We start from the raw sequence: 132,641 nt of genomic DNA, 5'->3' as shown, positions 1-132,641 counted from the left end.
TGATACTTGACACCTTCAGGGACAGGGGCATCCCCCGACTCACCACAGGGGGGACAGCCCCCCCGCCCGCCCAGATTCCACTCAGGCTTCCCTTCCCAGGGGCAGGAAACGGGGCACACCCCCACCCCAGCAATCACCCTCCCGCTGGAGAGCGCTCCCCCGCCCCACCCACACACAGGGCTAACCGCCCTCTGGCGGTAGTTGAAGAAAGTGGAGCCGGGAAGCTGCTTTATAAGCAACGGTCGCTGCCCAATAGGCCAACGCGACCCCCCTCAGTCCCGCCCCCAATGCCCGCCCCCTCACCCAGCTACCAATCCGCCTCCCGCCACGTCCCACACCCTGCCGGCGGGCCGTGCTCCGCCCACTTGCGGACTCGCGCACCCCCGCTGCCAAGCCGAGCGCTCTAGCAATCTCCTTCTAGGTCCCGCCCCCTCGATACCCCCCCCCCCCAGCAATCTGTCTGTCCTCGATCCAGCCCACCTCTCCTAGAGCCACCCTCCTACCCCTAACGTACCCTTAAATCCAGCCCCCCACCTCCAACAACACACCTCTCCTAGATCCAGCCCCCTAACAACCACCTCGCCTAGATCCCCCACCTAATGCCCTAACAACCCACCTCTGCTAGATCCAGCCCCCTAACAACCCACCTCCTCCGAGAGCCCCCACCCAATGCCCTAACAACCCATCTCTACTAGATCCAGCCCCCTAACAACCCACCTCCTCCGAGAGCCCCCACCCAATGCCCTAACAACCCACCTCTCCTAGATCCAGCCCCCTAACAACCCACCTCCTCCGAGAGCCCTAACTTAATGCCCTAACAACCCACCTCTCCTAGATCCAGCCCCCTAACAACCCACCTCCTCCGAGAGCCCCCCACCCAATGCCCTAACAACCCATCTCGCCTAGATCCAGCCCCCTAACAACCCACCTCCTCCGAGAGCCCCCACCCAATGCCCTAAAACCCCACCTCGCCTAGATCCAGCCCCCTAACAATCCACCTCCTCCGAGAGCCCTAACTTAATGCCCTAACAACTCACCTCGCCTAGATCCAGCCTTCACCCGACCCACTAAGAACTCCCCTTAAATCCTACTCCCACCCAGCCCCCTAAGACCCCTCTCCCAAATCCAGCTTCCTAACAACTCCCCTCACCTAGACCCAGCGAGCCCTTCACTCTTCCCAACAGGCCCACTTCCACCGTCAACCCACCTGCCTTCTATTGATTTTCAGTAGCGGTGAGTAATTCTGTTACTACATTAATTAAGTACCTGTTGTAGTGTGACTGGGCTATGAAAACCACTGTAGCCAAATAATGGATCGTAATATTTAGCTGGAGGTACTCTACAATACTTTAAGTATCAGAGGGGTAGCCGTGTTAGTCTGAAGCCACAAAAACAACAAGAGTCCGGTGGCACCTTAAAGACTAACAGATTTATTTGGGCATAAGCTTTCATGGGTAAAAAAATCTACAATACTTCGGCAACGTGGTATTGTTTTTGTTGTTTTGGTTTTGGGCAGAAGGTGGCACTGTTAACTCTGTGTTCAGTGTCTTTTGAGCACTTTAGTGCAGTTGCATATTTGGCAATTGAGCTGTGCCAATAAACTGAATTTATTTATTATGATATCTTCAAAGTCAGCCAATCCCTTCTCGGGGTACAGACTGTAATTCCAAACCACAGATTGGATTCATATCTGCAGTGAAAGACTATTCCCTGTCCCACTCAGTTCAGACTTCTCCCCGCCAACCTGCCCCCATTCCCTCCTTTATCCAGAGATAGTCTGAGAAAAAAAAAAGGCTATGCTGTGTGACCCAAAGGTCTGTTATGCCCCCAAAAGATCATAACTGTTTTTTCTTGTCCCCAAGAACATCAACAATTCTTCTCTGAAATGGTGCTTTCTGGTCACTCAGGATTTTCTCTTTTGTGGTCATTGTTGCCTCGAATTCTCCTTTTTTGAGTATAATTGAACAATAGTAATAAAAATGGAATTATATATGTGCAGCAACAGTGGCTTGAGAGAGGGCCTGCTAGCCCTAATTCCCCACTCTGCCCCTTCCTAAATGGCCCAACCCAGAGAGGAGGCCTTTGTATCCAATTCACCATGTGGAGCAACAATAATTAGACATCCATTCATGTTAGAGTTTTGCACTGTTTGTGAATGACAACAGAATCTGATAGGACTTTTTACTGCCATTGTATTTTGATGTTCAGTATATTTACCTTTTAATGTAGTGATAGATGCAGAGGTGTGTTTAATAAGTTTAGGCTTGAAATTAGACGAAGGTTTCTAACCATCAGAGGGGTGAAGTTCTGGAACAGCCTTCCGAGGGAAACAGTGGGGGCGAAAGACCTCTCTGGCTTTAAGATTAAGCTTGATAAGTTTATGGAGGGGATGGTTTGATGGGATAATGTGATTTTAGTCAATAGGTCAATAACGTGCCATCGCTGGTAATTAGTAACAATGGTGAATGATGGGATATTAAAAGTTACTACAGAGAACTTTTCTTACGGAGGGTCTGGCTGGAGAATCTTGCTCGCATGCTCGGGGTTCAGCTGATCGCCATATTTGGGGTCGGGAAGGAATTTTCCTCCAGGGTAGATTGGCAGAGGCCCTGGAGGTTTTTCGCCTTCCTCCGCAGCATGGGGCAGGGGTCGCTTGCTGGAGGATTCTCTGCGACTTGAAGTCTTTAAATCATGATTTGGGGACTTCAACAGCTGAGTCAAGGGAGAGAATTATTCCAGGAGTGGGTGGGTCAGCTTTTGTGGCCTGCATCATGCGGGAGGTCAGACTAGATGATCATAATGGTCCCTTCTGACCTTAAAGTCTATGAGTCTATGAGTCTAATAACTCTAACGACAGGGGTGATGGTATGTTTCTGTTTTCTGCATACTGCATCACTAAATATAAGGGGTTTGATTGTTAGGGGCTCAACTGTTACTTGAGTTTTAACTAATGAAGTTATAATAATAATACCTAGGTCTTAGAAAGCTGTTTTCATTAGCAATCTCAAAGCACTTTACAGAGGAGGTCAGTATAATTATCCCTATTTTACAGATTAGGAAACTGAGGCACAGAAAGATGAAGTGACTTGCCCAAGGTCACCCAGCAGGCCAGTAGCAGAGCCAGGAATAGAAGCCAGTCCAGTGCTTTATCTGCTGGGCCATACTTCCCCATACATAGAAGTGTAAAACTGGTGTAAACTCTACTGGTTTGTTGTAAACCTGGTGCAATGGGGTAGATAAAGAGTACCCTAGTTGTCTTCTGAAATCCAGCCACAGTGTGCCTATGTTTAAATGTATTGCCAAATGTTGTGCCTGTATCTAAAAGAGGGCAAACGGGATGACCCAGATAAATATAGGCTGATTATCCTGACATCAATCCTGAGCAAAATCTTGGAAAGGTTAATAGGGGATGTAATCAGTAAAGAATGAAAGGATGGTAGCATAATTAATGCCAAACTTCTTGGCTATGTTCCTTAACTAAAATAAATGTAATATAGACTGAAAGTACATGTTGGCTTTCTGTGAGTGTAAAACGTAACACTGAGGAATCTGTAGTTGATTCAGATGTGTAATTTAAGATGAGAGAGAACATATGGATTGGATGACACATTCTGGCAAATTTGTTTTTTCATAGAGACCTGTATGTTCTTGATTTGTTCATTGAAAACAAGGGACTATTGTTCTGACTCAGGAAAAATTGAACTAGCTTGTTTTTTTCTCTACAACAGGATCATTGACATCCAGCAGGGCTGGACCTAGGCTTCACTGGACTGGCTTCATCTGTTTGGGGCCCTATGTGAAGTACATATGATGGGGTGTCACCTCAAGTCTGCTTGAGAGCCCTCACCTCCCCACAGCCACACATACACTTGTTTAAGAGGCTCCAAGGCCTCTTCTCCTGAGATAGACCTAGTCTGGGAAAGCTTCTATCTTAAGTTGTTCCTTCTGCTCCCTTCATCATTTTTGTTGCTCTCCTCTGAACTTCCTCCAATCTGTCAGTATCTGTCAGGCAATTTGGAGAAATTAACACCCTTATCTAGATCAGTTGCACCAGAGCTGCTGAGGTGGTGGCTAACTATACAGAGTATTGCTTTTAATTAGGCCACCCAAGAGTGTATTTACTGTAAGAGACCATAGCTGCACATCCTGCACTGTATGACTGCATGCACAGAATTATTTTAAAGGTGAATTGAAAGGCTCTTTGTTTTCCGTGGCCTGAATGTAGGCCCTCGGTTTCTGCATCTCTTCTGGATCACTAATAACAAAGTAGAGTTTGAGGTGTATGTGATGTCAGCTGCTGTAGCACAGCAAGCACAAAATTCTTGGGTCACATAGATGAAAGACACTAATTTTCAAATACTGTAATTTGCTTAAAAACATATTTAATTTAAATTAACACATCTCTTTAATGTTTGGGGTTCTTAAATAGATTTTTGTATCACATTTCAATTTAGCCTTACTGCTATACCCTGCCCTGTTCTCAAGGGCCAGCAATGCATGCAAGTGCTAGCCAGGCCCGCAGTGTGCTGTTGCCCAGAGGAACGACAAAGCACGTACATCCCCTTAGCCTGCACTGAGGAATCCTGCCTTGTCCAGCAGGGAGGGATCCTGTTGAAGAGAACAGTCTGGACAGCATCTCTGTTCCACTTCACTGTTCTTGGGTCATAAATTCATATGCATATAGGCTTAGCCTTATAATTTCACTGCTTGGAATTCTTATGAGCCAGTTGAGTGCTACTTGAATCCAAGTTTTTATGTTACATTACTTTTCTGATCAAAATGTAATAGTCTAACAGAGCACCCTGATTATATTTAGCTAGATAAATTTAATTTTACTAACTTTTGCAACAATTTTTTTGAATTCTTTGAAGTTGTAATGTTAAGAGAGTGTACATGCACACAAAAATTGGAATGAGACTGAATAATTTTAAACTTTATTGTTTTAAGCACAAGTTCTGAAAAAATACTATGCATTCCCAATAGTTAATTCTATTAAACAAGCTTACACATTTGGTTATTTTATTATTGTTTGTTTTAAAACAACAGTGAGCTGAAACCATTACAGAAAGGCTACTGTATGGCCATCTTCAGAGAAATTTGAAACAACAAGTTAATTGAAGATTGCGAACATTTATCTCAGGTGCCAATATTCCTTTGCTCACTGTTTTGTTTTCTGTATGTTTAGTATAGGCACACATTCTGAATGACTAGTTTCTGATCATGTGGACAGAGTGTTGGAATAAGATTTTATAAAAGATTTTATTGTAAGTCAATGCACAAGAATGTTTTATGAGCAATTTTGAGAAATGTGACAGTTTAGTTCTTTACAAAAGTTTACATAGATGCCTTTTATATTTTTGATATACATGCTAATATACCAAAACTGAAAAATCTTTCATTACAGTTAAGATGCCTTTTTACACATATTTATAAGTCACAGATTTTAATCCCTTCACTTCAGTTGAAAATCGAATAAGCAACACTTAGGAAAATGTCTGATTTATTTGTGTGTTTGTTGCAGTTGTTTTTTAAATGCATAACAAAATAGTATACTAAAGTGAAGGGGTTAAAGAGGCTCTGATGTCTCATGGAAAACATTCTATTTAGGAACAGTTCCACTTAGGTACAATTTTCTGGTGTTCTCCCCTCCCTGTTGAATGTTAAAGGCTTTTGCTTAAAGACAGGAATGAAATCCTGGCTTCACTGAAGTCGGTGTTAAAACTCCTGTTGGTTTCAGTGGGGCCAGAATTTCATCTGGGATCTTATTCCTTAAAAATTAATCTCCTCTTGTTAATTCCTCATTTTAAGATACAATGATCTGTGTGACATCATAATTATAGCAACTAATTGAGATTCACAGACATTCCCTTGGCCCAAATTACTGCTGGTGTAATGCATAATTTCACTGGAGTCAGTGGAGTTGTGCCCATTTACACCAGTAATCATTTTTTAATTAAGCAGCATGGGCCTGATAGTGCTTTAGTTCTTTAGTACCTTCTCCAAAATGAATGCTGAGTGCCCTCAATTTCCAAACAGGAGCAAAGACAGCTTAGCAACTGACAGTAGATACTCTGCTTCTTGCAGGAATGGAACCCTAGGAAAAGAGGAACAGGAGAACTCCAAAAAGCAACAAAGATCCTGTTTTCATATATCTGTTCCCTTATAATAACAGAACAAGAGAAATGCAGAATTTAGATAGAATTGCCCCTCAAAATGTTTTTTAAAGTTTTCTGTGAGACATCAACACATCTTTAAGTGGTCTGTTGTCATGCAAAAATAGTATATTCTTTCTGAGTTTACATTCATCTTATAGTAGTTTATTTACATATAGATCACAAGATTGTGCTTTTCACACATGGAAAAGAAATTAACTCAATTTGTTTCATTCTAGAAGAATTATTAAAGACAACTTACTTTGTTATATGCAGCAAAATCATACCCAAGGCAGTAATGACACTGGACCTTACTATTGCTGAGATAGTAGCAATTGCATAATGTACTGTAAAAGCATACTTTAGCAGCAAAGGAATTACCACTTCTTCTCTATAATGTACACTATAGAATCGAATATTTTACCCTGAACATTTGCCTTTCAGTACCACATTACTTAATTACACATATTGCCAGTCCTGTAAGGTTAGGACTCAATGCTGTGCGAGTTCTATCGTGTATCTTCTTTGTTTCTTTGATGGTTTCTGGGGCGGGGGAGGTATGTTGGCTATGCAATATACTGAGTGAAGAACATCATATATATATGCATCATTCTCTCAAGGGGATTGGGCTTGAAGGTATGTTTGGTTTTCTCATATGAGCACAGGAGGCAATCTTTTCAGCGGACATAGTATCAGGCCCAAGGAAACTCTTTTTCGACTATATAAAGCGGAAGAGCACATCATATTATGAAGGAAAATGAATTGTAGAACTACCTCAACATACTAGTCTGCTCAAGGTGATGCCATCTTTGGGGGACCGGACAGTCGGCACACCACAGGGGCCCTATTCTGATCTCACCCTGATTTCACACCAGTGTAACTCCATTGACTTCAGTGGAGTTACTACTTTTTCTTCTCTCTGGTTTGTATAAGAATCAGCCCCTATACCTTCAAGTGATAAGATGAAAATACTTATTTTTAAGCCACCCAGAGTAGAAATGCTTTTGGAGAAGAGCAGTACATACTATCATTTATTTGATGGCACTTGAGTTTTGAAGGGGAATTCTCAAATAAGACAAAGATACACAACACACTGTGTAAATTATTACCCTGAGATACTATAAAGAGGTCATAGGGGAACTCAAACCTAGTGAATACTGGGATTTTCCTTGCAATGGCCACAATAAATATTTTCACTTAAGGAAAAACCAAAACGTGCAAAAGGAAGACAGGTGTGCCAGATATTTAAGGAACGCATGTTAGTGCTTATCATGTTAAAGAACGTATTTAGGCACATTCATTTGAGGTTTTACTCCCTTCTAATGTTTCCAAGGTTAATGAGGCTGAGAGTGATCTGCAGAGGAAGTTCTAATTATGCAAGATAAAATTACCGGGGGGGGGATGAGGATGGCTTTAGTTCATGTACCCAGGGTTTTCCCCAAGATTTAAAAATTGACACACTTTTGGGATACGGCTGTAGAAAAATATTCATTTGAGCCAATTCTTTCCAAATTTTACATCATCTTGGTGTGGTCATGTACATATTTTCTTCTTTCAACTCCTACTCCCACCCCCTCTAGTATTAAAATTAACAAGCATGTGAGCCATAAATAAATTCAAATTAGGATCCTCAGTTGTCTGGACAGGTCAGGTGGACTGAATCATTTTAGAGGAAAAGGCAAGTAAATTAAATTCATGCTGTAGAGAACGGTCAGTGGAAAATAGCTTCTTTTACACATCTGTTTATTTAAGGAACTAGATCATATTTGCTTAAAGGAGAAAAAAGGTATTGCACTTGATGCTCTGATGCCTTGCACTGTGGATAGTCATTTATATCAGTGTAACATGAGTGTAAAACACTACCAGATCACAATGGTAGTGTTTTACACCAATTTTGTACTGATGGAAATGACTACACAAGATGCAGGGCAATGAAGAATCAGGCCCATAGAATGCACATTTGATAAATCAAATAAACACGTGCTGTACAAGCAAGATTATGTAACAGACGCAGTCTCCTGTGTATTTTTAGCTGTTTGTTCTTAAATGACTTCAATAAAACAGACTTTGCATAAAACTAGCTCATTAGTTCAATTTATTTCATTTCTTTTAAAGCATGCAATGGAATTTCAAAGGGAAGGTATAGATTAATAGTTTAACTTAGGCTTTTTAGTATGAAAACTAATGATGGACTCCAGTCTCAGACAGAAAAATAAGTTTGTATTCACAGCCCTAGCAAACCAGGTCATCTAGCAGCCTCATGCTAGTGTGTGGATTGGTATAACTAATAGCAGTTATTAAAAAAAGAAGTTCAGCTGGAAGAAGCCACCAAGGCTGTTCACTCATGGAGTGTCCTCAAGTTCCTTGAATTGTTTAGGCCTGCAGCTTTTAACACCATGCTGTTTGAGCATGTAGTTCCAGAGTCTGCTCCTATTCCACTGGGGAGATATTGCCTTTCTAGTGGCTTCCCCTTTGCCACAGTGAAGGCTAAGGCTTTATCCAGACCAACTGCTTTATATGGTAATTGGGATCATGGAATTGTATTAGAGCTTTGCAAATGTCCAAAATACAGGGAAGGGTCCTTCTTTGATAGATCTTGATTCAGTCAAGGAAACATTTTAAATTGGTCGTAGCACAAAGATCAATCTTTCCCTAGCTGACAGCTCAATTTTGAAGACCCATCAGAAAGAAAAAGAAAGAAACCTGTGCCCCCTCCCACTAGGGTTACCACTTTTGAAACGCAAAAAACCCCAGTACCTTCCCTCCACCCCTACCCCAAGCCTGCTGCAACCCCAACCCCCAACCACAAGCTAACTTGATCAGTTGGCAAGAGCAATCAGGACAAATGCCCACTTTTGCAAAAGAGCGGGATGCGATGCGGAGGAACATGTGGGGGGGAAAGGGAGGCGAGTAGAGATGCCAGCCCCGTACAGGGGGGAGGTAGGGCTGGGGAGGGGGAAGGAAGCTTACCAGCATGCAGAAATCTGGCAGGGTTTTAGCGACTGGGCGACAACCTTGTGGAGGGGGGCAGGGTTCAGGTGACCAGCAACAGCCTTGCATGGGGAGGGTAGTGGGGAGTGGCAGGCTTCCAGTGACTGGCAACGGCCTTGTGCCGGGGGGTGGGGTAGGGTGGCAGTTCGGGCGAGCAGCTGGGGGTATCCCATTTTCCCCTTGGGAAATATGGTCACCCTAGAGATAACACATGTGAAGTTATCACTCTCGCATGACTCAAACCCTCTCTCACACACGTGTGCTGCGCTTGCATGTTGCTTCTGTTTTTTCAAACACGTTTGAGCAGTTATCACTTAAACTGCAGAAGTGGGAATACGGCAGCATCTTTAGCTGGACACAGACTTTTGACATTAGATATCCAAGTGTATTATGATCATAATGCAAATCCTTAGGCCCACGTTAAAAAAGATAACCTGGCAGACTAAATTATTTTTCTGGTAATTCTATAAAAAAAACCAGCCAGGGCAGCCAAATACCAGCCGGGTGGTAACCTTACCTCCCATTCTGCCATCTCACAATGGTGGTGGGAAGGAAAACCGTCGAGGAAGCTGCCCCCTCAGCAACGTGGGCACTCAGGAGTAACACCTCCAGCAACACAAGGGAGGCCCTTCATCGTTGCGCTACAACAATGGGGATGTGATGCCACCATTTCTAGCAAGTAAATTTGTTTTACTGAACATTTTGTTCACCATTATAGTTCATACGTTGAGCCAGAGCTCCATTCCTCTACCTGCAGCTGTGCCAGGGAGTTAATCTGACTGGACTGCACAGCACTAGCAGCATGTAAAGCAATAAATTAAGAATCAGGAGTGTACAGGATGCTGAGGGCTCATTCACACTAGTTCTCCTCCTCTTGTGAAGCTTTTTATTTTGTAGCTCCCACAGAAAGCTGATCCTGAATAGATCAGTCTGCCACAGAGCCACCAATCCTTCCACAGCCTTCCCAGCTCGTGCATTTATGAACCCATGGGCATATTGTGCTGAATCAGCATCTCAAGGAAGATCTATCTGCCATGCTATAAACTGAGTTCAGATGCACTGAAAAAAGAAATACAGGGAATTCTGTAACTTCCTAAAATATTTTTGCAATTACAAAGTGGTATTAATCTGGGTTTTTCCATTAGGCCTAATATGCTGATGGGTATATTACATACAGATGAAATCAGGAGATTTATTCCTCGTTCTCTGTTAGTCAGATCATTGATGATTACATAAAGTCAATGGAATTTGTCTTGCAGAGTATAAAAGCTGTCACTTAAAAAAAAAAAATGACCAAAGATCTTGCTTGAAGTTCTAGGTTAGAGAAAACAGACTTAGTTGTGATTTTAATTATCAGCCTTTGAATGTTTGAGGTAGACCACATTATTGAATTATGCAGGATTTCAGTCACTAATCTATAACGTTATATACAATCATATCAACAGATATATCACATACCTTTTTCCTGATGTGTAATCAATAGTATTTGGGGGCATTAATAATAATGTAACCTTCCATGATATACTTTAAGATGTGCTGGAATTTATGTATCTTTATATGGATATGTAGTGTAGTTTTCAGTAGTCTCCTACAGCATACATACTGTAAAAAATTAAGGTACTACAGCTGATGAAAAAGGAAAATTACTGTTATATCAGCGGTGAGGTCTTGGAACAACAAAAGGTTCAGACACAAGGTCAGGTGCTTATTCATTTCAACTGTGTCATTCTGGCTCTGTACTTTTGAGTATGTACTTTAATATTGCTACAAAGTCCATTATTCAGAAGAATTTTCCTGCCGCTTCATATGGAGACACTTGAATAAAGCTCTTCTATTTGTTTTTTGAAGTAATCTCTTAGCTCTCGTCTCCTAGCCTTTAGTGTTGGTGTCAGCAAGCCATTTTGTATTGAGAACATATCAGAGTGGATGTAAATGGTTTTGACCTGAAATAGAAAATGAATATATTTATGGCAACACTAAACTATCATCATCCACTGTTAATTAGTACTAATCAAAACTCCTGAAATCGTAACTATCCTGCTTAGGTTATCAGCAAAAATGACTCCATCTTCAATCATACTGGTTGTCTGTCCAGATCATAAAGCATCCACACACTCTTCTTGTTTAACGGAACTCTCAGGACTGATATAATATTTGTGTTGCAGGTTGGAATTAAGAAGCACTAACAGAGTGGAGTGGTGAAGTTTGAACACCACCTGTCTATACTATGGCTGTATCTCACCACTTCTCAATCAGTCCCTCATACTTTTATTAGCATCATCTTCTCCCTGCACCATAAACCTTTGTCCACATGCTCCCCCCAAAATATTACCCCCATCCATAAAAGAAATACACATCCAGTCTGCTGTGCTTTTGTTCCACTGTGTGGTGTGCAATGGAGCATATCCCCAAAAAACTGAAGAGTGGCTCAAGCAGAGGGGAAATGTGGCTATGTGTGAGCCACAAAATTTCCACATAGCTGAAGGGTCACAGAAGACAAGAGGGTGTCACAGAGTCAGGAGAAGGAGAAATCATACTAAGAGCAAAAAGTCTTCTGATCCAAAGTTAACATGATGATGATCATGCAAAAAAAGAATGATGTTTTAGTGACCAGTTACAGTGATAAAAACCACTCAGCCCAGGCAACTAGAATTTTACCAGGCTGCTCTTACTAATCCATGGTGTCTGAGCACAGCAGGAAGCTTGGTGGCACAGATGGAGTGGGTTGTGTTTCCATTATATTTATGGTGATGCTGGTGTGGGAGACAGTAGAAAACTACTCTGTATGGCTGGCCACAATCCACATGGTTCAGACAGGACTCCTTAGCCATCTTCTGCTTTTTTTGCCCGTCACCAACCCACTTCACATTTTGACAGACTAGGAGTTGTAGGAAATGTGGTTTAAGAATGACTTTTTTATTCCATGAAATCCTGTGGCTCTCTTTTCCCTGTGTGCATTTTATTCCAGGGACCACAAATAATTTCTTTATATACTGTGGCCAAGTGACTTTTAAAAGGGACTAGTGATTTTGAGTGCTGTAATTTTTGGGTGCTTAACTTGAGACGCACTAAGGGGGCATGATTTTGGAACACTCATTCTCTAAATTGTCTCTGAGTTGAGCACTCAAAAACTGCAGCACCTTTTGAAAGTCTTGAATTATATGTAATTATATACAAAATGTTTACATAAAAGAACAACATAGTGGTACAGCAATTATTTTTAAAGTTATTAAAATGGTAAACTTTGTGCATTAATGTTATAGCTAGTTAAAAGATTATGAAAGAGTCTGATTAAAAGTACAAGACCCCTCAAATTAACACTGTCCTGTCTGGATCCAAGAAAAGAGTTAGAGGAAAATTAGACTGGGTGGTAAAGGGTTCTGCAGTACAGCATAAGATATAGCCCCACACCAAAGGGAAGAGTTTCTGGTAAATTCACATCCACTTGTGACTGTCTTCTTAAAAAAAAACAAAAAAAACCCTATGATAAATATCCAGAATATATTGGCCTGGATCTACTACTCTTCAAAAGATTTTTATATATCAGAAATTCAGGTCTTTTCTGCTCAGAAGTGCTTTGGGGTTACTGGAGAATTAGTGAAATGGTGACATCACAAGAATCAAGGTCGTGAAAGTGGAGCAATTGTGAGGAGAAAGGATTTTTAATTAGACTTGTTTAAAAACTCTTGGGTTTGCTTGTTTTAGTTAATGCCTATTTAAATAGTCATTAGACCAGAGACAGTGTGTGAGAATGACTCTATAGTTTAGGGCTTAGGGCACTCACCTGGAGGTGTGAGACCGAAGGTCATGTCTAATTATTTATACTCAGTAGAACAGCTTAAATAGGAGAGTATGAGAAAGACCTGCCCGAGAACATCCCATTGCTCAATGACTGGACCAATCTCCGAGACTCAAATTTAAATCCCTTCTCCACATCAGGTAGAGGGGTCAAATAGTGAATAGTTTTGGGTTGACTGAAACTACATTTTTTTGCAAATAAACTATTAGTCTGAAAAATTTCACCCAACTCTATCTATGGGGAAGGTGGACCCATGCAAAGGGACATCTCTGTATGGTCCATACTGGTCAGATAATCTGGCCCACTGTTAGGTCATAACAATCACATACTGCTTTACACATGAGGCTCTACACAATAGGCCCTTGTTTTCGAACTGCAATACATTCAGGTATTTCCATTTCATATTGTTTCTCCCTAGATTTTTAGCATTGCAGCAGAGTTCTCATAACCTCACAGTTTATTTAATACATGTCAGTAGAACTGGTGAGTTAAGGGTATTCATATTGTGAAGATTAGGGCAGGAACAACCCAGGGTAATTACTAGATAGCCAATTTCATGTATTATGATCCACGCTCCATGTGGAATTTCTTTTATCAGTTATGGAACTGTCAGAAAAATGGAGACAAGGAGATTTAAGGTTTCTGGAGCTTCTGCAAACTCTTTAACAGTGGATTTTCATTGAACTTCTCAAGCAAAAACAAACAAATAAATGAAGCTTACTAGTGATGTTTAAATAATGTCTTAGATATTCACTTTTATATTAATATTGTTTTGATCTATATTATTGCTACCATGAAATACTGCATCAGTTTCAGAATTTTCCTGCTTGAATATTTGTAATTCTGTTGCAGAAAATATTTAGGCAAGCGTCAGAAAAGGATTAGTGCATGCACTGAAAATAAACAGAGCAGCTGTATTTTCTAGGTCAGTTACATGAATGGTACTGTAATTACGGACCTGATCCTACTTTGCAACATTGCTTTCAATGGGAGTAAGATCAGGCTCCTAAAAATACTGTTCTTGACCTCTGGTGATTATATCAGGGATTATATAGGGCCTGTTCTTGTATTCCCTATGCACCCATAACTCCCACTGAATCTACTCTGACTCCTGCTGTGTGTAGAAAGCGGGATCAGGGTCTGTAGTCCTTATTTAATCAAAAACAGTAAAAATAATTTGTCAGTGGTATAGTGGTGCTTTCACAAAATTCCTGCATGGAACCAAAATAATAATGAGGCTTTTATTACTGTGGACTTTTGTGGCAATATTCATGCATTCTTAAGGGGCCAAAGAGTTTAAGAAAGACACAAATGCAAGCTATAATTACTTTCAGAAACAACATAATCAGACATTTAGGCTTTATATGATGCATACTAACAACTGCCTATTTATCGTAAAGGGGCGAGTTATCTGACCATAGGGAATAATGTTATCATACCTGCTCAAAAGAATGAAGTCCACCCTCCTTCCCTAGCCGCACCATATCTTCCATTATTGCTTGCGTCAGTTCCTGGGTTAGAACACATAATTTTCCGTTACCCTTCAAGAGACATCTTTACATCCAATTATATTACTCAGCAGGAAAATAAAGTTTACTGATCAAAGCACAAATACACTGTTGATTCTGGCAGTTCATACATCAGTTAGCAAATGTTGCTTTAAAAGAAATTCCTTTATAAATAGAAAATGAATGAATGCTTTATAAATGAGTAATGTAATAATATTTTTATACAGCAGAAAATGTAAGGCTAACGTTTTCAAACTTTGGTGGTTGAGGATAGACATTTAAAGCCTTAATCCTTCAAACTCTTAGACAAACTCTTAAGTGCCCGAATAGTCCCACTGACTTCAGTGGTATTCATGTGCTTTTAAAGTTAAGTGTGTGTGTAAATGGATTGTGGTTTAAATCATCTATGTTTCATGACAGTAGTAGGTGCTCAGTACTTCTTAAAAACCACTTTGCTTATTAAGATGCCTAAATATGAATATAAGTGCCTCACTTTAGCCACCAAGGTAGAATATTCTCACTTAAACTTTGCATCTTGCCATTATTTATAACAACTACTATTAATTTTTTAGCGGAGTTAAACATTAATAGGAGAGAAAAAGTGTTACCTTTCATACGAGTTTAAAAAGAGATTGCATAGGTTTAATTATAGAAAAAGAACTGTATGATATATATTCACAGAAACATTCAGAAGAGTGGTCATAATGACAGAGACAAATGATCCATCTAGTTCGGTATTCTGTCTATGACAGCAGGCGATGCTCAATGCTTGGGGAAAACAGGTGGGATATGCAGGTGTAAGATTACTGAAGACCTTGTCTTCTTACATATTTGGAAGGTGCCATTAGTACAGCTACTAAATAAGAATGATGTTAAGGAGATTAAGGGCTTGGTTTGCCTATTCTCTTTTATGTGAGCATACCTTTATTTCAGTGCTATCATTTCCTAGCGCTGCATATTACAGATCACTGTTAAACATACACACATATGTATTTTTAAAGACACACCGTATTTTTACAGAGCTCTGCATATGTTCCCTCAAACCCTCTTTTCCTTGCCCAGCCTGGCATGACTTCAGAATCAGGTACAACAATTCCCACCAAGAAGGCCTGTATCAGAAAAAAATGTATCAGCCAAGGAAAGAACCATATTTAAAATATAATATTCCAGTACATAAATAATCTCTCTTAGTTTGCCGGGTTTAATCATTTCAATACAGCACTGTATTTGGCTAAAATTTCATGATGAAGTATTTGTGATGAACATTTCTTCTCCTCAGATAAAAGAGCCGTAAAATGACAGTTAATATATTTGCCAGAAAAATATAATACATTGGCCCAGATTCTGGAATTTGAATTCTACTCTGCACCGAAGCTAACAAAGTTACTTTGCTTTTACGCTGGTATAAGTGGGAGCAGAACTTGGTCCATTTTGTTTATCACTATTCCATTCATGGATCTCTGACCATCCAGGGAAATCATATTGGTGTCAAAGAGAAATATGTGTTTGGCTCCAGGGCATGATTAGTGGGTAAGGGTAGTTGTTATGGTGTCTGAAATTGTACCTGTTGGTATGCAAAACACCAACCATTGCATATGTAAACTGGATAGCTTACACATGCAGCTATCTCCACTGTGTGCGCAAAAATCAGATTTTTCACACATAAAACTTTAATGAGCAGAATTTTGTGGGCAGAATTTCAGAAGCCACTTTTGAAAACATGTCCCAAACTATTCTGTTTTAATACAGAGAATAGTTCTGCCCATCTGCATAAGCACTTGGCAGACGGACCTCTCACATGCAGGTCCTATGCAGGACACAAGTGATGAAGGGCCCTGCACTTGTCCTCCACTTGTGAATTAAAGTGCAGCTCTGGCATCTGCTCTGCGGTTCTCTATTTCTAAAAGTTGACGCCAGGAGTCTCAGCACCCCAGCAGCCTAACCTTTGTTGAGTTTTTTTGTAGGCATCATGGCACAGGAGAGTTTGAAGGAGGGATTTGAAGGAGGATAATGAGGTAGCTTTAGAGGCTAGATTGTCACCCATTCCCCAAACTGTGTATAGTCACTCAAGTGGTTGGGGGCCTAACTGGCTATGAGCCAATTCCAGAATTGAGGAGGAGGATGGTGAGGGGTAGAAAGGTCACCTTTACTGATCCCTTGGTGGCAGGCACAGAACCTGTCAAGCAGACTGTTCGAAGTGTTACATTTTACCTGTAAGCTGTCTCCATGCACATATATCTGGGCAATAGGCTCACTGCGGATGTAGATATTCTCAATCTTTTCAGGCGCAATATATTCTCCCTGAGCAAGTTTAAATATATGCTTTTTCCGATCAATAATTTTAAGTGTCCCAGTCTGTTGGGAAAGAGAGATGATGGTTACCAAAATTGTTATTTGAATATACAGGCCCAGTCAACAATGTATTTTTTGACTCTACCTTTCATTAAAGAGCTAACAGTAAAACTGGGAGGAGGTGCACAATCCCCTGGCTACCAGCAAGGGTGGACCATCCAGGCAGAGCAAAGATCAGAGCAAGAGTGTCTGAACCCAGGAAACTGGCCCTACCCAAGGTTTATTGGTGGTGAACTGCCCAGCAGAAAAGGTTGAATTTAATCAGTCTTGCAGCCCTCACTTGGTAAAGAGATTTTCAGGATCAGGAGGACATTTTTGATAAACATAGTCTCTTAAACACAGGTTGTATTTTCAGCCCATCAGCCATGATAGAGTCTCTTTAAGGGTATGTCCAAACTTCCATTATAAACTCAACCATCATCACGCAGGGAAGGAAAGTGCTATTCTGGTAGTCAGAAGAACTGTTTAAAAATACCAAAAAATACTTCATGACCATTTTGTCCCAGGCCATCATGCTGCCCAGAAATTTTGCTTTTTGTGACATTTCTGCCAAATGCCCATTTATACATCGAAACCAACAAGTTTTTGATATACATTGTCTTTCTTCTGAAAGACAGATTAAAATAAGAAATTTCATTTAAAAAAAAAAAAAAAAAAGGTCTTTTCTCCCCTCACTTTTCAGTCTGAAAAAGTGCACTGTGCACTTGATTTTGTATGTGTAAAACAGGGTCCAGAATAATGGTGTTTAAAAAACTCAAAAGATAATGAAAATGCTTTGGTATTCAGCGGTTTCCCAGTTTTGTTTTGAGTTTGTCCTCCCACCTCTTGTTCCAGGTAGGATATTTTTTTCACCTGATAATTTAAAAAAAATATTTTTTAATGTAGATGTTGCTGTTTAGACAAATTCTTTATCAAATACTATTAGAGTTTAAATATGAAAAAAATTGCAGAAAATAGTAACTATTTTCAAAAGTGCTGAGAACTTGCAGTTGAATGGTATTTGAGAGCATACAGTAGTTCTAAAAAAAAAATCAAGGTGTTTGGTCTTTAAACAAGTGAGTTGATTTCAGCATGCCACTGTAGAGGTGGCTCGATTTCCGAAGCAGTTGAACTGATCTCTGTCTCCCCAGTGTCATCTCTTCCAAAGATTAATTAAAGATTGAGTGATTGGCTTTGGATATTAAAATAGCCTCTGGGCAGAGGCAAATCTGCTTGATACCTTACATGAACTAATGAGATATCAAAGAAACTTTTCTTTATGCTTTGCTTCAAACTTGGGATGCTGAGGCATGAAGCTGACCTGTAACTGGGACCCAGGTGCATGGACTTGACTCTGAGGACGCACGAACTCCTGGTGGTTGACATAGGGTTATTCCACAAAAAACAGTCAAACACAGATTTGCTTGAAAATACAAGTGTACTACCTTAGAATTTACATAGGAATATACAATTTACACAAGAACTGAGAATCTGACCAGTACATACAGGTAACCATTTCCCAATGTCTCCAGTATGAAGCCATCCTTCTTTATCCAGAGCTTCAGCTGTCTTCTCACCATCTTTTAGATAACCTTTGAAAACATTGGGTCCTTTCACACATATCTGCAAAAGAGTCATGGTTGCTGACAAAGTCTCGAGCTTTTGTTATGGAATCATACCAAAATGTTAACGGGTGGATTCTTTCCCATCTGAGTGCTCCAATAAAATAAAATATTTCAAATTGTTACCACCAACCATATATTGTTTAAACTAATGTAGGTGTAAGGTAAGAAAACAAGACTGTGCAAAACTTCGGTCAATTTGTGTGTGAAATTTTCTGGACTTTTCTTGTTTGTTTTTCTCAGCCCTAAAATTGTCTTTTGACAATATTTCATGAGAACACTGACTGCTAATGCATGTGATATCACAACCTTCCACATATTTTTCATAAAGACAACAATTTTGCTGAAAAATGCGATCATTTTCACTAAAAATGAACTCGCTTTAGTGCAGATACTTTGCACTGAAAATTGGGCCATATTTTTCATTTACAGTGAAAATAGGAAAACACTTAGATTTTGAACATTTTGAATGTTGTTGTGAACATTTCACTCACCTCTAGTTAAAACCTAAATGCACTAGCAAGAATAAAGTGTCAAAGCTTTCAGGGTAAGCTGTGAACATAATTAGGGAGTATAGAGTACACTGTGGTGAATCATATCACTGCATGCTGTACATCCAGATGCTGGATGAAATCTTGGCCCCACTGAAGTCAATGGGAGTGTTACCATTGACTTCAGTGGCGATGGGATTTCACCCACTAGGTTCGTGAGCTAAACTGTACATATGGGGCATTGGGGACAGAACTCAGGACTAAAATATGAACCCTTTATCTCTGGAGCCTAAGGAGTCCTCATTAGCTAAAAGCATTAAAAGTATTAGCGGGTATATTCTTTGAGAGACTCCAGCTGCTAATTTAGGCTTCAGTCCTGCATTGGGATCCACTAGCACAACTACGTGTGCCTGCGAAGAGTCCTGCTAAAAATCAGTGGGACTCTGCAAGAATCCAGCCTATGTAGGCTCAGAGCCATAGACACAAACACGGGAGCACGTTGACATTCTATGGTATTAAGCACTCGCCAGTAAATTACAGTGTGCTGGGATTTTGTTGCCGAAGGAAAACTGGAAATGCAGAACTCTGGGATAATACGAAATTACACTTTATTTCTCTTTAACGTAGCGTGCGTGATATTATAGGTTATGAAATGGGCTGACAACCATTGACATTAAAGGGAAAATGTAAATATAATCCTCAGCTTTGATTTTATTCTGTGAATCAATGGCCTTTCATTGAACTTGAAAATATAAATGGAAAAAAGAAAAATAGTTATGTTAAAAAGTAAATAAATTAGTTCCAGTGCATTATAAAAATAACTAAGCTTGATCCCACAAAGTTCTGAGTGCCTATTGCAAGCTGTTGAAAGCCCTCAGTGGGACAGGATAGCAGTCAGTATCTACCAGGACCAGAATTTAGGCCCTGATTCAACAAGCCATCCCTATTCAGCGAACTACATAAGCATATGCTTAACTTTAATGGGACTTAAACACATGCTTAAAGTGAAGCTTGAGGTTAAATGCTTTGCTGAATTGGGACCTTAAACATGTAGAGAGCCAAGTCTTACAATCCTAGTGCTGTTCTTACTCAGAGGAAAGTCCTATTGACTTCATTGTCTATTTCAATAAGAGTTTTCACTATACTAGGGATACATGAGGACTGGATGAGTTGATCCTTATAACCCTAGCCCTAATCTTGTGAAGGGGTCCGCTTAGGTGAACCCTTATGCCTCAATGGGATTCTGTGTGAGTGTAAAGGTCTGCCTGTGTGGAACCCTCAGCCCCTTCAAAAGTAATTAGCTGTAGCACTTGCTGGAGGTTCTGTAATACCTTGTATTTGTAATTAACACTATGATGTTCTATTGCTGCCTGACGTGTTCCTTTGTTCTGCTTTTTTCTTTCATTTCTCAATCTATGACAAGGGGCAAATACAAGCAGTAACAAATGGCTCACAGATTTTTATAATGACAGCCTGCCTCAAAGAGTTAACTACCGAGGGGCTGTATATAATGTTTGAGATGATACCTCTCCTTCTCCTTTCGAAGCAAAATAATTCATCTCTTCCACATCCATCAGTTTGATTAAATTGCAGGGCAGAGGGGCTCCTACGTGACCTGCAAATTAAGGTCATTTGTCATTTCATTCTATAAATGGTGCTCATTAGATTATTATTAGCACATCACCCATTTCTAGCTGAACTTCTTGAAGTTCAGTGTTCTTGAAGCATATGTGTCTGTGTGCAGAATCCTTTAACCTGTCTGGATATGATTCCTATTTTTAAGTGCAACAATACAGGACCCTTTTGTCTTACCATCTTCCTCTGACCAACAGGAAATTAAATCAACCCCTCTTTTAAAGACCTAATTCAGAGTAACTTGTTAATAACAGAGCCCAAAGTTCTGTTTTGTGTATCATCTAGAACAGTGGTTCCCAAACTTGTTCCACCACTTGTGCAGGGAAAGCCCCTGGCGGGCCGGGCCGGTTTGTGTACATGCCGCGTCCGCAGGTTTGGTCGATCGCGGCTCCCAGTGGCCGCGGTTCGCTGCTCCAGGCCAATGGGAGTTGCTGGAAGCGGCGGCCAGTACGTCCCTCGGCCTGCGCCGCTTCCAGCAGCTCCCATTGGCCTGGAGCAGCGAACCGCAGCTACTGGGAGCCGCGATCGGCCGAACCTGCGGACGCGGCAGGTAAACAAACTGGCCTGGCCCACCAGGGGCTTTCCCTGCACAAGCAGCGGAACAAGTTTGGGAACCACTGATCTAGAAAAGTCAAAGGCTTTGAGTTACAATGGCTTTAAATTCAACCTTTTTCCAATTTCTCCAAAGTAAACTATAACTGCTTAAACTACTCTAAATTATGCTAACTGTCAGTGACCCAAATGGAATGTTCTGGTAGACAGATCACAGGAGCACAAAGGTGTTCAGGCTAGGGTGACCAGACAGCAAATGTGAAAAATTGGGATGGGGTGGGGGGTAATAGGAGCCTATAGAAGAAAAAGACCCAAAAATCAGGACTGTCCCTATAGAATCGGGACATCTGGTCATCCTAGTTCAGGCCCACCCCAAGGAATGGTCACTCTGAAAGGCAAGGTACACTGGTTCTCTGCCACCCAGGGTTTTATCCACACTAGTGGAATCCTTCACAGATCTGCCCAGGTTTAAATCTGCTTAGGACCAGCAGATTTAACAAAGTGAGGATCCAGTCCTTAATATATTTTTGTGAATGTGTGTTCAGTAATTATGTGTTGGGTAGGGCACCAAAATGAAGACAGTGTGAGACAAACATAGTGAAAGTTTAACTGGAAAAATGTATTATGGCAGTACATCTCGTAGTAGGTCATTGGCCTTTTCTGCTGGGCAGAAAAACAAGCTGATATACAGCAATCTGTACTGGAAATCACATTCTGTGCTCTACTCCAATCACCGAAAATTAGTGTTGAAAAGGGAGGTTTTTAGATAATTAATGGGACTAATAAATTATGTCCAATTTTTGTACAGGTACTCATTTGAATGAATTTGATCATACCTGTTCCAAAGCCATTCTATAAATATTAATAATTAATACTGCACAGCTCTTATTATTTATTATTTACTGAGCACTGATAACATGCTGGGTGCTGATTGACGTTTTCATGTGATTATATTAACCATCATAAGATCCCAAAGGTTTGAAAGTGTAATAGCCTAGAATCCTTAAACCAGACTAAACTTAAACCTCTAAGCATCCTCTTTTTCCCCCATTATCTGGCATTGGATCTGTGCTCAAAGCCTGATTTTGGTCACAAGTGAATATGAATTTGTTAGCCTAATCTTTGTTCCAGTGTTACATCTGACAAACACAATTCAATAGCACTAGTAGTCTCTGCTCAAGGCAGGCCAGAAGTGGAAAGGACAGGGGATTTTTGCAGATCAGGACCAAGGCATAGTTCTAGATCTCTCTAGGGCAGGGGTCGGCAACCTTTCAGAAGTGGTGTGCCGAGTCTTCATTTAGTCACTCTAATTTAAGGTTTTGCGTGCCAGTCATACATTTTAACATTTTTAGAAGGTCTCTTTCTGTAAGTCTATAATATATAACTAAACTATTGTTGTATGTAAAGTAAATAAGGTTTTTAAAATGTTTAAGAAGCTTCATTTAAAATTATATTAAAATGCAGAGCCCCCCAGACCGGTGGCCAAGACCCGGGCAGTGTGAGTGCCACTGAAAATCAGCTCACGTGCATAGGTTGACTACCCCTGCTCTAGGAAAACTTGCATAGCATCTGATCAAATTCTACCTTTCTTTGGCTAGTGCCATTAATACCTCACTTTCATAAATACTGAATTCACCCAAATTATTCAGCACAATGATAAAGTATTGCATAGTATCCTGTAGGTATTACGGTCCCAAAAAAGTATTCCAAATACACTAACAGTTTTGTCCATTTTTACCTGAAGTCCAGTCACCTGGAGTGGTAAAGGTACATCCTGCTGTGCACTCTGTTTGACCGTAACCTTCATAAACCTGACAAAGAGATATATAGCTTTGAACCTAATGATAGATTAACACTTACATATGATTTGAACATTGTTCAGTTTCCTTCTTGTTGCACAATGCTGTGAATTTAAACCATAATGGAGTATGCTGATTAGAGAGACAAGCTTAGATATTACCTCCTCACCCACGTTGTCACTCTAATATCCTGGGATCGACATGGCTACAACTACACTATACACAGTGTACAGATTGACAGGGAAAGTTACTCGGTCTTCACTGTATGGGAAACACTGTTATATATTATTCTGAATGAATATCACTGTAAGGATCTGAAAATAGTGGGACGAGAAGACAGTTGTACCGATCACAGTTGCTTGAATAAAGTAGTATGTACTTCTGTGAAAGAAACCAGATTCTTTGCACCAATATGAAATACATTTTTGAAAGGGTCTTTTTGGAAACTTTTTGCTGGCAAGCTTCAGGCATCTGAGAAGGGTGGGGCTTGTTTGCCACTTACTTCTAGAGGCCACTAGCTTTGCCAACCACCTGAGCAGAATTCTAGGAGCATGCAAGCTATGTGTCCTCAGACTCCCTGGATTCTACAGTAAGTGGTTTGGCCCGCACCTTCTTCCCAGGACACTAGACAGGTCCCTTCAGTATGTGTCTGGTCTTCAATGACCTAGGAAATAGGCATCTCCAAAGTCCCCCTCTATGCCTGGGTATTAATCAATGTGACTTTTGAAAATTGACAAGTTGCACCATTTTATTGCCGCTGATCTTTTCGCCCCTCTAGATATGGGTGCCAACCCTAAATCCAAATATTCCTGAACTTGTATCCAGATCTGAACTTTGTGATTGGCTGCCTTTCTCTATAAAGCACTGAAAGTCCTGGATCCAAACTCCTCTCAACTTTGGGAGAGTTTGGAGCCATGTCTGACCTATGTGGTTTGAGCCCACTCTTACTATTTATATCTTTGACTGTCAGAAAAAAACAATTTCTATTGTGATTTATGTTGGCAAATGTTATTTTAAATATAGGTTTCCCTTGATTTGTTAACAACTAGAATAGCTAGTACAACAGTGCATCTGAATAACTGTGTAGGTGAAGTGTACCTGACATCCAAGTGCTGCACGAAGGAACCCCAGAACAGTTGGAGAAGCAGGGGCAGCTCCTGTTACAATCATCCTAACACACCCACCAAGGCTTGCCTGTTAGATAATAAGAGAAAATAAAACTCTTAGCATCCCATATGAGCATACACATTCAATCACATCTTGAAAGGAAAAGCACTAACTGCACATAACTGAAGTAGCCCAAAAGAAACAGCCCTTCTTCCATTAGAAAATTATAATCATCACCATAGTGCCTATAATCAGCACCAGGAACCCATTGTACTAGGCATTGTACAAACAGAACAAAAAGTCCATGTGCTTTGGCTAGTCCCTGTTCATACAGGGGGGAGGGATAGTTCAGTGGTTTGAGCATTGGCCTGCTAAACCCAGGGTTGTGAGTTCAATCCTTGAGGGGGCCACTTGGGGATCTGGGGCAAAATCAGTACTTGGTCCTGCTAGTGAAGGCAGGGGGCTGGACTCGATGACCTTTCAAGGTCCCTTCCAGTTCTAGGAGATGGGATATCTCCATTAATTATTTATTATTTTATTATTATTTTATTTTATATAAATTCCATAGTTTTCCTTTAGATTATTACACGCAGTCTTAGATTCCAGTCCTGCAACTGACTCTGCATGGGCAGACCTTTCTGCCCAAATAGAGCCCCTTCGAAGTCAACACTGCCTGGCACAGATGCATGGGTGTGCCTGCATGGAATCATAGAAATGTAGGGCTGGAAGGGACCCAAGAAGTCATCTAGTCCATCTTTCCATCCTGAGGCAGGCACGAATCCATCTGGCTCTATAGGACTTCATGGTTAGGACCAAAAAAAAATAAAAAATCATCACCCTAATGTCCTGCCTCCATTCTTTTCCTGCTCATTTTCATCCCATTGCTTTGGTAATTCCTCCCTGAACAACCCCAAACAATTCTGCCTCCTTTTTAAGGTTGATGTCCTTCAAGTATCTGTAGATGATATCACATCAACCCCTTTGTCACCTTTCAGCGATGCTGTAAGTCAAAAGAAGGAAGACAAAGAATTTCTTGTAATTTTTAGACTTTGAGGTTAGAAGGTCATGGTCACAGATCCTGAATCAATGCAGAGCCAGATTTGCCTTACATCTGTGAAGGACACATGCCTAGTCTGCATCATTTGAACTCTTATCTTTGCAGACTGAGGGTAAGCAGTTCACAAATGAAAGGAGCGATCAGTTTCGCTGGCTAAATATAAAGTGACATGCCACTGGATAAGTCATCCAATTAAGAAAAGTAATTAACCAGAGCTTGCTGGAGTGATACAGCATATCAGTGATTTAGTTGACCTAGGAATGCTTTACTGAGGGACTCTGTGGCAAATAGCAGGACCATTCAGATTGCACCCAACAGGCCCTCAAATATTCTGTTTTCCTTTCCCTCTTGTTCAATTGCATGTTAAATGCACAGGCTTTCCTTTATGGCCTTGTATGCTTTTTCCTAGGGGGGAAAATGGTTTGGGATATGTACTGACTAAGGCCCTAATCCAAAAGCTACTGAAATCAATGGGAACCTTTCAGTGGACTTTAGAACAGGCCTAAATGTCTCCAGCAAAAATACTTCCCCCACCCCCTTCTCTTTTTATCTTCCCCTCCATCTTTTTTTTATTTCAGCGTGGCTGGTGGGGAGCCAGAGGAGTATTGCTACAAATACATATAGTACTTACTGCTGGGGTTCAGTGGAAAAAACACAATTTTATTTGATTAATAGACCGAATTCACAGGAGCAAGACCCTGTAAACCTGAGAGAGGCTGGATGATTAAGGAGGCAGGAAGCCCCAAAGAAAATAAGTTTGTTAAACCCATTTGTGTGTGAGTTTAGCTACTATTTTTGTGCCATTCCTTCTTTCATGCCCAGTATTTTATTCATTGTTCTATAGTGGCCCACCTAGGACATTTAGATATATGAAGTATGTATTGAATTTCAATATAAAGCTAAATTTCTGGGTGAAATTCTCTGTTGGCTTAACTCCTGTGGAGCAGAGAGTTTGGCCCTTATGCCTGATACCTAATAATACATAGAAATTTGCTCAGATTCCTGAGATTTTACATGAAACAGCAAAGTGTTCTGCTGCCTCTTCACCATCTTGGATTTCATGTTATGCACCCCTTAAGTCCGTAAAACAGTGCTTAAGCAATACTTCAGTGATGCCTATACCTTGTGCTGACCCTCAGCACAGGGATGGATTGCACCCAAGTACCCAAAGTAAATAGCAAAAATAAGCAGATTAAACAAATGTCTCTATTAAAAGAGAAATAAAAACGGTGCTCTCTCCTCTCTAGGTTCCTTTTTTCAATTCCACTGTTTCTAAATCAGCCAAGCTGACTTCACTGATTATTTCTTGAGCAACAGCTATACAGTCACTTTCCCCAAGTTCTTACCTGGATTTTATTAAAAAATAGTTTATCCCACAAACTGTCATTTCTAATGATTCCACTTTGAACTTCAGCCTTTTTACGCTTTGCAGCAAATTCCAGAAGCCAACGTTTCAATGGAGTATCTGCTTGGCTAAAGATCTAAGAGAATGCAGGATGACATGAAAGATTATACAGCTAAGAAAGAAAACAGAGTGTATTAATATCCTTATGATAACAGTCACAGGATCAGATTTCAGGGGGTAGCCGTGTTAATCTGTATCCACAAAAACAACAAGGAGTCCGGTGGCACCCTAAAGACTAACAGATTTATTTGGGCATAAACTTTCGTGGGTAAAAAAACCTCACTTCTTCAGATGCATGGAGTGAAAATTTCACTCCATGCATCTGAAGAAGTGAGGTTTTTTTACCCACGAAAGCTTAGGATCAGATTTATCACTGGGCAAAGCAGACACCACTCTAATGAGGTCAATGAAGTTACTGTTATGTTAGCAGTATAATTAAGACTACTACGCTACAGTTGTAGGTGTACAAATTATGTTTTGTTGCAATCTATTCTGAAATATACTTACTTTTCCCTTAGACAAAAGAGGGGAGAAGTCAAGAGAATAGAGGCATTGACTACATTTATATGATCAGTGTTTCTTGTATGATTTCTATTATATGCACCATTAGGTGAAACTATGATGAAGTTCTAAGGTTGAGCAACTTGAATGAGAATATTTGGCAGCTAGCACAAATATTGCTATTTGTTGAAGTGATGATGGCCATCTTTATCTATGTTTTAAAAGAGAGCAACCCGAACCGGCTCTCCATATCAGTACCCCCTAGTATCCGTCTCAATAATGAGGAACCAGATCCAAACAGACCTGAACTTGCAGAAAGTTTACATCAGTAGTTTGTGCCTTTAGATCCCTCTCTTACTTTTAGGATAAATACTCTACACATACTGAACATGGCTACTAAATATGCTATCCTCTTAAATATTTTCCATGGAGTTCTCACATGACCTTCTCTTAGTATGAAGGATTTTTAACCACTAAGTCAGCCTTGAGCTTTCAATATTTAAGCCCTTTTAAGACTGCTCAGCATATCTCTCCTGTCACTGCCAGCAGTGAGTGAGGACCAAGCTCCAGCACTGGCTCAAAAGCAGAGAAAGCATTAGCACATCCAAGTTTGATTCATGCTTCTCTTGGGCTCAGATCCTGTACCAGTGAAATCACTGGGAATGTCACTACTGACTGTAGTGGAAGCAGGAACAGGACCTACATGCACAGATATTCACTTTAACACACAATGGGCCAGGGTCCTCAATTGGTATAAGCTGATATAACTCCATTGACTTCAGAAAGGCTATTCAGATTTACACCAGCTAAGGATCTGGTCTAATGTATTTGCAGTGAGGCAAAAAGTGTACGAGAAAGTTAGTGAAACAGGCCAAACCTAAGGGAAGTCTCTAAGTTAACTACTAGACAATTATTGACTTTATTACTACAAACAGAATAAATGAAACTTACCTTATCATACATTCTATTTAATAATCGTGGTACAACAGGGAAAATGGTTGGACGCAGTGCTTTCATATCATCTGATAAGAGACGGATATCTCCTTGAAAGAATCCAATTCGCCCCCCATGGCAATATACGACAGACTGTGATGGGTGGGGGGGAAACAGAATACTTATTTCCTTGCATTTAATCACTGTGGCAAAGCACCCCCATCCCTGTTTTAAAGACGCATTCCTGAAATTTTATTTACCATTGTGGCTAATGGGTTTTTTAAAAAACAACTAAACCACTTAATAAATTGGGTAGAAACACACCGATTTTGTATGGACTTTGATCATAGATCCTTTACTTGGCATTCATGTTTAGAAAACAAAATTTAGTACAATTTGTGGGAGAAAAAGGAATCAAAGCTGAAAGGTGCAATTTTCAAAAGCACTTGAATAACCTAGGAACACAAAGTCCCACTGAACTCAATGGGGCTTGTGCTCTTAAGCCACTTTTGAAATTCCCACCCTAAGTTCCGCTTTTTTATTTTTACCATATGACTCATTATGCAACTTTTCTGACTCCACAATTAAATCTGTTGTCGTGTAATCAGATTGCACAGTTCTCTTACATGGTCACTCCAGGACTACTGTATCAGACTGGGGGCAAACTGTCTTGCAGTGGAGCATACTTCAGAGATAGCTCTTTGCATGGCTGTGGGGTTACACTGGATTCTGGCAAGACTGAGGTGAATGTTAGGTTGACCAGCCTGGGATTCCATGTTCTGTTGGACACCATTTTCTTTAGACTCACCTTTGATTGTGGGGACTAGGAAAAATTTAGGCTTTTGTGTATAATTCCTCATGAAATCTCTATGCTAGCCCTTTTGTGGTTAACAGAGGTTTCTTCATGTCTTTTTATGTCTTCTGAGACAAGGGGTGAAAGTAACTTAAAGGACTTACCGGTACGCTGGAGTCCTGAGCAGGGGGTGGGGCCTCAACCGGAAGAGGCATGGTCTAAATCGGAAGAGGCGAGGCCTTCAAATCTCCAGGCACTTTAAATCAAGATTTAAGGGGTCCGGGGCTCTGGCTGCGGTAGCGGCGGCTGGGAGCCCCAGGCCCTTTAAATCACCCCTGGAGCTACCAGCTGCAGAGGCGGCTGGGAGCCCTGGGGCTAGGGGGCGATTTAAAGGTCCCGGGGCTCTAGGTGCCACTACCGCAGCAGAGCCCTGGGCCCTTTAAATCGCCGACGGAGCCCCAGGGGCTCCCGGCTGCTGTCGCTACCCCGGGCTCGGGGCTCTGGCGGAGATTTAAAGGGCCCGGGGCTCCGCTGCGATAGCGGTGGCCAGGAGCCCCTGGCCCTTTAAATCACCATCAGAGCCCCACTGCCGCTACCCCAGGGCTCCAGCAGCGGGTGATTTAAAGGGCCGCTTCCAGGAGCCCCAGGCCCTTTAAATCGCCAGCCTGGGGAAGCCGGTCTAGTCCGGTACAGCATACCAGCTGTTTTCACCTCTGTCTGAGACTATCTTCATGCAGCTGTTAGAACATCCTATAACCCAATATGCATTTCCTTTGAGGAGAGGATGTACCTGTTGTTAACCCAATGACAAATGGGAGATCCAAGTGTGATTCCCAGCACATGGACATGCATTCCACTGTTGCTGAGGCTGGGAGCACTGTGAAGGTATCTACTCAGCCCTGGGACACAAGCATTAAGCCAGTTTTGAGCCTTCTGGCCTACAAAAGATTCCTTGTCTGGGTGCAATGTGGAGCCATTGGGGGGGGGGGGGGGGGGAAAGGGAGTTTCAGGTAGTGAGCAAAGAGGGAAAAATAATCTGAGCTCCCAGTCTGTGTCACATACCTTATACACGGTTATTTGCACACTCTTATTTTGGTGAAAAGAAGCATTCCTTTGTGAAAAGCCTTAGAGCATATTTAAAATGAAATTACTGGCTAGCAATAAAGGATATTCTGAGTCAAGTGTGGAGAGTTAATTCTTAACTCCCCCCGTACATTTTAGGCATTGCAAAAAATGCAATATCTAATATCAGAGCCCTGCAGTATTTAGGTATCAGTGAGTGACCAGTTTTATTTATCTCTGAAATTGCTCAATTTTTGTTGGCATGGAGGGGAAATTTTCAGGACACAAAGGACAGTAAGGAACAGGCACTCAACTCCCATTGGAAGTCATGGGCAGTTGACCACCTAACTCTCTTATGTACCTGTGAAAAATCTTCCCCCATCTTAAATCTTACATTTCCAAAGCCATGAGGGAGTAGCCATATAACTCCTACTGAGTTAATGGGATTTATGCAGCTACACCACATTTAAGAGCTCTGCGTAAGCTTGTCTCTCATCAGCATAACTTGGTTCAATCAAAGATATTACCTCACCCACCTTGTCTCTCGAACATCCTGAGACGAGCACGGCTACAACAACATGGTTAATACTTACTCTCCAGGTACTGACTATAAAATCATAGGAATTTAATCAATAGAAGCTTGTGGGTTTAAGAAATATCACCCTGTCAAATCCACATACTGTACTTCACATGTGCAGCAGGTTCCTGGCTAAATAATTAAAGATCCATATGGAAAAAAATAGTCACTGTATATGCACAGAGAGCACTTTAAAAAATTAAGTAGTGGAGATACTGAGGTTTAAAGAGTAATCCCAGGAGCCTGCAGGTTTCTTAACATGGCGAAAAGTAATTTAAGTCTGGTATAGGTGTTATTAGAGTTAGGCCCAAAGCAGAACTCCAAATCTAAAATCCCACCAAAAAAACAACAACACACTTTGGGAAAGCTTGGGTTCAGATTCTGATAAAAAAAAAAAAACATGGCGTCAGCCCAAATCTGACCACAGACTCCGAGTCCCCACTAAATTTTGGGAAATTTGAGTCAGAACTGAATCCAGATCCAAACTTCACAGTTCTGGCCAATCTCTAGTTCATGGATTTTCAGACCGGCAGTTTTCATCTGCCTTATTTGGAAAGAAAGTGAAGTCACTTATATGGGCTGGCATGAGTCAGTACTTCTACTTGTCATTATTTCCAAGAGACGATGGCTTCCACTTATTGTGCTTTATACACTGATCTGCCAGGAAGACTGCATGTGTCACCACTGTGGGTTTTTTTCCTGCTTTTCAGTTTCTGCAAATCTGATTTATTGACACCATAAAAAGTGTGGGTTGATAAAGAATACATGCAATATTATTTTAAACCACCATGATTGCTGGTCCTATAATACTTTGAAAAGCTGCCCCCCCCCCAAAATAATAGATATCTTTTGCCCCCAAAAGATAATTATTTCTGCACATGTGCCATTTTCTGATCTCAGTTACACTCCAGAGACTCTATTGGAGTTCCCTCAGATTTACCTGTGCAAATGAGATCAGAATCTGCACCCTGGAGCTGCACCCATGACACTTTTGGAGTACAATCTGTTTTAGCTCTACAGTATATTGTGGAGTATTTTGCCATGTTTACCATTTTACTTAGTTATTTTTTAGTGTGGAAACAGGACTTCCACTGATACCATGACCTTACCTGTACCATTCTCTCAAACATGTGTGCTAAAGGCAAATAGGAAATGTGTACATCCTCACAAGTAGGAGCCCACTGACTCTGGAAGAAAACACAAGGAGCCCCACAAGGCCTAGTCAGTTCAGACAGGTTTCTTACCTGTATAACTCTTTCAAACATGTGAGCCAGAGGCAGGAAGGAGATGAGCACATCGTCCTGTCTCGGAAAGATCACTTTCTGCAGGTGAAGGGCATGGGAGACAGAAAGGAAAGAAACACTGACAGGAAGACAACAAGAGAGTCATAAAACAATAAAAAGAAAAATGGCACCAGAGGAGCAAAAGGGTAAAGATTATCAAGAAAGAGAGAGAGAGAGCAGCATACGAAGCGAAGCGTTAGGCCACAACATCAATGAAGCTAAGTTAGCAGGAGTAGGAAAGAGCGCAAGGATGTACATAGAGAGCAATGGAGAACTCTCCCCGCTGCAAGAGTGTATTTATCAAGAAACTCTGCAGCTCATACGGCAAACAGGTGCTGACACCGAGGAACCAAATTTTCCTACATAGGCTTTTAAAGTGAGGTGACCAAATAAAGATTTGCACACTCAAATTGGCATTTGCCTCAAAATGGGTGTCTGGGCATTTCCAGCGCCGAGATTCAGGATTTGACTATTACGGCACGGTGTTCAGCTGCACTGAGTACACACTCACACTTGCACTCAGCCTCAGTGCAGCTGAGGTAGGGAGGAGCTCTGTCAATACTGGGACTGGCCAGGGGCCAAAATGGCCCCCAACGTAAGTTCGAATGGTGCCCCATGGCTGCTCTCCTGGCTGGGGATTGGTGGAATACATTCTGTTCTATCTCCAACTTTCTTTTGCTCCTGGAATACCTCTTTCTTCATCCAGCCGACCCTGACATGCCCCTGAACCAAGGGTTAGCAGGGGGATTGCATAAAGCTGGCCACCCCAGCTTTACACTAGCCCAGCATTCCTCCATCTTGGTTGGATCTTCAAGATGTCCCATTAGGGCAGCTTTAAAGTTGCTTTGTGCCACTCTGCCAGTGTGGAGTGAGCTTAACACAGCTAACAGTCTGGCACCTAGCCATGATGTCTAGGTTTGAAGATTTGGGTTTATTAAGCAGAAAATTTGTATCAAAAGTTTAATCCTGCACAGAGATGGGTACTTTCCTCCTAATTACAACCCTGATCCTGCAACTGGATTCAAACAAATGGCCCCTTTAGCCCATGTGCATCCCCACGGAAGTCAGTGAAGCTCTGCAGAGGCACAAGAGTCACCTGTGCAGATCCGAGTGCAGATTCAGACCATTAGATTGAAAGATGCAGGATTTTTTGTGGAGGTTAATTATTGATTTTAGTCAGAATAATATGTTGGATTATTGAGCTGCAAAATATTAATTCTTTTTGGTTAGTGTTTCTTCCAATTTTAAGAATCTACATTATTGGTGCTCCAGAGACAGATGTGGGGGAAGAAAGAGGCTGAATAAATTATAAAAAGAAGAAAAAACTGGTTTGCTAAGATTTCTTATTTTGTCTTATTGGGCTGGAATTTAACAAAGGCCCTTAGCCTTACATATTCCATCCATCAGAAGGAAAGCTAAAAAACAAAAAAAGTAACTTCTCTACATAAAAGAGTTTCCCAAGGTGTAGGGATAGCCATATTATAGTGATTACAGAAACTGATGGCTTGATTATATCCATTACGCTGCACCTTGTACACCAGTGCAAAGGGGGTTTAAAACCCTGCTCAATCAGAATGGTATCATTTCACATCCACTTTGCACTCCCATTACTCTGCTGTATCTGTCAAAATAATGGAGTATAATAGAAGCCCCTGAGTTGCTTTCCCATGGAAAGGAATATTGAGATTGACTCTCTTTTGGGCATGTTTTCCTGTCATCTCCTGAGGTCAGATGAGATAAGAATGTAGTGTTTTCAGTGTCTTGTTTCACCTGTAGTTTTATATGGCAGTCTGAATATTCTCGTGTACAGGAGACTAAGGTACTGAGCTCTGCCAGTCTACCTGCAAGTGTCTCTTCAAACTGGCCTCCTTATCCATAGGTACAACTGCAAAAAACCAGTCTCACCACTGGAGAGAAAAAGTCATATTTTTCCAGTTTTGCTAAAAAGGAAATATTGTGCCTTTGATGCAATATTTTTCTATTTTTTCCAAAAAATGAAAATCTTTGTTTTTTCTCCCCAAAACCAGCAATTGGACAAATATTTTTTGGAAAAAAAAAATTCAGTTCATTTTTAAACCGCAGCCAATGGGAGCTGCGGGGGGCGGTGCCTGCACGTGAAGGCAGCGCCTAACTCTAGGTGCTGAGGAAGATGTTGCCACTTTTGTGGAGCCCCCCAAACTAAGCGCCGCCCGGAGCCCGCACCCCCTTCTGCATTCCAACCCCCTGCTCCAGCCTAGAGCTCCCTCCCAGAGCTCGCACCCCGCATACCCTCCTACAACCCTGCCCCAGCCTTGAGCCCCTCCCAGCACCCAAACTCCATCCTGGAGCCCGCACCCCCTCCCACATCCCTGCCCCAGCCCTGAGCCCCCTCCCGCACCCAAACTCCCTCCCGGAGGCTGCTCCCCCTCCTGCAACTTGAACTCCTCGTTTCTGACCCCACCCCAGAACCCGCACCCCCAGCACAGAGCCCGTACCCCCTCCCACATCCCAACCCCCTGCCTCAGCCCGGAGCCCCTTCCCACACTCCGAACTCCTCAGCTATACCCCTCAGCCCAGAGCCCCCTCCTGCATCCCAAACCCCTCATCCCCAGCCTCACCCCAGAGCCTGCACCCCAACCCCCTGCCCCAGCCTGGAGCCCCCTCCCACACCCTGAACCCCTCATTTCTAGCCCCACCCCAAAGTCTGCACCCCCAGCCGGAGCCCTTGCCCCCTCCTGCACCCCAATCCCCTACCCCAGCCTGGTAAAAATGAGCAAGAGAGTGAGGGTGGGGGAAAGCGAGCGACAGAGGGAGGGGGGGATGGAGTGAGTGGGGGTGGGGCCTCAGAGAAGGGGCGAGGCAGGGGCATGGCAACGGTGTTTGGTTTTGTGCGATTAGAAAGTTGGCAACTCTATTAATGGCAGTCTTAGGTCTTGAGCCAATACCCTTTGAAATCAATGGAAAAAATCCTATTTCCTGCAATGGACATTGGATCAGGCTTTGGGGGCTTGATTCTGCAAAATTCTGCGTAGCCTCAAACTCCCTTGAAGTTGAGGGTGCTCAGCATCTTGCAGGGTCAAGCTCTTAGTTTTCACTACTGTGAACTGTCCCATTGACACTTTATGGTGATCATTAATGAGGCCCCAATCCTGCAGACACTTAAACAAGTTCAATGGGATTACTCTCATCACATGCATGAGTATTTGCAGGATTGGGACCTACACCAGGGAACCTTTACAGAGTCAAGCCCGAAAACAGGAATATTTACAGCATTGGCCAGGAATAGATATCAGATTTATTTTGATAAGGTGGGTGTGTTATCAGTACACTGTTTCTTTAACTGTAATGGTTCAGCCAATGGTCCTTTCACTGTGTACCAGTAGATTTTTTCCATCACTTAAGTATTAGCAGTCTATTAACATGATTAATTTGTGCTTCAGCAATGCCGTTTCCCATACAGGAAGTATGGTCTCTAAATGCATATTTATACATTGTTTTAAATGTACTTCACATATAAAAACTGGCCAGTTTTCTATTTTAAAAAAATTATGTTACACAGTGTCACATATATCATATTCAAAATACAGGCTGTAACAAGGTGTGTTTTAATATAAATAAAATGATTTTTGTAATATTTTAAATATGTTGCATAGGCTATCATATACTTTATATACACTGTGTGCAGAATGATGGCTATCAAACGAATAATGGACATGTAGGAAATTAATTTTCTCTAGGGGGTTGGTTTATTGTATGGGCATCACTGGGAAGCTTGTAGTCATTTTTTTAAGTTCTAAACACCAGTCATAATTTTACTGGGTTCTTTGGCCTTCACCAGGGACCCAGTACTGCAAGATCAACTCATTGACTTAATGAGAGTTGAGGGTGCTCCCCAAAAGGACTCAGTATCTTGCAGGAGCAGGACCCAAATGCATGTGCTGTAGTAGGGGAAACCTACTGTCATTCATCACTGAGGGCTTAACCTTGCTCCCATGTCAATGACTTGGGCCCCAAGAGTGAGATTTCACTTATCTCCTTGAGCATATTTCCACATCTTGGATAGATTTGAAATAAGCCAAAAATTCAAACTGAAAAAGTCACAGTATGCGGTAACACTCTCTAGATCGGGGTATTCACCTCTGTCACTTTCAGAAAGCCCGAAAAATCAGCAACCACATTTCTGTGAGTCAGCATAGCACCTTTGGGGTTCCCTGAAAAGAAAAAGAAAAAGAAAAAAGAAACAGCACAGCATTAATAAAAGACCCTGTAGTAAATTTTCAAAGGCTTCTAAGACCTGGAGATGTTAAAAAAATTTTCAATGTCCCTTCCTGAATTCTAAAATAGCAATTTTCACAAATGAGTTGTTTCTATGCAATAAAATATATAAAGACGTTTTAACTGTTTCAATATAAACACACAGAAGACCAATAGTATGATTTTATTGCCCATTCTCTGGGCCAGATAGTGTGAATCAGCCATTGAATCAGAGGATTTAAGAATGATGTGCAACTTTTTATAAAGTATTACTGTAAAATGAGCATAGCATGTTTTAACTGAAGGTTTTCTTCTCTGTTTGCAGCTACTCAAGATACCATTTGACACAGAGACCAGTCACCTTGATTTTGGCTAAGAAAGAGCTCTAGAACTATTGTACTTAACTTGAAGGTTTCTTTGCCAGATCACTGATATTACCATCACTGACTTTTTATTCTGAGTTTTGGCTTCTTCATGGCCACTTGAATAATGTTTCTGATGTTCACACCTCTCAATACACCGAAGTGTAGAGATTACTGGGTGACACACATGGCCACAAGGCCATTGATAAAACTGCAGCACTCTTACCCATGGGCAAATAGAACACAGTCAGCACAGCACATTAAATACTTCTGAGCATGTAAATAATAGAAAATACCTAGCATCGATCCGTTCTCAGGACCATGGTCAGGAGGAGTAAAGGGACTCCTGACCTTGCAGTGCTAGTGACTAGGACTTGACATATCTTCCTTTGCCTCAGCACCAACCCTCTTCATCACTCTTAAAAGGGACTAGTCACAGAGTAAGTTGCTAGTCAGTGTGAGTACAATTGGCAGAAGTGGGCCCTATTTCCCCCCCCCCCATAAATGGCAAGTAGATTAGTTTTAAAATCAGACTGAGCTACTGTATTGTAGTTCCTAGGACTAGCTGGGTGGAACTGGCTCTCAAAGAAGCCTTCCTTCTTTAATGTAAAGTAGATGGAGCTGTTTGTCATATGACAGGTGCATAATGAATCAAACCATGCCCTGTGGAATCCCACTGAAGTCAATGGGCCTGCCCAAACTGTACGTCCAGGCAGAATTTGCCCCCTGGATAAACTAATCATGCCCCTGGAATTTGGAAGGGGTCACAGTGGCTTGGGGGTTAATGTAGAAGGCTATCTTTTAGGGTCTGAGGTTCAATTCCTCTTCAGTTCACAAACTTTGCAGGTACCATGCCAGTCCCTCTGTGGATACTGCTTCAGATCACAAAGACCGTGCTCAGGTCAGCACTATCAGCAGTTACTGCCCAGGAACAGCAGGAGTGTTGAGCTCAGTTAGCAGAGCCGCATGGGCAAGACTGCACAATGCGTGTTCTCTTAGTTCTCCCTTCATTGCATGAACACCAAATTCATCCAACTTTCAGACTAATTAAATGAACCCTGAACACAAACATTGCCACTGCACATATTTATTGGAATGAACAGAACATTTATAACATATAGAGTATTTTAGAACATGTCTTTAGAACATAAGAACGGCCGTACTGGGTCACACCAAAGGTCCATCCAGTATCCTGTCTACCGACAGTGGCCAATGCCAGGTGCCCCAGAGGGCATGAACCTAACAGGTAATGATCAAGTGATCTCTCTCCTGCCATCCATCTCCACCCTCTGACAAACAGAGGCTAGGGACACTATTCCTTACCCATCTGGCTAATAGCCATTAATGGACTTAACTAGATAAATTCATGGAGGTTCTCTTTTAAACCCTGTTACAGTCCTAGCTTTCACAACCTCCTCAGGCAAGGAGTTCCACAGGTTGACAAAAAGAGAATTCTGTGAGCCAAGCTAAAAAATAGATGTGCATAGGAGACCAAGAAATTTCTTATCTTTTATTGTGTGTCTTGCCAAAAAAAATTCTCAAATCAGCCTGTACAATTCAGAGGGTAGCAGTACTTCTACAGAGTTGACTTCAGGAGCAACTTGTGAATGCACCAGTCCACTCATCCATTTCTCATTCAGACCAGCAAAAGAAAGCTGCCCCTGTGAATTTTTCTTCAAAACAATGATTGGATATTCTTCCTTAGTTTGTTTACCTCACTGAAATGCATCCTAGATTATATACCCCCAACTATATCAATTAAGGGTTTTTCTTTCAGTACCCAGCGATAAATCTTCAGACATCCTGGGAAACGAGATGGATTCTTAGTTTCTTTCAACACTTGAATTCATTTATTCAGTCTCTGAAGATTTTCATTGAATATTCAGATGATCCAGAACATCTTCCAGGGTTCTTCAAACCATCATTATCATAGATTCATAGAATATCAGGGTTGGAAGGGACCTCAGGAGGTCATCTAGTCCAACCCCCTGCTCAAAGCAGGACCAATTCCCAACTAAATCATCCCAGCCAGGGCTTTGTCAAAACTGACCTTAAAAACCTCTAAGAAAGGAGATTCCACCACCTCCCTAGGTAACCCATTCCAGTGCTTCACCACCCTCCTAATGAAAACGTTTTTCCTAATATCCAACCTAAACTTCCCCAACTGCAACTTGAGACCATTACTCCTTGTTCTGTCATCAGGTACCACTGAGAACAGTCTAGATCCATCCTCTTTGGAACCCCCTTTCAGGTAGTTGAAAGCAGCTATCAAATCCCCCCTCATTCTTCTCTTCTGCAGACTAAACAATCTCAGTTCCCTCAGCCTCTCCTCATAAGTCATGTGCTCCAGTCCCCTAATCATTTTTGTTGCCCTCCGCTGGACTCTTTCCAATTTTTCCACATCCTTCTTGTAGTGTGGGGCCCAAAACTGGACACAGTACTCCAGATGAGGCCTCACCAATGTCGAATAGAGGGGAACGATCACATCCCTCGATCTGCTGGCAATGCCCCTACTTATACAGCCCAAAATGCCATTAGCCTTCTTGGCAACAAGGGCACACTGTTGACTCATATCCAGCTTCTCGTCCACTGTAACCCCTAGGTCCTTTTCTGCAGAACTGCTTCCTAGCCATTCGGTCCCTAGTCTGTAACAGTGCATGGGATTCTTCCGTCCTAAGTGCAGGACTCTGCACTTGTCCTTGTTGAACTTCATCAGGTTTCTTTTGGCCCAATCCTCTAATTTGTCTAGGTCCCTCTGTATCCTATCCCTACCCTCCAGCACATCTACCACTCCTCCCAGTTTAGTGTCATCTGCAAACTTGCTGAGAGTGCAGTCCACGCCATCCTCCAAATCATTAATGAAGATATTAAACAAAACCGGCCCCAGGACCAACCCCTGGGGCACTCCACTTGAAACCGGCTGCCAATTAGACATGGAGCTGTTGATCACTACCAGTTGAGCCCGACGATCTAGACAGCTTTCTATCCACCTTATAGTCCATTCATCCAGCCCATACTTCTTTAACTTGCTGGCAAGAATACTGTGGGAGACTGTATCAAAAGCTTTGCTAAAGTCAAGGAATAACACATCCACTGCTGTCCCCTCATCCAGAGAGTCAGTTATCTCCTCATAGAAGGCAATTAGGTTAGTCAGGCATGACTTGCCCTTGGTGAATCCATGCTGACTGTTCCTGATCACTTTCCTCTCCTCTGAGTGCTTCAGAATTGATTCCTTGAGGACCTGCTCCATGATTTTTCCAGGGACTGAGGTGAGGCTGACTGGCCTGTAATTCCCCGGATCCTCCTTCTTCCCTTTTTTAAAGATGGGCACTACATTAGCCTTTTTCCAGTCATCCGGGACCTCCCCCAATCGCCATGAGTTTTCAAAGATAATGGCCAATGGCTCTGCAATCACATCTGCCAACTCCTTTAGCACCCTCGGATGCAGCACATCCGGCCCCATGGACTTGTGCTCATCCAGTTTTTCTAAATAGTCCCGAACCACTTCTTTCTCCACAGAGGGCTGGTCACCTTCTCCCCATACTGTGCTGCTCAGTGCAGCAGTCTGGGAGCTGACCTTGTTCGTGAAGACAGAGGCAAAAAATCGTTGAGTACATTAGCTTTTTCCACATCCTCTGTCACTAGGTTGCCTCCCTCATTCAGTAAGGGGCCCACACTTACTCATCACCATTTGATTGCAAGTAGGAAATTCTGAAAATATATCCCTTCCTTCCTCTCCCTTTTTCTATGTGAATAACAGATGAATTCAGTGTCCCACAGTATTTGTGACTCTAAACACATCAGAGCAGAGCACCAGTTTTCATAACCTTCATCACCAGAAACCTCATCAAGAAAAATTCCAGAACAAACAGTGCTGCAGATTTGATGTTGATCTAGCTACATGTGCCACAATGGTGATCACAGCATGTGTGACCCTTTTTTAGTACATGGAACTATTTGACAGACTGTCTAGGCAAACAGAGTTCACTTTGCTACAAGTCCTTCCCCAGAGCCCATCCTGGATGGAACAGCAGCATATTAGTGATATAGCTTGTTTTTCCCTTTCTTTTAAATCATTAAAGTATCCTCTACTTGAATTTGCTTCACAGAGATAACAGCACAAAATATCCTCAAGATAGCACAAGCACATTGAAACAGATGCATAATGGAGGAGTATCAACAATGGTAAGTGATTCCAGGCAGTTAATCAATAACCAGAGCATGACAGTCTTCAGGTGTCACTTCAGTGAGGAGCTTGTCTGACACTTCTCATATGTAAGAAAGGAAACTTTTCAATGTCACTGAATGCGTCACTGAATGAATGCCATCCAGTGTCATTTCTGAGCCTGTAAATGGCTGCTTATACAAAGTTAGCATCCATGAGTTACTGGTGAATTCTGCAAAAAGAACAGTAGTACTTGTGGCACCTTAGAGACTAACACATTTATTTGAGCATAAGCTTTCGTGGGCTACAGCCCACTTCATCGGATGCATAGAATGGAACATATAGAAAGAAGATATATATATATACATACAGAGAACATGAAAAGGTGGAAGTTGTCATACCAACTCTAAGAGGCTAATTAATTAAGATGAGCTATTATCAGCAGCTCATCTTAATTATTATTATTAAGCTCATCTTAATTAATTAGCCTCTTAGAGTTGATATGGCAACTTCCACCTTTTCATGTTCTCGTATATATATATATATATATATATATTCTTACTATTCTATGCATCCGATGAAGTGGGCCCACGAAAGCTTATGCTCAAAGGTGCCACAAGTACTCCTGTTCTTTTTGCGGATACAGACTAACACGGCTGCTACTCTGAAACCTGGTGAATTCTGCTGAACCATGGAAAGCCTTCATCAACATCCAATTGGCTCTGCTGGAGGTTAATCTTCCAAGGAAACCTGTCACTGGTCTGTACTTGAAAAACTGAAGGATGTTTTTTCAGAGCAGTCAGTACACACAGATGCATAACAATGTTTCATGTACATTTCCACTCTTAGCAACCACCATTGCCTCATGCTCATTTAGGAGTTGTGTTGACAATCAGTTAAAAAAAAATGAAGGTGAGTCCAAACATCTCAGAGTCAACCTCTGTCTTCCCTCTGTGAAGGCATTTTGTATGTCTGATCCTATGAATCACATACAAAAATTAAAATCCACTCCTGAGTTTACTAATAAACAGCCAAAAATAAATATAAATTTGCAAGTTATTAAACCCAAATTTTCATTATAGAATTCAAGTCATAATAGATACTTCCAAAGCTTTAACCTACTGACACTGGCTCCATTTCAAAATAATTCTAAGTCTGGTAATTCAAAATAAATGAATATGGGGCCCAATCCAGGCCAGGCACTTTCCGCCCCATAGGGTGGTGCACCTTAAAGCTGCAAAAGCCCAGGAGTGTCACTACAACCTCCACAAAAGCCCTCATGCAGATTAACCAGGCAAAGAAACTAGACTTATTCCAGTAGAGGAGGATACATAGGTGATAAGATGGTAGGTACTAAAACACAAGGACCATGCCCCTGGAAGAGCTCTGACTGCAGAGTTTGAAATCTTAGGTTTAGGGGGAGCCAGAAGATGGGCCGTGAACTTCACCTCCTAGCTGTGGTTTTTCAGGCATACTCCTAAGCATAGCCCAAAGCCTGACTCTAGCCCAAGGGCTATGTGAGTTTTCCACAAGTTTTCTTTTCCTTATCTGTCCAGAATAAAGGGCTATTTAGAAAAATAGAACATGCTGAAAGTAGTAAAGAAGAATGAAACTTTAAAGGAAACACTGTCCCTAGATTTTCTATACATTTTAAAATCCCAAACAAACCAAAAGTGCAGCCAATTTTTGGACAAATTCTTCCCCATAAGAGACCTTTGAGAGCCTCTCTGAGCATGGAGAGGCCACTTTTAGGTCTGTTATTGCCACTTTTAGGTCTGCTATTGAGTGACCAGGGAGATTAACAGATCTAAAAGTGGTAATTCTTCAACAAAAAAACTTCAAAAACAGACTCCAACGTGAAAACAGATACACAGAAGAATGAGGAAAAGAGATACACACACAGAACATTTTCATACACTTGCAAAATCATATTGCCAAAATATATTATTTCAGGAGTTGCAGAAAAATTATTATTTGTATTTTTATACCAGTGTAGTCTAAGTTTTTAATTTGATTATAACTTTATATATGTGTGTATGTATCTCTCTCTCACACACAAGTGTATTTAATAAACATAAAACAAACATAATTGTTCTATATAGGACAGTGCTAGATTGTGTTTATACACGGTGAGCCGTTATTCAGAGTGATTTTGGTAGTCTAATGTAATGCATTAAGATTAAAATGCCTGTTCTGTTACCTGTAGTGCCACTAGTAAAACAGACAATCGACAGATCTTCTGGTCGAGGAGGCTAGAAATACACAAAGAAAACAGGAAAATCAGAGAGTCACAGGTTAGCATCATTAGCCTTTGTGATCACTTCTTTATTGAACCAATCATGTCTCAACCCTGTCATTTCATTTTTTTCCTGGAGCTTGCAAAAACACATCATGTAATTCTTCCCCTAGTACGTTTGTCCATTTGGTCTAGTTTCCTTCTTTTCCCCTAGGTTTAGGTGCGTTAAAGGAGTGTGCTTTAGTGTGACTAGTATGCAAGATCCTTGCCTACTTATAATATGCAATAATATGCTATATTCCCTAATGAAAGAAAACCACAGCCCTCAAGCTTCTGCATGACAGCTGTTTGAACTACTTGTTTAAGATAATATTTAAGCATTTGGCCCCTTTAGGGGTTAGGAAATCATTTGCTAACAGATCCTGATTTTCTTCATCTGTATTTGTTATTCATGAGTGTCTCACATTTGGGATTAATAATATATAGATGATGAGTTGTTTGAAAACAGCTATTTTCTATTTGTTATTCATGTCATGTGTTGGGTCCCCTAAGTCACATGGCATTTTTTCTGGTCCCTAACTGGATGATAAACTTTTTATTAACAACAACAATAACAAATATTGTTCTAATTTCTGGCTGAATGCTCATTCGTTCTAAAAATTAGGGACATTTTGGAATGTACAGGCATTTTCACGAATACTCACAAGCACCAAATACATGCAAGTAACAATAATAAGACTGTAGGAAATGAAACTCAGCATTTTTACGTGTAAAATATTTGGAAGTCAGGTTTCTGTCTATTATGCATCTAGCCTTAATCTGACAATGTAGTTCATATGTTTAAATGTTCGGGTGCCTTAGTTTTTGGAAGCCCAGTTTGAGACATCTTGGGCCTACCTGTCACTGCTAAGTGCTGCTATCTGCAATTGAAGTCAGTAAGATCGGTGAGTGCTCAGCAGCTATGAATATCAAGCCCTGTGTGTGTCAAGTTGGGCCACCAAAAAGTAACACACCCAGAATTACAAGCCTCTTTTGAATAATTGGCAGTGAGTGCACCCAGCAGTACCACAGTCATTCGTAGTAAAACCAGACCTAATTCAACAGCTTTCAAAATGCTCCCAACTGGTGCTGCCGTGGTGCATTTTTCAGTTACAGAAACCCCAACAAGTCTCCAAAGGTGACATAGTGGAGGAATCCACTCATATGCAATGGGTAAGCCTTGCTAATTACCATTTAAATACATTTGACTTAATATTAGAATTTAATCAGGCTACAAACAGCTGGCTCTGCATGGATGACACACGTCATCTTCCACTTGATCAGAAGATAACTCATGACTGTGCCATGGCCACCTATTGTGATTTGTCTTTTCTGGTTATTGTTTTGTTTCCTAAGGAACATTTACTGTAGGTTGACGTGCTATGGAGTTTAAAATTAGACACAGTGTCACCAAGACCATGAAGATGACTTGTGTCAGCACATGAATCCTATTCTGTAATTCTGCAACTGCTGTTTTAGGGTCCAGTCCTACAGTGTATCAAGTTCAATAGGGTAGACCTCTAAAAGAAATTTACATGTATAAGTGTTTGCAAGACCTGTCTCCTTTTTACTCTATGAGAACACGCTCCCCTCCCCCCAACATGAATGAAACAGCTGTAGAACAAACAAAGCCCTTTGATTCCTAGCATGGCTAGTGACAGTATGCGGAGCACTTTAAATGGTAGTATCAGGGAAATAGGGGGTTTCAGTGCAGTCAGGACATGTTTTCCTTGTGGGGAGATTGTCTTGGAAACAAGGACAGGAGGTGAATAAAAGGGAGTTCTGCTACTAGAAATTACATCAGAGTAATAGCTCTTAGTCTGATTTGTAGGACTGAGTGCTCAGGAATCATACAAGAACAAAATAAGGTAGGAAGAGAAAAAGGAAGAGAAAAGGATTAGGGGATATAACTAATAAAGGGCTGTGGGTTTTGACCACTAGGCTCTGCTGTAAAAGGCCACTCTCATAAAAGAATGAAAGTTATCCCTTATCCTCAAATACATCACAAGTCTCCTCTGAAATAGAGAGAGGAGGCAATTCACAGATAACAGTAACTTGTCTTTTATAATTACAAGATTTAGAGATGTCCCTATGCAAACCACAAAGGCGGAGTTAATGATTTCAGGGCACAGTCCTGTTGTACACATAGGCAAAACCACTGGTAGTTTTGCCTGAGTAAGGATTGAAGGTATGGACCCTTAATGTCCATCACAATTTTTTTAACACCACAAAACTAATACCAGCCCCAGCTGTAATTCTGTTCTTTACTTTAGAACGGAGTAAACGAACATGACAGATTGACCAATCCAAGTCCAGCTCTAAACAGGTGGAAGAATGAAAGGGGCAGTGCTAACAAGGAACTGCTGGATTGCATTGTGCACACCTCATAAATAGTCTCTTCTCTAGTGAAAGGTGCTTAGGGTCCAATCCAAACCCAGTGAAGTCAACAGTAGAGCCGCTTGAAATTTTTTCCCTCACAAAAGGTTTTTCCAAAGAGAAAATGCTTTTCAAATGAACCTAGAGTATTCATTTCCAGCCACAAATTTAGCCTGAGGCAGCCACCCGGCCCCAATACTAAACTTATTCCAAACTAGCCAACTGGGATGCACCCTACCTAACCAAAACTAACAAACAAGCCTCAGAGCCAAAGGTAGATTTTGCTGGCCAACACATCTCAACCCTATCATAGCCGGAACCCAACACCAAATGTCTCAACCTCAGCACCTATAACCACCAAAAGCCAAGATGGCCAAAAGGCGCAAACTCTAAAAACAGAATGTCAACCAACCTCAAGCCTAACTCTGGTCAGAAGCCATTACCACACACCATCACTAGCCCTGCCTAGGAAAAGCAAGAAGGCCCAACCATAATATCCAACCAGACTACTAGCCCCAAACAAGCTTTCATCAAGGTAGCTCACTAAAGATAGCAACATAGCCGTGGTAGCAAGGGCAGGAGCACTGGATAGCAGGCTGAGTACATAACAAGAGACTGTACTTGGATAGTTAGACTGTGCTGCCTAACTTTAGCCCAGGGCCCCCTAGCCTGGGGCTCCCCGCAGGCCTTTACTATTATAGCCTGCCCTCCCATTCCCATCACGCCCAGTCCTACTCAGAGCCCTGTGCTGCCCTACTCCTAATTGTCATCTGGGTCCATGTGCTGGTTCTGACTAGAACCCTCATCTGTGCCCATATATCCAGCCCAGGCCAGCGTTTGAACCTCATTTATGTAAAGTCAGGCTCCAAAAATCCTGAGATTGGGTTAAAAATCCTGGGATTATAATTTTAAAAAGAGTGTGGTTTTTATTTGCTGCTGGGGTTTAAACCTTTACGATACACTCAGGACATGTTTTCAAGCTTTTCTCTGCAATCAGAAAGGCTAAAATTTGCTTTTTTTAAAAAAGGAAAATGGAGATTCTTATGAAATAACATCATAATGGGAGCTGCAGGCCACAGGGACATGCTGGCTGCCGCTTCCTGCGGCTCCCGCTGTCTGGAAACGGCGAACCGCAACCACTGGGAGTTGCGGGGGGCCGTGCCTGCGGGTGGTCGACACAAACAAAATGTCTTGTGGCCCGCCAGCGGATTACCCTGATGGGCCGCGTGCCGAAGGTTGCCGACCCCTGGGATAGTAGGTGGGTCCATATTATGATTAGGGTTTGAGTTAGGATTCATGCTGGTTAGCAGGCTGGGGCAAGAGGTAAGGATGGGATCAGTTAGCAGATGTGAACAAGGATTAGGATTGGGGATGGATGGAGCTCTCAAACTAGGGTTAGGGATTGGGTTTGTATGTGGACCCAGATGAACCTACAGGAATCTAGTCTGAGATGTTTCCTGTTTTTTCTGACTGGCAATCAAGATGTCTTAACTGGAGCCATTAATTATTATTACATTGTTTTTATGCTGCCTTTTTGTTGAATTGTAGCTCATTTGCCTTTCATAAAAGACACTATTAAATTGATGTAGTTTGAAATCTATTCTAAAGTCAGGAATTTTGTTTAGCAGTTTTTTGAAGATGGTTCGTTTAATTTGTCCTACTTATTCTTACACTTAGCATTCACAAAGCTCTTTAAAGAACACTGTAGAAGCTCATCCTCTATCGTTCCCTCCTTGTGTTTATGTTCTGAAGTTCCATTTAAGGATTCAGGGCATATAATTTATGAAGCAAATAACATACATCTCAGCAAATGAGATCCACACTCAGACCATTAGTGGAAGATAATGGAGCATCTTTAGGATCCTTCATTGTCAGTCACCTCCTACTGAGAAATATACCAGACGCTACATTTAATGAACACACAAACACAGTTCAGGCTTTGTGCACACTCTGGCAAATTATTCTCTTTCATTTGTGAAGTTTGTTTAAAGTAACTACATGCGATTAAAGGTTGGAGAAAAAAATGATTGGACTTACCACAGGGACATGCTGACTCTCACGGCCACAAGCCTGAAAGAATATTAACAAAATCATTTCCATTCTAACATATGCAGATTAACGTGCTTGTTAATAAACTGCAAATGACCGAGGAAGCTGGAGACAGAAAGGAAGAGAAAGAAGAACAGGAAAATCCTGCCCTGACATCTCTACAGGATCCAGTTTAAAACAAAGTTTAGTTCCAGTAAAACCTCTGAGAAAAATACATAAAACAGAAGAATTGAGCATAAAAGAGAAAAAATAGCTGATCAATGTGCCTACTAATAATAATGTAACTTTATCCATGAGAAGCAGCTTCTTGCTTTAACTGAACATCCATCTCCTGGATTTCATCAAATAATATCTGACCTGATTATTTCTGAGTCTAACATTAAACAAGAGGGATAGGAACTTCACCTCTACTTCCTGCATGGATTGGACGTGAACACCACATCTTTTCCCTCTTTCCTTTAGGTCCTTCTCAAAAGGGTCCATCAGAATAATAGACTTTAAGCCTGGCGTTTCTCTTTTCTCTACATGATCCAGGAGGATTCTGGCTTTTTCTGGTTTGTCACAGATTACAGTGGAAATATCAGCTAAAAAACAAAAACAAAATAATTTTTTAACTTAAATTTAAAACTAGCTGCAGCTTCACAGTACTCTCTGTGAATCTCTGCTAATCAGTCTTCGACAGTCATTTTATATTTATACCATTAGATCTTGGAATATAATATATATTTTCTCTTAGGAAACAAGTACATTTTAATATTTAATCCTAGTCACCGTAAATCAACACTGAACAGAGCACACTAATGTATCTGAAATTGAATGAATGGTAAGGCAAATATTTGTTTGCAGCACAATGCGCATCAGACCGACAGCTACAATTATTTTAGGATTCAATTAAAAATATGAAAACTGCAGAAAAAAAATAAACCTGAATGGTATGAAGTGGTTGTTAGAAACTCAAAGCCAAAATGATAAAAGGAACAGCTAGTAGCACTGAGATAATTCTCCTCCCTGGAATGATCTTGTCAGTGGCTGATTGCTGTTATGATCCTGAGCTATCCTGCAGCCACAGAAATCACAGCAAAGCTCTCCTTGAGCCAAGTTGAAATGCACACTGGGCCAAACCCTGGTCCCACTGAAGTCAATAAAAAAAGCTCTTGCTGTCCTCAATTGGAATTGGCCATCTGTGCAACATGTAAGATGCAGTAGAAAGAAAGGGCATAAAAAGAGAAAGGACATTTTAAAAAAGGAATAAATACATCCTCAACTTGTGTCCGCGGTTAATTGTAAATTGACAGTTTGCACCCACTGAGGATCTGGCCCATTCTTTAAAAATATACATCAACCAAGTCTCCAGAAGTCTCCAGGAAAGTGACTTTAGAACAAAGAAACCTCCTTTCTGAGAAAGCAGTGTGTGTTCAGGATTCTCATTTTCATATGGCATATAAAGTTAGATGCCACTAAAAATCTGCCCTGCTTTTGCATTAGTACAGCTCAGACCCGTCCCTGCAAAACAACTGTACAGCCTTGTGTTCGGCTTTTCGGCACAAGACAAAATCTTTAGATTTTACTCTTACGGTCCTAAGCCCTGATCTTGCAAAGTTTGAAGAAGGGGCTTAACTTTAAGCTTGTGAGTTGTCCCATCGGCTCCGATGCTTAAAGTTAAGCATGTGCTTAAGTGCTTTGCAGGATTGGGACCCTAGAACCTTAAAATTTGTAGGGAGAGAGTCTCATTTTTTTATGGGAAGTCTATTACATAATAGAATTTACCCTGCCAGGCAGAAATCCCAGTAAGACAGGTGCAATGTTAAGGCTCAAGACCCATAATGTTCAAAGTAAAATACATGCATAAAGTGAGGTTTACTAAATGATAGATTAATTGTTAGCACTTGTCATTGGAACAAAATAAGCAATAATGGGCTAATGTTGTTGCAGGGAAAATGTATTACATATTAGGGAAAACTTATAAACACTACACTCAGTTCAGCAGTAGAACAAGCTACAAGACGATGCCTGGCTGGAAATATACAAAGCTTATCCATTAGGGATAATTTCAGAATAATAAAGCCGGTCCTCCCATGATACATAGAGATATACTATATAACCCAGCTAAGGTTACTTCCAGCTAAAACGATTCACTGAGCCAAAGCATCTGCCTTTAGGAAAGCAGAAGAGAAATCAGTCATTCTGCATAACAAGAATGATTTTCTGAGAACCTCAATGATATTTATGCATGTCTGTTTTTACCTGTGTTGATAATGTAACGAATGGCTCCATGGCCTAATGTGTCATACAGGGGGACCACCACCATAGAATAGGTATAACAAGCCAGCTCAGAAATGATCCACTGGAAGGAGATTTTACAAAGAGAAAAGGGGTAAGGGAAGGGGAGTGATTAAAACACTTAATGAGATTAAAATTTAAAGTGAGATCAAAACTCAAGAATATTGTTAACACTGCATGAGGTTACAGCAACATCTCACCTCTGGACGGTTTTGTGCAAAGACCCCAATAAACTGACTTGCTGATGGTTTACATCCCTGTTGGAGTAACCCTGATCCTAAAGCTTCTGCTCTTTCAGAGACCTAGAAGTGGGAGAAAAATGGATAAGAGAGAGGAATGTAAGCAGCAGACACAAATGAAACCTAATCTACAGTGGTGGGCTCTAATATTCGTTTGTGGATAACACATAAAACAGACTCCGGTCGCCTGTAGCCATTAAAGAATTCATGACACTTTTGGCATTCACCTTAGTGCCCTGGCTAAATTCCAACCCGAGCAATTAAATTCTGCTTACTTAAAACTCCCCCATCACGTGAAATTGTTATGGTGCTCTTTATTTCTGGTCTTAGAGCTAATCAGTAGTTTATTTATTTCAGTGTGCATAATGCTTTGGTGCTATTACATGGCCTCCCCACCCAGAAGTGGCTGCATTTCAAGTGCTGAGTGAGGCAAAGTAATCACATTTGATCAAATCTGTACACCTTGCACATGAGTATGCCCACTGAAATCAGTGGAACTACTTCCACGAGTGAAGCCATCAGGATTCAACCCAGGGTTTGTAATTCCCCAAAGCTTTGGCTTGCGAAAGATGCTTTGTAAATCAATACTACTAGTAGTCAACACTAAGCTCCCAATCCTGCTAAGTGCTGAGACAGCTCAATGGAAGTGAAGAATGCTTATAGCAGCTGCCAAAAGGTGTGCAGCATCTGGGAGGATCCTGGCTCAAATGAAAACTAGCAGGTAATTGAAAGTGGTAAAATAATACATGATCATAACCCTCCCCTCCCCCTCCCCCCAGGATAGCACTAGGAGGTTTCTTTTAAAAACAGCTACGTTTAGACAGTAAGGATAAGGATTCTTTGGTGAAAGAAAGATTCATGATAACCTCACCTCTTTATACGACAACCATTGGTAAGGCTGCTTGGGCTTTCTGAATCCTAGACAGGGGCCATTCTCTAAACAAAATAAACAGATTACAAAGTTATGGGGGTCTTAGAGCCAAGTGCTAATGAATTATAGGACCCTGAGCACCTTAACAGTAGGAGGTTGCTCTTAAAGAACATCCATTGTTGTTATCAAGGTCAATCCATGTTTCTCTGAGGCAGAGTTCACACAGAGTGCTACCAGATTAAAAAGGAAGACAGCCCTGTATAATGGGGCACTGGATTATGGGCCATGTTGAGCCTTCATTCAAAATCGCAGAGGTGGTGTTGATGTTGAGCAGGCCCAGTGCCCTGTTAAACCAGCTTTTCCTTAAGACAGTGTGAACATCATTATCTGATGATGGCTTTCATCCTAAATGTCACCTCCCACAGGTCTGGCTGCCCTTTCATTGAAGCCCTAGGAAGTCAAAATTATTCCGAATAAAAATGCACTTCTCTGGAGGAGGAGCGGAGAACATAAGCGTCTCACTGTAGAAAAGAGGACAGCAATACTTGGAACGTTAAATTGCTTTTTTCCCCCGAACCTCACCACACATAACCCACCACCTGTCCTCCGAGGTACTTACATGTGCCTCATCACCAGAGTAACAAACTGCATCATATACAGCAGTTATTCTGTTGAGGGTTCTGGTGGCATTAAAACACCATCAGAACAAAGCTCATGTGCTTTGTTCAAGTCCAAAAAGGATCACAGCAAGGGCCCCAGTAAATCTGTGGCCAGGAGCCTAGATACTCAGACCGTAAGCTTTTTGGGGCAGGTCTTTTTGTTCTGTGTTTGCACAGCACCTAGCACAAGGGGTCCTGGTCCATAACTAGGGCTCCTAGGGACTATGGAAATACAAATAATAATAAAAAATAATGACACACTTCAGGGTACCAGACAGGAAACGCCCAGAAAGCTTCAAATACATGTTAAATATGAAGGTTTTTACTGCATTTAATGTAGAACCGATACAGTATTCCAGGTGTCATTTAATTTTATACTGAATGTAATTAAATTTACCCTGCCTGTACATTTAATTTTCAATGTACTGCAAAATTTTGTATTAAAAACTCATAACTGCTTTGTAAAAGTTGTCAAGGCTGGGGGGGTTGGCATCTGGGAAGGCGTGGGAGGCAATTGAGGACTAAGGGACTCATTTACTGGGTGTTCCTGCTAAACGGTCAGTTACCAATGTTGCCATTTAAACGGTCATCATTAGGTTTCAAAGTTAACATCTCACAGAGATGACGGCAAGATCACACACCTCTCAAAGCTATTGTTTCAGGTTGTCTGCAGACTCAGGCAGGCATCGCTATGCTGGTTTATACTTGGTTCAAGTTTGAAAGGCCCCTCCCCCCCAACCAGGAAAGCTAGAAACCTTTTTTCTTGACATCAGTGCTTACATTCCAAGGCACAATTCTGCAACATGAGACAGAGTCTGAGGCAAATTCCATCGTGCAGTTCACAGGGCTCTGACTAGAACCTGTACTTGCACGCATTCCTTTCACTTAGTCCGTACATTGCATCCCCTTCACCTCCCTTTCTCTCACTCCTGTTCCTGTTCCTCTTCTCCTCAGCTTATCACTTCAAACATTATTTATGTATTTACATTTTTAAGATTTTTCACCTTAAACTTCAGGTGCAGTAAAAAAGAACAAAAAGGTGTCGAGCCCAGTTTATTTATATAAAGATGGGGAAACCGAGAAACAGAATTTAAGCATTCAGGTTGCGTGTGGTCAATGTTATAGCTGGCATTAGGACTCTGGAATTCACAGCTTCCAGTTCAAGACCTCTCTGACTCAAAAAACCCATCTTATCAGGACCTGTGTTTGCAAAGTCCTCATTAATAAAAGGTCAAACCTTTTCAGGGACTTTCCCCCTCCCTGCTCCTTTTGTGCTCTTGCAAGGCTCTGATAGGAAAAGCTGGTACTTAGGGTACGTCCAGACTACCCGCCGTATCGGCGGGTAGCAATCGATTTATCGAGGATCGATATATCGCGTCTCGTTAAGACGCGATATATCGATCCCCAAACGCGCTCCCTGTCGACTCCGGAACTCCACCGGAGTGAGCAGCGGTAGCAGAGTCGACGGGGGAGCCGTGGCCGTCAATCCCGTACCCTGAGGACGGGAGGTTAGTCGGAATAAGATATGTCGACTTCAGCTATGGTATTCCCGTAGCTGAAGTTGCGTATCTTACATCGACACCCCCCCCTAGTGTAGACCAAGCCTCTGAAGGGACTTTAAGAGTCATCTTGGAGCTACTCGGACTCTCCCCTGCTCCTGGCTCCTAGTGCCCTATCCACTGGACCAGTCCTGCCATACCAAAAATCACAGTTCAAATAAATGAATGCAGACAAAAAATGTTTAATAATTCTATCCATCTAAACCAGCAGTTGGCAGGGTTTGTATCAACTGTAATTTTTAACAGCACTAACATGATGCTTTCTTGAGGACATTTCAAGCTACAAAATTAGTGTCAACCTAGGCCAGAGAGAGATTTATTCCTTGCTTCCTTTAGTTTAATTACTGCAAGATAAATATATTGTTTCTGCTTTCTGTTCCCTGTATGCTGTAGCCACTGTTTTATCCCTAGACAATGAAAACAGCACTTTTTACAGTTCAGTGTGTCAGATGTAGGTCAACTGAGAAAGATCAACTGTGGAAGGGGTGTAGTTCATTTGCTAAGCTATGCAGATGGGACCTTGCGAAATTTCTGCCATTTACCCAAGCAGGGTCTAATGCAGGCCCTCTGCATGTGGAACTCCACAGTCATTGCCAGGGGCAGCTGCAGGTGCTCAACAGCTCTGGAAACCAAACTACTTATTCAGGTGCTTAAATAGGAATGTAGGTGCCCACGATTAAAAATGGTGGCCACCGGATAACATCTTCTAAAGTGCCAAAGTGATTTAAGTGTTTATGAAAGCCAGTGGGATGTAGGGGCCTAAGCCATTTTGCCACTTTTGGAGATTCACCCACACGCCCCACTTCAGTAAAAATACCATGGCTTCCATGCTTGCTGTAGCCTGTGAAGCTCTTCCATGGCTGTATGCTGGTTTCTGCAGTTAAGAAGCTGACTATGGCCTGAATTTGCTTCACTTCTGCACTCAAAAATCCTACAGGCCCACATTTTTGGGGGCCAGTTGTTCCCCTAGCCAGCAAGGCCCAATCTTGGTCAACAGCAGAGCTCTTATTGACTTCACTGGGAGCAGGATTCAGCCCCAATCTGTACAGCTGTTTTCTCCAAAGACAACAGACCCAATTCTACCCTCTGACCAGCGCTGAGATAGCAGCATTGAAGCCCAGTGGGGTTTTAGTCAATATAATGATCTTTACATATCATCATAACTTACCAGATATGTTAAATCCCCTTCTAAATACTTCATACATTGTCCTTGCATCATCATAGTAGTGAGTTAATAATTCTGTGCTGTCACCTATCACGGACCGCCGAGCTCCTTCCCAGCCCTATGGAAACCAAAACAACATATAATGATCAGATCAGAACCTTTTGAAAGAGAGAGACTAAAAAACCAAACAAACCCAAAACAACCATCTTTGGAACTGTCCCATAGTGCAGTACTTAGGCTACAACAGCCTGAGCATTAAATGCATTATGAGGCAAGTTGGCCTCATAAACCTAGAGGTGGATAGAATTTAATCATGAATCTGCCATAATCTTATATTAGAACCTGCATGACGGATTAGCCCGCAAATTACAGGTGCTCTAATATTATTTGTGGGGAAACATATTGAATTATATTCCTGTGTTAGCCTCAACATAAATATTTGCTTTTGTCTAAAACTGTATAAAAGTCAGACAGGCGGGTTTGTTGTGATTTTCCTTAACCCACCAAAAAAATCCCCGTTGTTCTGTTTCTGTAAAAATAAAATATCCAAGCCAAGCCATAAGGGCCTTTATAAAATGAAACACAAAACACAGCCGATGGGATTCACTTTGTAAGCACATTTATGCTTCACTCATAAATGCATTTCTTTAAGTAAAAACAAAGGAAAACAACAACTGAGCCCCAAGCCTACTGACTAATTAGACTACTGGGCTTTTGTGTTTGCCCAGAGATACTAATGCACGTGCACCAGCTTCACCACTGATTTTGCTCTCTAGCCGCGCCCCAAGGATTTTAGCCCATTCCTTCCCTCCAAGGCTCTAGATGATTGTATCGCTTTCTTACTCTCTCCTAGTACGTGGAACAAGAATCTTTACATGCTCATCATTTAGAGCAGTTATAGGTTTTATTCACAGATTGAAATTAGAGACTAATGTTTCTAGTCTCAAATATCATTTAAATAGCTCATATGTTAATGGAAATATTTTAGGCTGATTTAGAAGTAACAGACTAGAAAACAAAGCCCCTCAAATTGCACTGAATCTCCCTTACACCCCCCATCCCCACCCAGAGAAATCTCCTGTTTTTTCATGATAGGGAGCAAATTTCCATTTCATGTCTCTCGTTGCTTTAAACAGAGTTTGATTAAAACGGATTTGACATTTTTTTAGGTAGAGGATGAAAAAAATGTAATCACTTTGGTTGGTTTCAGCCTAGCTTTGCTCTCCTTTAAAAGTGCTACATTTTAAAAAATGAAGAATTGAAGGCGTTCAGGACATTATTTAAAAAAATAATTCAGTAACATAAATGTTGTGCATTTATAGTCCAGCCATCATTCAGAAGGATTTCAGAATGCTTTTTTATCAACTTTACACCAGAATTCACCACTGACATGCAGCCATTTCTATTCAGCATCTGCTGTATTCTATCCCAGAAACATTATACAAGAAGGAATGATCCAAAACGCCTTATCCATTTCAAAATGGAGAGGAAATGCGAGTAGGCAAAATGTAATTAATTAATCAGTCTAAAATTTGCTCAGCTCCCTGGCGTTATCATACCGTACCCTTGTAAAAGTTGCCATGAGTTTTTTGTTTTTTTTAAATGGTCTGACTTAATTGCACATCTTGGCCTTATGGAATTCAATGGTAGTTTTGTGATTAGCTTCAGTAGGGCGAGGATTTCACCCTTTATAGAATCATAGAATATCAGGGTTGGAAGGGACCTCAGGAGGTCATCTAATCCAACCCCCTGCTCAAAGCAGGACCAATCCCCAGACAGATTTTTGCCCCCGATCCCTAAATGGCCCCCCTCAAGGATTGAACTCACAACCCTGGATTTAGCAGGACAATGCTCAAACCACTGAGCTATCCCTCCATATCTAGAAGACTTCATTGGCATCAGCACTAGGGTGACCAGACAGCAAGTGTGAAAAATCAGGACGGGGGTGGGGCGTAATAGGCTGCTATATAAGAAAAAGCCTCAAATATCGGGACTGTCGCTATAAAATCGGGACATCTGGTCACCCTAATCAGCACAGCACCTGCTAATGCAATGGGTTGAGCACTGGCTCTAGGCTGACCAGATAGCAAGTGTGAAAAATTGAGACGGGGGTGGGGGTTAATAGGTGCCTATCTAAGAAAAAATCCCAAATATTGGGACTGTCCCTATAAAATCGGGACATCTGGTCACCCTAACTGGCTCAATACTGACTCAGAATGAAAAATGACAGCTGCTGAATCATCAACATCCTTACAGAAGAATGCTTTTACTTTGGGAGTTTCCAATCCAAGTACGTTAGTCTTAACTCTGTTTAACTTGCACCATCTGGCTGTAGGTACAGTCATATCTTTAAACCCGGCTAGTCCATATTTTTGGAAACATTGCACCAGCTCTGCACTAATGTATAGATATAACCAATCCACAGGAGCAACTCACAGATCTCTTAGGGCTGGTCCACACTACCCGCCTAATTCGGCGGGTAGAGATCGATCTTCTGGGATCGATTTATCGCGTCTCATCTGGAAGCGATAGATCGATCCCAGAAGCGCTCCCCCGTCGACTGCGGAACTCCTGCTCGCCGAGAGGAGGAAGCGCTGTCAACGGGGGAGCCTGCCTGCGCCGCGTGGACCCGAAGTAAGTACTTTTAGTTCGATATAGGAAACGTCGACTTCAGCTACGCTATTCTCGTAGCTGAAGTTGCGTTTCCTATATCGATCCCCCGCCCCAGTGTGGACCAGCCCTTAGGGTTACCATATTTCAACAATCAAAAAAGAGGACACGGGGTGCCGCCCTAGCCCCGCCCCGCACCCTCCCACTTCCCGCCCCCCTCAGAATCCCCCTACCCCCTACCTGTCCCCCCCACCCTAACTGCCCCCAGGACCCCATCCCCTATCTAAGTCTCCCTGCTCCCTGTCCCCTGACTGCCCTAACCACTCTCTACACCCCCTTCTCCCGACAGCCCCCCCCAGAACCCCCGACCAATCTAACCCCCTGTTCCCTGTCCCCTGCCTGCCCCAACCGCTCTCTACACCCCCTTCTCCTGACAGCCCCCCCAGAACCCCCGACCAATCTAACCCCCCTGTTCCCTGTCCCCTGCCTGCCCCAACCGCTCTCTACACCCCCTTCTCCTGACAGCCTCCCCAGAACCCCCGACCAATCTAACCCCCCCGTTCCCTGTCCCTTACCTGCCCCAACCGCTCTCTACACCCCCTTCTCCTAACAGCCCCCCCAGAACCCCCGACCAATCTAACCCCCCCTGTTCCCTGTCCCTTGCCTGCCCCAACCGCTCTCTACACCCCCTTCTCCTGACAGCCCCCCCAGAACCCCCGACCAATCTAACCCCCCCGTTCCCTGTCCCTTGCCTGCCCCAACCGCTCTCTACACCCCCTTCTCCTGACAGCCCCCCCAGAACCACCGACCAATCTAACCCCCCCTGTTCCCTGTCCCTTGCCTGCCCGCCCCCACCAGGCCGAGGGAGAGCTGCGGGCTCCACGTGCAGCCAAACAAATAAGGCGCTGCTCTGCGGGGGAGGAGGGAGCGGGGGAGGGGGAGGGACTCTGACTGCTAGAAGCCACAGTGGCTGCGAGCGGCTTTCAATCAGGCACAGCCGTCCAATCAGCCGTGCCGCACTCTGCATGAAGGGAAGGGGGAAATCCCGGACATTTCTATCTTATTAGAAATCCCCCCCGGACAGCCATCTAAAGCTAAAAAAGCCGGACATGTCCAGGGAAACCCGGACGGATGGTAACCCTAAGATCTCTGGTTTGACACAGTTCCCTAAAAATCAGTAGTAAAAATTCAACCCCTAGTCAGACTACTGGGACATACATTTGTTTACAGGGCAATGCTGTGAGGTGTTTACTTTTTGAATAATTCATATACTTGAAGATCAGAAGGGACCATTATGATGATCTAGTCTGACTCCCACATAGCACAAGCCAAAGAACCTCACCCAATGGTATCTGCATCAAGCCCATAGCTTGTGCGTGAGCTATACGCTATCGTTAAGATAAGATGGAGACTTTTAGAAAGAGATCCTAAGTGATGAAGAACCCACCACACTCCTGAGTACATTGTTTTAGTGGTTAATTACCCTCACTGGTAAAATTTTGTGCTATATTTCCAGTCTGAATTATTTTAAGTTCAGCTTCCAGCCACTGGCAACAGAGAGTCCTGTGGCACCTTTAAGACTAACAGATGTATTGGAGCATAAGCTTTCGTGGGTGAATACCCACTTCGTCAGACACATGCGAAAGCTTTCACCCACGAAAGCTTATGCTCCAATACATCTGTTAGTCTTAAAGGTGCCACAGGACTCTCTGTTGCTTTTTACAGATCCAGACTAACACGGCCACCCCTCTGATACTTTCAGCCATTGGATAGTGTTGAATTCAAGACCAACTCCCACAAGGAGCATTGCTATAGCTAGTGAACACACAAAGTACAAAATAGTAACTCTGACAAAAATCAATAAAGCCAAACTGAAGTTTTGAGAGGTTCTATTTACCTATTCTACACTAATAACTATTCTAGCATCGATGAAGCTTACAGAAGGCAGAACGTCTTTTTATTCTTGTACTTGATTTTGGACTTCAAAACAGCATTGACGATAACTATGGGACAGAAAATAATCCAGTCTTTCTGGAATAGGTATCTTTAAAAAAAAAATCTTAATAGAACTATGTAACTGATTTTAGTGCTGATCAAAACAGGCTAGTTGTTTTTTGTGGGAAATTTTAATGATTTTGTTTGTTTTCAGGAAATTTCCCTCATGAAATTTCAGTTTTTCAATTAACAACCAAAAGTCAAATATTTTTTAGTTTACAGTAAAAATGTTCAGTTAGCAAAACCCAACTTTTCTTTATACAAAAACAAATAAAGCCCCCTACTCCCCATTTTAACTATTTTTTTCCATGAAAACTTTTCTTTTGGGCAAAAGCTGTTTTTCATTAAAAAAAATGTTTTGACCAACTCAAATAATTGAATATAAAGGCCTTGATCCTGCAAACACTTACAGATGTGCTTAGCTTTACTACCATGAGCAGTGCCACTGAAGTCAGTGGGACTACTCATGATAGTAACATTAAGTACACACGTAGGTGCCTGCAGGACCAGGACCATAGTTTGGACCTATCTGTCAAATACAGTCCTGGCATAAGAGCGCATAGCTCCTACTGACTCCAAATGGAGGTGCACCTGTTACCCCCAAACTGAATTTGATCCCAAAAGTTCAAAGAAACAGTCTGATTCAAATTCCACCCTCATACAAGAAAAAGGTACCTCAGCATGCTATCGCTGGCCACCACTGCTTTTGTTTGCTTGGTTATTTTAACTAGTGCAGTAAAAATGAATAGCCCTAGTAGAATCATTACCTTACTATGACACCACTCAGAGGAGTTTAAAGTCCCAAAAGAATTTGTGTAATGAACTTTAGAAGTCATGTAACGTAGTCATTATCTAAAGCCAGAAAGGATCACCAGATCATCTAGTCTGACCTCCTGTGTGAAAACTGCTTTCAGAACAATGTTGGGACAACTCCCACAAAAAATACATGACATTGCATGATTCTCTTGGAGGTAGTTTATGTTTTCCAAAGACTTTTGAAGACGGATTGCTATAAATCTGTAGATGGCATAGGGAAAAATATTTCTGAAAGCTCATTTTACTACTAATGAAAAAAAAAGCAAAAAGGACACCTGCTTGTAGCCAAGAATTCATAGCTGGAGAGCCTGAGGGATATTGATAATAGTGTAAAAAGTGGAGTTTAATGCAGGTTCATCACAGTAGCTCTGTTCTGCAGTGGGAAAGGTGAAAAAACGTAGTGGCGCTGAAGTTTGCCATTCAGAGATAGAGGTGATCTCTCCTCTATAAGTGCAATATTGCACCCTTTAAAAAAGGGAACATTAAATTGCACCAAGGGGCAAATGCTGACCCCCAGACTTGGTGGGCACAGAGGTCAGTAGATGCAGCAGGGTTAGGAGCAAGTTTGGGGGAGCCCAGGCAGATAGTGTTCATCCACCGGTGTACTGTGGCGTCTAGGTTCCTGGGAGTTGCCTGCATAGAGTTACATGCAGGGAGAGGTAGTTAGAACAACATGGGAATAGTGGATTTGCTACTATGTGGCTCTACTTCACTCCCTCTTTCAGAGAGGCACTGACAAAGATACAAGGCAGCTTGTGGGTTTGGGCTCCACTGAAAACAGTGGAAGTTTTGCCATTGGCTACAACGTGATCAGGAGGTAGGCCTTAGTATGGCTCGTGCTTCTGTTACTCTAGGGAAGTTTACTAGCCTTCCTGATTCACAAATAAATACCATCTCAGGTCCACAGACAGGCCAAGCTCTTGGGAAGATAAGGCGGTTTCCCCATTAAATAATACACTTCCCAGTATGTTCAGCAAAAGTGGACTCTTTGGATTTTTTTGTCACCCACCTCGCCTTTTGGTCTTTTTAGCTTTCCTGTGCTGTTGCCTAATGATAGCCTTCGATAGAGAAAAGATGTTGCTGCATCAGTGATTAAGTTTCCACATGACTCAGATTCCTATTAAAGCCCTCAAGGACTCAGGTGATGCAAATCAGCTCAACACACATAGTGTCTTCAATGAGGTTGTTCCTCTCATCTGGTGATTACTAGTGTGGATAACCCTGGATTAATCCTTACAACATCCAATTTCTCTCTCCTTCCATCAGTGAGTACATATAAAATAAAAATACAGGGTAGCAGATATTTTAGATAGGGAATCTCATGGGAATATTATTAGTTTGCCATGTCAATTTCATAACAACTATAACCTGCTTTTTGCAAAGTACTTTCCAAATACTAATTATTTGCACAACACCTGAGTAAGTTAGACAGGTTTTACTCACTATATGGTACAAGGGTTTAAACCAGGGATCTCAAACTCAAATCACCATGAGGGCCACATGAGGACTAGTACATTGGCCTGAGGGCTGCATCACTGACACCTTTTCATATAAAGATACAAAAGCCCCCCCTCTGCCCCCGGCCCTGCCCCCACTCCACCCCTTCCATGAGGCCCTGTCCCTTCCCTGCCCCCATTCCAACCCCTTCCCCAAAGTCCCCACCCCAACTCTGCCCCCTCCCTGCCCTGATTCCAAACCCTTCTCCAAATCCCCGCCCCGTCCCGCTTCTTCTCTGCCTCCTCCCCTGAGCGCGCAGCTCCCCACTCTTCCCCCTCCCTCCTGGAAAGCGCTAAGTGCCACCAAACAGCTGTTTGGCAGCAGGAAGCACCTGGAGGTAGGCAGAGGCAAGGGGACACAGTGCGCTGGGGGAGGAAGGGGGGCGGCGGGTGAGGGGAGCTTGGCAGCCGCACGAAATAACTCTGGGGGTGCGGGGAACTTGGCGGGCCACATGTTTGAGACCCCTGGTTTAAACTGAAGCAGAGAGCAGTTAAGTGACTTGCCCCAGGTCATACAGTGAGTCAGAAACATGGCTGTGGAAAGAACCCCAGAGTCCTGGTTCTAATCAGAAGAAAATGCTTCCATGGGAAATGTAAACTTTTGCCTATTTTTTTTTTATAAGTAAGTACAGTGAAGTTCTCTTAAAGGGGAACCTGCTAGACGGACAAACCTGTCATTAACCTTTAGATTCTTATGATATGTCTCAATTTTGAATACGAGTTTGACTGGAGATGCTTTTCTTGGAAGTTCTCGCACTTTAACATGGGGTAGTTTCTTTAGACCTCAAGGCTCCTTAACAGCATCAAGATGAATAAATACTCAGCCTCAGGTTTGGGTTAAAGCATAATTTTTTACAGTATCACTGAGCATACAGCAGCCACCATTACAGAGTTAGCATTGCACAGTGGTATGTGAGATTATAATTACCATCTGTGGGAACAGTAAACCTTGGTTTTTTAGCGGCTTGTATGTAATTTTTCAGTGCTTCATGGTCAAGCCAGGCTAAAACTGGAGGAATTCAGTAGGGATTAAATTCATGGCTTGGATGTTAGTTTTCCAGGAGTTTAAAAGGAAGGAACAAAGTGGGTCAAATTAATCCGTGGTGTAACAGACTGTGAACCATTGTCCAGGATGGAACAATACAGCACCCACCACAAATAGCTAGGGCCTGCTTCTCAACAGCCTTGCAGCCATGCACACCCATGCAAAGGGGGCGTAAAAAGGTACACTTCTGATTTAGTAGCACTCTGCATGGGTGTGAATTACTGTACAAGGGACCCGGCCGTGGTGATGCAGCCCATGGAATCTAGCCAGCCCAGCCAAACCTCTGCATTCATAAGGGTTAATTTTTTATTGGTTGAAGGGTATAAATAATGCTAGCCTTACCTCAACTTCTTCTGACTGCATCAAGAGGTCACATGGTGGCTTCAAAGCCTTTGGCCGGCTAGCAAACCAGTATGCGATCACAGCTGCAAAGGCACCAATGCCAACTAAGGTGGTAGCTGGCAAGCTGTGGAAAAACTGGCTGAAGTCGTCAAACTCGGGCAGTCGCAGGCTCCTCAGGATTTCCTGTGCTTGCATCTTTTCAAAGATTGAAAGGGCAAATTCTGCAGGAGCCAAAGGAAAAGAATGAGTTAATGTGACAGGATTAACAGACATAGGCCATAACATTTGCCATACTTCTAAGGGAACGAAGGCAAGGAAAGGCAGTTCTCTCTTTACCTTTTATAAACATACTGCTATGCTGACCCAGAAACAGAGCTGTCTACAAAAAAGAAGAAAAAAGTCACAGCTACAAAAGAATGGCACAGAGCAAAAAGCGTAATTAGCATCACAGCAAGAGGAACTGTGTCTATTTAGAATGTTCTGTGTCTGAAACATGTATCGAAAGCCCCGGGGCTCTGCTTGAAACCAGACCCTACTTACAAAGGCAGAGAGACTGAGGCCCGGTAGGCAGCTGACTGCTAGAAGAGATGCCTTTAACGTGCATGGATTTTTTCCATTTCAGATATGCTTAGCACTGGTGAACATCACATGATAACTTAAAGTGGCAGTGTGCACTCTGCAAAAGGATGCGTCGCTTCCGTCAGCAAGAGGATCATTGAATATTCCACACTTCATAGTCATTACAGAGATGCAGAGTTTTTTAAAATGACTATAAGCATTTAGCTGCAGCTATTTAAAGCTGCAGCTTTTTCTTTTTACTTTGTGAGCCAACATCTTTCAGGAAGCCTGTAATTTTTCTCCCACCTCTAACTCAAGGTGCTGACATCTGTGGGCCCCCGATTACTGTGCTGTCGTAAGTAAAATAGAAATAAAATTAGCAATCTCTCCATTTCTTCTTTCCCAGCCTGCAGGAGAAATGACCTGATTAGTTTGTGTGTTGGTTTTTGTATGTATCTGAAGAACAAATTGAAAGGAAGCCGAGTCAAAGAGATGAGTTTTGCATTTAGTTTTGATGTGGTGCATTCTAATCTCTTGTAGCAGTGAGTTCCAGAGTCTAGGTCCAGTTCCTGTGAAAGTTCTAGTTCCTGTGCTCTTGAGCTTTCCCCTGATTGGTCAACAGTTTCATTGTTTGGGTGGAAGATAGCTCCTGTCATGGGAGGTCCTGGCTGCAGTAGCAGAGGTGATTTCCCAGTTAGCTAGGGCCGATCTAACAGTGAGCTTTGAATATCAAGAGACAGACCTTGAACTGGACTCCACATGCTTTGGGGGACAAGTGCAAGGAGCAGAGCACCAAAGTTATGTGTTTATGCATCCCATGCTGCTCAGCCAATGGGCTATTGTGCTTTGTACCACTGGGAGCTTTTTCGGGCTCTTTGGCTTCATTTCTACATGTAATGAGGTGCAATAATCAAGCCTGAAGGTTAGGAATGTGAACATAAGAACAGTCATACTGGGTCAGACTAATGGTCCATCAAGCCCAGTATCCTGTCTTCTGACAGAGGCTGGTGCCAGATGCTTCAGAGGGAATGAACAGAATAGGGCAATTTATCGAGTGATCCATCCCCCGTTGTCCAGTCTTAGCTTCTGGTAGTCAGAAGTTTAGGGAAATCCAGAGCATAAAGTTGCATCCCTGACCATCCTGGCTAATAGTCATTGACGGACCTACCGTCCAAGAACTTGTGGAATTCTTTTTTGAACCTGGTTATAGTTTTGGCCTTCACAACATCCTCTGTGAATGAGTTCCAGAGGTTGACTGTGCGTTAAGTGAAGAACAACTTCCTTTTGTTTGTTTTAAACCAGCTGCTTATTAATTTCATTGGTGACTCCTGGTTCTTGTGTTATGTGAAGGGATAAATAACACTTCTCTATTCTCTTTCTCTACACCATTCAGGATTTTATAGACCTCTATCATATCCCCCCCCCCTCCCAATCATCTCTTTTCTAAGCTAAATAGTCCCAGTCTTTTTAACCTCTCCTCATATAGAAGCTGTTCCATACCATTAATCATTTTTTGTTGGCCTTCTCACTACTTTTTCCAATTCTAATATATCTTTTCTGAGATAGGGCGACAAGAACTGCATGCAGTATTCAAGGTGTGGGTATACCACCAATTAATATAGTGGCATTATCTATCCCTTTCCTAATTGTTCCTCACATTGTTCACTTTTTCGACTGCCACTGCACACTGAGCAGGTGTTGTCAGAGAACTATCCACGATGACTCCAAGATCTCTTTCTCGAGTGTGGCTCATCATGGCCTGATCTGTGTCCGATAGGATGGGGTACAATCTTCAGGTCACTGGGAGGTGAAAGTGCATGTTCTGTGCCCCCTTGACCATTTGGGCATTAATCAGCCCTCAGGAGCCTAAAAGGACACTATCGCTGCCTGCTGAATGAACAATGTGAAGGCAGAAGCCCTTGACAGTGGGGATGCTATAGAGGAGGCAATTTTTTTCAAAATCCTTCCTTATTCCTACCAGCAACCCCTTATAGGAGTTCAGGTTTATCCAGCTGCAGATTTCAGCAAGGCTTTGTGAATAGTGGGAAATAGTGCCTGCTAAATGGGTTTTTGATCTCAAGGAATTTAAAGTATTATCACAGGTTGGTGCAAACTTCCCCTGTTACATTTTCCTAGTATTTGTATTTTAATATTTTGCATTAATTTAATTCCTTCGGTCCCAAAGGAGTTTATAGACTAATATGCCTAGTGAGCATATTGTCCACCATTAAAATGCAGTGGCTGCTGAAGCAAAACACAGCAGCAATACCCAATCCTTCAGAACTGGTGTACCTCATCCAGCTGAAACTGCAGGGGGTGGGGGTTCGTACGTAGAATGAATTCACTCAAGTTGGAGTTTTGGCCAGGGTGCCAAGACTTACATCTCTGGTCTTATGGATCGATCCATGAGAACTTTAATGCAAGATACTATGATCTAGTGTCTGATTTATCAGCGTCCCATGGCTACTCTACACCCACTATGCTGTCAAAGTGGCTGCAAAACAGCTGCACAACACCTCTCCCCCTGAAATAGCTCATCAATGTAGGCAACCCTAGTGCAGGAGGAGTTCCAGGGTGGACGGAGCCATGGCCAGGACATTTCAGTAGCTTGGCTATTCCTTGGCTGCTGCAAAGCCCATGATGCTAAGGCAATGGGGGTGCAACCCTCAACTACTCTCTGACAGGGTAAGTGCAAGGGTAAGATGCCTCCCCTTGGTCCCACATCTCTGCACCAGTAGGAGGTGGAATCAGGCTCCTAGAGTTTACATCTCATCTGAAAGACGGCACTTCCAGCAACGCATCTATGGCACGTAACATCCTTCTGGTCTGGCTGCTAACAATTATCCATTCCATTCCCATGTATTTGCACGTGTTGTTGTGACTAGGCCTGTGTGTGTTGCCATCCCTCGTGTATGATATTTTACTTAATTAGTCCATTTAAATTCACCTAATTAATTATTTTTTGAAGATGTAAAGTGCCACATATGTGCTACGTCTGAGGTTTACTTGTTTCCTGGAGGGTGGGAGTGGTGGTGAAGACATTTTCTTTAGTGAACTGTTGAGTCATTTGATCTTTATCAGGCCTGCCTTTAACTTACTCCTGGATCTTTACAGCCAAGCGCTTCCACTGTGTCCCTGACCATATTATATGTCAACTTTGGGCTCCCAAGGTTATACTCTTTGCAGACAGCAACAGATCAGCCTGCTTGTGTGTACATTTCAAATGGCTAACTACTGCCTGGGGCCTGATCCTTCAGCTCTTACACATGTGAGCAATGCCAGTGAAGTCAATGGGATTATTCATGTGAATATAGGCTGCAGAAGCAAGGAGGGGGCTGTCAAAGTGCTGATTCTATGCTAATGGAGGCACTGCTATGCAGGAGGGATCCTCAGCTGGCCATGAGGCCACCTTCAAGTCCACTGTCTTCTTGAGAGTTACAGAAGAATTGGATTAAGGAGAAGAAACCTAAGACAGAGCAATAGAGATGTAAATGGTTAGATTATGATAATGTACCAGTAGATGGTGCTCAAAAATGTGCAGTATCTGTACACTGCAACTGGCTCCTAGGACTCAGTTCTTTACGTTTCAACTCTTAACAGTGGGAGACAGATCACGTACAGATGCTTTATGCTGCGTAATTGATCACAGTGTTATAGGTTTTAGCTGCACAGGGAATGTGCTGCTGTGTGGACTGGCCAGTACAATTCTAGCAAAGAAGCCTGGATCTGATTTCCCTCACTTCCCTCAGTTTTACACGACTGATTTCAATGAAGTTACTCCTCATTTACACCATTGAGAGGAGAATCAAGCCAGAAGGGCATCATTTCGTCACTGTGCTAGGACCCCTTGCCTCAAAGGGGCTATAGGGCAGGCCTACGTCCCCCTGGGAAATACGCCCGGTACAGGGAAGCCCAATGGCCATGTGCTATGCTCGCACGGCTATCTCTGCTCTACTTCTGCAGCACTCCCAGCTGCAAGGGGCGTTCAGGGGAGGAGCAGAAATGGGCCAATGAAGGCAGAGGGTGCGAGACACATGCCTGGGGCGTTCTCACAACTTGGCAGTTCTGAACCCCAGTAGGCTCCACAAGGGTCAGTGAAGCAGGGGCTCAACTTAGGGAAGCTCCGAGGACCGCCCTAGCCTGCTCCAAAGGCTGCACCATCTGTGCAGTCCCTGAACAGGGGAGGCCCAAGATACCTCTGCTGTGTCCTATGCTGGCACCAGTGTAGGCATGACCCTGCTGCAGAGTGATTAGGACCCTTCCACTGCAGAGGAAGAAGAATCTCCTCCAGAGCAAATGCTCACTCATTGGTACAGTCCTGAACTGGGGTATCCTACATAATTATGCAATTCTCTGTTACCAGAAGGGCTGAATATTTTCCCTGGAGTACAGATGGGGAGGGGAGACAAGAAAGAACGAGAGAAAAAATCCTTTTAGGTGTAGATCCTCAACTACTTAAAGGGACACTATCAAAGTTGTTAGGCATTGACCTACCTTGGCAATTGTCACATGTTGTAGGTCTGGCCTCTACAGACTCTAGCAATGGAGTTTTTTTAAAACTGATATTTCTTCAGCACTAAAATCAAAGGAAAGAGGGGAAAAGAGACCCTCAACTTATCTGCTTCCTTCTGTAAGGAGATCAGTGCACATATAGGGAGCCAGAAGAGGTGACAAGTCACGTGACCTGTCACAGTAATAGGAAGCGACACCTAGCAGCCCCCAGATCACTCCCTTCGAATTCAGGAATTGTTTGGTCTTTGGCAATATGAAGAGGAGGGTTGCCCTGGCATATTATCTCCGTCCTCAGTGGATCAGTGCAGTGGGGCTCATTCATACACAAAACAGAGACAAGTCATTGAATTGGGATCTTTCTGAATACAAATTCTGTTGGAAGTGTCAAGTGGTACATAGAGTGACAGCCTCATGTATAGAGACTATGAAGGCAGGTATGACAGGTAGTGAATGTGGAAGAGCTGCTGCATGGCTGCTACTGCTGTCTCAAGGCTGGAATAGCCCCCAAGGCTGCTGCTCCCACTCCATTCCACTTCTCAGCAATTTATTTTGGAGAACCCCATATACATTGGCTCTGGCCTCAGCCTCTCAAAATCCCTAGGTGCAGGGAACCCACATGGAGCTGTGCCTTATGTGACACAGGGGGGTGTCCTGCTTCCTGTCTTGTACAGATGAAGCACCCTACCAGTTCAGCTCCCGTCAGGAGTCTCAGGACCCTATCTGCCAGCAGCTGGAGGGATAGATTTTTAGTGGGTGTAAGTCAGTGCATTTTCATTGCCTTCAATGGCGTAATGCCTACTTATAGCAGCTGAGGATGAGGCCCTGTGGTTCTGCTGCACATTAGCATTGACGAATCTCCTTGCTTTTTTTCTTTTATGTACAAAGCTGTGATCTTTGGTACAAAGGCCATATCCCCCATCCCATAATCAATGGCTCCAGAAATCCGGGCTGGATTCCTCTCCCACAGGGTGAGAATCAGGAGCAACTCCATCAAAGTTGACGGAGCTGCACTGGTGTGAGGGAGATTTGTTTGTGTGTTGAATATACAAGAAGTCACAGCCTGTGTTTTAAATAACTGCCTCATATTTCCTGAGGCAAGCAAGCTCACAAGGGAACCCACCTTCGCTTTGAAATTATGAGGGGAAAATACCCCAGGTAAATTAGTTGGGAGGGAGAAGATCTAAATGGTTAATGGTGTCCCTTTAAATTGCCAGAGCACAATTTAAGGCTGCACCAGTGGTTGGGCTTTGAGAGACAAAGGTAAAGGTAAATGGTAAAGGAAGCTGAGCACCCTTTTGTCTCATGCCCTCTGCCCCCTGTTCAGTCTCTGTAACTGTTGGCTTATTATTGGAAAGGATTCTGTTCCTGTTGGGGGGGGGGCAAGTATTTAACAAACAATGTATGCACTGAAATTAATAGAAAACGATAGGGTGTTTCTTCCTGGGAGTCATTGCACATGATGTATTCAAGGTCAAGCTCATTATCTCTCAAGTTCTCTGTCACTTCATGCTGAATATGCTCTAGAGAACATATTTAGCAGCTTTTAGTAAGTAATTTTTAATAGTACGTGTGCTGAAAGCTACACATATAATAAATAGCTAGACCCTGTCCCAAAGAAAGAGCTTGCAGCCTTAGCGTACAGCGAGAGAAAACAAACCAAGCAGGATGAGGGTAGGGAAGACAGGATGACAATGAAACAAATTATATTCGGTGAAATAAACGGTCTTGTCAGCCCAAAGCCCAGCCATTGTCTAGTGTTTTATAGGCATCAGAGCAGAGCTGCCTTGAAGGAGGACAATGGAGCGAGTGTACAGATTTTTAGGGAGAGCTCCTCCTATGGATAAGGGGTTTGTCAGTTTGTCAATAGTCCCTGCGTGTATTTAATAAAAATAATCCTTCATGAAAAAAATACTAAAACCAAGTTATTTTCAGATCCCAGATTCGGGCCTTTAGGTTCTACTACAATAATTAAACATTCACTCTGTATTTCCGTTTGGAAATATCTTCCTATCTAGGAATGTATCCCTGGCCTCTGGCCACCCATACAGAGTTCTGATTATTTTTAACATAGTGTCTAATTACATTATTCTGGCAATTTAGATCCATGTTACAAAACCACAGCACGTGCTGGATCAGTTAACAAAGTGGAGCAACAGGCTGAGGTTACATCCTAAAGTGTTGATTGTCCCTTTATCTCAAGCAGTATTTCTTCAACACCATATTGATCATGGTTTTAAAATCAATGTGTAAATCAGCAGGTTTTCACTAACCGACCACAAAGGAAGGGGAACTCATTGCCAAGCAATTCTTAAGGAGTAGAGATAGCATTGCACAGCTATGTTACTTACATTTTCTGATGCTTACAGAAGAGCAGTCAGTCTTAATAAGGTTATCTGGCCAAGTTTGCAGATTGGTGCCAGTGTAACTAAGAAGGGAACCTGACTGGCTTTCTGATTAAACTGTCTGTGGTCCCGTAATTTTGAAACAACCCTCCCAATAAGTTTGTGAGCAATGCCGTAACCACCTATGCAAGCAAGCACTGGACAACAAACTAGAAAAGGTGTTAAAGGGGTGGGGAAATGGAGGAGAGCTTTGCAACCTATGCAGTGCGGAAGGTCAAGCTTTCTCAGCTGCAGCCATTGCTTTTAATGTTTGCACCTAACATCAGAAACCATTCCTTGAGGGACATCTAAGGGAGGAATTAGTGATCAGGTTGAACTTCAGCATTGGGATCACCACCAAGAGCAGGGTCTACTGGGGCACTAGACCTTGTTTTGGGTATTTTAGGGTAGATTTCCAACAATAAGGGCAAGTCTTGACTTGGAAGCAAAGGGTGAAGCCTCCCCTAGCACAGGACAGAGGCCTGTATGTTAAGGGACGGGTAGTACTCCTGGCGTGCTATACAGGACGGAGAGAACCTACCTGCCCCTTCAGACAGGTCTCAGGAGAGTGGATTATTATTGCACACATGATTGCTTTGTAGCCTAGTAACACAGTTTAAGGCCAGAAGGGACCATCAGATCATCCAGTCTGACCTGCATATCACAGGCCATTAAATTTCGCAAACAGCCCTCTGTTGAGTCCAATGACTTCAGCTGAACGAAAGCCAACTACGTCCTTAGGAGACTGAACTGTTGCGCTGGGCTCTTTGCTACATGTTATTGTGTGAAATGTCTAGATTTTATAAGTTGTTGATTGGTTTTAGAAAACTCAAAGCTGTGCCCTTTACCTTCCAGAAGAGTATGGTGTTTTCATTTAAAATTTGACCTGTATGGCGTTATTTATTCTTGCATATAATACATTCCCATTATATAAGAGCAATGTTAAGAGGTCCATGAGATTGCAAATACAGTAAGCAGAATGTCGTTAGCACCATCCGCTGATGAATGTGATACATTATAAAATATACCGCAATAGGCAAGGTTTCCACATGACTCCTAGGGGAAATTATTTTCAATTGGATTCATTCCAGCTGCTACAGTAAATACTCCAGGGGAAATCCAAATATTAAAATCATTTAATGTATTAGGTACATGTAGGATTCTTGATTACTGGTGGTCATTCAAGATCCCATGACCCAACATAACCCCAGTGTCCTGCTAAATTCCCACTTGGGCAATTATTTTAGCTATATGAAACTACAGAGGAAACTTTCAGGTTAGCAGAAAGTAAGTGCCTAGGTACTTCAACAAAAGGTACTTTACATATATTACATTCAAAAAGTAGGCTTGAGAGGACAGACAGTCCCCCTTCACCTCGTGACTGAAACAGTTGCATCCTGCTAATGAGTGCTGTTAAACAGCTCCTGTATTCCTCCTCAGAAAGGACTATATTTCAGGGGCAAGTTTAGTGATACCTGTCTTTGTGAAGTTTGTAAAGATTTTCAAATCCTTTGTGATGAAAGGAGTTATAACTATATTAGTAACTCAGTCTAAAATACGCTGCAAAGCATCGTGGAGGATTCCATATTGATGGCGGTAACACAAACAAATGGGAAATTAGACCTGCACACTCTGCATTCCAATACATGAATCAACTCAGCCATCTGAACAATCCAATGGCAGGATTGCTGGAATTCTTGCATACACTAACTTGCAGATGCAGTAAGTAAAATTTTAGGGGGAGTGTTGCATAATATTTTCCTGGTTATACTTACATGTTTTCATGGTTTAAAAACCATGATTTGAATGGAGATTTTAGGCATGTAATTTGAAATCACATATCTTTCCCATCCTCACTAATGAGGATAAAGAATTTCTCAGTTTCTCGTTTTTCATATTCAGAATCTATAGTTTCTTGGCTAACTCAGTCATTGGTCCCTATTTCTGATTACATATGATTTTAGTATTATTGTGCTGCAGATCTTATCTGGCGTGGCTCTTGGAACAGTCAATCTTGATATTGCATCCCAAAGTGGCTTGGCAATGACCCTGTCCTTAACTACGTTTGGGTAAGCAGCCCTGCTTTTGGAACATAGCCCACACTTACAACGTCGAAGTAACTCAGACAGCAGTAGCATCTGGGTATGTGGGAAAGGCAGTGGTTGCTCTGGGCTGACCACAGCAAGAAGAATTTTGTAATGGCCTGACTCTGTGTGTGTGTGTGTGTGTGTGTGTGTGTGTGTGTGTGTGTGTGTGTGTGTGTGTGTGTGTGTGTGTGTGTGTGTGTGTGTGTGTGTGAGTGAGTGAGTGAGAGAGAGAGAGAGATGGGTAATGTATCCCCTGTGGAAGATCTTCCACTTTTGCTCATACAACCAGGACAAACAGAACTCGAATCTCTCGTGTGTCCTTGTCCTTGTGAAAGGCACCATGCTCTCTCAACAAGTTACCTTGCTCTCACAACAAGATCAAATTGATGCTGTTCGAATCACTCCTCTGTGATTCTATTTTGTCCCCTGTTCTATTGCCTGCAATTGGCGCACTTTCATGGAACAAATTCCTGTCATATAAACCACTGACAGTAAGTTCCCTCTAAGCAGCTGTGCAGCTTCCCATTAAGCCCCACGCAGGGCTCAGGGCGGCAGTGGGGAGAGATGCCTCTCCCCCAGCGCGGACCTGCCCCGGACTTCCTGCTGCCGGGGGAGAGGAGCCCCTCCGCCAGCCAGGCCCACCGGGAGCTGGAAGGAAGAGGAGCCCCTCCCTCAGCCCAGCTCAGCCCTGCCGGAGCTGCCGCCAGAGGGAAGCACCTCTCCCCTGGGCCCAAGCTGTTGTGGTGAGAGAGGGCTGGGGGGCAGGGGGGAGTCCTCTCTCCCCGCCGCAGCCCCGGGACAGCCTGCACCCCCAAACCCCTCATCCCTGGCCACACCCCAGAGCCTGCACCCCTCCCATCCCTCTGTGCCAGCCCTGAGCCCCCTCCCACACTCCGAACACCTCAACCCCACACCCACCACATGAATTTTGTTATGTGCACCAATATGGAGGTGCTGTGTCACACATTACCTCCATAATGGTGCACATAACAAAATTCATTCCGCACACGGACATAAAAAATTAGAGGGAACACTACATAGTAAATGAAAGTTTTCTGGTGTGTGCCTACTGCAATAAATACCTTACTGGCATTCAGAAGTGCTGGTGAACTCTGTCTACCTTGCCTTCACCATTCAGGTATGCAAGACTCTACTAATATGAAAACGTTGATGTTACAATTTATTTTATATTGAAGTTGAAGCTTCAAAGTTTTCACTTGATTTCTAAATTATTCTTATGAAGGGAGAGATGAGGCAGGAGAAAGGAAGTGGGGTGAGGGGGGAAGAGTAAAAATATGTGCCAGTAAGAAGAGAAGAGAAATGGACCAGATTAAAGAGAAAAGGCTAGTTAACTATCAGGAGGGAATAAATATAGATCAGATGTCCTGAGGTGGCCATAACTGAGCATAATGTCTCAAATCTCTGGAGCATGTGCTGGTTTAGGGTGAAGATGCCTTCTGCAGTAGTGTACATTTACTCTCCATCTATAGATGGTTCAGTGGCTTGAATTACCTGCCAGGCTCTGGTAATAACTAATACTCACTTCGATTATTCGAATATTCCAAATGTTCCGTACTTGAACTCAGTACATGAAAAAGCTGTTGAATAGGGCAGGGAGATAATCCCTTTTATAGTTCTTATAAGGGGCGATAATCCATTCATGTAACTTTGAAAATATTCACTATTTTCACTTGTGGTAAGAACCCCTTAGCTGAATCCTCTAAACCATTCTATGCAGCTAACTGTATAAAAGATGCCCTATTACCATCTTTAATAGATCAATTATGGCTAAAAAATTCCAGTAAGCATATCTTAAAGTAGCACCACATGAAAGCAAAACTATATCAATGAGCCAACATTATTCTGACAATCACTCAAATATGCTTCACATTTTTAAATCTCAAATTTATCATTCTCATTTCCAGTGTCACAAATACAGTCTATAAAAAGGTAAATCCCAGAGTTTTTTCTGGACCTGGATTCGCACACGGATTATTGTCGCAGGACAATAGCTTAGTACTCAACAGTGCCATCAGTTGTTGGATCACTATAATGCTTAATTTAAAGTAAGCTACTACAAGTATGCCCATTTGAGGCTTTTTTTTTTAATAGTTTATACTGTGCTGTGCTGGGAGTCCAGCGGAGGGCAACAAAAATGATTAAGGGTCTGGAGCACATGACTTATGAGGAGAGGCTGAGGGAACTGGGATTGTTTAGTCTCCAGAAGAGAAGAATGAGGGGGGATTTGATAGCTGCTTTCAACTACCTGAAGGGAGGTTCCAAAGAGGATGGAGCTCGGCTGTTCTCAGTGGTGGCAGATGACAGAACAAGGAGCAATGGTCTCCAGTTGCAGTGGGGGAGGTCTAGGTTGGATATTAGGAAACACTATTTCACTAGGAGGGTGGTGAAGCACTGAAATGCGTTACCTAGGGAGGTGATGGAATCTCCTTCCTTGGAGGTTTTTAAGGCCCGGCTTGACAAAGCCCTGGCTGGGATGATTTAGTTGGGAATTGGTCCTGCTTTGAGCAGGGGGTTGGACTAGATGACCTCCTGAGGTCCCTTCCAACCCTGATATTCTATGATTCTATGATAGCATCATGCTACACCACAGTGATCTCCAACACCCAGAATCTCCCCTCGGTTGCTGTAGGTAGCTGGTATAAGTTAGAGCAACCCATACACTTCTCTAGTTTACACTGTGGTTCTGGACCACCAAATATTGCTCCCCCACCGCACACCTGGAGTCTACAAAGATAGTGTAAAGCTATTTCCAATCTTGTATTGAGCATAGCTTGGCCAGACCAGAGGATCTGCCTTCTACTTTACATACATTATTAATCAAAATGTAGACTATAACTGCACTATTAGTTTATATTTAATATCAGGTATGTCATTCTTACACTGGTCTAAACTGTAACTCCAGTGAAGTCAATGGAGTTAATGGGTATAACTCCAGTTTGAGAGTTTGAGAGACTGAATGTCCAATTTGGTTACACGATGACAATATTCCTATAATTACTTCATAGATTTAATCCCTGTTCTGGAGGCCAGAAGTCCCATAGAGTTCAGGAGACTAAAATTTGCATGTCTAGCATCCATGTAAAACTTCTCATCATTATATCTATATCCAAGCACAAAAGAGTATCTGAAATCAGATGCCCAATTTTCTGAGGTGCACTAAAGACTGTTAGTTATAGCTATGAACTAGCAAATGTAAGTAAGCTCTTATTTGGATTAACGCTGTGAAGCGATAAAAAAAAATTAATCGCTATTAATCTCATAATAAAAAATTAATCACGATTAATTGCGCTGTTAAACTATAATAGAATACCATTTAAATATTTTTGATGTTTTCTACATTTTTCAAATATATTGATTTCAATTACAACATGGAATACAAAGTGTACAGTGCTCACTTTATATTTAATGTTGATTACAAATATTTGCAATGTAAAAAACAAAAGAAATAGTATTTTTCAATTCACCTAATACAAATACTGTAGTGCAATCTCTTCATTATAAAAATTGAACTTACAAATGTAGAATTATATAAAAAAAAAAACCCTGCATTCAAAACATAAAATTTTAGAGTCTACAAGTCTACTTCTTGTTCAGCCAATTGCTCAAACCAATCTGTTTACATTTGCAGGAGATAATGCTGCTTGCTTCTTGTTTATGTCACCTGAAAGTGAGAACAGGCGTTCGCATGGTACTGTTGTAGCCGGCATCGCAAGAAATTTACATGCCAGATGCTCTAAAGATTCATATGTCCCTTCATGCTTTAATCACCAATCGAGGGGACATGTGTCCATGCTGATGACAGGTTCTTCTCAACAACAACCCAAAGCAGTGCAGACCGACGCATGTTCTCTTTCATCATTTGAGTCAGATGCCAAAAGCAGAAGGTTGATTTTCTTTTGTGGTGGTTCGGGTTCTGTAGTTTCTGCATCAGAGTGTTGCTCTTTTAAGACCCTGAAAGCATGCTCCACACCTCGTCCCTCTCAGATTTTGGAAGGCACTTCAGATTCTTAAACCTTGAGTCGAATGCTGTAGCTATCTTTAGAAATATCACATTGGTACCTTCTTTGCGTTTTGTCAAATCTGCAGTGAAAGTGTTCTTACATCAAACAACAAGTGCTTAGTCATTATCTGAGATTGCCATAACACTAAATATATGGCAGAATGTGGGTAAAACAGAGCAGGAGACATACAATTCTCCCCCAAGGAGTTCAGTCACAAATTTAATTAATGCATTATTTTTTTAATGAGCCTCATCAGCATGGAAGCATGTCCTCTGGAATGGTGGCCGAAGCATGAAGGGGCATACGAATGTTTAGCATATCTGGCACATAAATACCTTGCAATGCCTGTTCTCACTTTCAGGTGACATTGTAAATAAGAAGCGAGCAGCAGTATCTCCCGTAAATGTAAACAAACTTGTTTGTCTTAGAGAAGAAGTAGGACTGAGTGGACTGGAGGCTCTAAAGTTTTACATTGTTTTGTTTTTGAGTGCAGTTATATAACCCTCCCCCCAAATCTACATTTGTAAATTGCACTTTCACAATAAAGAGATTGCACTACGGTACCTGTATGAGGGGAATAGAAAAATACAATTTCTTTTGTTTATCATTTTTACAGTGCAAATATTTGTAATCAAAAATAATATAAAGCGAGCACTGTACACTTTGTATTCTGTGTTCTAATTGAAATCAATATATTTGAAAATGTAGAAAAACATCCAAAATATTTAATAAATTTCAATTGGTATTCTATTGTTTAACAGTGTGATTAAAACTGCAATTAATCATGATTAATTTTTTGAGTTAATAGCGTGAGTTAATGGCGATTAATCAATTAATTTGGATAGAATGACCCTCAGGCTACACTCTTTAAAGATTCCCAACACTTGCCCAGATTCTTTAGCACTACTGTCTCCTCAATCATAATAAGACAAACTCCCCTTGCCATACGGTATTTGCTGCAGAAGCAACATACTCCTCCTCCATAAAGGGTGGCCTTGACAAGAATACTGTTTTTTTCATTTGTATTTGAATTGACAGAGATGGGGAAACAATGCTTATTGGATCCGAAACATCTCAGTCTAAAGGGTGAGATGCAGAGGTATGTCACTCAATGAAAAAATTATTCTACAGTATAAGCTTTTTGAATCTTTAAAGCTGCATCTTAATACCCCTTTGCTAAATATTGATTGCCCCAACCTCATAAGGCCACAAAATATTATTTGGGCTTGTGGCTACATTGTTGAGTAACATTGTAGAGTTTGCAACTCTACTGACCTCAGCAGAATCACACCAGTGTCCAATGAGCAGAATTTGTTGTGATAATTTCAGCTCGCCCTCCCTGCCCTGCCCCGCCCCCGGCCCAAATGGAAGAAAAGTCTTCCTGCATGTATATTTCTTTACACTTAAATCAGTACAAATTAAAGTTACTAGTTAGTTTAATTAATACCTGTTGCAATGCTGGAAGATCTTATTTTAGACCTGAGTACTTTCGACTATCTTTTTCCTTCAGGACAAATATTTAAAATCAAATATACTGTATATCATTGAAATTCAAATGATTTCCATTAGACTGTATAACATTTGACAGTCAACAGGAAGATGTCTAGTTATCCAGTTATTGTTTTTAACACCCTGGCCCCGGTATTTGTGAACAACAAGCACAATCCTGTGCTTAGTACAAGAATTCCACATCATCTCCTAGGGATTAACGCAAGTTTTTCTGGTCAAAAAAAGTTTATGTATTGCAAAAAAGAGAAAAGGCTTTTTCTTTACTATCTTACGCTAACAGTTTACTAGATTTCTTGCCTCCAATGAGGTTTCTAGGGTTTTTTTTGCAAAGCAGCATCTGAGGCATTCAAGTGCAGACTTTCCCTAGTTTGAGCATTTGATAAGGGGGGGCTTCCTCTGCCCAAGCAATGAATCAAAGTTTAGTTACTTACTTGGTCCATGTGGGGATTCTAAGATTCTCATGCGAACACACCCTTTGATTCAGGACTGTCTGTTCCTTCCCTTCCCTTACAGGAGCAGCACTGCAATGACAGGCAACCTCCTCCAAGATGGGAAAGTCATTCCAAACCAGCTGCCAGGATTCAAAAGCACAATGCAAGCTCCACCCTCTCTGAGAGACCAACTGGATCAGCTCCTTCATACTTCCAGTTCTCGCTAGATGCAGGAGTCATGAAACCCCTCTCAAAACCACTGCTCCCTTGAGCCAGGGCATTGTGCTAACTCCTCATGATCTGATTCAAAGCCCAATGAAATCAATTAAAAGACTTCACTGGGCTTTGCAGCAGATCCGGAATCTTTAGGCAGGGGGATGGAGTGTTATTTACCTAGCCACGCACACCCCTGCCCCCCCATATACGGGACATAATCATGGAAATGTGTGTTATCAACTTTGTTGTAGTTGAATTGTTATTTATATGACCCTTTAATGATTTTGTCCACGGTATCATACACACTAGAATACCTACTGTAATTTATAGTGAGGAATTTGCAAGCCTCCCTTTACTTTGGTGTCATATAATGAGAAAACAAATGGGAGAAAGTTGCTTTTAGAGTCTGACTAAGATAGATCTCTTGCAATATTTGACTTACTAATATTTCCCAGGGACCCAGCAGGCTAGTCATTTGGTATTAAAGCCTCACTGCTCTCAGGAACAGCAATTAATAGAGACCACAATGGGGAAATAATTGTCAGATACCACTGGGTCCTTTTTCCAAATCTTAAAATGGCATAGTTCTGAAAGCATTTCTATAAAGACAGTGTATTTCCACTGCTGCCCTATTGTATAAAAATTCTGCTAAAAAGTATTCATTATATATTTGAAGACTTATTATCATTGCTTAGAATTGATATTAATTTCTCTGAGACTCATAACAGCAGAAAGAGTTACTGTGTAACAATACTGACAGTAAACATTTGTAAATTTTGTCTGTAGCCAGCACAATATAATTGTACATGCCTGATGAAAGCACTCAATGGGAAAGCAATTCTAGTAACAACTAGTGTCATTAAATGCTGTTTAGCTACTGTTGACTTACAATAACTCAGATGAAGGAACCTGGACCTTAGGAGACTACAGCCTATGAATTCATAATAATTGCTGTAATTAAAAATTAGAGACAGTCCAAAATAGACTTTTGATTGTGAACCTCTCTAACAAATTTCAGGTAGGGGGAACTAAATGTCAATCAGTTCAGAAGCTGCTGCTGTGGACTTAGTTTGGTTCAGATCCCAACTAGAAGAGTTTTGCAATTCTGGTCTGGATGCAGCTCAAGTCTCACCAGGCCAGTCACTCATAAGATTTTAGCCCTAACTGGCAAAAACTCAGAGAATAGCTGATATCCTGGCATGCCCACCACTTTCGGCCAATAATTTGTGAGATTTCAGAGCTATCAAAGCTGGACCTGAACCCCAGCTCTGATTTGGCCTCAAATGCAATACCTGAAACCTAGAGTAATCAGAATCTGAACATGTTCTCCTTGGCTCACCTCTAATTAAAATTAATATGAAATAAATGGGGAGGCATCAGAGCATTCAAAATGCCACATTTTTATGTGCAGCCAATTGAAAACTGATGCAACCTCATCCTTTGTTTTGATTTATGTAAAACCCTAGCAGTTAAGGAAATGACACAATACTTTCCAGTAGGCACAGAACCATTTGTAATGCCATTAATATGGAGGAGGAAATCTATGGCAACACTTAGATGTCGATTGTAATACGCAGTAGCAAAACGCCCCGGAGACTGAAGATACTGAAAAGGATTACCTGCAACAAGACAGTAGGTAACAAAACCAGCAAGTCCTGTGAAGGGAAGAAAAGTAGCATGTCTTAACTGACATTGGAGCAGGGAGATTTGCCTCTGTCATCTCCCATTAGGATAGGTGCCCTAATCACCAGGCCATAGAGTAATTCTTACACTTGCGCTCTTTTTCTCTGGCCCAATGACTCGAAGTACTTATCCAAAGCTGAACAACTGCAACAGGAGAGACTGGGGGAGCTCTCACATCAGACGATCCCATCGCCCACTGGTCAGAGCAGTCTCCTGGGAGGACCCTGTTCAAATCCTTCCTCTGAACCTGGCAGAGGGGCTCCCAACTGGAGATCGCAAGCACCTCCCTGCAGCCTGGAGGTAGGCACCTAACTCTGAAGTACAAGGCTTAGGACACACCTCTTTTGCTAGCATCTCTCATTTGCTAGGTTAGGTGGCTCCCTGCCTAGCATGCTGGCTTTTGCAGATCCCAGTCTTAGGCCTGTCTTTCCCCATGCATCGTATAGAGACCCTAGAAACTTAATAATCTTTGTGGAGCCAATGGTTGTTCCAGTGATTTTCTAGGAGCCTAAAAGTTAAGTGTCCCTTTGTGGATCTGGGCCCTAAATCCTTTTACACTTGCACACGAACATAAATTTCAATGGAATTTAGTACCTAATTCCTCAAGGCTCCTTTGAAAATCCCAGCGTTACTCTTCTATTTGCTAAGACACCAACAAGCAATGTAGCCACTAAGAGATGGATCCATCATTTAGTTTCCTGCTCATTGCCAGTTATCAACTGGCATACAATTCTCTATGTAGGCTAGGGTGACCAGATGTCCCAAATTTGGGGTCTTTTTCTCACATAGGCACCTATTACCCCCCACCTCCTGTCCCGATTATTAACACTTGCTATCTGGTCAGCCTAATGTAGTCATTTAGTGTATGCAAATCTATTACATTTCACCCACTGCTGGTGAATAAGGAGACGCAGAATTAATTTCCCCTGTAAGAAGAGGGTCATTAAAATGTGGTATAGAGAAAAAAAAGTTCCTTTTTGCATGCATGCTCAACTAGAGCCCACCTACACATCCATATTGTTATCTGACTAACCTTCGCTTTAGGTATCATATTCGGGCAACTAGTAAATTGTATCTTGACTGATTAATGGCTTGTCCCTCTGGGACACTCTGTACCTCAAAGTAGCACCCTGGAACCCCCACATTCACCACTGCGATATGATTCTGATATATTTTGTACAAAAAGAAAAGGAATACTTGTGGCACCTTAGAGACTAACAAATTTATTTGAGCATAAGCTTTCGTGGGCTACAGCCCACTTCTTCGGATGCATAGAATGGAACATATATTGAGGAGATATATATACACATACAGAGAGCATGAAAAGGTGGGAGTTGTCTTACCAACTCTGAGAGGCCAATTAAGTAAGAGAAAAAAACTTTTGAAGTGATAATCAAGATAGCCCAGTAAAGACAGTTTGATAAGAAGTGTGAGAATACTTACATGGGGAGATAGATTCAATGTTTGTAATGGCTCAGCCATTCCCAGTCTCTATTCAAGCCTAAGTTGATTGTATCTAGTTTGCATATCAATTCAAGTTCAGCAGTTTCTCGTTGGAGTCTGTTTTTGAAGCTTTTCTGTTGCAAAATTGCCACCCTCAGGTCTGTTACTGAGTGACCAGACAGGCTAAAGTGTTCTCCTACTGGTTTTTGAATGTTATGATTCCTGACATCAGATTTGTGTCTCTTTATTCTTTTGCGTAGAGACTGTCCGGTTTGGCCAATGTACATGGCAGAGGGGCATTGCTGGCACATGATGGCATATATCACATTGGTAGATGTGCAGGTGAACGAACCCCTGATGGCATGGCTGATTTGATTAGATCCTATGATGATGTCATTTGAATATATATGTGGACAGAGTTGGCATCGGGCTTTGTTGCAAGGATAGGTTCCTGGGTCAGTGTTTTTGTTCAGTGGTGTGTGGTTGCTGGTGAGTATTTGCTTCAGTTTGGGGGGTTGTCTGTAAGCGAGGACAGGTCTGTCTCCCAAGATTTGTGAGAATGAGGGATCATCTTTCAGGATAGGTTGTAGATCTTTGATGATGCGCTGGAGAGGTTTTAGTTGGGGGCTGAAGGTGACAGTTAGTGGTGTTCTGTTATTTTCTTTGTTGGGCCTGTCTTGTAGGAGGTGACTTCTGGGTACTTGTCTGGCTCTGTCAATCTGTTTTTTCACTTCAGCAGGTGGGTATTGTAGTTTTAAGAATGCTTGATAGAGATCATGTAGTTGCTTGTCTCTGTCTGAGGGATTCGAGCAAATGCAATTGTATCTTAGAGCTTGGCTGTAGACTGTCTGTACTGGACTATCTTGATTATCACTTCAAAAGTTTTTTTCTCTTACTTAATTGGCCTCTCAGCGTTGGTAAGACAACTCCCACCTTTTCATGCTCTCTGTATGTGTATATATATCTCCTCAATATATGTTCCATTCTATGCATCCGAAGAAGTGGGCTGTAGCCCACGAAAGCTTATGCTCAAATAAATTTGTTAGTCTCTAAGGTGCCACAAGTACTCCTGTTCTTTTTGCGGCTACAGACTAACACGGCTGCTACTCTGAAACCTGTCATTTTGTACAAAGTACACCATGTGAGGTATCATTTTGTAAGTCGTGATCTGTTGATCAATAATATCCTGTTGAATTGTAGGTACTATCATTGTACGTGAAGTTATGAAGGATTGCTATATGAGCATTACCGAAATATATTGTGAGGTTGGAAACGCCCACGGCTAGCCTTTCAGTCACAACAAAGGAGTAGCCATCACCAGCCAGATGGTCATTAATGGCTCATCAGTATACAATCCATTATCCCAGAGGCTTCTTTGAGCAGGCAGTCTGCCCCCATGGCGTATGTAACACACATCACAGCTATGAGCTTTCTAGCAGCTGGAAAAAATATAAGAGAGGGAAAGTGACATCACTTGACCTGACCACCTTTTCCCCCCTGCACCCATCTCAACACCTGGAAGAACATCTGGAAGAAAAAGGACTTTGAACTGGGGAAGAGTGGTCCCAGGGTGGAAGGGTGTCCAGTCTGTATTGAGGAACTGTAATCTGCTTGTACCATGTGTTAGGGTGAGCTACTGCTTGATTCAAATCTTGCTTAGTCTGTTGAAGTTAAAATTTAGATTTTATTTCGTAGGTAACCAACTTTGATCTGTATGCCTGCTACTTATAATCACTTAAAATCGGTCTTTCTGTAGTTAATAAATGTTTTATATTTTACCTAAAACATTGTGTTTTGGTGGAAGTGCATGGAGAATCTTAGCTCAGATAACAAAGGCTGGTGAATGTCCACTTTCCTATGAAGAAGTGGCGAACTAACACTGGTCAGGCTTCTGACCAGTGCAAGACGGTACATTTATGGGGTGCGGGGAATTGGCTGGAGCCTCTCTATTGATGGTTCTTGAGTGGCTAGGAGATTATTCATGTAACTCAGTTGGGAATGTCCCTGCCTGTGGATGGCTGTGTAAGTGCAGTGCCTGTCAGTGTGAGAGGCAGCCCAGACTGGTGGGACCGGAGGGCTAAGCAGTCCAAAGTCCAGGCTGCACCCCGGGGACCCCGTCACACCATGGAATTGCTTCCGGCCTTTCTACACTCAGCCATATTTTTTAATATTCTTTTGGGAATTATGTTCATCACTCAGCTTCAGAGGATAACAATTAGGGCCCCATTCCTGCAAAGAATTCACACGTGCTTAATTTTATGCACTGTGAGTAGTCTCACTGACTGCAATGCGAGCGTTCACAGTACATAAAATTAAGCGCATGCATAAATCTTTGCAAGATCAGAGTCTAATATAGTTCTTATAGTACATAAAAGAAAGCAATAGTGCTGCTTGAGTCTGGGGCTGGGATATTTCTAGGAGACAGTAAAGAGGGATAAAAATGAAAATAAAGCTCAGAATGGAAGTTGCTTGTTTTGATTACTATACAGTAAGCGAAGATTTAAACAACGTAAGAAGCTGCCACATGTGACCGAGGGAGAATTTAGAACCACATGTCTTGCAGATTCACACAGAACCCGGGGGGGGGGGGGGGAATATACAGTCCTAGTGACCAAGAATGGAGATGGACATAGCAGCTGGAATGGCTTTGAAATATCAAGAAGCAGGTAAGTTTTTTATTTTGAATTATCAGTACTCAAAACAAAACAACCCACCCTTTTCCCTTTAGAAATTAAACCAGCTGAATCTGTTAAGCTGGCTACAGGCCTAGAGGACTATTAAAGAACTAGCTTTCAACAAGTACATAAGCCTCTTTAGCATGAATCTCTTTTGTGCCCGCAGAGCTGGATCTCAATTCCGTGAACCTTGAACTGAATGTTTGGAACTCAAGAAGTAAAACCAGAACTCTGGTGAAGCAGCCAGTTACTGTTCCCCTCCACTGCCATGGTTCCCAGCATCCTACATTGCATCCTTAGCATTGTTCTGCAATGGTGATCTATGGAGGACCTAACTTTAGGGGAAAAGGGGTTACCATCCAGTTCAAACCTCTTTGAGCAGGAGATCTGCTAAAGAGGAATAAGGTAAATAGTGTTCATATTGAGTAAGCCTTCAATATTTTCTCATGACCTTTAGTTACCTTCTGCAGGGAGGAGGAAAACAGATCATGTGATTAGTTCCACCGGGCCACATTTATCCCTAGTATCAATAAATTTGGCCCACTGATATAAATGGGCCTATTTGGATGAGATAAGCAAGCAGGATTTGGCCCCAAATGGAGGAAAAACTGTCTTGTAGTGAAGAGGAATGTAAGAGAAATGAATCAGGAAGATTATATGGATGTATTTTCCTCATGTACAAAATTATTGACAGATACTATTTCTGTACATGGCAGCTTTTCACAGAGAAGATAGGGGTCACGATACTGATCAGTGCTCTCTGGAGATATTTTTATTCCAATGAAGCATTAATCAATTTAATGTATACAGCACTCAATTTTCCCAGCCCCAAGAGCCAAAACACTTGTGCCTTGATATTCAGAGTCCCTGACCACCACAAATCCTATTGCAGTTAATAGAAGCTAGAGGTGCTTTGCATCTTTGAAGAAAAAAAAATAGGCCATTAGTGCACAGTACAACAGTTGTAAACAATTATAAGCCACACTAAAATTGCCACCCTGTTAATACAGATGGCTTGTTAACTCGTCACCAGCTGTGCTGATCACTCCTTAAATATTTTGCTAAGAAGGTGAGACAATGCCAAAGGAAATACATAAACCAAAGATGTGGATCTCTAAGCAACCCATAAGGAATGGGACTGCCCTCCACCCAGCTGCACTGAGAGATGCATTTATAAAACTGAAAGATTTTTGCAATACATAAACAAATAATAATGGATCTGAATGTCCTATAAGTCCCAATTGTACTGAAAAGAGCATGAAGACCTCACTGTACCCACCTTACAAGGATGTTTTCCAATCACATCTAAAACCCAAATACAGTATATCAATTATTTGCCATGTTAAATGATTAAAAACATTCAATGGCTGTATAGAAATCTTACTGTTTTGACCCTTGTAACATTTCAGGGAGAATCCTAGTACCCCGATTTGCATCAGCTAAGGATCTGTATCTTCACTTACCTCAGAGCAATGCCAATTTACACCAGCTGAGGATCTGGCTCATTACGTTTTATATATATTCAGTTATTCATTTCAAAACCCATGATGAACGCATTCTCTCCCCCTCTCCCTGAACGCAATCAATAAGTAGCCTGTAGACGTACATTAATCTAAAAATACCTGTCTCACAACCAAGTACAGCAGACGCACAGAGGAGTTGGTGAGTCATCTTAGAAGGAAAATGTGATTTATATGCTCAATTGAACTATTGACCTGCCTTTGGCCTGGATAAGGAAGGTGAAGTAAGTGTATAACCAAGTATTTTAAGAATTCTACTTGTGGGAGAAACTCTACTGGTCAGTGCTGTGCTGTCTCCCAAATGCATCACTGAGCCCTGTCTCTCTGAAGGAGGGGTCAGTGATCGTCTCATCTAACTGCAAACAAGCCCATTAAACACTTGTTACCATGGGCAGCGGAGTGAATGCATCAAAGTTTTATTGACAGGGCCTAAAAAGTCTCAAGCCTGATTTTTCGCCGTCCTGCACCTTGTGTGGTCCCTTACACCTGTGCAGGGTGGGTGTAAAAGACTATCATTCTGATTCCCCACTTTGTACAGGTGTAAGGCAGCAGAAAACCAAGCCCTTAGTCCAACACAGGGAGAACTCTCTCAGCTCTATATTCGGTGGAGTTCATACCCCAAGTGCCACGGGTGCTGCACATCCCATGTATTTTCATAAGCCTGCCTCCCTCCTTTTCCTTTGCATCCTTCTTAGGACTTGGGTTTTTTGAGTGATGACATTTTCTACTGTACGATTCATAGATGCCTGGTGACAGGCACTCTATAAATAGCTTGAATACATACATACCCATAGTTACCTGGGACAGAGTATAAAAAGAAGCAGTAAATTGAGAGGAAAAAGGTGCACAAACACCCGTAACAGCTAGGTTTTACAGGCAGAGTAAGATGCAGGTACACATAGCTTGATGGCACGTGGCGAGGCAGCATTCAACTTTGGCCTGTAAAACATTTAAGTTTCCCTCCCAATGTATTTGAAGGTTACGTACCAGCTAGAGATCTCAGTTATCTGATTTTGCAGTCTTCAAGAAATGGGACTGTACGCCTGGCATCACTCATGAAAATCTTAGCCGATACTTGCCCAGGGCTTTGGAGACATAAAGCAGAACTATGATATTGTATTATTAGAGGTGGGCCTGGACCATGCCTCAGGACTGGCACACTGATGAAGTTCGGATCCAGATCTGAACTCTGCTGCTTGGGCCAATTTTTACTATACTATTATTATTCATTTTGATGATGATGATGATGATGTTGTAAGAAAACAAGGATTTTTGTAGCTGTAATAACTCAGCAATATCTAGGGTACTGTCCCTTCTCTATACAAGCCCTCTTTTGTTAGTCTGTCTCTTCATTCATATTAAGACTGGCCAAACCTTTCAGCATTCACTTTATAAAGGCGTCTGCTAACTACACTCTGTAATTTGAATTGCAAAGGTTGTAAGTGACCTGATCTCTGCAGGTTGCTTGAAGGTATCCCCGGATCCAGTCCCTCCCAAGCCCACCAATCACCCCTCTCCAAAACACAGACTGCCTCTTCTACCTTGTGGTTTTCCTCGAGCTTGTTTGGGGAGCGAGGCCTGTCTTTTGCAGGAGAAGTGAGGGAGGGGATTCACTATTGGCTCAGCTGTGTCAATACACTCAACATGCTGACCCAACTATCCTGAACATGGGCTGAGGTTTGCAGAGGCATTAAGTGTTTCAGTTGAAGTAGTTTGAAGTTCAAGGCATGCATTTTACATAGCTGCCCCTCACATGTTATGCACATAAATTTAGTTGGGTATTGATCAGTATGGAAGCAAAAGCTAAACGAAGGCTTTACCTTACCCCCTAAAGACTCCAGCTTAGTTTGCCAGGTCTTCTGTAAAGTTCTGTGGTGCTCTGTTTGTTGCTACATTTTACTGGGCTTGGGGGCAAGGGGAGTTTAAAAAAAACCAAAAAACTTTTTGTATCATGTTTTCCAGTTGTATGGCTTGAGATGGAAGTTTATATTTAGGACCGCGTAAAGGAGGTCTGAGGCTATACTGCCCTGAGAGAGACAGTGACCAGGCAAACTCAAATGTACATGCCCTCTATACTATTAAACAGGAAGCTCAACACTATACCTAGAACTGATCTAGCAAAGCAAAAGAAGGAAAAGAATGGTGCAAAATTTGTACGATATTTTCCTACTCTTTTTCTTCACAATTCTTTTTATTAGCCTAAAACACCTGATTGAAAACCCAATGACTGGACGGATGTTTGGAGGAAGCCCTTATTCAGTCAAGTCTTAATTTAGTGTTGCCTTCTGGGAGTTTTAAAAATGACTTGGGTCCAGACACCTACCTCCAGATGTCTTTAATGTGAGTTAGGCACCTAACTACCTTTGAGGATCTGGGCCTTAGGAGCACCTGTAGCTCCCACCAACTTCAGCTGGGGCAGTATGTGTGCTGAGCACATCTGAAAGTCAGGCCCTTTGTGATTTGCAGGCTGCTAAAACTCTTGATATTATGGCTCTTCATCTACAATTGCATGAGCTAAGGATGGAGGGTCAGATCTTCCTTTCTGATCCATTAGCCAGACACCTCTACTTGTTAGCATTAAGATCAATGCACAGCTTTTACTACGCAGGAATTATTAACAAATTGAAAACAGAGATGTGCTAGTGCTAACACAAGAATACATTAAAAGGTTCTCCACGGCTGACATGTCAAATGCTTTAACATGGGGACAGTTTATTGCTGTCATTACTAGGTTTTTTTTAAAAGTAAAACTTGTGTAATGACTCAGCAATTCTACTGAATCCATCCCACTCATTCCACTGTGCCCTCCGATACAGCAAAAGTTCTGTAATTAGGCATCAATTTGCAAACAAGTGCCCATTGGCCTGGAGCAGCGAACCGCGGCCAGTGGGAGCCGCGATAGGCCGAACCTGCGGACACGGCAGGTAAACAAACCGGCCCGGCCCGCTAGGGGCTTTCCCTGAACAAGCGGCGGCCCAAGTTTGAAAACCACTGGTCTACACTACACTATTCATGTAGCTGAAGTTGCATATCTTAGATCGACCCCGTGTGGTAGTGTAGACAAGCCCTAAGAGTAGAAACCAGTCTACCTTTCCATTTCTGCATGATGCTGCTGTAGACCAGTAGGAACATTTCAATTTTGATAATTTTATACTGAATGACTCCTCATCATGGGATAATTACTGATGAAGCCAGCTAAGAACAGAAACTTTAAGCATTCAGAAAAAGGACTATGTAATTCGACAGAAGCGGAACATAGCGAACTGTAGCCAGCCACGGTGGCATGTCTGCTGGCCTTTCCTGCCCCGGAGACAAGGATTAATGTTTTAGTTTTCATTCAAATGATGTTTGTTATAAGACTGCCAAAGTTCTAAGCCACTAATTTTACTAGTGGTCTTTCACCACTTTCACTAGAGATACAATGACTTACAAAGCCATGTACACAAATATAGTGGAACAGATAAGAAATTAACTGCAACCTACATTTAGTGTGGGGGGGATTATATTTTTTAAATGTTTGCTTAGCAAAGTGCCTATGGGTTCACTTAATCAAGTGAAGTATCCGTATACAACCAGACTGCATAGTGATATGCATTAAACAAATAAGAATGTGTGTGTGTGTGCGTGCGCACGCGCGTTAGGTCTGTGTTGAACCTACAACATTTTAATTTGCAAACTAAATCCTGCAGTTTGTTTTGGAGGGGTTAGAAGGAAATCAAACCCCACAAGTTCACTTGGGCATTCAAGTTCAGCATATTTAAATGTCCAAAGTGACAGGAGATATTCACATCAAACATAGTCAATAAGAGTTTGGGATTTGATATCCAATGTGCCTGTGACCATCGTCCTCCGCTTGTGAATCTTTGGCCAACACAGACTGGTTGTTAGCACAGCTGGGAAGCCAGTGAACCTTCCTCCCCTTAGCTGGCCTCCTGTGCTCCATCATTCCCTCAGCAGTGCCAGTTACCTGAAATATCTGTGGGCCATGAGAGGGCTAAGAAGGGAGGATATCCTGGGACTTCTTGGGGGAGAGATAGGTCTAGGAGCGCGCGCGCACACACACTTTCCCATAGGCAAGAAGTGGGTTTTGAAGCTAAGTTGGACACGTCTCATAAAATGCTATTTAAATAGTTAGCCAGTCTCTGGTACTATTTAAAAAAAAAATCATGCTTAATGCCAAGCAAGAACCATGGTTAAAAACAGAACGCAAGATGCTAGGTCCAAAACTTGAGATCCTTGCTTAATTTTTTTACACTGTCATTACCCAGGAAAACTCCAACTGATTTCTATGTGCGTTTGCCTAAGGGCTGAATAAAATCAGAGTAGTGAGGGCCTCAGGATTTGGCCCTTAGAAAATAGAGTTCAATCATCATGGGCTGGGTTCCCTCTCAAAGTGACACGATTAGCATTACGAAGTTTGCACTGATCAAATACCCTGGGTAAGCAGAAGAAAACCTTACCTACATCAGGAGGCTTCTATCATCTCAGCCTGACAAACATGTCTCAGAAAAGCTGTTTCAGAAGAATTCTGCACAGCCTGCTTACACTGGGGAACTGACAACTTTTATATACCTAGTCCCACTACAACTCATTCAAAAGCCTTGCTGGGCAATCTAGAGCTCTAGCAATAGCCTGAACCATTTTATGCAGATGGATTTTAGAATCACAACTAGACAACTCTTACATGAAGAGCAAACGCCTTAAACTTGATAAAACTCTCATTGTTTTTGCAGCTGAGCTTCTCACCCCTTTGCATAGCCATATTCACATCTTCAGCCACCTGTGGAATTACCGCCTTCAGGAATTTGAGCCTTCATCACAGCAAGTACTAGATCCCCTTCCCCCCTTTATGATTGTTAGAAGACATCTGAAAAAACAGGAACACTTCACAACCCACAAACAATTTTTGTGGCTAATATTTCATCCTTATAAAGCTACTGTATAAAGGTTTTAAAAGGGTTCCTCCCTCCCACCCCCAATTAAAAATTAACAGAAATGCATTAGAAATTCTTCTTTTTCACAGTGAAAAAAGGTCTCGAGTTACATTATATATAAGCTTCCATTCAATATTATGCAGTCCCTCTTTTTGCTCAGCTTGTGCCCTGCCTTTCCTCAAGTAGGATGTGCCTAGAAGGTTGTAAAATGTATGCCCTACCTTTCCGGAGCCACTTAGAGAGCCTACCGCTTGTGCGATTTCGCAGCTGGAAACTAGCTAAAGCTTTCCTCCTTTTATAAGAGACCTACCGCCAATGCAAGAGTCCTTGCTCTGTTCTGCAGTGGGGCAGAAATTACAACACTTGAGTACTGAAGCAATCAACAGATTCTGCAACTAAGTCCTACCTCTATGCAAGTCCAAGATAAACAGACTTTCAGTGCTGGGGTGAACTGGTTAGGCTCTTAGAACATATATTTTGCCTTTGATCCAATTAGCTCATTGTTGAGAATAAATATGCCACGATCTTGGGCAGAAATACTTGTTAGGGAACTGCTGCTAACTCCAGAATGTCCCACCCTCTCCCCATCTGCAAACTGTGGAAAGTAGTTAAGCTAGGCTAATATCAGCTTAGTCTGCATTAGAGACATCACCACTACTCAGAAAGTAACCCTTGATGTACCAAATATTTTAGTTCATGAAGGCAGATTGCTCTATTTCAGTATAGTTTTCAGTGACTTATAACACCATGCTTAAGTCTAGACAACACGCAACATTGATTGCTTAATGATTCTGACACAAATGTATGTGAAATAGATTTTGAAAGCTTTGTAACTCCTGGCCATATGAAATGAGGACAAAGGTTTTTGGTTGTAAATCTGTAACAATAAATACAGAGTTTTTAGAAGACAGAAGGGAGGACCCTCTTTTGCTAAGTAACGACCAGAAAATGAAGACAAACTGAAGCTTCTTACACTAAGTAAATCAGTGGAGTTTTTGTATGTTGAAAAAATTGTTGTACTTTGAATAGAATGAACACAAACTAAAAACTTATTCCAAAAATATCTTAATAAAATGCTTCAAGAACAAACCTACTTACGCAGACTATTGCCAACACAGTTATTACATTCAAAGGGCTGCAGATAAACATTGTTTTAGCCAGAGTGGCTTTTTGTCAAGGGTACGCTAGTCAGCAATAAAATCTCTACAAAAGCTTTTGCAATTCATTAATGTTACTTCTCTGAAGAATTCTACAGTAAGAGTCTCTATTTATGGAGGCAGAGTGGTAGAGACATAATGGTAATAAATGTATGCAAAAATTTGAGTCAACGGTCACTGATTTGACTCAAATATAGATACTGTGCAATCAAACAAAGAATTGCCTTGGCAACAACGATGTAAGTAGAAAATTTTATTTTCAAAGATCTTCGGGACAGCTCCTCAGCATCAGCATCACTCTAGTGATTTAAATGAGGCCATGTCAATTTACATAAGCTAAGGATCTGGCCCCTTATTTCAAACTGGCTATAAAATGGCAGATGCTCTTAAAGCTAGTTAAAAATATATTTATCAGGTGTCCTCAAGGTCAAACCCAACTCTAGGAAAGGATACTCCAATAGTATGAGACAGTTGCTTTTTCCCAATTGAGGTGTTGGCTTGCACAGCAGAATCTTCATAGTCAGAGAGGCAGACAAAGGCAGCATGTGGGGCATTCCATGAGAGCAGTAGCTCAGAGGAGAGGTACAAATATATATTTTTTAACTTGTGTCTGTTTAAAAAGAAATTTACTTTCCAATAATACATGGTTGCCATCTTTTCCAGCAGGGCTTTATGGGTGAATATATTTATGGGTAAATATACGTATTTACTGGGGTAGCTCTTGAAGAGAGCACTCTCATTTACTGTCTGGGCAGCTCACCCGCAGCTTGCAGTACTTGGTATTGCCTAAACAGAGCCAGAAAGGGCTTTAGAATTTATTATTAGAAATCCCCTGCCACTTTGTGGTGAAGTGTTCTGCCTTTTAGAAGGGTAGAAGTGCCTAGTGGTCAGCCCACCCCTTCACACAGCATGGCCCTTTAAGCATCTGAAAGATCGGATTATATATACAAGGACTTGGGAGAGAGGAAGTGATCCCAGCAGTAAATAGAGTCCAGGGGGAAATCCCATTACTATTTCTTAATGGGCCCGAGGCCAGGAGCCTTGCAGAGTGGGAGGGGCAAGGTTTTCCTCTCCCCAGCCAATTGAGGATGAGCTGGGAGAAGGGGATCAGCACAAAGGTTGCCTCCTCCCTCTCCTGGCAGTGTAGCTACCAGTAGGAGAAAGTTGCCAACCCTCTGAGCCTAGAGAATAAGTGGGGACAGCGGAGAGAGAACCCGGCTAAGGCCTTACAGCAGACTAACTCACAACCCAGATCCAGGAAGAGGGCTGGTGCTCCTGCCACAGAGAGAGACAGTGCCTGAAAGGTAGGCCTGAGAGTACTGGGAACAGGACTCTGACTACAGGCTTCAGAGGAAACCCCAAAACCAGAGAAGCTTTTGTATATTTGGGACTTTTGTTATGGACTATTTTGCATGAGGTTTGATAATAAACCAACCCCAAGCAGGGTATTATTGAATCAGGAGGGCCTTGAGTGGAGTTATTGGGTTTCTAAGAGGGGAAACTGAGGCAGAGTGTAGCTATACCAGCAAATCCTCCTAGTATAGATGTAGCTTATACCAGCAAAAAGTGCTTTTGCCAGAATAGCTTATACTTGTTACCTGAGCAAAATAAGCTATATCCGCAAAATCACTTTATTGCCCATATGGCTGAATCTACACTAGGGCTTTTACCACTATAAGATTGTTGTGCTCCCAATCCCTCCCCCCAAACACTAACCAACATTGCTATACCAGCAAAAGCTTCTAATGCAGACCTGACCTTAACAAGCAAGACAGACAAAGGGTGGGAGAAAAGAATTATCACCCTCATTTCACAAATGGTAATCAACATACAGAAAGGGCAAGTCATTTGGCCAATGTCACATTAGAAGTCTCTAGCAAAACCAGGAATTTAACTCTGATCTTTTCAATCCTCACCCATTGCCTTAATCATAACACCAACCTTTCTTCACCGAAATACGACACTGCCCAAACACAAAGTGATTAAGCAAAACAGATATTCTGTTCCACATACTTGATGGTAGATACACTGCAAGAACTGACTTTTGGTGGAACAGCATTAGAAGAAATGCAACACGGTGCCAGGGAAGAAAATTGGGTTTGGGTTTCCTACTGTCAAGGCAGATGGAGAGTGATTGCACTGCAGAGATGACATAACCACTATGCAATTTGAATGATGCCCACGTCACTCCCTGCCAGACAATTTGCAGAGTAGACTAATACTTATTGTAGCTTTAGAGGAAGCCAAGTTCCTTTCTTGGATCAGTGATCTAGGGCAGTGGTTCTCAAACTAGGGCCGCCGCTTGTTCAGGGAAAGCCCCTGGCGGGCCGGGCCGGTTTGTGTACCTGCCACGTCCGCAGGTTTGGCCGATCGTGACTCCCACCTGCCGCGGTTCGCCGCTCCAGGCCAATGGGGGCTGCAGGAAGCGGCGCGGGCCAAGGGACGTGCTGGCCACCCTTCCTGCAGCCCCCATTGGCCTGGAGCGGCGAACCGCGGCAGGTGGGAGTCACGATCGGCCGAACCTGCAGACGCGGCAGGTAAATAAACTAGCCCGGCCCACTGGGGACTTTCCCTGAACAAGCGGTGACCCTAGTTTGAGAACCATGGATCTAGGGAACAGCACTAGCCCTCTCACTCTCTGTTACAGTAGCTGCAGACTTGCCAACCTTCTAAATCCAGAAAGAGGTTTACATACAGATACTGAAAAATGTTTAGGCTATCTGTGGGCACCCTCAGAGAGGGCATATTCTTTTGCAGGACTTCAAGGGGTTTGAAAGCACGACAAGTAACACATAAATAATAATAGTTTTCTCTAAGAGCACTTAGCTTCAGACCTCAAAGGGTGTTTCAAGTACCAATAATGTAAATGAAGTAAATAATGTGAAATTTAAGTATGGAGAAGACAAAGGCCTTATTTTCGGAGGTGTTGAGCACCCAAAACGCCAGCTGAAGTCAATGGGAATTGCAGATGCTCAGCACCTCAGACAGGTGCTAAGGCCCAGATTTTTAAAGGTATTTAGGCATTGTGGTGCTCAATATTGCAACACCTAAATGATTTAGGAGCCTAAATCTCATTTTCAGAAGGGATGTAGGCACTTAGGAGTCTAAATCCCATTGACTGCTCCTAAATACCTTTAAAATTCTGGTCCTAACTTCTACTTTAATACAAATATGATGAATACTTACTGAGGCCTAAGCATGTTAAATTAGCTAGAATTTATCTTAATACAGTCCACAAATACAAAGAATGTAACCTCTACATTTTGTGCTGACTATTCCTCATTAAGGGCCTGATGCAAAGCCCAGAGGTCAATGGAAAGCCACCAAATGTCTTCACTGGGCTTTGGCTCAAGCCATAATTCTCCAGACAGAAAACAGTTATATCGGTAAGTGAAAATATTTTTTAAATGTCTCCAGTCAAACAAAACTTTTTGACAGAAATACATAAATATACCAACTGGGCTTCTCTTATGTACATCCCACCTTATTATGCCATACCGAATTGTATGCAGAACACCAAGTTTGCTTTGAAATTTAAATTTAAATTGTCTCACTCAAACCTATGGGGATAAGTATCTTGTCCCAACAATAAAGTGATACTAGACTCCAGGGGACTGATCTTAAGCTTGTCGTAGTCAGCAGAAAGACACCTACTGACTTCAGTGTGTACTGGATTGGGTCCTTGGTGTCATTTCATTCTTCCCCTATTTTACAATCCCATATTAATCTAAACATCAGGATTAGCACTTTTAGATTATGCAGCTGATTTAGATAATGGTTGCTCATACTCCTTTTTACAACACTGTTTTTCAACCTAGCAGAGTGGCTATAATCACTGAATAGAAACCTCAAAGCAACAACCCTATTAATAAGTGGCTTAATAAATCATATGCCTATGGAAAAACCTGTCACTATTAGAAATGACAAATATGGAAAACATCCATTATTAATGGAAGTCACATAAACATCCAAATTAATGGAAGTCACACGAAAACTATGTAAGCATTCATTCTTAACATTTCCCTTATTATAAGGCCATCTTTGTCTGTATTACTCTTATTTATTATTTTATATTTGTATTGATTATGCTGTATATATTTTTGACCATTTATGAAAAATGGCAGAAGGAAATATGTGTTATGAATGGAGTGTTAACTTAATAAATGGATACTAATGTGAGACCTGCAGATGATCATTCCCCCCCGATTTCCTTATTCTACAAATACATGAGAGAATGAGGCAATAGATCTTCAAAGTGCTTTACAAAGGAGGTAAGGTGAATGAGGTAATATTTTTATTTGACCAACTTCTTTCACCAGCAGAAGTTGGTCCAATAAACGATACAACCTCACCCATTTGTCTCTCTCGTGTTTTAATTGAGATTTCAAAATAATCATGAGAACTTTTCTATTCATATTAGGTTTGGTAAATTTTCCTCATAACCTATATGTGAGCACACACACAAGTACACTTTTAGTTTCTGCAAAACTTCATTTTGCAGCTTATATGTTTCTTCCATTATTTCTTTGTTCAGAAAAGTCCTTATAACTAGGCTACATCTCACATAAAAGATCTTCCCTTTTCCTGTTGCAAAAGGCAGCCCCTAAAATCTACTCTCTAGATGTTTTTCATGGTCTCTAAAGCGTTCTGCTTGCTCAGATCTCTTCTTGGCAAAATAAGTAAAGTTTTCAAAGTGTTAAAGTACTGAGCTAAGACAGCTTATTCTTCAGTCTCAATGGCTGAGAACTTTGCCTTTTCAATCGTGTTTGAGCAAATAAAGTGAATAGAGAATATGCAAATAGCCTTTCCTAAATGAAACACAAGACTGAATTGTTGTTGGCAGGTCACAGTATCACACCACCCTCACCAGCCTGTCAACTGAAAGGATTTTTTAAAAAAAAAATTATCATCATCATTCAGATAGCTGGCTGGAAAGTTCAGTCAGAATAAGGCTGTTCTCAATACACAACAAAAAAATCCTTTCAGGCAAAATAAAATTAGGGCTCAAGCATTACACTGAAGTGCAGTTGGAAGGTTATTTTTGTTCACTCAGACTGGATATGGTGGCTTTGATTTTTTTTTTTTTTTTTTTACTGCAAGACTATTCCAGGCCATTCCCAATCTGCTGTCTTGTCAGAGCAAACTAGGAAGGCCAATTACAAAACTCCAACCCTTTACTAAAGGGACAAAATGTGCCAAATAGCTGACAAGTTGCATTGCTGCTGTCTTCTAAAACGAAAGTAAAGCCAGTTCATACTGAAAGCCCTTATGGAAAAGTCAGGGATAAAACCAATAGGTAAAAATTAAAAGGATTCATGGATATTACTCTAAAACTCCCCCAATAATATAATAGAGAATGAGATCATTTGGATAGAATTTATGAGCCAATCTACAGAATTCAACAGACAGTTACAATCCAAGCTGTACAATTCTAAAGGCTGGTCTAAATATTCTATAAAATGTTGATAATTATCAACTGAGTTCTGTAGGACTTTTCCATAATTGTTGAATAGAGAAGTTCACCTAAAAGTTCTCTCCTTGGTGTAGCATCGAATCATGTTTTATATAGTAACATTTAGCTCCCACTATAGGACATTTCAGATGTCTAAAATTTGGGAGAGATGTATTAGTGTTTTTGTTTTCTTTTTTCTTTACTAATTTAAGATGGGATTTTTTAAAGTGTCAATGATTTAAGAGCACAAATCTCATTGACTTTCAATGAGATTTTCACTCCGAAGGGCTGGTCTACACCGTTAATTTGCACTGAAATGACTAAATCAATTATTATTTTATTATTTCAGTGCAAGTCTGTTTGTTGATGCTTATTTCAGATTCAGATTAGCTGAAATTGTTAAGCAATTGATTTATTCTACATCAAAATAGGATACTTTTAGTCTGAAACGAGTGTCCACACACAGACCTGCACCAAAAAAAACAAAAGGAGTGAATTAAAATTGATTTAGTTATTTCAGTACCAATTTGTATATACATCCGCCCTTAGGTGCTTTTGGAAAATCCCACCCCAGGAGGACAAATTGCGGCAATGAATACTCTCATTCAAACTTTGCTGATGCAGTCTGTCAGGAGGACTTAAGGAAACCAGTCCTAACTTAGAAAGACTGCCCTCTAGCTTCAAAATAAGTTATTTTAATTCTGAGTTTCTTACTCAATACATTGTGTATAGCATCAGACACAAGTATTGGAAGTAACTGGAAGATATTAAAAATCTACAATAAGGAGGCAGACTGGGTACTGGCTTGTCTAATTATTGAATTACAGCTGGATTTTGCTATTTTTGGGGTTAGTCTAATTTGCGGGTATTTTCTTGTACTGCATAATTTTGTAGAGGATTTTAAGTAATTGCTGGCAGCATAGAACAAATGGCTTTTTGTTTCAGAAGTCAAAATAAACATGGCTCTAATCCTGCCCACGTGGAGTCATTTGCAAGACTGAGCCTAAATAAACAAAAAGACAATAAACAATGACCCCAAATAATAATAAAAGAATAGCAATATATTTAGCCAGAACTGGAGGAAGAAATAAAATGAATATTTAGTGTAATTATAAATTCTCAAAGCAAACCCAGATGGTAACTAGTCCATCATTCAGAAAACAACTCAAGTGTCAAGAATCTCAGATGGCACCAGTAAAAACCTAAATGAAATAATACAGTAGACTAAAAATATTACTCCAAAGGGGATACTCTTTTACTATTCTAACTCATGCCATTGCCTTGAGACATTTGTAATAGTTTGGTACTGTGGGGTAGAGTGCACTAAGCGGAGAGCTGCCATTCCCAGTCCTAGTTTGGAAATCTTACCTCTGACCAAAAAGTCTTTTCAGCATTTCTAGTGTCTGTGTGAGCTGAGTGGTTATTTCTTGAGGGAAAAGGCCATTAGCATTGCCAGAGACTCCCCAAGGGATCCTTACCAGTCAGCACACAGCAGAGCAGCCCTGAGGCTACTACAAGTTGCACTGAGGACCTGTGTGGTCCTCATTTGCCTCCAGGATTGTTTTGGGAGGGAAAGGTGATGCATCACCACCTTGACCTCTCTTCCTTGGTCAATTGCTAGGGCCCTACCATATTCACATTCCATTTTGGTCAATTTCACGGTCATAGGACTTAAAAAATCATAAATTTCATGATTTCAGCTATTTAAATCTGAAATTTCATGGTGTTGTAATTCTAGGAGTCCTGACCCAAAAAGGTGTGTGTGTGTGTGTGTGTGTGTGTGTGTGTGTGTGTGTGTGTGTGTGTGTGTGTGGCGTCGCGTTACTGCTGCCCTTACTTCTGCGCTGCTGATGGTGGGGCACTGCCTTCAGAGCTGGGCACCTGGCTGACAGCCACTGCTCTCCGGCCGCCAGCTCTGAAGACAGTGCAGAAGTAAGGGTGGCCATAGGAACCAACTCCATGGCTGCTCCAGGGCTGGAGCACCCACAGGAAGTAAGAGCAGCAATCTGACATCAGGAATCATAATACTCAAAAACCAGTGGGAGAACACTTTAACCTGTCTGGCCATTCTTTGGCAGACCTGCGGGTGGCTATCTTAAAACAGAAAAACTTCAAAAACAGACTCCAAAGAGAGACTGCTGAGCTGGAATTGATATGCAAACTAGACACAATCAACTCAGGGCTAAATAGGGATTGGGAATGGCTGAGCCATTACAAACATTGAATCTATCTCCCCTTGTAAGTATTTTCACACTTGCTTCTTATCAAACTGTCTGTACTGAGCCATCTTGATTATCACTTCAAAAGTTTTTTTTCTCTTACTTAATTGGCCTCTCAGAGTTGGTAAGACAACTCCCACCTGTTCATGCTCTCTGTATGTGTGTGTGTATATATCTCCTCAATATATGGTTCACTCTATATGCATCCGAAGAAGTGGGTTGTAGCCCACGAAAGCTTATGCTCTAATAAATTTGTTAGTCTCTAAGGTGCCACAAGTACTCCTGTTATTTTTGCGGATACAGACTAACACGGCTGCTACTCTGAAAAAAGTAACATGACTCTCTCTCTCCCCCTCCCCCCCAACACACAACTCCTTTTTTGGGTAAGGACCCCTACAACAATTACAACACTGTGAAATTTCAGATTGGTGATTGTTGTGGTTGTTGTGGGTGCCTCGCCACTAGGAACTGGGCTAAGATTGTCACCTCATTTCACATTGGCCATTGTATACAGCTCTCAAATGGGAACCCAAAAGTCAAGGATTCTGTCTGCATATCAATCCTCTGAGCCACTCAGTTCCTCACAGAACTGCTGCTTTTTTTTCTCTGCTTCTTCCACAAATGACTTGAGCCCATTGTTCCTCATGGGAACTAATCAGTAGACTTAAGATATCAGGAAAAATCACTGAGTAAAATTTTGTTCCCAGTGAAGTCAATGGCAAAACTCCCAGGAACTTTGTGGACCAGAATTTCACCCAGTTACTTCATTGTATTACCACATTACTTTTGAAATATAATATTTTTGGACATGGACTCTGTGTCACAATTCAGACATGACATTTGTGAAATATTATGTCTATCCCACCAGAACCAGATAAGCGAGCAACTGGAAATCCTGAGAACCTCAATTTTCCTTGCAATGCAATCCATCACATCCAGTCCTAGAACTTTAAAATCACCTCTCCCTGACTGGGGATTTCCCTTGCTGCGTGCTGAATCCCTTTGAATAACAAGAAGTTCTTGCAGAAATGATACTTCCATTCTGTAGGAGAGGAGGAATTTTTAAGTTGACATGCAAAGGAAAATTGGGCTTATTTCCTTTTTTCTTCTTTTTGGTGAAATAACAATTAATAATATGAAAGATTTAAAAATATTTTGCTTGTTTTTTTCTACTGTAGACATTTCAGGACTATCTGGCCATATTTTTAAAGGTATTTAGTAGGGCTGTCAATTAATTACAGTTAACTTATGCGATTAACTCAAAAAAATTAATCACAATTAAAAAAATTAATCGTGATTAATTGCAGGTTTAATTGCACTGTTAAACAATAGAATACCAATTGTAATTTATTAAATATTTTGCATGTTTTTCTACATTTTCAAATATATTGATTTCAGTTACAACACAGAATACAAAGTGTGCGGTGCTCACTTTATATTATTTTTATTATAAATATTTGCACTGTAAAATGATAAAATAAATAGTATTTTTCAATTCACCTCATACAATTACCGTAGTGAAATCTCTTTATCATTAAAGCACAACTTACAAATTTCAATTTTTTTTGTTACATAACTGCACTCAAAAACAAAACAATGTAAAATTTAGAGCCTACAGGTCTACTCAGTCCTACTTCTTGTTCAGCCAATTGCTAAGAGAAACACGTTTGTTTACATTTACGGGAGATAATGCTCTTCCATTCTTAATTATAATGTTACCTGAAAGTGAGAACAGGCATTTGCATGGCACTTTTGTAGCCAGCATTGCAAGGTATATATGTGCCAGATATGCTAAATATTTGTATGCCCCGTCATGCTTTGGCCACCATTCCAGAGGACATGCTTCCATGCCGATGACGCTTGTTAAAAAAATAATATGTTAATTCAATTTGTGACTGAACTCCTTGGGGGAGAATTGTATGTCTCCTGCTCTGTGTTTTACTCACATTCTGTTATATATTTCATGTTATAGCCGTCTCGGATGATGAGCCAGCATGTTGTTCATTTTAAGAACATTGTCACTGCAGATTTGACAAAACGCAGAGAAGGTACCAATATGAGATTTCTAAAGATAGCTACAACATTCGACCCAAGGTTTAAGAATCTGAAGTGCCTTCCAAAATCTGACTGGGACGGGGTGAGGAGCATGCTTTCAGAAGTCTTAAAAGAGCAATACCCCGATGTGGTAATTACAGAACCTGAACCACTAAAAAAGAAAATCAACCTTCTGCTGGTGGCATCTGACTCAGATGATGAAAATGAACATGCGTCGGTCTGCACTGCTTTGGATCGTTATCGAGCATCATCATCAGCATGGACGCATGTCCTCTGGAATGGTGGTTGAAGCATGAATGGACATATGAATCTTTAGCACATCTGCCACGTAAATATCTTGCAATGCTGACTACAACAGTAGCATGCAAACGCCTGTTCTCACTTTCAGGTGATGTAAACAAGAAGCAGGCAGTATTATCTCCTGCAAATGAAAACAAACCTGTCTGTCTGAACAATTGGCTGAACAAGAAGTAGGACTGAGTGGACTTGTAGGCTCTAAAGTTTTACATTGTTTTATTTTTGAATGCAGTTATTTTTTGTACATAATTCTACATTTGTAAGTTCAACTTTAATGATAAAGAGATTGCACTAGACTGCTTCTATTGGGTGAATTGAAAAATACTATTTCTTTTGTTTTTACAGTGCAAATATTTATAATAAAAATAAATATAAAGCGAGCACTGTGCGCTTTGTATTCTGTGTTGTAACTGAAACTAATATATTTTAAAATGTGGAAAACATCCAAAAATATTTATATAAATGGTATTCTATTATTAACAGCATGATTAATCGCAATTAATTTTTTTAATCACTTGATAGCCCTAGTATTATGCACCTAGTGGGATTTTCAAATGCACCTAGGTGCCTAACTCCCATTCAGATCAATGAGTTTTGGATGCCTAGGTGCTTTTGAAAATCTCATTAGGTCCTAAATACCTTTAAAAATATGGCCTTTGTGTCTAATCTTCCCTGGTTTTGTTGTAGGACCTTCTGTGTGGGATGTCTCATAGATGTTTATTGTGAGCTTACCCCATAGTAACTGATGGGGTGAGGTGCTGAATTTTTAATAAAGACATCAACAAATACTTTTCTAAAGTGTCTATCTGGCGTAGCAGTAAAAAAGTTTGCACATGTGTTAGCACCTGAAGGCATTGCATAGATAGCACCAGGAGCAGACTGGTCCAAACTGCTTCAGCCTCTCACAATAGCATGAGAGCTAGAATAGTACTGATGGAATGATCTACTGAATTACTTACATGGATCCCGTGCACCACAACGCATTTAAAAATTAAAACAACAATACCTTCTTGTCTCTTTCTTCTCTTTCCTTCCTAACCTGCAGGAGAAAGAGTGTGGGTTTTTGTCTGTTTGCTTCTGGTGTGTGTGGGTGAGTGAGTATGCAGGTGAGCTGACTGACTGTTTGAAGAGAGTACTGAAGGAAGCTAAGTTAAAGAGGTGACGTGTAGATTGAGTTGTGAATGTGATGAGGTCCATAGTGATTCTTGTCCTTCAGGAGTGAGTTCCATAGCCTAGGTACAGCTGCACTCAAATGTCACAGCTCCAGTGGAACACAGGTGTTGTGTGTCGTCATGGCTGCAGAGGAAGACGTCACCTCAGGCCCGATCCCACCAAGAGCTCTGAATAACAGCTCAGAAAGCTTGACCTGGACTCTGTATGCAATGAGGAGCTAGTGCAGAGAGCAGAGCAGCAGGATGATAAGTTCGCTCACCCTGTGCTGCAAATGAGCTGCTGCATTTTCCACAAGGTGAGCACAGATCCAAACCCTTGGATCTTAAAACAATGAACAATCAATTAGGTTCTTAAAGGAAGAATTTTATTAAAAGAAAAGGTAAAAATCATCTCTGTAAAATCAGGATGGAAAATAACTTTACAGGGTAATCAGATTCAAAGAGCTCAGAGGAACCCCCTCTAGCCCTAGGTTCAAAGTTACAGCAAACAGAGGTAAACCCTCTAGCAAAAGGAACATTTACAAGTTGAGAAAACAAAGATAAAACTAATACGCCTTGCCTGGCTGTTACTTACAAGTCTGAAAATATGAGAGACTTGTGCAGAAAGATTTGGAGAACATGGATTGATGTCCAGTCCCTCTTAGTCCTAAGAGAGAACACACCCAAAAACAAAGAGCACACAAACAAAAGCCTCCCCCCCCAAGTTTTGAAAGTATCTTGTCCCCTTATTGGTCCTTTGGGTCAGGTGTCAGCCAGGTTACCTGAGCTTCTTAACCCTTTACAGGTAAAAGGATTTTGGTGCCTCTGGCCAGGAGGGATTTTATAGAATTGTATACAGGAGGGTTGTTACCCTTCCCTTTCTAGTCATGACAGGAGCTTTTGCAGGGTTTTGTGGCTTCAATCCCAAATACAACAGGCTAGATCCTTGGGGGTGGCAGAACTCTGCTTGATGAATACCAGGGCTAGATGGGGTCAGTTCGGCCTCTTGTGTAAGTTAAAATAGGACTGCCCGAGGCTGGTCTAACTTGGGCCATTCTGGCAGCTGAGGATTGACAGAAAGTAGAGGTACTTTGGACACACCCCTCTCTGCCAGCGACACGCCCTACACTGGGGCTGGGTGGACAGGGGTGACACAGTGCCACCCTATACCTATGCTGGGGGAATCCTCAGGTGGCCACTTAAGCTACCTTTGGGTTGCATTGCACCCAGGGACAGGCTCAGAGAGGCTGCAGCGGTGCCAGGATAGGGCCCAATTAATTGCAATAATCAAGCCTATTGATCTGCATGGCTCGCCATGGCTGGGCCTGTGTCTGATAGGATGGGGAGCAATCTCCTGGCCAGTCACAGAAAATGAAGAGGAACTTTTCTGCTGACAAGGTATTTGTGCATCTAAAGCCTGATTTACCATTGTGAAGACAGATGCTCTTGATGGTGGGGCATGCTATAAAGAAGGCAAATTCTTCAAAGTGCTTCCCTCTACCTACCAGCATCCCCCAAGTCCTGCCTGGGCTCAGCTCTGGTCAGCTGCAAGTCATCCAGGTGTTGGTTTCAGCAAAGCATCGAGAAAGGGGAGAGATGATGCTGTTTGCTGCAGAGGCTCTCTCAGCGGCATCATACAGCTGCTCAATAGTATGAAGAATGGTTTAAAGCTTGTGATGCAGGGTTTGGAAGGGGAGGATTAATAATCAATTATAATACTTTTACTGTTACACGGTTGTACTTCTGTGTTCCTGGCATGAGCCCAACTCAGCTTTGGGCTTTCAGTGGTATTCAGTTAATTCAGTTTACCATCTGTCTCCTAATCTCTTCCCCTCTTTTCATTACTTGAACAGATTTGTAATATCAATAGGAGAGGCAAAAACATTCAAACATCCATCAGATCAGTCGAGAAATCGGCACCTCCCACATATGCAGTGAGAACACCTTGGATCTTTCACAAAGTTTCTTCCTCAGATGATCCTTCCACTCTCAGAGAATAACCTTAATTTGCAACAGGGGCTTGACAACACTGGGATGGGGCTGCGCAACATTTTCTAACGCTTGTCCCAGAACCGAGGCCAACACATCAGAAGAGGCTGCAGCCCTCAGGATTGGGGCTGCTGGGTCAGGGCCGGCTCCAAGTTTTTTGCCGCCCCAAGCAAAAAAATTTTCCCGTGCCCCCTGGCCCCGCCCCAACTCTGCCCCTTCCCCGCCCCATTCCAACCCCTTCCCCAAATACCCGGCCCCGCCTCCTCCCCCGGACACGCCGCATTTCCTCTCCCTCCCAGGCTTGCGGAGTGGCGGCACGCTCGGGGGAGCAGGCGGCAGTGGAGCGGAGGTGAGCTGGGGGGGGGGGAACGGTTCCTCTGCCCCCCCCCCAGGGTTACTTCCTGTGGCCCTCCCCGTGCCCCCCACCGCCGCAGCTCACCTCCGCTCAGGGCCGGCTCTCGGCTTTTTGCGCCCCAAGTAAAAAAAATTTAAAAAAAGGAGCCGGAGTGCCGCCCCTTATAAAGTGCCGCCCCAAGCACATGCTTGGAGCGCTGGTGCCTAGAGCCGGCCCTGTGCTGGGTTAAGGCCCAACAAACCCAGCATATCAGCCAGAGTCTTTCCCTAAGAAGGGAACATTTTCTTTAAAACTCTTCATCAGATGCAGGAGACGGTGAGGGCTGGCTCCCAGAGGCTACTGATTTCCACTGGCCGTCCACCCACTGCTTATCTCACTTGGAACTTGTGAGGGTTCCAGTGCCACTGGCAGCTCGCACAGTCCTGCACATCTTGCTCATAAACATGCGGCCACACACTCTGCACTTGCTCAAGCATTCTGTGGCTGCCTGTAAAGCAGATTTAATAGAACCCTCATCAAATGCCTGAGCTGCCTCTGTTACTAGAAGGCATTTCTTAGGGTCAATATTCATCCTCTCGCACCACTGCTCCGACATGGGTATATACAAATTGTAATTTCCTCCATATATAGCAAAATTGCTTTCCCAAATTAATGGTTTACTCAAGATGTGCTAGGGAGGGGTGCTGACCCAGGATCCCGGACGAGCCCCCCAAAATGTAACCCTTCCGCCTGGTGACGTGGGCAGCATCAAGGGCCAGCTTCTATATCCAGGGGGTCCTCTTAAAATTACAAAACAAAGCCGGCTCAAGCCCCCACCCAGAAATGAGGGAAAATTAAACACCACTTCTGGCAGTAATACTTCCCCTCTCGCAAGCACTGAGTATGTGTATACCAACAGAAAACCTTCCTTAAGGAGGGAGGTACACAGAATTAAGTTGGGAAATCACAGTGGCAATGACTGAAAAGTATGAAAACAATAAGTAAACACCCACCCCACAGCGCAATGTCCTTTCCCTCAGTTTCCCACTTTGTGGTGTGAAAGTCCAACAGACGACTACCCCTTTCACATGCCACTCCCCTTTTCCCTCTGCTGCACCCCACTTACGGGTTGTTGTTCCAGGTCAGTGAAGGCCCAGAGGCTAGAGGCACATTCAGGTGGGTTCACCTCTAGCCCCTGGGGATGGGGAGGTGAGCGAGTGCTGCCTCCACCACTGCTGCTGTCCTCCTGTTGGTTCTGTTGCTTTTCAACGCGGTCATTGCCATCTCTTCTGCTGCTTGCCATGGCCTTTGCTTACTGCTGCCTGCTGCTATCACCTCTGCTGTATCCTTGGTCTGGTCCAGACCTACAGCGCCACAACCATCTAGCCCAGCTATTTGTAACCACACCTGTAGGATTTGCTGGGAAGGGAGGGGCACCTCTCATGCTGCTGCTACATCTCTCACCATGCTAGAGAATAAGACTGAGAATATATTATTGCCCTTATATAAATCCATGGTACGCCCACATCTCGAATACTGTGTACAGATGTGGTCTCCTCACCTCAAAAAAGATATTCTAGCACTAGAAAAGGTTCAGAAAAGAGCAACTAAAATGATTAAGGGTTTAGAGAGGGTCCCATATGAGGAAAGATTAAAGAGGCTAGGACTCTTCAGTTTGGAAAAGAGAAGACTAAGGGGGGACATGATAGAGGTATATAAAATCATGAGTGATGTTGAGAAAGTGGATAAGGAAAAGTTATTTACTTATTCCCATAATACAAGAACTAGGGGTCACCAAATGAAATTAATAGGCAGCAGGTTTAAAACAAATAAAAGGAAGTTCTTCTTCACGCAGCGCACAGTCAACTTGTGGAACTCCTTACCTGAGGAGGCTGTGAAGGCTAGGACTATAACAATGTTTAAAAGGGGACTGGATAAATTCATGGTGGCTAAGTCCATAAATGGCTATTAGCCAGGATGGGTAAGAATGGTGTCCCTAGCCTCTGTTCGTCAGAGGATGGAGATGGATGGCAGGAGAGAGATCACTTGATCATTGCCTGTTAGGTTCACTCCCTCTGGGGCACCTGGCATTGGCCACTGTCGGTAGACAGATACTGGGCTAGATGGACCTTTGGTCTGACCCAGTACGGCCTTTCTTATGTTCTTATGCTGCCTCTAGCTGCGATGCCGTGTTCTGAGGTTCCACCACCTAGCCCAGTTCTTAGTGATTTCAGTGGGTAGTGGAGAACCTCACTACTGCTGCTGCCTCCTTGACAGTGTCTTTCACCAGCACACTGTCACCTCACGGGACCTAAGATTCAGCCCCCTTGACCCGTCTATCAGTGCTTTCAACCCTAGTAGTCACTAAGAAAACACTGGAGGGGAAGGGTCAAATAGCATCTAGGAGCCTTAAAACAGAGCCCTCACCTATCCCACCCCCTCTGACCTTCGCTTAGATTTACTTTACTACCCCTCAGTTAGACGACCCTTCAGTTAGGTCCTAGGACCAGTTTAGTCATGCAGTAAGAGTAACTACATTTCGTTACCCCAGCATCCGAGACTTAAGAGAATTTTAACCCAAAACAGCCAAAATTGATCACCTTGGTAAAGCAGATATGCCAATTGATCACCGTAGGCAGATTAGGTGTGTTTATGCAAAAACTGTCTGCTTATGCGGTCTTTCCCCCCAGGTCAATAGACGGCTGGAGAGAATTCATTCAGACCAATGGCTTACATACAGAGACAGCTAAATAATCTAAAGCAAGTGAGGCATACAGTGATATTAACCCTTTTTTCTGCTTTCCAATTTTTCCATGGAGAACCATCTAATTAACCCAAATCTCACGCATGAGCAATTCTTCCCCTCTTAGACCAGAAGCAGATACACTACCCTGTGTGCAGAAATCACTGATCATCCTGCAGGCTGTTGAGGATCCCAGGGGTAGATTCACAAATGGTTTAGGCACCTAACTGCCACTTCAATAGGCGAAGTCTCTGATTTAGACACCACTGGTATTCACAAAAGCCCCACTCAGCTGCTACCAAATGCTGTAGGTCCCCAACCTCACTTGGCACCTAAGTTTTTGCAGCGAAAGTTCCCTATGTGCCTAAGTTTTAGCCTCTGGGCATGAGCAGTGCTGCCTCACTCTAGCTGTCTGGATGCCTAAGCCACAGTGTGATTCACAAACCGGGGGACGATAGGTGTTCCTTTGCCTAACTCACCAGCAGGGCCTGTCCAGTAGGGATGCTCGGAGTATGCCTATATCCACACAAAATACCCATGCGGGGGAGGGGGATGACCTCCCTTGCATCTTTTAGCCCAATGGTTAGGGTACTCACCTGGGATGTGGGAGATCCCCAGTTCAAGAGCCTGCTCTGCCTGAGAGGGAGAAGGGATTTGAACAGGGCTAAGGGATATTCTGATGTGGGGCTCCCTCAGTCTCGCCTGTTGAAGGTGTTCCTCCATTAGCGCTGTGGTTTGGACACTCACCTGTGAAATGGCAGAGATCTGTTCATATCCCCTATCATCCAGTAGAGGGGGGACATGAACGGGGGGGGAGGGAGGGGGAAGATCTCCCACAAGCCAGGTGAGTACCCTCGCACTGGGCTAAAAGTGATAAGGGAGGTCCTCCCCCCACCCCATTGGATTGTTGCAAGAAATGCCTTAGGTGCCTAACTCCAGGAGAGGATTTCACAGCTGAGAATCCCAAGCAGAGGCAGGCACCACCCTCCATCTTGGATTTAGGTGTCAAACTCCCTCACGGGGCGGGCCTTAGGATACACCCCTCTTCTGGGCATCTACCATTGGCTATCTTAGGTGGGGAGCAACCTTGCATGCTGGCTTTTGTGAATCCCATTCTTCGGACCTATCTCCCCTCAACTTCCCCTAGCTCAGGCTTTGTGAATCCCAGTGGTGTGGTAGGTGCCTAGAGGTAGGTGTTGCAACACTGACCATGGCAATGCCCAAGTCCCTTTGTGAATCTAACCCCAGGAGATTGAAGGCCCAAGCTCCACAGCAGCCAACTAGGCAGACTGTTGAGGAACAAATGACAAGAGTTTTTTCTAAAAAGCAGCATAAATTTAAAAAAAATTGCCGACAGAAGTGATCACTCAAGGTATCATTTCATCACTTAATCTGAACAACCCCAGGTGGCCACCAAGCTTCAATCCCAAAGGTATATCAGAAAATATTTCTTAACCAGGGGACTAAGCTTTAAGGAGTCTTCATGATTCATCCCCACAAGCTACTCTATTCTGGTAAGCAGGGCAATTTCCAAACTGTGCTACAGAGCTTAATTGCAGCATTAACCTTCTGACTCCTTTGCAGATAAGAACTGAAAAATATTTTAGGACATCTTGTGGCTGGCTTTGGGAGAGAGGGACAAGCCACAGGAAGAATTCCCTCTATCTTGTGCCCCTGCACAGGGGCTAGCCATAATCCCAGTCCTTGTGCTCAGTGACTCCCAAGGAGCAGAGAATATAATACTATAATGCTAAATTCTTCAAAGGGGGTAGGGACATGGACTTATCCCCATTCTGCAATGGCTCACAAAGCTGGGCCGGTATGGAGAGAGTACACGTGGTACCATTTTTTAGAGGAAGTTGTGGCTCAATAATGGTGAATGATTGACCATCATCCCCAAGGTATTCTGGCAGGGCAGCCCCTCCCCCACCAACCCAACAACTAAAACATGTGTCCAAGCTCTGGCTATTCTCATTGATTTATTTTCCTCCTACCTGGTTTCCTCAAATCTCACGGTACCATTCAAAACACAAATGATAAAATTAGCATGTCAATTCTTTATCCTCGCTTTCAAGGCCCTACATAACCCACTTGGGCCTACAAAACCAATCTAAATTCTTATGAGCCCCTTACCCCCCTTCTCTCTATCCTTGATGCCAAGCTTGCAATCCCTTTGGTTTCCTTCTCCCACTCTCATCTTTGTGACTTCTTCTAGCATGGAATGACCCAGTGCCACCACACTCTAGATTTATTTCCAAGATGCCCCTGGACACTAACCCACATTAAGCAAAGGCTTTCACTACCCAAATATGACTTGAGATTTTGCTGTTACGGAAGAATCAGCATTTCCTCAGAGTCTGTCAGAATGTCTGGATTTATGCATCTGTCTTTCTGACAGTGAACTCCTCCGAGTCAGGTACTGCCCTTAATTTCGGTCTTGTACAGCACTGAGCACTTTCTTGCTGCCTCACCGTAAATGACATCAACACAATGGGCTGAAAAAGGCACAATCTTGTAATCTTTAGGCTCCCCCATACGTACACCCAGTTACTATTATTCACTTATCTGTGATAGTCTTTTTTATTAAACTCATTCTGACTTAATTTATCTTTTTTTTTTTAGGAAAAAATACACTAGAACTCAGAGTTATCCACCTTAAATGAGCCTTTTAAACACAAAAACAAATCAGAGATGCTGCCCTGCCTATGGGAGAGGACTCTCAGAGAGGAGTTGATAGTTATGCCTGGTAGGAGCTCAGGAAGACCTTGTTGGCACTGGACAGAGGATCAGGCCCAGCAGCTTTTGTTAATCTCGTTGGTAGAGAGCCACCTGTATTAAGATCTTGTCATGCAATCCACCAGCATGGACACCAGCACAGGTGTGGGGTCCATACTGTCAGTTTATAGGGCAGGGTAAAGACCCAGACCTGTACTATGTGTTGCTGCTGTGTGGCGAAATAGACAAGGGCTGGTTGAGTAAACATGGCTGACTACAAAAAGAGGTTTCTGGGCTTACAGAATAGATCTCCCCCGAGTGGGAACTAGCATGAAGTTTTAGCATCCAGCAAACGTCAGAATATGCTGAGCCTGAAAGAAACTTAATACAGCTATTATAAAACTGACTCCAATGAGGCCATGAAGAACTACTCACATGAGTCAGGGCTTGCAGGATCAGGCCCTGAACTAGCCATTGCTCAACACATAAACATTGGATACCAGATCTCCATGTAGTCACAAGCAGCACAGGTGTTTCTTCCTGTTAGTTTGATTTTATGTGCACACCTCTTTCTTTGATGGGCTATTATAGAAAGAACAGGAGTACTTGTGGCACCTTAGAGACTAACAAATTTATTAGAGCATAAGCTTTCGTGGGCTACAACCCACTTCTTCGGATGCATATAGAGTGAAACATATATTGAGGAGATATATATACACACACATACAGAGAGCATGAACAGGTGGGAGTTGTCTTACCAACTCTGAGAGGCCAATTAAGTAAGAGGAAAAAAAACTTTTGAAGTGATAATCAAGATGGCTCAGTACAGACAGTTTGATAAGAAGCAAGTGTGAAAATACTTACAAGGGGAGATAGATTCAATGTTTGTAATGGCTCAGCCATTCCCAGTCTTTATTTAATCCTGTGTTGATTGTGTCTAGTTTGCATATCAATTCCAGCTCAGCAGTCTCTCGTTGGAGTCTGTTTTTGAAGTTTTTCTGTTTTAAGATAGCCATATTCTATGACAGACCTGCGGGTGGCTATCTTAAAACAGAAAAACTTCAAAAACAGACTCCAACGAGAGACTGCTGAGCTGGAATTGATATGCAAACTAGACACAATCAACACAGGATTAAATAAAGACTGGGAATGGCTGAGCCATTACAAACATTGAATCTATCTCCCCTTGTAAGTATTTTCACACTTGCTTCTTATCAAACTGTCTGTACTGAGCCATCTTGATTATCACTTCAAAAGTTTTTTTTCCTCTTACTTAATTGGCCTCTCAGAGTTGGTAAGACAACTCCCACCTGTTCATGCTCTCTGTATGTGTGTGTATATATATCTCCTCAATATATGTTTCACTCTATATGCATCCGAAGAAGTGGGTTGTAGCCCACGAAAGCTTATGCTCTAATAAATTTGTTAGTCTCTAAGGTGCCACAAGTACTCCTGTTCTTTTTGCGGATACAGACTAACACGGCTGCTACTCTGGAACCTATTATAGAAAGGTGTGTGAGACATCGTACTTTAAGGGGGGGGGAGTTATAGCAGTATATGCTGAAGGGGAAGGTAACTGAATGTCCTTAGCTGCTGAGTTATTAATTAAGACATGGAAACATCTGCAGGAATCACATGGATAAACAGAGACCACTTAAACGGGGGGCATAGGTTTTTCAGAATCATATACCTTTTATACAACAATCAGCAGAAGGCCCACTACAGCTGAATGTGGGAATAAGATGTTGACAGGATAGCCCTAACCACTGTCCCTGTTGTTAAAGTGAAAACCTCTTCAGATGAGCACATGTTTTATTTTGCAGTAATATGGGGAATTGTCAAGTATCTATTTACAACACTTCTCTTACAGTGGGAATACTATGGCTAGAATAGCCATTAAGACAATGGAAAGCTTGTACTAATTATAGGAAACCATTTGTAAAAATAACATTGCTTTTTTTTTTTTCTTGGCTCACTTTCTCCAGTATTTAAAATAGCTTTAACTTTGCTTCATACGTACAATTGTTCTTAGAAGTTTAACATTATCAATTAAAAAGCCTACGTAGCTCAGCAGATTAGTCCTAACCAAGTGGTGACAATGCTTATCGGACTGGAAGTCTTAAGTGAAATAAATTTGAGCATTTGCTTTGGGCTACAATGGATGGGAATAGGCAGCATTTTACGTAAATCAGCACAGCTGCTAATCCTGCTTTTTTCGGAAAGTGGTGTCTTAGAGGGTGGATCCACGCTACAGAAATGAGCATATGAATTACAGAACAGCAAGCAATGGTGCCGCTGCGCCGGTGCTAAGCCACTATGGTTGATGCTGTTCAGACACTTATACCTATTTTTCCAGCTGTAGTTACATACCTTTTCAACAAATGAGTTTACTAGGGATTCCTATGAATCTCCACTTCCGCTACTTCTCCGTAGCGGTATCAGCGAAGGGGCAACAAAACTGCCTCATCCTTTCAAAGGCACGTACTCATTTGAGGTCAAAATGTTGGATAAAAATCAACCTACACATGGTAAAGTAAAATAGGCCGGGGATTACAAGGCATAGTGAGTTCAGGCAGCAGCATTTTGCCTCCACGGACACAGGCTCAAATCGAACGGCTCACAAGTGAAATGCATTTGGACACGAGCCTGCACTGAGCAAAATAAAGACCCAAACCAGTGGAGCACAACCCCCAGTTTCTGATCAATACATGAGATGATGCGGAGAACAGGGTGGAGACGCTTGCATAGCATGTGCTTTCACCGCACAGGCCAAATTTTGTTCTACGCCAGTGAATTCAGGAGTGTAACTCAGGGCAGTCTTTGGTCCTATGAAACAAGTGCAGCCCTAGCATGGCCTTATATATTTACCTGAAGCCACTGTGCCAAATTCTGCCTTCGGATACGCAAATGCAATTTCCACTGGGCCAAATTCAGCACTGGGCCAGTTTTGCCACTGACTTCAATGGGAGCAGGTTAAGGGCCCTGGTATAAGCAGATGCAAGCTCACTAATTAAAATGGAAGTAGCCAATATATATATATGAGAGCAAAATTTAGGCTAGTGATATTAGGCACTCACTTGTTTCGGCATTAAAATATTCCCTTTCCTAAAATGAAACCATAGAAGCAGAGTAAATCTGAGCACTAACAACTACTGCACGCTATGCCGCTCTGGGGCCTTTTGCTCGAACATCTAACCCAATGCTGCAGAGAGAGGCTACATTTTAAAACCATTCCCTCTTTGCATTTCTTCCTTATGGATGACTTGTATTTGTCTAGAGAAAAGTATATTATTAGTAAGAAAAATAAAGCACAAATATTAGAAGTTACCTTTTCTTAGAAAAATCTTCTTCCCCACCCCACCCCACCCCCCGCACCCCAACATTTGAAGTACTCAATATTGAATCTATGCAGCAGATTACAACCATTTAAAATTGAGCCTTTAAGTACCAAAGAGAAGAACACCTTTTACACGAATGCAGTAATTCTTCCGGCCTGATCAGACACTCTTTAAGTCACCGCTCATTCAAACAAAGCAATATGGCATATATTCTCTCTAGATATATACCTATATAGATATGTACACACCCCCATTACACATACACACATAATACGGAGAAAAAGCCTTATCTGAACAAAATTACATAGGATGGACCTAGTTGAATAAGTCAGCGAGATCAGAGGAGAGGAATTATGTAATCTTTTCAATTGAGCACACAGCTATAATTACTTTATCAAGCTGCATTAATATTTCACTGCAGTTTTCAGATTATGTGTACGCAGCATAATATTAAATATTCATCTATGGATTAAACCATCGCAGCTTTTAACAGCATGTTTCTCTCTGCCTCTTTTTTCGCTAAAGGTATCTGAAATAACCTTACTGTACTGCTGTGGGAGGGGGAAGGGTAGAGAGAAGAAATGAATGTGCTGAGTAGCCGAAACAGAGTAAAGACAAATGCACAGAGGTCATTTCATAAAGGGCCTAATTTGTAAAGGTCCTGAGCTGTCATTTCTCTCTTGCTGGACCGGAGCAGCAACCCCTCTGCTGACGTAACATTCATGCAGCCTAATTCTGATTATATTAAAAAGGAGAGAAATAATACAGAACGGGGGGGAGGGAATAGTAGTAAATACCAAGAAAGGGATTGAAGAGGCAACGTCAAGGAGGAATGGTGAGAGCTAGAGAAGCACTTACCCATAAACAGCCAGATGGAGCCACCAGACACTAGGAAGAAGGTGAGCATGCCTGCTGGATCCGGCTGCAGCATGGGCAGCCTGAAGAGACTGGGGGGGGGGAGGGACTGCAGCACATTCACTGCAGTGACTGAGGCAGTAGCAGCAGCAGGGACTCAACCACTCCGCTTGCTCCAAGGCGCAGCATGCTTGTCAATTACTCCCACAGCATAGGATGATATTTTTAGCAATCCCCCTTCCTTGGGGACCTCTAGCTTCTTCTTAAAGGGGACAATGCATCCCACTTGGGTAGGGCTCACTAATATGCACTCGAGCGATTCCCCTCCCCCTCCTGGAAATCCAGCAGCCCAGGCAGCAAGGGGGAGTGGGAGGGGAAAGAGGGGATGGGAAGGGGAGAAACTTTATTTGGTGGTTTCTGATATCTTAACCTGTGTCCAAAGAAATTGCCCAAATATGGTGCCCTGCAGCAGCAATGCACTGGAATGCTCCTAGAGGCCCCGATTGTCAGAGATGCTGAGGGCTTCAATTCCACCTGAAGCCGATGGGAGCTGTAGGCGCTCAGCGCCTCTGGAAATGCTCAGGTCTTCACATACGGCGAAGGACTATGCAAGAGAACAGAGAGCCAAGTTGATTGTTATGGTCTGTGGTGAACATTTGGACAAAGCAGATTGGGGGAATTAGTTATTCCATCCTTTCCTGAACACGCTGGCCTCAGAAAATTACTCTCTCACTGCTGGGTATGAGAAGGGCTTTGCAGAAAGAGCAGAGGCACAGACCATTCTAGGGATGGGTCAGTGGTGAAGTCACATGTGCTGTTCCATCCTTTGCCAGTGGAAGTGTGGGAGTTGGTAGCAGTGACAATAGAATCTAATGTCTCAGTTAGACAGGGGATTTCAACCTTTGATGTAGCTTCATTAGTGCAAACCTGTATAGCAGACAGGCTAAACTGTGATAAACTATGATTTGTACCAGTGCAGTTTATCCCGCCTTGAAACCAGGATAAACTGCACTAGTGCACATCATGTCTTATAACAGCTTTACCTGTCTACGTTAGGGACTAGCACAAGGTGGGCAAACTACAGCCTGCGGGCCACATCTGGCCTGCGGGACCGTCCTGCCTGGCCCCTGAGCTCCCGGCCGGGGAGGCTAGCCCCCGGCCCCTCCCCTGCTGTTCCCCCTCCCCCGCAGCCTCAGTTTGGCACGCCGACAGCGCTCTGGGCAGCAGGACTGCACAGCGGCGTTGCTGGCTCTGGCCCCGCGGCACAGCTGCCAGTCCTGCTGCTTTGAGCGGCATGGTAAGGGGATGGGGGGGTTGGATAAGGGGCTGTGGGTTCTGTGGGGCAGTCAGGTGACAGGGAGCAGGGGGCAGTTGGATGGGGCAGAGGTTCTGGGGGGGGAGGTCAGGGGATGGGGAACAGGGGAGGTTGGATGGGGGGGGGTTGGGTCCCGGGGGGGTTAGGGATGGGGGGCCTGGGAGGGGGCGGTCAGGGGACAAGAAGCAGGGGGGGTGGAATGGGTCAGGGATTCTGAGGGGGGCAGTCAGGGAGCAGGAAGTGGGAGGGGGCGGATAGGGGGCAGGGGCTAGGCTGTTTGGGGAGGCACAGCCTTCCCCACCCGGCCCTCCATACAGTTTCACAATCCCAATATGGCCCTCGGGCCAAAAAGTTTGGCCACCCCTGGACTAGCACCAGTGCAGCTATGCCAGCTGTAATCGGTGCAGAATTCCCAATGTAGACAAAGCCTCATGTTTTTCTTTAAGGTGGAAGGAATGAGAGTGATTGGAACTTTCCAGCAAGAGAAACTGATTCTCCTTAAGTAATTCTTGCACTTCTAAAATTGTGATAGCACAGCACTGTTATTGGGGTTTCAGAACAGGGGGATGGGGTGCTCAGATCAAGCTGGTTTGGCCCATCAGCACAGTTACTCCACAGTGCTAGCATGCAAACTGCTCCGTGCTCTCCAGACTCAGTGCAGGGAGCAGGTACCCAGGCTGCTGGGGAAGCATCTCAGCCACCAGGAGATCTGGAGTAGAGCTGTGAGGAACCGGATTTTTCATTTTTGAGGGAAGTTTCACAACTTTGAAATGTCTTTCATTCCAAAATGAAAAAACAACGTAGTAATTTCCTGTAAACATAAATTCTGTTAAAAGCTTTGTTTGGGGTGGATCGAAACATTTCGTTTGATAAGATCAAAACATTTTGTTCCAATTTTGACTTATACAATTTTTTATATTTTATTCTCTAAAATTAAAAAATGAAACAGACGTTCTGAATGGGAAAACCAAAATTTTTCTTCCATTTTTGTTTCTAACCAAATTTTTGTTGAATGTGACATATTTCCATGAAATGGCACTACCTCTCCCTAGTTATCTCCGTAAAGGCTTTATCACCTTGACCAAGAGGTTGGAAAATATTTTCTATGACGGTTATGGCTCAACGCAAAGTGACTCAGCACTTCCCTACATTTCAAAGTCAATGCTGTCTGCCACGTGCACACTCGTCAAGATCTCACCATCTCACCTTCCCTTTCATTATAAAAACATTAAAATCCTTCACATTTCTGAGTCAGTCAGATCCATCACTCATCTCTGGAACAAATGCAACTACCCGCTCAGTATCAATTATAACTACCTGGAAAGCTATATCTATTTTCAAATTATGCTCATCACCAGGATATCTAAACCGCTCCAACCTCCTATCTATCTAAATGAGTGGACTCTGCACCTCTCCCCTTTAAACTACTCACTGAAATGAGTAACAAACCACATGATTTCAAGTTGTCTCCTGAAAAACTAACTTTCCACCCTGTTGACTGTAAAGAGGAAAAAACCCACCAGTTTGGTGTTCAGCCCTGCTCTCTGCCCACTGGGTGTGCTGTCTATATGAGATTCTCCCCTCTCTGTCTCCCAAGGAGCTACTCTGCTAGCCTCTCTCCTGCACTCCACTACAAGACCAGGGGGAATCTAAGCGGGGAACTGCTAAACTGTACATATGGGGGACAGGCATTGTCTCCAATATGCTACTCCTTCCCTCAATTCTCCTCCAGTCTGATCAATAACCACATGCCAATTAGGGCAGACTGTGTCTACACCAACCATCTCTTTCACCCAAATTTCCAGCGATCTCCACCTATCACTTTTCTGTGCAGTTGATGTAAACTCCAACCTCTAAATTCTAATATTATGTGACGTCTCATCAGTTGAGTCCTACAGGTGACTGGCAATATTATACAGAATGTTCCTTTATGTTAAACTACCAGCACTGCCAGACCAAACATGAGGCACAAAATACATTAAAATAGCCTTTCATGTTATTACTTAGTCTCACCAGATAATCTCCTTGATAGGAGCTGGGTGCCTAGCTCCATTAGGCACTTGTGAAAAATCTACCCATTAGTAAATTAATCTGACTCCTACATGATATCCCATCTTTTGGAGGCGAAATGCTGAGTCCAAACTACAGTTCCCATCACTGCTTACTTTAGTATGCAGTTAGCAGACTGCATAGCATCACTTAAATCACTACCAACATTTGGAATCAGAAGTCCAGGGAAGTCATCCAATATGCAACATTTAAAGCATGGGTACATTTTGATAAGACATCAAGTCATGAGAAAAAACAGGCCTTATCCAAGTGAACAATGATTAAAATGGGTTTAACTATTGTGGAAACCTCAGTTTAACAGAGAGCTACTTAATTGCTAAGACTCACAGAGAGTTATGATCATGCAGCATTTGTATGTGGGTAGAACCTCCATTTTGCTAGTATGATGCAGATTATGGAGAAATCTCATTTACCTGATATTTCGTTTCAAAGACACATTTAAAAAAAGAGGAACTGTAGCTTTAGGCACAATTCGCTGTTTTATACCTTCTACACTTGTCTGTGGTAAGGTTATGGGAAACTTGCTGAAATACACCTGAGGAAAGGTTTTTCTGTAACATTTTGAGAACTTTATTAAAGTGAGATTTGTAGAACTACACTTGATTAAAATTAATGCATATTCAGTCGGCCTCTATGATGCAGAAAATGTACCTGGAGAGCTATAATTTACCTTCCATTGGGCACCAGAGTTCTTTTCCACTCTCATATCACCTGAGCTGAACATTTAAAATTCTTACCTTACACTGGCTGTGATGATTCACAGATTCTAAGGCCAGAAAAGACCACTGTGATAATCGAGTCTGACACCCTGCATAACATAGGTCATAGAACTTCCCCAAAATAATGTCTGTTTGAACTAGAGAATATCATTTAGAAAAACATCCAATCTTGATTTAAAAATGTGTAATGATGGAGAATACATCACTATCCTTGGTAAATTTTTTCTATGGTTAATTAACCTCGCTGTTAAAAATGTGTGCCTTACTTTCAGTCTGAATTTGTTTAACTTCAATTTCCAGTCACTGGATCTTGTTATATGTTTGCCTGCTAGACTTAAGAGCCCATTAGCAAATGTTTGTTCCCCATATAGATATACAAACTGTGATCAAATCATCCCTTAACCATTTCTAGTGAAGCTAAACAGATTGCGCTCCTTGAGTATATTGCTATAAGGCATGTTTCCAATCCTTTAATCATTCTCGTGGCTTTTCTCTGAACCCTCTCCAATTTATCAACAGCCTTCTTGAATTGTGGGCATCAGAACTGGACACAGTATTCCAGGAGTGGCCACACCAATGCTAAATACAGAGCTAATATAACCTCTCTATTCCTACTCAAAATTCCCCTGTTCATACATCCAAGGAGAGCATTAGTCCTTTCGGCCATGGCATCATGTTTTTCACGCACCATGACCCCCAAATCTTTTTCAGACTCATAGACTCTAAGGTCAGAAGGGACCATTATGATAATCTAGTCTGACCTCCTGCACAATGCAGGCCACAGAATCTCACCCACCCACTCCTGTAACAAATCCCTAACCTATGCCTGAGTTATTGAAGTACTCAAATACTGGTTTAAAGACCTCAAGGTGCAGAGAATCCTCCAGCAAGTGACCCGTGCCCCACACTGCAGAGGAAGGCCAAAAACCTCCAAGGCCTCTGCCAATCTGCCCTGGAGGAAAATTCCTTCCCGACCCCAAATATGGCGATCAGTTAAACCCTGAGCATGTGGGCAAGACTCACCAGCCAGCACCCAGGAAAGAATTCTCTGAAGTAACTCAGATCCCACCCCATCTAACATCCCATCACAGACCATTGGGCATATTTACCTGCTAATAATCAAAGATCAATTAATTGCCAAAATTACGCTATCCCATCATACCACCCCCTGCATAAACTTATCAAGCTTAGTCTTGAAGCCAGATATGTCTTTTGCCCCCACTACTCCCCTGCTTCCCAGGATAGAATCTCCCATCCTGTAAGTATGGCTTACATTCTTTATTCTTAGATGTATAACTTTACATCTGGGCATATTAAAAGGCACATTGTTTGCTTGTGCCCATCATACCAAGCAAACCAAATAACTGTGTACCAGTACCTGTCCTCTTCATTATTTACCACTTCCTCAATCTTTGTGTCATCTGCAAAATGTATCAGTGATGATTTGGTGTTTGCTTCCAGGACATTGATAAAAACATTAAATGGCATAAGGCCAAGAACTGATCCTTGTGGGATCCCACTAGAAACACACCTGCTCAGTGATAAATACTTTGTACTACCATGACACCTTCTGTCTGATGATCTCAAAGTGCTTCACAAACAATAAAAAAATAAAGCCTTCCAAAATTACAGTAAGGTAGGTAAATAATATTATCCTCAGATACAGATGGGGAAACCTGAGATTAAGTAACCTGTTCAAGATCCCTCAGGAGCCCAATGACAGAGTTGTGAAAAGGACCTAGATCTCCTGGTCCATGGTCTTGGGATGCAAACACTAAACAACCCTTCCATTATTCACTGGACAGAAGAATAGCAATGTTTGCAATTTCTTGCTTGACTTCTTGAGTGTCTAGGGTAGGATGGCAGGGAATTAGTAGAAGTGGCTTTTTTTAAACCAAAAAGAGAGGTCTAATGGGATCATCCCCCTACAGGGGGGAAAGATTCCTACTCAGTTTACTTCATTCTTCCATTTCTCACCACTGCCCTTGCTCCTTCTTCTGGCCATATCTGAGGGGTAGTGTATGTAGGTGAGATTTATTGGATGGGTAAGCATTCCGCAGACCAAACCAAGACTGAATTGTACTCACCATTGTGTCCTCCAGTACCAAGGACAGAGGTTCAAGAGAAAACAGTCGCTTCATGTAGTATGTCCTCCTTCCCAAATATATTAGTTCATGGTGCAGGGGAATGAAAATGAACTTTCATATATTGTGCTTCAAGGAGGTAGTTCCTCTGCTTGTGGCAGTCAAGCACCGACAGTCTGGTTCATCATCTCATTTTTCATCTAATATTATAGGATACAAGATGAGTCAAAGACGATCTTCACTGTTGTAGGTAAGAAAACCCTGGAAGACAGAACCTTTAATTAGTATAGAAATCCCCCAAAGCGATAAGAGAACCCTACATGCAGAGAACTCTATAGCACAGAGAATCCGGAGAGAAAGGACATTCTATGTAGACTAGAGCTGTGCAAACTATTCAATCAAACTTCAAATTCATTCAAAAGACAGGATTTAGCCTCTGTTGCTGCATGAAATGTGTATGGCAAACTTTTCTTCCTCCCCCTGAACATTAGAGACATCCAGATTGGAATTTCATAGCACGGTTTGGAGCAGATGCTGCTGGTGGGAGAGAGGGTCAGCATCAGATTTATTTTTTTAATAATTGCTCAGTAATGCTTTCTTATTTATAAATAATTAAAAAAAAATAATGAGCCAAATCTTTGTCCCATTAAAGTCACTGGAAGTTTTGCCATTAACTTAGGGCACGGCTACACTTGCAGATGTAGAGCGCTTTGAGTTAAACCAGCCTTTGGAGAGCACAGTAGGGAAAGTGCTGCAGTCTGTCCACACTGACAGCTTCAAGCGCACTGGCGTGGCCACATTTGCGGCACTTGCAGTGGCATTGGGAGCGGTGCATTATGGGCAGCTATCCCAGCATGCAAGTGACTACAACATGCTTTTCAAAGGGGGGGTGGGGTAGGGTGGAGTGTGACAGGGAGTGTGTTGTGTGTACGTGGGGGGAGAGAGAGTGGGGTTTTGGGGGGCTGAGAGCATGTCAGCATGCTGTCTTGTAAGGTCAGACAGCAGACAACCCCCCGTCCCACCTCTCTCTTTCACACACAGCATTCCACAGTAATGGTTGCTTTGTCTTGGAGCAGATAAGCAGCCAGCTGTCAGAAACGGAGCTTTGAAAGGGCATATCCGCATTCCTGCAGCGATTCAAAAACAATGACAAGAGTGGCCACTTGACTTAAGGGGATTATGGGATGTTTCCGGAGGCCGATCAGAGCGCAGTAATGCAACACCTCGTTCACACTGATGCCTGGGTGTTGTAGCCAAGGTGCAGCAAACGTTATTCGACTCACTGAGGTGGAGTACCAGGAGTGCTCTAGCTGCGGTGTCAGAGCGCTCTACGTGCCTTGCCAGTGTAGATGGGTAGTGAGCTAGGGAGCCCGGGGTTGCTTTAATGCGCTCTAACTCACAAGTGTAGCCAAGCCCTTAATTCAGTAACAAAAATTCCAATTCCAGTCTGCGAGTCAGCCCAAAAGAGGTCTTATGTGATGGGGTCAGGACTTTACTTTGAAATCTAAATTCCTTTGCCATATTCACAAATCTTCACTGGTGGAGGAGGAGCTGGGGTGGGAGAAAGGAAGTCTCTGGTGAAACCCAAAATTCTATCGCAAGCTAACAAACAGGCCTGTTTACTAACAGTGCCCACTAGTGAATTTTTGAAGATTTCTAAATATTTTGGAGCTACGAGGTGCCAAGGTCAGCCCTGTTGTAAGCATGTGTAAAACTTGGCTTTAGCTGATGAAACTTCAACCACTAACACCACAACGGAATTGGGCAGCTTGCATGTTTGAGGTTGTTCCTTCCTACTTTGCTACTTTCTGCAGCTTCCATTCTCTTCCTCTTTTAGGGCTTTTGCAGCCCAGATTGTACATCTGGCAAGTTTCCCTGGAAAAGGATCCCACAGTTCAGGATGGAAAATACAAGTGTGTGATTTTAACCAGATAGTTGCACAGCTCAACTCGGACCTGTGGTGGAAATAAAAGCAAAACAAATTAGACCCATTACCATGGTAATGAGCAGTTCAGCTCCCACTGATCAGCATGCAGGGTCAGGCCCTAAGGAATCACCAAAGGCCTGGTCTACACTGGGGGGGATCGATCTAAGTTATGCAACTTCAGCTATGTGAATAACGTAGCTGAAGCTGACGTACTTAGATCTACTTACTGCAGTGTCTTCACTGCGGTGAGTTGACTGCTGCCGCTCCCCCGTTGACTCCGCTTGTGCCTCTTGCCCTGGTGGAGTAGCGGAGTCAACGGGAGAGCGCTCGGCAGTCGATTTATCACGTCTAGACTAGACACGATAAATCGACCCCCGCTGGATCGATCGCTGCCCGTCGATCCAACAGGTAATGTAGACAAGCCTGAGTAATACAATTTGTAGGATAAAGAACATTACAATGTGCTAGCTAGTCCGTGCTAAAACATGCTTTTATTATTGTTATCTTGTCCTCCGCTCCCCACACACTCCTTGTTTATTTCACCCACCTTGGATGTCTTGTCTTATAAACCCCAAAACAAGTATAGACGTCAGCGTGACTACTAATAAGCTTCAAGTTACACATGTGCTGGATTGTGGCCTTTGAGTTAAGCTTTTGGGGGTAGGGACTGTCTTACTATATGCCTGTTCAGTGCCTGGCCCAATGAGGCCCTAAGCTGGTTGGGTTTCTGGGTGCTACTACAATAATGACATTAATAATTTCACTTTTAAGGCAAGGGAAATGCCAGGCCGGAGAGTGGGAATGCTATAGGAGCACTTTTTATTGTTTTGTTTTTGTTTTCATGTCTTTTCCAATCTCCATAGTGAACTCTTTCAACATTGGCAGGGTCAAGTGAGGACAGAGCTGATTAATGTCAGGCTTCCCTGCTGCTACTGCTAAACCATCCAGGACTCCAGATGGTTTTGGTTTGAAGGCAAGGCAAGAAAACTTTTGGGAGAGTTTTTACTGTATCTTCCTGAGACCAACTGAATCCTGGTCAAGCTCTCCTCAAACTGTACTAAGACATAAGGCAATAAGTAGCTGTATTAAAGCTGTTCTAAAGCAAATCAAGACCACAGAGCAGAGTAGGACAGAACAGCTGTTTAACTGAGTAACCTTTCATGCTTACACACTGCAATCATCGTAAGACAAACAGAAGACAATCAGTTTAATCCTTTATGGCTTAGAAGGCATACGTAGATTATGATTTCAAAAGAGCCCCGTCTATATTTTGTGCCTGATTCTGATCGTGCTTCATTGGTGTAAATCAGGAGTAACTATTGAAACGAGTGAAATTACACCAGTGTAAATCTTGGGTAAGTGAGAAGAGGATCAATTATTTATATATTTATACACAGAAAAATTATAACATTCTTTGTGCTGCCTTTTAATTAGGCAAAAGCTCTGCTGGATAATATAGTGACAGATAGACAATGCTACCAGAAGGGTTCTGGATGGGATATTCATAAGTGTCTTAGGAGCACAAGTCCTTATACCTACCAAACAAGTCAATGGGAAAGTCAAAGAGATTTAGGCACTTTTGAAAATTCCACTGTCTGTTAGCATCTCTGATATTAACACCTTAGTTTTAAGAAGTTACTAACTCATGCATCCTAATTCACCTCAGAACAAGATTTGGTAGGTATGAGGTATTTTTATATATGTATGTACCCAGGCTGACCATGTAAAGCAGACCATATTTTATACATGGGCGGCTAAATGTAAGAAACTGACTTACCACTGATAGTAACCTGTTCTTATGGACTTGTCTCTTTGTGAATTAAGACTGCTTGTAAGTGGTGGTAGTATTTATGTTAACAACACTGAGTAAAAGATACTGTGTCTTAACTAGAACCATCCTAGCGTTATAAGTTTAAAGCTGATGCATAAAGTAATCCGATTTAGCTTTACATTTTTGTACACCACACTGATCTATAGGTTTATAGTACAGCCATTCTTGATAACTGCTAAGGCTTAATTGGGCAACACAGCTCTGGAAGCTCTACAGGAAATTAAAATACCATGCCTGGTGGGAAAAAGGCTATTCAGTAGGGTAAGTGAATGAAGACCAACAGGGAATTAATTGCCTGAGGAGTTTTCCCTTTCAGGGATATTTATAGCATTAAGACAGAATATATTCTCAGCAGTTTCTGCTGGTGTGATGCAGATTCACCCAGAAGCACACTCTGGAAGGAAAAGCGAACATTTTAGGACGGTTGAAGGTCAAAAAACCCACCCAAATCCATCCTCTCTTTTGAATTAGAGGGAAAAGATAGTCTTGTGGTTAAGGTACTACACAGGGATCCAGGAAATATAAATTCAGTTCCTGGCTTTGCCACAGACTTCCTGAATAACCTTGGGAAAGTTACTTAATCCCCCTGTAGCTCGATTCCCCATCTATAAAATAAGGGTAATAATACTACTGTTCTCCAATCATTTGTCTGTCTAGTCTATTTAGATTGTATATTGTTTGGAATAAAGACCGTGTCTTACTACTATCTGTTAATTAACTTTTTATTACTGTTATTTAATCTCATTTTATTTTCCCTCTTATTTTGTTTTTCTCTTCTACCCAAGCACATGAATTCACTTGCTGCAGCTCTTGACATGAAATGGCACTGAACAGTCATCAACATTCATATTATTCCTTTGCAAAGCTTTGGTATGATGGCAAAGTTCAGTAGTCAGCTTGTGCCTTCTGCGTCTCGATAAATATATTTCAGTTTCAGGATACCTTGAAAGACTAGCACAGTATACCTTGAAAGACTAGCACTGATCATCTTTAAAGTCTCTTTAATACCATGGAAAGGTCATGATCATCCTTTAAGTACCTGATCCAATGCTCATTGAGATCAGTGGGAAACTTTCCGTTTACTTCAACAGGCTCTGGGATCAGGCCCTAAATGAATGAATGTGGGCTAGAAATAGCCAAAAACACTCAGCATGGACACAATACTCTGGACTAATTCTACTACACCAAGGAGGGTCTCTAAGTTTATAATAACCTCAAGATTTCACCTAACAAGGAGCACGTAAACCAGCTCTCTGACCAGCCAGCCATAAGTCTACCTATCCGTTTCTACTTTTTCTTTCCATTTCTTTCCTCTGATTAATCACTAAGTACTTGAGTAACCCCCAAACAGAACCAAAAATACATAAAGACAACTGTGTGGTACATAATCATCGTGTTTATTGTATTAAAGAAATTTATTTTATAGGTTTGTATCCATGGGATTTCATTCCAATTCCAGAAGTTTGCAGGTATATCATCTAGTCAGAATTAGTTTTTTGATCCATTTGTGACCATTTTCTTTTTCTAACATTAAATATTGGGTATTTTTAAACCAGATTCTTTGGTTATCATTTTTCTTATGTGGTATTATTCTTAACCACCTCCTTTTCTGTGACAAGAAAATGAATGGAAGTACTTTTTTTAGTGTGCTCACACGCACCTTACTTTCTTCTGGCTAGACTGAATTAAAATTCTATTTAAATGTGTGCTTGCCCATAACTGATGTAATGCAGTGCACAAAGACAGTCCAGGACTTAAAAGATTGCTAGCTTTGCTAAAACGCCAGCTCAGAAAAGAAATTTCTATTATATGGAACACTCTCTTTGATTAAGCAGAATGCCCTTTCATTTGGATTTAATTTGATAACAAGATAAACACTGATGAGTATAGTTCTTTTAGATAATTCGAGTAAGCTCCTAAAACGTTCTATTTTGTAAACTAGTATATCTGCTGGGGGTATAGTTCCCCGATGATGCATATGTGTAACTTGCATCCATATTAAAAGAAGTGACTTATGTGTAAGAAAGATAATTATATCCTATAGTGTGTTCCTCGGTATGTCAATTTCACTTCCACTTTTTAAAATCTATAATAGAAGTGAGAACTAAGTGGCCCTGACCAATGATACAACTAATCAAGTCTCGGTCTTCCTTCTTCATCGGGGGGGGGGGGGGCATGGATCAGCGTTCATGTTACACTCCCCGTCAGTAGCCGGCCCAAGCTGGGGAAGCTAAGGATCCAACCAGCGGACCAAATTCGGTGATGAATCCTGGTCACATGCCACCTGAGGCATGTTGTGCATGCGCTAAGAAGCTCAGCATAGGAGGAGGGGTCAGGATAAAGATGGGCTGGGGGAAGTGTTGATCTGTTAACTGCATTTTAATAAAAGGAGTACTTGTGGCACCTTAGAGACTAACAAATTTATTAGAGCATAAGCTTTCGTGGGCTACAACCCACTTCTTCGGAAGTGGGTTGTAGCCCACGAAAGCTTATGCTCTAATAAATTTGTTAGTCTCTAAGGTGCCACAAGTACTCCTGTTATTTTTGCGGATACAGACTAACACGGCTGCTACTCTGAAACCTGCATTTTAATAGAGTTATGTGGGGTGGGGGACTGATTTATGAGTGTAAGAGTTCTTTATAGTGGATTTTAGCAATTTAGTGTAATTGTGGATCGTGTTATTTTAAATATTGGAGAAGAGAAGCAGAGAGAGCATACAGCTCTCCTCATGTGTGTAGATTTTATAAATACAAATAAACAATTACTACTCTCCAAGTGTATCTGCATGTCAAGATTCCATTATGTTGCAGCTCTGCCAGTCTATCAGTCAAGCAACCTCATCAACAGTCATATGAATGCAGCATAATGATGAGCTGGGAATGATCTATTCAATTTATGGTTTGTTTTATTCTTCACGCATCCTTTTTTCATTCTGGTTCTATAAACTTGAGTAAGGTGCCATCTGTTGTTAGAAGCTGGCATTGAGATAATGCATTTGTGGCTTGATCCAAAGCCCAGTGAAGGCAATAGGAGTCCATTGACTGTAAAGGGGACTGCAAAATGAAAAGGTACATCTCCAACTTGGTATTAATGTCTGTTACACACATAAACCCATCATTCAGGAGAGAATATACTTAGTTCCCTGAAGTGAAACATCTTTTGAACAGGAACACATGTATATGGTCATCTCAGGGCCATGTAATGGGCTATTGATGCGTCTCAGTCTGTGTTGCTCATTATGCTTAACACATTGTGAGTGGCTGCAAACTCCTTTGATCAGAGCCAGGTTCAAAGCAGATGATTTGTGCTGGTCTTGTTAAAAGATAGGAACTACAGTCATGTGGTTTTTGATTATAGCCGTATTAAGAAGCACTGCTCTCAAGCATGGGACTCCATCTGATCTGGAGCAATAGTGGGTAGTGTCTCAGCTACAGAGTCATAAGTCTATTAGTTTGTCTACTAATTGGGAGGAGATCACCAAGAACTAAGCACTGTAGCAGTTAGTATGGCAACTGAGTTAGTAGTTTGTTGGGAAGAATGTTCCAAATTAAAAATAAATTAGGAATAAATATCAAGGCCTATATATAAGTCGACAGGCACTTTAGAAATAGCTTAGAAAAATCAAATTATAATCAATGTGTTCTATATATAAAGAATGCAAATATTTAAAAAAAAATTTGGAAGCATGCAAAGAAAAAATCATGTCTAAACAGTAGAATCTCTAATTATATCTGGAGGCAGCTAATACACCTCTGCTGGAGTTAGATGTATCTTAAGATCACAAGTAGTTTGATCTTTGTTCCCAGACACTACAGGGATAGTATATTAAAACAGTATTCATATTCATTTTTAACTGAATCCACATCTTTATAAAGGTTATATTTATGTGTTTTTATGGCAATTAACTTAATGGACATAAACGGGCACTGAACTGAATCTTTAGAATATATACAGGGAGAACATGCATGAAAAACTGTCAGCAAACCTTTAATGACGTGATACACATCTTACTCATTATTAAGCTTTTAGGAATTAAAATTCAGGTTTTGGTTTTTCCTTTACCCTTTTGGTATTCCTACTGTATTATACTTTTAGTCAGAGATTAAGTATAGGCCTGAAACAGGTTGTGTCTCAATACCAGACCTAGATCCAGATATGAAATTCACTGTTGGCAGGGCCGGCTCTAGGCACCAGCAAAACAAGCTGGTGCTTGGGGCGGCACATTTTTAGGGGCGGCATGGCCGGCGCCAGAATGCCGCCCCTAAAAATGTGCCCCGGCTGCCGCTACTCCCCCCTCCCTCCCAGGCTCTCAAGCCTGGGAGGGAGGGGGAGCAGCGGCGTGCGAATCGGCTGTTTCGCGCGCCGCGGCCGCTCGGGGTCTCCCCCTCCCTCCCAGGCTCTCAAACCTGGGAGGGAGGGGGAGATCCCGAGCAGCCGTTTCGCGCGCCGCTGCTCCCCCTCCCTCCCAGGCTTGAGAGCCTGGGAGGGAGGGGGAGAAGCGGGGCCCGCGCCGTGGCCACTCGGAGTCTCCCCCTCCCTCCCAGGCTCTCAAACCTGGGAGGGAGGGGGAGATCCTGAGCGGCCACGGCGCGCGAAACAGCTGTTTCGCGCACCGCTGCTCCCCCTCCCTCCCAGGCTTGAGAGCCTGGGGGGAGGAGGCAGGGCTGGGGATTTGGGGAAGGGGCGGAGTTGAGGCGGGGCCGGGGGTGGGGGTAATTAAAAAACGGGCGGGGGGGGTGGCCAAAATTGTTTTTGCTTTGGGAGGCAAAAATCCTAGAGCCGGCCCTGACTGTTGGCCCTATAATTTTATAAGAAGCAAAACCAAAATGCTGGATCATAACAAGCTCAGAACATTGAGTTGGTCAAAATCCAAATTCAGATCTCAGTTTGGTGGCTCAGGCCCCACTGCAGTGGAAATACCGTTCTCTGTCACTGAGAGAGACAAGCTAGGTGAAGTAATACCTTTTACTGGACCAACTAAAGCTCTTCCTCAGGTCACTATTCTCTGTCACTAGCATCTATACATATAACCATCCCCATCTGGGCTACCAGCAGGATTTGAACTGGCTGCACTAAAATCTTGCTTGCTTGAGGTACCAGATAAAAAGTCCCTTAACTGGCAGTTTTCTCAGACTCATTAACCTCATTCGGAACAGCCGCTATAGGGGTTACCTATTTAACAAACCAAAAAGTAGTGTGTGAAACAGATTCTAGATAGGTAGTATCTATCTAGGTAGCTTCTTCGGATATTAAACCAGAAGGAAACTAGATGGTATCATTCAATCATTGTGACAATAACAAAGATAAATAAAGACGCCAACGCCAAAGTATAACCAACCATGAAATCATTGTAATCTGATAGGGAATGCACTTTATAGACCACATGTGAGCCACTAATCTGAGATCAAAATAATTTAAAAATAGAATATGTAGGGCCTCCAAAAATGTTTTGTGCTTCCAGGATCAATTTTTTCAAAAACCTAGCTTTTTGTTTGTTGCCTGCAAATTTGTGGGTGCAAATGCCCACAATTATTTGTGAGTGCCATTTAAGTTACATTCAGCCAAACTTGCAAAACCATTTGCTAAACAGGTGCTTCAATGTGAGGGTATCCAACCGATTTTCAGAGGCATAAAGCTGTCACAAATTAGGCACCCAAAAATTGAAACATACAAGATTAGTGATCACTGCTGAAAACAATGGCTGCAGATATTTAAAATACCAGCATTGCATCCAAAAATCAGATACTTAGACATCTAAATAGCAATTAATCATTGCCGTACAGTTGTGGGTGCTGAAAAGGAGGCTTGGTTAGTGGCACGCTGAAAATGAGACCAATATAAACTATTCTGCTGATTCTAAAACAGATAGGTAGAACTACTGCACAGAACAGTACAAATTCATGCTGACATCACCGATGATGCTTATCCTCAAAGGACGCTGGCTTCTACTTGAGTGTGGGGAGTATGGGGAGGAAATTGATATTGGGACAAAATCAGTAGAAAAGAAATATGACATGTATTTTCATGCTTCTATGAGGGTTTTATGACCACAGGAAAAATTAAGAAAGCATTTAAACTACGACATTGAAACATTCTTCCTTCCATATGTGGGAACTTCTTCACATTGCTTTAGATGCGTGGGAGAGGCCACACTACCTCTAACATTGTCAGTCACTGGTAACTCAGGTACCATTTGCTGGCTATTGAAAACATATATGCTCTCACACTGAACCTACTTTGGTGCGTAGGGTGGAGGGGAGTGAACACTGCATCAGCAACGAAGGTGCAGACTGGCAGGGACACCTGGCTAGTGGGGAGTATCTCTTTAGCATGATTTGTGCATTTGTTTGGCTCATGTTACCATTTTTGAAATTCTTGTTTTTACTTACGTCTCAGAAGACTGAGCATTTTATACATGCAAATTATTATTTTAGTAATTATTATTCACAGCTGGCCACAGGAGAAGACCTAGCATGCAGCTGACCTAAGTGCTCTCTATTCTAAAAGCTGAAACGTAAAACCCAGCTAAAGCTTTTTCGTTTTTAAATAGCCTATTAAAATATGGACAGCATCACAAAGACACAGAGAGCTCTAGAGACCCGAAGCTAGCTTTGTTCCTTAATCATGGCTAGGGAAGCTATTGGTCTGTCTTTAGACAGATTTCTGGCTTTCTAATTAGTAATTAATAATAATAATACATGCCTCAAACACTTTACAAAGGGGGATAAGCATTATTATCATCCCTTTTGTGGATGCGAGCCTAAGTGACATCTTCAAGGTCACACCAGAAAACACCAGAAGAAATGGGAATAGGAACCAGAGCTTCTGCCTCACATTCCAGTGTCCTATTGGGTTCTCACAGCAAATTTTTTGGTGGCCTCAGAGTGCGGCCACCAACTCTTGCTTTGACAATTTTTCCTAAAATACTTAATTCACTTTATTTGTTTTTCCTAAATATGCACATGTACATGTCCAATTCATTGCAATTTATTTATGATGGGTTTTTTTTGCAGACTCAATACTAAAAATAATGTATAGTTGTCTCTATTCTTTACTGGACCTAAACAGAACAGAAACAAATAAGGTGCTCTGCATATTCTTGTCTTTTGTTATTGGTGTTTCTTTTGCTTTTTCCGTTGCCCTTTTTTTTTTTTTTTTTTAAAGATTTGTTGTTACTAAGTCTGTTTCTGTGAAAAGTGATATTTGTATGTTTGTTAATATCACTTTTCACAGCAGCAGAGTAGCTAGCTAGCTGGGAGACAGGGAAAAGTGATAATAGCAAACATTCAAATATCACTTTTCACAACAGACCTACTCAGCAAGCCGGGGGACAAATTAAGCCCAGGATGGGGAGGTGGGTAGGGAGGCAGCGGGGGCCGGGGCGATGGGGGGCCGAGGGAGGCAGGAGATGCTTGGGGGGGGTGGTGAATGGGGGCTGGGGGAAGCAGCGGGGTCCAGAAGCAATGTGGGGGATGAGGGGCTGGGGGAGGCAGCGAGGGCCAAGGGCAATGGGGATGGTGTGGTGTGATGAGCCCCAGGCCGGCAGGCACGCGCTGTCGTGCGGCTGGAGGCCGGGCCTGGTGCCTGCCACCACATGGCTGGGGAAAAGTGCACGCGGCTGAAACCCGGGGTTGGAGGATGCAGCGTGGGCCAGGAGTCATGGGGGAAGTTGGTGAGCCCAGGGCCCGCACCCACCAGTGGTGTGTGGCTGGGGGCTGGATCCCGTGGCCCCACAGCCAGAGCCCAAAACCCTGCAGCTGGGGGACTGAGCCCTCCGCCGCGTGGCCAGAGCCCGGGGCCAGAGGAGACAGTGGGGCTGAAGCCCACCGCCCGCCACCCCAAGGCTGAAGCTGGAAGCCTGAGCCCCATCGCCCGGGAAGGTGGGGAACTTATACCAGCTGTCTGCTCCTCCAGCATTTGTGGCTCCAGAGGAGGGCAGGGCCCAAGCCCTGCTGGCAACCCCAGGGGAAGGGCTTTGCTTTGCTCTTCCCCCCCAAAAACACCCCCGCACCCCCCAATCACTGCCCAGGAGGCGGAGGCTGCATGAAAAGCCCCTGGAGGCCGCATGCGGCCATGGTGGCCACATTTGAGAAACATAAAACACAGTAACAACAAGGAGTCCAGTGGCACCTTAAAGACTAACAGATTTATTTGGGCATAAGCTTTTGTGGGTAAAAACCATCTGAAGAAGTGGGTTTTTTACCCACAAAAGCTTATGCCCAAATAAATCTGTTAGTCTTTAAGGTGCCACCGGACTCCTTGTTGTTTTTGTGGATACAGACT

General features: G+C 42.4%; 1 protein-coding gene across 6 annotated transcripts; it reads right to left on the bottom strand.

The window, feature by feature from the left end:
* Positions 1-10,945: 10,945 nt before the first annotated feature.
* Positions 10,946-114,487, bottom strand: ACSL6 (acyl-CoA synthetase long chain family member 6). Of its 6 annotated transcripts, XM_065410217.1 has the most exons (21): positions 114,415-114,487; positions 62,136-62,356; positions 53,835-53,949; positions 50,449-50,513; positions 49,539-49,640; positions 49,303-49,402; positions 47,464-47,642; positions 47,047-47,079; positions 42,559-42,610; positions 35,715-35,788; positions 31,560-31,637; positions 27,902-28,036; positions 26,391-26,525; positions 23,979-24,074; positions 22,820-22,892; positions 20,421-20,509; positions 18,288-18,404; positions 16,662-16,805; positions 15,458-15,559; positions 14,382-14,453; positions 10,946-11,086 (listed from the first exon to the last, which is right to left on the bottom strand). In XM_065410217.1, the coding sequence occupies exons 1-21, from the start codon at positions 114,485-114,487 to the stop codon at positions 10,946-10,948; spliced, it is 2,196 nt and encodes a 731-aa protein (XP_065266289.1). The 6 variants fall into 6 exon arrangements, with proteins under 6 accessions (XP_065266289.1, XP_065266294.1, XP_065266290.1 ...); XM_065410222.1 differs by lacking the exon at positions 114,415-114,487 and having other exon boundaries at positions 16,662-16,751; positions 62,241-62,348; XM_065410218.1 differs by lacking the exons at positions 31,560-31,637; positions 114,415-114,487 and adding an exon at positions 31,425-31,502 and having other exon boundaries at positions 62,136-62,330.
* Positions 114,488-132,641: the final 18,154 nt, after the last annotated feature.

Source organism: Emys orbicularis, chromosome 8 (genome assembly GCF_028017835.1).
Source record: "Emys orbicularis isolate rEmyOrb1 chromosome 8, rEmyOrb1.hap1, whole genome shotgun sequence".
Lineage (NCBI taxonomy): Eukaryota > Metazoa > Chordata > Testudines > Emydidae > Emys > Emys orbicularis.
This window is presented reverse-complemented; position numbering and strand designations above follow the sequence as displayed.

Coding starts and splice junctions, on each gene's coding strand:
- ACSL6 (XM_065410217.1), bottom strand. CDS start 114,487: ATGCTGCAGCCGGATCCAGCAGGCATGCTCACCTTCTTCCTAGTGTCT. Junction 18,405..20,420: donor CTTCGAAAGGAGAAGGAGAG/GTATCATCTCAA, acceptor ACTCTTTTGCAG/ATATGTGTGAAAGGACCCAA. Junction 16,806..18,287: donor ACATTGGGAAATGGTTACCT/GTATGTACTGGT, acceptor CTTTCCCAACAG/ACTGGGACACTTAAAATTAT.